Consider the following 144179-nt stretch of genomic DNA (forward strand, 5'->3'; position numbering starts at 1 on the left):
GAGAACTTTATCATCTCGAATAATATCACATAAAAGTGATTCTAGACTACATCCTGAACGTTGTGCTTTAGCAGAACACGTTTCCAAAGAGGGTCATACAATGGATTATCAATATACTAAAGTACTAGCTTCTGAGAACTCATATAACAAAAGACTCTTTCTGGAAATGGCTTTTATCTTTCAAGAAGAAAATTCAATAAACAAAAAATCAGATGTAAGACATCTCAGTGAAATTTATTCTTATTTACTCACTTTAGATAAAAATAACCAATTTAAATTTAATAATTCAAATTCTTCTTCTATTTAATATATAATTTATAGATTTTTTCAATATAAATCACATAATAAAAAAGACATCTACTATTAAAAAAACTTTGCATTGATTTAAACTGTTTTATTCTCATTTCGGAATTTTCCTATTTCAAAATTTATAAAACATTTATTAAATAATTATAATTGGTTCAGTGGTGGTGACGTTTCCGTATGAATTCAAACAAAATTTAATAAAAATCGATATAACATTTGTTAGACATTTTCAAAAATGCCATTTGACATACATCATTTTTTAAAATATTTTACCATTTTTCAATTTATACTCGATTTTTAGAACAATTTTTTATATATAGTTTTTAATTTTAATTTTTATTTACGATTTGTACCAGGACAAAATTTCGTTTTATATGTCAGTGTTTAACAACTAGGCTCAACATCCTCAAATAATGTAAGTACAAACATATAAGTAACTCTTTAGTAAGATTGTTTTGTGATGTGCAGTGTTTTTAGTGAAAGTATTGACTCTGCATTTCTCAGAACAATTTTTTGTTGTTTTTGTGTTTTTGGGGATCCTCAACACCTGGTTTAGTGAGAGGAAACTATGGTGTTCTGGATTTTTGGTAACACAAGGATAGCAATTATTATTGATTTCAGTTAACCTATTTGTTAAATACTGTCTATTTATGATTGTAGTTTCCCTGATGATGAAAATAAACATTTTCGAAAGCTTGGAACTATTATAAAGAGTTTTCTTTGAGATTGCTGCTACCCCAATATTTCAACCTTGTTTTATATATATATTGATGTGATCTTGATTATTGATATGAGATAATATTTTTATATGTCATTTAATTTAATCAATGCATTAATAATAATCTAATTAATTTACCAGATCACATATCAATATGTTTTCAATCTCAGGGCTTTTTATAAAATTAATTACTTACATACGTGGCTTCTAAGTATTTCTTAATGGTTCCTAATCGGGATAGGAAAGAAAAGAGTAAAATAATAACACATATGGGTTACAATTGTAATCAAAATATTGTTTATTTTATTTAAATGGCAATCACTGCTTAATATTTGCTATATCTTATTATTCTTAAAAATAACATTTATACATGGGAATCTTATTTCCTTTTGATTTCCAATTGAAAGTTTTTATTAACATTTAACTATTATGATTTATCAGCAACAATTCTATTTAAGTTTGATGAAACTTTTCTGATATTATTGATTATGTTTTTTCAATTTTAAATGTGGTATTTACTACGAAAAACCCATACATTCATGTCCAAACAAATGAGACTGACCTTTTTCTGGTGCACTGAGAATGTCTTCACACAAGACCCGTTTCCTGCTATCCTTGGCTGCAATCAATACCTCGTCCTGGCTTCCAGTAATGTTCTCCTCTGAAACTAGCTCGTATAGCTCTCGTTTCCTGCTTCTGTCGTGATGCTGTGTTCTACCTTTTTCGAAACTGCAATCAGCTACCGGGAACTCTTGGCCCAAGGAGGTTCTTTTACTCTCAACCTGGCCTACCTCTCGTTCCACGATAAATACTCCACACTCACGGAACTACACCGGCTTTCTCACTCTCCGTACACTACCGTCTACGACTCGACTTCACTTCTCGACAGCTCAAAACATTCTGATCTCTATTTGTCATTCATTCCCCTACTTTCTAAATATCCCTTCCAGATTCACAAATCAAACTTCCACCACCAATTCTCATTCGCAGTATTCCTCAAAACCAATTTTTAAACTTTCTAAATATGCTTAATGGATTTCAAAGAAAATAGTTAATTCCCATTCTAAAATTACTTTCTACTATATACAAATTTTAATGACCTATTCTCTATTTCCACTTAGTCTTATTTAGCTTCGGCTAATGACCGATCCTTCCGCGAACAAACGATAATGACCTATTAACGATTTCACTTGAGTCTTATTTAATCACTTCTTAAAATTAAATATAACAATTTGTTGTATACAGGTTGTTCTAAATTTATATGCCCGTGGTTGAGAAAATTGAAAATATTTTATATTAAATTGAATTTTGTCTATAATTATCAAATTTTAATTTTCATATCAAACAGAAATATAACAAATCCCCGCCTTGTATTCCATAAAATTTATCTGCATTTTTAAATAAATTTTCTCGAGGCAAAACCAACTCCCTGTATATTTCCTTACTTTAATCTACGTCTTATATCCTAACTTACTATCTACTTCATGTAATTCTGTCTTTTATTCGTGATATTTGTATACATCGTGAATATTATAAATTCCTCGGATCTTTTCCGAGTTCCTGTGCCTCAACTCATAACTATTTATCCCATTTTCATTATTCACGATATACGGGCCTTCGAAAACAGGCATCAACTTTGCGCAAATGCCCCCAGGAAGATTTGATACTCGTAATGCCCTCACGAGTACTTTTTCACCCTTTTGGAAAGTCACTGGTCTTCTTTTTCTATTTTGTTCCTGTCTTTGGATATATTTTTCGTTGCTTCGCCGTAATCTTCTCTGTACGGTTTCAATCACCTGTTGATATTCTTTTGGCTCTTGGTCTTCCCATGGCCTTATCGGCAGTACACCCTTCATGATGTATTCTGGGGTCTCTTTTGTTACTGTGCTCGGAATTGTATTTAGATACCTTTCTATTTCCGCCATTTTCCTGTCCCAGTGGCGATGTTGACCATCTGTTGCAATGCGAAGAAATTTCGTCACTTCCTATAGAGTAATTGTTTCCTTTTTTCCGGTGTCCTCATCCCGTGTTAGAGCGTCGGCTATTATGTTGTCTTTTCCTTTTATATATCGGAACTCAAAATCATACTCCTGTAATAATAGAATGCCTCTATGTATTCTATTATTTACTAATCTATTCTTCATGATATGTACTAAAGCTGCATGGTCTGTTTCGATTGTGAATTTTGCTCCCAATAAGTAAAACCTCAATTTGTTTACGCAATATAGTACACTGGCAAACTCCAATTCTGTAACACTATATTTTCTCTCATGTGTTTTAGTCACTCGAGATATAAAACATATCGGTACTTCTTGGTCGTTTTGTATTTGAGACAGAACTCCTGCAAATTTTTGTATGGACGCATCAGTTCGGAGTATAAAAGGTAAATTGTAAATGGGGTGGTATATTTTCGTTCCTTTTGAGAATTCTCGTTTTAATGTTTCGAAAGCTTCCTCCTGTTCTTCTTTCCAATTCCATTTTATTCCTTTTTTAAGCAATTTTATCAGAGGGATTTCCTTTTGGCTCAAATCGGGAATCAGCTTTTTAAAATAATTTATCGTGCCAAGAAAACCTCTCAATGTTTTCAAATTCGTTGGTCTTGGGTATTCATCTATGAGCTTGACTCTGTCTTCGGCTAATCTTACTGTTTTGGTGTCCAATTGAAAACCCAAATAAATGACTTCTTTTTGAAAAAATTGACATTTCTCAATGTTTAATTTCAATCCCGCTGTGTCCAATTCTTTCAGAATTATTTCTATGTGTTCCAGATGACTCTGAGTATCTTGTGAAAAAATTAATAAATCATCGATATAATGAACTATGAAATCTTCATGGCGATTCAAAATGGTATGTAGAGCTCGGACGAGTGCAGCACAAGCACTCTGCAATCCAAATGGCACTACCTTAAACCGGTAGACAATACCATCAATAGAAAAAGCGGTGTAGTTTCTACACTTTTCAGCTAACGGTATCAACCAAAAACTGTGTTTTAAGTCAATTTTCGAAAATATGTGTGACCCGGTGATTCTTCCAAAAATGGCCTCGATGTTTAGAGGTGATTCATATTGTGATACAGTGTGCTGGTTGATATTCCTGGCATCTAAACATAATCTCAATTCTCCATTGCTTTTCTTTACTATCACAATCGGGTTAACATACGGTGAATCACATCTTTCGATGATTTGATCTTCCAACATTTTATTTATTTCTTCTTTCACCTCTTGTCGATACTTGTATGGAATCGGGTAAGTCTTTGATCGAAAATTTCCCAAGTTTTTCACCTCAAATGAATGTTCGTACTTTTTAGCCACTCTGTTTTCCTCATTGATCAAATTTTCGTAGTTTCTTAACATCAACCGCAATTCTTTTTCTTTCCCTTCTCCACATATCAATTTTCTGTCTTTTTTTTCAGATTCTTCACACATGTTTACCGTGCATTCCGCATCCTCGTTTGCATATACCTCCTCTTCAAATACCACTGTTTCAATCATATTCTTTTCACTTTCATTCTTTTGCTTTATTTCTTCTTCTCCTGAGCTCGTCTCTTCTTTTGAGGAATCCCAGGTTTCCTTTGTTTCTGATACTCTCAAATTTTCTTCTTCTGGGCTCAACTCTTCTTTTGAGGAGCCACAGGTTTCATTTTCTTTTATCCTTTTCTGACTTTTTCTCCCTTTTCTTCTTTGTCCTTGCTTCGTTGCCAAATTCATTTCCACTGTTTGTTCTTTACCTGATTCGTCCGTATTTTGTTTCTCCTGTTCCTTGTCCTGTTCCTTTTCTTTTTCTTCTGTTAGTTTCATCGTATTATTTTTAAAATCTATCACTACATGTTTTTCTGCCAATTCGTCAACTCCTACTATCATGTCATGTGACATATTTGGCATTATTACACATTGTAGTGCATACATATTCTTACCCAGTCGTACCATTACTCGTATGCCTTCATTTATAGTTGCCAATGTCCGTTTGTTTGCGCCCACTAAATTTACCCTAGGTATTTTGTAAATTAAATTTGTTAAGTTAACTTCTTCTATTAGTTTTCTGTTGACCAATGTTATTTCCGATCCAGTATCTATCATAATTTTAATTGGTGTCTCGTTGATAAATCCATCCACAAATTTTAAATTAATTCCATTTTTCTTTTCGTTGTTTCCTGCCAATTTAATAAACTCCTTGGGGTGACAAAAGATTCCTGTTTGTTTTTTTGTTTTTAGTGAGCGCCGTCGTGAAAAGACGCCGGTTGCTCATTGTTGTTTATATTTTCGTCATAATTTCTCTCTCCGTCATATTCTTCTGTCTGGGTATTATTTACCTCTCTTCTATTTTCTCTTGGTCTGTCGGATCTGTTTCGGTTTTCTCGATATCCCTGTTCATTTTGTCTACCATTATTTCTGTTTTCTTGATTTGAGCGTGTGGTGTTTCTATTCTGGTATTCTCGATTTCTGTCCTCATTCCATTGCCTATTTCTTTGTTCATAATTTCCTCTTCCGTTGTCTCTATTTTCGTTTTCCCTTCTGGGATTAAAATCTCGTCTTGTATAGTCCCTCCTATTTTGATTTCTATCTCTGTAATCTTGTGTTTCTCGGGGCCTGTAATCTTCTCGCGACTTTCTTGATTTTCTTTCTCTTAGACGTGATTCTCTTATTTGTAGGAATTGGCATAAACTATCTATGTCTTTGTAGTTTTGCAATGTGATATGGTCTTCCAGCGTTTCCTCGAAATGTCTTGCAATCAGTTCGACTAATTGTTCCGATGAGTAATTATATTGTAAATGTTTTGCATTATTGTAAATTTGCAAAGCATATGTCCTTTCTGATACACCCATCCTATCATTGTATTTCCCATTTTGCAATTCCTTGTTAATTTCCAATTGTTGGACTTTTCCCCAGAAATAATTCAAAAATTTTTGTTCAAATTGTTGCCAATTGCCGAATTCTTCTTCTTTGCTATCGAACCATAGGCTTGCTTCATATTTGAGATGGTTTCTGATAGTTTCTTTTGCTGTTTCGAAATTTCCGATGTGCTGTATTTTCTTTTTCAGGCTATTTATGAACGGCACTGGGTGTAATCTTCTTACATCCCCGCCAAACCTTATCTTCACGTCATCTGTGCTATGTATAACCATTTCTCTTCTTTCTCCGACATTCTGTTGCGTCCTGTTTTCGGTGACTTGTTTTTCTATTTCTGTGATTCTTTTTTCCACTTCTTCTCTGTCTACTTGAATAGCATTTTCCAACTTGTTTTCCAAACTTTCCATTTCTTTTTTCTGGCAATTCGTTAACTCCTTCATTTTATTTTGAATTTTCATTTCTTGTTCTTGCATGTGATCTTTAATTTTCACTTCATACTTTTCTATGCGTTCCTCCATTTTCTTGTTGTTCTCTTCTATTGCTTGTTTCATTTTTTGTTGTGTTTCATCCATTTTTTGATCCAATTTTTGTTGTGTTTCATCCATTTTTTGTTGTGTTTCATCCATTTTTTTTTGTGTTTCATCCATTTTTTGATCTACTTTATCCATTTTCTTTGATGTTTCTTCCATGGCTTGTTTCGTTTCACGTTGATTTTCATCCAGTTTTTGTTCCATTCTTTGTGACTGGAGTTGCATCATTTGTAATATTTTATCTATTCCTGATAATTCTTGCTGTTCTGATGCCATGATTGTCGTGTCTAAAATGTCTTCTTGGTCTGAATTATTCTCTTGATTTGAATGTTCTTTTTGTTTTTTGTTGTCTTTGCTTTGGCTTCTTGTCACAGACATTTGTTTTCAAGAAGTACTGTCCCCGCCAAATATGAAATTTTACTAGTATGTTACCAAGACGACTTTTTCTCACCCAAATATTATAAATTGTCAATAAATATATCAAATGTAATATCGTAAAAATAAAATATTAAATCAGTTATGTAAAATTTGTACCTAAAGAGATCTAAAATTTTATGTTATCAAATGTAAGTATCTCACTTTTTACCACAGGCATATAAATTTTCAAATACCGGCTTTACTCTTTCTATCCTTCAAATTTGCCACTAGAAATACTTTACAATGCCCTCCACGTTGGACGACAGTTGATGTGATCTTGATTATTGATATGAGATAATATTTTTATATGTCATTTAATTTAATCAATGCATTAATAATAATCTAATTAATTTACCAGATCACATATCAATATGTTTTCAATCTCAGGGCTTTTTATAAAATTAATTACTTACATACGTGGCTTCTAAGTATTTCTTAATGGTTCCTAATCGGGATAGGAAAGAAAAGAGTAAAATAATAACACATATGGGTTACAATTGTAATCAAAATATTGTTTATTTTATTTAAATGGCAATCACTGCTTAATATTTGCTATATCTTATTATTCTTAAAAATAACATTTATACATGGGAATCTTATTTCCTTTTGATTTCCAATTGAAAGTTTTTATTAACATTTAACTATTATGATTTATCAGCAACAATTCTATTTAAGTTTGATGAAACTTTTCTGATATTATTGATTATGTTTTTTCAATTTTAAATGTGGTATTTACTACGAAAAACCCATACATTCATGTCCAAACAAATGAGACTGACCTTTTTCTGGTGCACTGAGAATGTCTTCACACAAGACCCGTTTCCTGCTATCCTTGGCTGCAATCAATACCTCGTCCTGGCTTCCAGTAATGTTCTCCTCTGAAACTAGCTCGTATAGCTCTCGTTTCCTGCTTCTGTCGTGATGCTGTGTTCTACCTTTTTCGAAACTGCAATCAGCTACCGGGAACTCTTGGCCCAAGGAGGTTCTTTTACTCTCAACCTGGCCTACCTCTCGTTCCACGATAAATACTCCACACTCACGGAACTACACCGGCTTTCTCACTCTCCGTACACTACCGTCTACGACTCGACTTCACTTCTCGACAGCTCAAAACATTCTGATCTCTATTTGTCATTCATTCCCCTACTTTCTAAATATCCCTTCCAGATTCACAAATCAAACTTCCACCACCAATTCTCATTCGCAGTATTCCTCAAAACCAATTTTTAAACTTTCTAAATATGCTTAATGGATTTCAAAGAAAATAGTTAATTCCCATTCTAAAATTACTTTCTACTATATACAAATTTTAATGACCTATTCTCTATTTCCACTTAGTCTTATTTAGCTTCGGCTAATGACCGATCCTTCCGCGAACAAACGATAATGACCTATTAACGATTTCACTTGAGTCTTATTTAATCACTTCTTAAAATTAAATATAACAATTTGTTGTATACAGGTTGTTCTAAATTTATATGCCCGTGGTTGAGAAAATTGAAAATATTTTATATTAAATTGAATTTTGTCTATAATTATCAAATTTTAATTTTCATATCAAATAGAAATATAACAATATATATATATATATATATATATATATATATATATATATATATATATATATATATATATATATATATATATATATATATATTAAAGTTAAATATACATACATATATATATATATATATATATATATATATATATATATATATATATATATATATATATATATATATACAAATAGTATCTTAATTGACTTATTAGGAAATACGAATTTCTCTATTTTTGGGTATAGAAGTCAAACTGGGGCCTTAAAGTACACTATTATCCAATATTCAAGCTTTCGGAAATGTTTATTTCCTTTCTCAAGAATTTCTACAATGCAATAAGATAAAATTTAGAACATATGTATGAAAGAATAAAAAATATTAATGAGTAACTTACCAGAATTTAGATTATAAAAGAATGTTGATTACAATACATAATTAAAAATACTATTACTAAAACGGCTGTTTAACATTTCAAAAAACATAGAAACAATAAAAATTATTCAGAAAACATTTTAGAAAAGATTAAAAAATTGATTAATTTTGAAGTTTTGATCTAATTTTGATTGACTTTTTAAAATTCATTTATAAATTCTAAATACATGGCTGACAAAGACTAAATGTAACTATGGTCATAGCATATCGGTGTCTACATCTACAAGGAATTGAAAACATTTTTTGATAATAAAAATAAGGAAATGTTTAAAAGCAAAAAAAAAAATTAATTTTAAATATTGGTGATATTAATTAATTTTGTTAACATTTTAATGTATATTTAATGTATATTTTAATGTATATTAAATAATTTTTTTTTATAATCTACACTTTATAATTTGGCATTAAATGTTAACAAAATTAATTAATATCACCAATATTTAAAATTAATTTTTGTTTTTTTGCTTTTAAACATTTCCTTATTTTTATTATCAAAAAATGTTTTCAATTCCTTGTAGATGTAGACACCGATATGCTATGACCATAGTTACATTTAGTCTTTGTCAGCCATGTATTTAGAATTTATAAATGAATTTTAAAAAGTCAATCAAAATTAGATCAAAACTTCAAAATTAATCAATTTTTTAATCTTTTCTAAAATGTTTTCTGAAGAATTTTTATTGTTTCTATGTTTTTTGAAATGTTAAACAGCCGTTTTAGTAATAGTATTTTTAATTATGTATTGTAATCAACATTCTTTTATAATCTAAATTCTGGTAAGTTACTCATTAATATTTTTTATTCTTTCATACATATGTTCTAAATTTTATCTTATTGCATTGTAGAAATTCTTGAGAAAGGAAATAAACATTTCCGAAAGCTTGAATATTGGATAATAGTGTACTTTAAGGCCCCAGTTTGACTTCTATACCCAAAAATAGAGAAATTCGTATATATATATATATATATATATATATATATATATATATATATATATATATATATATATTATTAACAAGGTATTTAATTAGATACTCCGAATTGATTAATATATAGAAACCTAAGACGCTTATAGAACTTCTCAGAAAGAAAGAGAAAAATATTAATTACATTTATTAAGTTAGTAGGATTTGGAATTTGCATTTGGAACAACTGCAACACAGGCACTCACAGTTTTAACTGGAGTAATGCCAATGCATTTAGAAACACAAAAAAGAGCATGTAATTATTGGCTAAAAAAAGAAAAATATGAAAAAATAATACAAATAATAGGATTAGATATAAGAAATAAAAGAGAATTAAAAGAAATAATAAATAGAAAAAGACAAAATGAATGGGAAAATTCAACAAAATCTAGACGTTTATACAATTTTATACCAATATTAGAAAACATTCCAAATTATTTTAATCCAAAACAAGGTTGAATACACTTTTTAACAGGACATGGACCGTACCCAACATATTTGGAAAGATTTAACTTAAAAGATGATGCATATTGTGAATGTGGAGAACTAGGTACACCAGAACATATAGTGTTACATTGTGAAAATACTATAGAAAATGAAGAACACAGAGAAATGAGAAGAAGATTAGAAAGAATTGAAATAAGAGATATATTACAAAATGAAGAATATTTTGAAATATTAAACAATCTCACACAAATAATATCTAAAAAACAACAAGAAATCTATAATAATAGAAGAAGACAACCAATACTCCAACCCTGATGAAGTTGAGTAAGATAAAGTTAAAATAAATAAAATAAAATATAAATTCAAAAATAGATATTTACAATTATAATAATAATAATTCAATATAAAATAAATAAATAAAAATAATAATTCAATACATAATTCATAAAAATAAAAATAAAAAAAAAAAAACTACCAACTCTCTTCTGAAAATAGCCAGCGAGGTTTGGCTCATTTTGGCACGGTCTTTTGCCAGCTTTATCGGTCTATTAGTATGATTGCCCGCATCGAGCTAGACCACTCCCACGAACTCTGACTAGGAAAACTTAGCAAGATGGTGAAAAATTTTATGCCAATTGGCAAATAAGCGTGAAGCGCTAACAAGCGTGAAGCGCTAACAAGCGTGAAGCGCATATAACTAATTTAATAGAAAACGTACAATAATATGCACTAAAATAAAAATTGATTAAACTAGATGAACGTACACTCTTTTCGTGGAGTAAGCCGGCCTTCCACTCGGAGTTGATTATCACAAGCTGTTTATGCATTCTTCATAAACCAGCTGTGAATACACAGGCTGCCTAGAATGGCCTTAGTAATGAGGTTCCTGATGTTTAACCGTGACAGGTTTAGCAATCCTTGGATTTTGGAATTTGCTCGACACCAAGTCCCTCGAGCTCCCACTACTAGAGGCGCCATGCTTATGATTTTTCCTGGATATTCGGCTTGCATGGCTTGAAGAAATTGGGGCTCTGTGTATATGGCCGTCTTGTTAGAGGCGGCCTTACTCATTGGATCCGGGCCCTCCCAGGTAACGGTTACTTCCGCAACAACCACTCTGTCATCTAGACAAGCTACGAGGTCAGGAATTCTAAGACTCCCGTCCCTTAGTCTGATACGCGGCTCTACCTGACATATCCACCCTTTACGTTCACAGGATTTTCGTAGAGAGGTCACGAGCTGGTCATGTCTCCTACATCTTTGCCAATGTGCTATTGAGCACTTCTGTAGTACGTGGCTCAGAGACTCGGACCTACCGCATCCCGTCCTACACATCCGTTCTTGTGGAGGATTGGACGGGATACCTTTGGTTGGTAAAAGGTTTCCTCGCAACTGGATTGCTTTTACGTAATCTCTTCCCGACCAGTAGGGCGGTGGATTATGTATCCAGGCAGAGCTCTCTGGATGGCAAGAACCCTGAGCAAGACCATTACCGCTATAGCCAGTTTCTAACTTCGCGCTCAGCTCACGTGCTATGGATGCCGAACTGCCTCCGTTGTTCGAAGTCCATTTGACTAGTTTCTCCCAGAGACTGCTTATATACGGCAGTGACAGTATATCAGCTGTCGCCTGCGTCGCTGAGATCATTAACTTAGTCAATCTCCTTCTTAAGATGGCCGGAACGTGCATGACCATGGTCATGACGCCCAGACCACCCTCTCTAGTAGGCGCGTGAATGTAGGCATCCGCACATGTTCTGTTGAGACGCAGAAATTTTCGCACGGCTATGCGTATAGTCCTGTCAAAGCCTTTCAGAGCTTTTAGCGTTATTGTCGGACTCTGCAGCTTATCTATATATCTTGGTAGCAAGTATGTCTTTACTAGGTTCAGCTTCTGAGCTGGTCCCAGACCAGATTTCGAAATACGATCGAGCTGGGTCTGCAAGTCTTGGAAAGCCACCTTGGTCTGTCCCAGGGCATTATACCTTTGTCCTAGGTACTTGAACATCTCACTTGGTTTCAACTGTTTAATTCTATCGTTGCCGACCGAGAAGAGCGAGTGCGTCACGCAGTAAGAGTGCTTATTACCACGATCCACATTGACCGTAATAGCTGCACTCTTACCAGCGTTGATCGACATCCCCCTCTTCCCAAAGAATCCAACAGCTGTCCGGAGTTGCTTGTTCCCATCATTGAACGAATCGGACAACAGAATTAAGTCATCAGCATATCCTAATACTGAGACTTTCCTGCCGTCTACCACTGGTAGGCCTTGTATGTCCTCCTCGAGCTTGCATATCAGCTCGTCGACCACCATGTTGAACAGGTAAGGAGAAAGCGGGTCGCCCTGCTTAACTCCTCTGTTCATGTTGATGTTTTTCGTCGACTTGCCACCGGCGGTGATGACCGTACGGCTGTTCTTGTACGTGTCCATCACATAACGTTTAAACGTGTCATCGACGCCGAACCTCGTCATTGCTCGCTCTATCGAACGATGAGAGACCGTGTCAAAGGCCTTGCGTAAATCTATTGAGATTATGTTGTACGGTCGAAGGCCACTTCTACGTTGTTTTATCACCGTTTGGAGTGTCAGATTGTTTAACAGAACACCATCTACTTGTCGAAATCCTCTCTGGTTCTCATGAAAATCAAGCGTCGACAGACGCTTACCCAATACTCGGTGGAATAACCGAACCAAGACTGAGGAAATTGTTATAGGGCGCCAATTACCTACCTCCAATGGATCGCCACCCTTCGGTATCAGAGTGGTCCGACAACTCTTCAATACTTCTGGGGTAACGCCGAATTGGAGCATGGTATTGAAGACGAGAACTAATTTCCGAACAGGTACCCTACGCAGCTCTTTGATCTTTAGAAAGTCAGGACCAGCTGCTTGAGATTTCATTGTTTGTAGGGCCCCTAAGATCTCCGCTTCGGTAATGGCATAGCCAATCAAAGCAGGATCTTTTTGGTCGGAGATCGGTTCATCGTCGCTTGGCGATATCGATGAGAATATTGCTCTATATTCTTTTTCTACAGTCTTTATATTAGGGCTCGCATCGACTCCCCATAGGGGTTTGCCGTCTATGATAGCCTGAGCCAGAGACGATCTGTCCGTTCGATACCGATGTTGAGCCAAACGGTAGTTCAGAGCTCTTTCGTGGTTTCTGTTGTTAATCACAGGGGCGGTTTTCGCCTTTGAATTTGAATTTTTCGATCTTCGCTTCCCTGTGCTCACTGATAGTATATCAGTGGTGATGTATTCGTTCAACAAAAGTCTGACACCCTCTCGACGTTGCTCAGCGTTATCCAGTTGCGAGTTCCGATAGATCTCTTTTTCTGGATCGCTCCATGTATTATGCGTTCGAAAATACTCGTCGAGATAAGTGGCCAACGCCGCACGGTTTCCCATCGGAACGAATTCCTCGGCATCGGCGTCTAACACATTCAAAGTCAGTGAAGCTGACACATCACCGTGCTGACTAGCAGTACGTTCGGGGTTCGATCGGTGTTCCGATATGCCCTCGACTGACCGTCTCTCAGGAGAAGATTCCGTCTCCGATGAGCGATTTGCGAATGACTCGGTGTTAGAAGTTCCGGGAACCGGACTCCCAGGTGGGGTCCGCTCCCTGTCCTCCCTGAGTCTTTCGAGGAGTTCCTGGTATTGAGGTTCGGCGCGCGTCCGCCGAATCTGGTCCCGAGTAAAATGGGGGAATTGCTCCTCCAAATACTTACGGACCCATCGACCCTCATATTGGATCTCCAATTCACTCATGCGGATCTGGTCCTCACCAGTGATCCTTGTCAGTCTACCGGGTTTCTCGTATTTCCGCTCGAGCTCCCCGTTGTACTCGTCAGGATGTGCAGTGCGCATATGCTGACGGACCCCCGCATATGATTTGAAGGTCCGGGCACATATGTTGCAGATGTCGTTATTACCTGTTTGTGGCCCTCGGCAGCGCAGCCTGCGTAGGTGAGTATCTATACCGGCTTGCGTGGCGAAGTTTGTGCCACAGATGCAGACAACCATCCTCTTAGTTCGATGGATTTGGAGCTAACTGGACCAGTAGAAGTCTTAACTTACCGGCCTCTGAACAATTTGGAGTGTACGTTAGCTCTATTCCTAGCTCCCAGGAATCTGGGAGGGTGTATAGCCTTAAGGAGTTAGTTCGAAACCCGATCGGCAAGTAGCTATACGGTATGCAATTGGGAATCTCAGTTAGAAGTGAGATTTTTGAGCCCTTGCACACACTACCTTTCGGGTACACCCCACCGTAATCAGCAATCTTCCCTCCAATGAGTAATTGAATGGGCTCTAAAAAGTGCCCAAAACCTTTACTCAGTGCAAGGAAAATTCCCAGCTTCACGAACGTGGACGTTCACGGTTTGGATGGTTTATGTGGTAAAGGTGAACTCCTTGTTCACCCAAAAGCGTAGTAAAGCTAGAGAAGACGCGAACCTGCAGAAATTTGGTTTGCTCTGCGATCGCAATCAAGTCGCACTATACGCCAAGCGAACAAAGAGCCCCGCTCGAAACCACACGGACGAAGCCTTTATAAGTCTTTATAACTTAGAAGGGAGTTGATAGTACCAAAAATATTTTAAATTGTTTATTTAAATTTGTTTGTTATACGTAATTAAGAGATTATGGCAAATTGTTATTGTAAAAATAGATTTAATAGTTGAGTAAAAAATGTAAAAATATAAAAAAAAATATCTGTAATCCCATCAGGAAAAAACGACCTGGATTAGTCACTAGAGGCCAGGTCATATGTATAAATAATAAATAAAATAAAAATAAATAAAATATACAGTATGGAGCAAATGAAAGAAATAAATTCGTTATTTCGTAAACCGGCGACTTTCAGACAAAATCCCGAAACAGGTCGATTTTTATTTTTAAATTATGATATTTTGGCATGTATGTCACACAAGTGACGTCATCCATCTGGGCGTGATGACGTAATCAATTATTTTTTTAAATGAGAATAGGGATTGTGTGCTCATTTGAGAGTACTCAAATGAAAGGTACTTTGAAAACTCATTTGAAAGGTAATTCTCAATTCTCTATTCAGTAATATATACACTTACATAATTATTTGTACAGGGTGTCCAAAAATAATTTTTTAATCAAATTATTTGACAAAAAACATTTATTATTTATTAAAAAATTTATTATTTTTGTGCAAAAAGTGGGTTTGAAAGTTGTGAGAAAAATTTAGTATAGTGCTGCGAAAATGGTGAACAAAACCTGAATCTTGATAAATCAACAACGGATTCAGAAATACTGAAGTTAGAAAATGGACTATTATTACAAAGAGTAAGTTTTTTAGAAACAAAGTTATCTGAAAAAAGTGTAAAAACTAACAAAAACAAGCAATCCATAGTAAACAGTTGCCATTAAGGTCGTGCTAATAGTGAAAGTGAACTACAGCCCAAATCTATGGATATCCCACACAACACAAATTTCGCACAACCCACGTCTGCGAATCGATTATATCGTGACGTAGTTAGAATCGACAGTAGTTCATACGTACCAAAACTGTCAGGCACTCCGTTGACAGACGACAATGGTAAATACACTAAAAATGATCAAGTTCAAAAGCAAATAAACAAAACTTCTTGTGATGGTTCAATTGCCGAAAAAGAATTTGAGATTGATGCTGAATTTGATGATAAATCCTCATTAGATGATAACTACACCGAGGTAATGAAGAAAAAGACAAAACTACGCACTAGAAGAAATATTGGCACTGCAGAAATAGCTCATGATGATAGTTTTAGTGGTTTTACAGGAGAGGAGAGTAAGGTTTGGCTATACCTATACAGAGTTAGGAGGACATCTACAGAAGAAGATATTCGTAAATTTTTACGAGACAAACGGAGAATGGAAGGGACATATATTATGGTTAAGGAGCTACCCAGCCAAGAAAACCTGCTAAAGCGATTTGTGGTATGGGCTCCCTTTAACAAGAAGGATGATATGTATAAATCGGATTTCTGATGGGAGTTGGTGTAAAAAGATTCCACATGAATCGATATAAAGAATTCTTGGGCAATGGTGGTGGAAATTTTTGAAGAAAGATATAACAGGTCGGTTAAAAATTGCACATGTTAATATTCGTTCTTTATTTCCTAAAATAGTTGATTTACGTAATTATGTTATTGATAAACAATTTGATATATTTTGTACATCTGAGTCATGGCTCAAGCCAACAATACCGAATAATGCTATACAAATTTATGGTTATAATTTAATTCGTCAGGACAGAACAGCAGACTGTCGAGGTGGAGGATTTTGTATGTATATAAAGAATAGTTTGCACTTTTCTGAAGTTAAATTTAACAATCACATAGAACAAGTGTAGATTAAACTCAAAATTAATGACTTGTTGATAGGTATAGGTGTTGTCTATAAATCACCAAACTACATAATTAATACCTTTATTGAATCCTTTGAAAAATCTCTTGCTGATATGGTTACAGATTGTGATAAAATTTTCGTTTGGGTGATTGTAGTGTTGACTTACTTAATTCACATCTGAGTCCAGTTCATAAAATTAATGATTTACTGGACAGTTTTAATTTGGTACAGATTATTGACAGGCCAACTCACATAACCCTTACATCGCATACTCTGATTGATTATATAATTCTCTCAAATGAAAATATAATTAACTCCTTTGGTGTATGCTCTGTTGATCACATAACAGATCATGAGCTTATTCATTGTGACATCTTCCCAGAAAAATCTGACCCAATCTTTAAGACTGTTAGAAATTTCAAACACGTTGATGCAAATCTTTTTTTACTTGATTTAAACTCTACTCTGTTTATCAATATCGATCACATTGAAAACATCAACGACAAAGTAAAATTCTTAAGCAGCTCCATTGTGGCTCTTTTCGACAAACATGCTCCCTTTAAAAAGATTAAAGTCACTAAAAAATATAATTCTTGGCTAACAGATAATGTGAAACTTTTTATGTCACTCAGGGCGAGTTGTATAAAGAGTGATTAACGTTAAGCATGCAGATTAAATCGAGTTTACGTTCGATTTGTGTTGTATAAAACTTTAAACCCTACATTTGGCCAGATTAACTGTAAACCAGCTTTAGCGACGGTTTAACTTTTAAGCACGCGCTTAAAAATTTGTGTTTATTCTGTCAACTTCAACTAATGTCAACCTAAAAATTTTAATATTTGTTGTGTGACCGTTTTATGTTAAAAAAAATCTTTTAAAAGCCATGAATGCTAATCAATTGTTGGATGTTGTTAACGATATGACCGATGATGAAGATTTTGCAGCATTGGTGGTTCTTGTAAATCGGGCTCCTTGACATTTTAGAGGTCGAGTTGACCATTTCCAGAAGTGGACTGACGAAGAATTTCGAAATCGTTTTAGAATGTCAAAACCTGTACTGCGCTATGTTTTGAATAAAATTGCTCACTCAATTACTTCAAGAACATTTAGGTTGGTATAGGTATTTTAGTACGTCTGATTGAAAATTGAATATGTTATTTTTTAGGAATCATGCACTGTCTCCCGGGCAAATGCTTTTTGCTACTCTCAGATTTTTGGCCACAGGTTCAATGTTGTACGTGATTGGAGACCTAAATGGTATAGATAAAGCAACTAGCAGTCGTGTTATAACAAGAGTCATACATGCCATAGCTGCACTAAAAAATGAATTCATACAAATGCCACAAACCAATGAAGAAATTGATAGTTATACATAGGGTACATTCCATGTCAAATCACTCAGGCAAAAAATTTTGGATCTCCGATTTGTCTGAAAATTGGTATATAGCTTCTGCGGGACGTAAAAATAAGATATTTAAGGTCAAAAAATCTTCTTCTTTTTTTCTCAAAATGTTATTTTATGCGATTTTACAGTGATTTGGTGTTTATTTAAACAAATTTGCATTTTCTGTCGTAAAGTATCAATGAAAAACATAATATTTTAATAGAAAGGACTCAAAAATATCATTATATGGCATTATAACAAGTTATTTTGAATCAAAACAAGTTTTTTATCAAATTTTATAGTGTAAAAACGTTAAAATACCGTTTTTACATTTTCCTCCATTCCCAAAATACATCATCATCGATTTGGCTGAAAATTTGCCCACAGATAGCCAAAAGATAGGACTTAAAGTGGTTAGAAGGATTTAAATTATATTACAATACCAAAAAAGTTACATGCAGTAATATCAGACTCAAAAGTATATATTAGTCCAGTCGGGATAGCATTTGAAATTGAATGCCGAGCTGCCCAAAATTTTATTTTTCTGATCTTTAGAGGAGTCAATAGTAGCCTAAATTTAAAATCACGAATGAATTCCTCCGTTACGTTAGCCCCCATCTTGATTTTAAAGGAGAACCTGTTTTGCTCAATATCTCCGCCATTTTTAACTTTTCGACAAAAATGGTAGGAACTGAAATTGTTCCAAATAAATCGTATTTACAAAATTATTACAATTTCTTTTTAACAATTTTTGTCGTGAGGTCGATATTTTCGAGTTAATTGTACTTACAGTAGACGCCTATATTTTTGACTATAATATTGCATGTAACTTTTTTGGTATTGTAATATAATTCAAATCCTTCTCACTACTTAAAGTCCTAGGTTTTGTCTATCTGTGGGAACATTTTCAGCCAAATCGATTATGATGTATTTTGGGAATGGAGAAAAATGTAAAAACGTTTTATTAAAAAATGTAAAAATGTATTTTAACGTTTTCTATACTATTAAATTTGATCAAAAGCTTGTTTTGAATCAAAGTAACTTGTTATAATGCCATATAATGACATTTTTGAGTCCCTTCTATTAAAATATTATGTTTTCCATTGATACTTTACGATAGAAAATGGAAATTTGTATAAATAAACACCAAATCACTGTAAAATCGCATAAAATAACATTTTGAGAAAAAAAGAAGATTTTTTGACCTTAAATATCTTATTTTTACGTCCCGCAGAAGCTATATACCAATTTTCAGACAAATCGGAGGTCCAAAATTTTTTTTGCTCCAAAATTGAGTGATTTGAAATGGAATGACCCATAGATAGTTATATATTCATACCATACTCAACGGTATCTAAAACTTTTTTAAAAAATCAGAAAAATTCTGGTATGGCAGCTAAGTTTGTTTTATGGCAATGGCATCTGCTTGAACAAAATTTAATACAGAATTTGATCCATTACAACACAAAATTAACACACTCCATATTGTACTTCTGAATCGTCTTATACAACACTATGTTAAGTTATATCATCAGTTTTAATAATTATTAAGATTATTTATTAATATGAATGTCCAAAATCATTAACTTCTTAAGTTTCTGATACTTTTAACTATTCAGACTATTTTACAAAACCGGCAAAATTTTCTTAAACAATTTATAATCAAGGTACTGTGAAGAATTTCGAATTACAACTTCAGGCATCTGACATACGAACTAATAATATCTACTAAAACATTACTGTTTAAAAAAAAAATTTGAAATTGGACTTACCACGGGATTGTCAACAGGTGATTCTTATTTGATCGGTACTTTTGAAATCATTGAATCAAATAAAAGTGTGAAGCAACATCTGCATTTAAATACTACAAACGTATGCCCTTCCAATACGATTAGGTATACTTCCGGTTCCTACTTAGCACGTTGTTTTGTAAACGTCATATAAAATGTCACCAACCGAACACCTGTTGACAGTCGTGACAACTCCACATTTCCGTCCTTTTCTCTTTCCTTCTTTCATTTCCCATCTGGTTTTCTCTCTCTCTCTTTTAATTTTCTTCGTTAGTTCTCTTAACTTAATTTAAATATATCAGTTCATCAATTTTAATTTAACTTTAATTTCTATTTTCTCCTCTTTTTCCTTGCATTTATATTTAATTTAAATTACATATTTTACTTTAGTTCATTTCATCTATCGTATGTCAGCGTGTCTGTTTTCGTTTTTCGAATTTCTAAAAAATTTAAAATTACATTTACCAACTATAACATACCATTACATGGTAATTTATCTAATTTGTCTAAAGTGAATCATCTGTTAACTCATTATCGCATGCCTTGTATAGTTGGTTTATCTAATAGAGTTAATGTATATTACTATTTAGTTGTAATTATTACATTATACTCATATATAAAATCAGCAATGCTAACGTGGTTGTATAAAATATTACTTCATGAATAACAAATATTTACAACAGAATGTTGGCAACCCTCGATACATGATGGAGAAGAAGAATTAGACAACTAACCTAGCTTGTTCTGACACTTCATAATTCCCACAAATTTTTACAAAAAAACACAAAGTTAAAAAACTGATACCATGAAATAATAGAAAATCAATACAGTTAAAATAAATTAAATTAAATGCAGTGCTCCTGACCAACCAAATTCCCTCATTACCTGTTGTATCGTCTTTTGTCCTGTGTGTTTTCTGTTTTATTTAATTGTGAGGTGAATTTACTTAATTAGTCATTTATTTATGGACGAGATTTATAACACAATGTAGGTATACCCTAAAATATAATTTACTACTAATTTTTTCTTTCATCTGGTTCAATAGATTATTAATATTTATCCATTGCTTATATCACTAAAACACAGTTTCAATCTACAATCAATTACTTCTTACTATATTTTAATTCCTATTTTCTGTCTATTCCAATTCTCCACCCTTTAATTTATAATGGTGTTTCATTTACCTACATTGTTGTCATTTAATTCACATTCACATTTATTACTATTTATTATATGACTGCTAATACAGTATTTTAGCTATAATTTTAAGCTTTCCGATCTACCAACTCTTAAAGATCAAGTACTGACCCTAACTATTTAGTGTATAACTGCACATCTAGTTATAACATACACATTAAATACTCGCCCCACTCTTTGATCCGAACGTTGTCAATCTTACATTTACTAATAAATAGAATTCTTTTAATAGTTATAAATAAAATAAAAAACAAAACCTTTTAATACATAGAAATAAAATCTTTAAAATCAACACACATTAAAGTTGTATATATGTCATTCACTATTTTTAACTGCACAAACATAATAACAAGCACAGATTTATTGGTTGTCACACCAACTATCTCATCACTCTTAAGAATTCCCAAATCCCATAAATTTATTTACCTTTGCTGCATCCTCCGTCTATTCCACCATATCCCGTTAACATAACTTTAACAGAAACATCATGAAAATGAATACTGAGTTAGTAGCTCCTTGTATCCGAATGTAAGTCCGACACGTTATAATTGCATGATTATATATGGCATACATCTGCCTGTGTTTGTGAGTTTGGGGACGTTTTTTATCACCCGCCGTTTTTGCATGCATAGGCAGTTGTCTGCTATTTCGCTATTTTTATGTATGTTATTTAACATTGGCTTGATCTTATGGATCTTTAGCATCTTTTACAACCAGACACTGTTCTAACTCTGGTTTTTTATTTGTAGCATTTTGTAACTTGTTACCTTTGACCTGAAGATGCTCTACATATTTTAAAGAGCGAAACCGGTCGTCTGAAGTTATAATAAAGATTGAGAGTAAGTCTGACTTTTACTTCATTTAAAATGAACTCTCACATGCAACCCATTCAAGATTTAAATTGATAGTGTTCGTCAAGGCTTTTATAACATTTGTATATTTCCAAGATGTGTAGGTGCTTTGGATTGTACTCATATAAAAATAATATCTACAGGAGGTAATCAGCTTGAAATCTACAGAATAGGAAAGGATTTTTTTCATACAATGTGCAAGCGATTTGTGACTCCAGATTAATTATAATGAACTTAGTCTGAAGATGGCATGGATCTGCACATGACTCTATGATATTCCGTCATTCTCGCTTGCGTGTCAATATGGAAGCAAATGTGTATAGAGCAGAAAGTTTAATAGTTGGAGATAGTGGGTACCCACTTACACGCTATTTGATTACCCCTTTAAAGAATCCAACAACTAGAGCTGAACAACTTTTTAATGAAGCCCAAATACGTACTCGTAATACAATTGAAAGATGTTTTGGCATATATCGTCGCCATAATACTATAACTTGATAACTCGAAATTAGTAGTTTTGAGATAAACGAGTTTAAATATTTAAAGATATTTGTGCTGCTACCATGATGTTGGTAAATACGGAATTCACTCTGCGGCTCTAAAATACTGTTCCTTAACTTTTTGGCAACTGATCTATTTAGGAATATGGTGTAAATTTGTTTTCCAATATGGAAAAAAACATGAAAAATTAAAGTTATCAACTTTTAGCACTACCATAATGTTAACATTTGGTAATGTCGCATGTTGTGCTAAGTCGCATATAAGTGAACTTTTTAACACAACTAATATTTTAAACATTATTTTGTTGAAAATTATCCCTCTGCCATGGGGGTTGCCAGATCTGCTAACAATTCTCGAATTCTTGCATTAAAATGAACCGAATAAACAGATAGCAATTATGGGGTAAGTTCAATGGTTTCAGAGAAACACGTGCTAAAACTAGATAACTCGAGTTATCTAGTTATAGCATTCAGTGTATGTCGTATTCACGACTATTTCGATTAAATAATAGCTTGATAACTTATCTTGTCAAGTTTTAGCACTGAATATTAGTGGCATATGAGTTTTATCAACTTTCGTCAATCATAAATAAATACTTAACCCGTTTGAAGTGAGCTATTAAGTTTTTACACAATATGGAGGCAAATAAAATACATCTTGTGAACTAGTTATCTCAAAAACGTCAATTTTGGAGTTATCAAGTTATAGTACTAAGGCGACGATATGGAAACGTCGTTTTCCTATCCTAGCTTTAGGAATAAGGTTAAAATAAGAAAAAGTGGAACCTATTGTAGTTGCAACTGCAATTTTGCACAATATTGCAACTTACATGAATGATGAGGTTCCACATGTGAACGAAGAAGAAGTAAATGCTATTCAATTAACAATGCATGTAAATGAATATGCTGCAAGAAGACGTAATCCTAATGGCAATAATACCCGAAATATTTTAATAAATGAATATTTTCAAGCCCTTATACATAATTAAATATATAAGTTCAATGAAAATATTTTCTGTTTGTTATATTTGTCCAATATCTTAATAAAAATGTATGCAGTTAGATGATATTTTTTGTTGTTATATACTTAGTTCACATGTACAAACAAGTAAGTTTATGTTAGTATAATGGTTTTAGTAGTAATGGTAGCAAATAAAAACATTTACATATAAACACAAAATTATCGTTATTGTAAAAATTATAAATTATGAACTATATGTACAGTGACCATGTAAATTTTTGTGTTTAGCATAGTAAAGTAAATCTAAGTTAGGCTGAGGGCTTTCGGCTATAAAACCATCTTCAGAGCTAATTTTATTGCTCTGAAGATGACATTATAGCCGAAAATGCTCAGATAAACTTAGCTTTACATTAATGTGCATTATAAATACAAAAATTTTGAATGCATACTAGTCTTAACAGTCCTTCATACTATATGTCTATACTTACATGTGATCATCTTTGATTTTCCTAAGATTAAAAATACCGATATTATTCAAAGCACTCAATTTTATTTAATGAATTCTGTAAGTAGTTCTCTGTAGAAGAAATAAAAATTTGTGGAAAAAATATTTACTGATTAATTAGGTAATTAGAACTTATGATACATAATTGTTTTTATACATCAGAATTTATTTTCTTTATCCTTGCTTCATGTTCCTTCCGTTTAAACTCCATCCTTATTTTGGATTCAACTTCCATTAATTCTAGTTCTTTTTTATGTTTTTCTTTTAAATGCAACATTTTCAGCTCATGTTCTTTCACATGTTGTTCTCTTTGTAGCTCTGTGAGCTGTATTTTTTATTTAGCCCAACTTGCTATTTTGTTCTTCCGTGGTTCATCTTTATGTTGCACTGTAACAGTTACAATAAATAAAATATTTGTAAAGATTAAACAATACAAAAATACCTTTAGTTTTAGTGGCTTTCAATTCATTGGATACAGGAGTGCGTAAAGTACTAGATGTGTAAGACTTCCAATTTATATGGCCAGTTTCTGTAATTTAAAATAAAACATATTTAAAGGATCACAACGCAGGACCTTGTAACTAAATTTTTGATAAACTTCATTTTATTACTGTAGTTGTAGAATAACTGCCAACATCTACTGGGCAATGGTTGACACTGACACTGTCCTTGATTAACAACAAATTACAGAAAACAGTAGCTCGTGCTCGTACACTAAACATGCTTAAATTTTATAAGCAGCACCTTTATATTTTCATAAAAAAATAAATACAGCATATTTTTTAAGCTAACTCTCTTTTAAATATATTTTTTACTAATATCTCGATAACCACACATTTCCCACCATATGCAATGAAAATAAAGCATTTTTAATGCTCTACTGTCAATTTTCAAATTATTAGTTACAAAGTCCTGTGTCTGAGTCCTCAATTTGTCTATTTATTATTTATTTATTAATATCAATATATACCTGTAGAACACATATTTTCGTTTGCATTATTAGTACTGTTCTCATCAATTACTGGTTCATCAATGAACTCACAAATATAAGTAAGATCTTCCTGGATTCCAATCTTGTCTTTTTCTGAAACACATTTTACTTATCACATGATCCATATAATAAAAGCGGTTTTAAATATCTTACCAGTGCAAACTATCATTGGAGTGTCTCTCTCATCTTCTAATGCTAAAAAAATATCAATTTTAATAAATAAGTAGTAATAAACAAACCACTTTTTGTTACCTGCACTAACTTCGGCATCATCGTGATATGAGCCATCGTGGTTCCAACCACTTGCGGGCCATGAATATATTTTATTTTTCTTCTTCACGTGCCATATCAGAATTATCCGACGTTGGCGATCACCATTGCGAAGGCTTCTCGATCTTCTGCAAAATGGAATAATTGTCCCGCGTTTGATATCTGGGTCCATTCACGAATGTTTTTTAACCAAGAAACTTGTTTTCTTCCTACACCTCTACGGCCCTCTATTTTGCCTTTAAGGATCAGTTGTAATATTTTATATCGACTTCCTCTCACTATATGTCCCAGATAAGACATTTTTCGATGTTTAACAGTCTTTAGCAGTTCTCTATCTTTGTTGTCCTTCCTTAGTACTTCTTCACTAGTTTTTCTTGCTGTCCAGGGTATCTTTAGCATCCGTCTATGAATCCACATTTCCAATGCTTCAATTCTGTTCATAATCGATACTTTTTGCGTCCACACTTCTGCACTATATAAAAGTACGGACCAAACATAGCACTTGACCATTCTTTGTCTTAATTCTAAACTGAGATGATTATTGCAAAGAAATGACTTCATTTTCGTAAAAGTGGTTTTAGTCATTGCTTTTCTACGTTTTATTTCTGTCTGGATCTAGTTGGTCCGTTATCACAGTTCCCAGATATGTTATTTTGTGAACTTTCTCAACTTGGACTCCGTTTAATTGAAGCTTTGCATCGGGATGTAGGTCACGACTAAACAATAAAAATTTGGTTTTGTTTGAGTTTATTTTAATGCCCATTTCCTCTCCTACCTCATGAATACGATCAAGCAGAATTTGGAGACCTTCAATATTATCTGACATAATTACTGTACCATCTGCATATCTTATCACATTAAGTAGTTCTCCGTTGATTTTTATTCCATATGGCTGTCTCTCAAGTGCCTTTTTAAATAACTGGTCCGAGTAAACATTAAACAATGTTGGTGACAAAATGCATCCTTGTCTGACGCCTCGTTGTATGGAGATTTCATCGGTGTAGTTATCTCCAATTTTGACCGTAGCAGTTTGATTCCAGTATAATTTTTTAATGAAACGAATATCTTTGTTATCTATTCCGATAATTTTCAGTATTTACATTAATTTTACATGCTGTACTTTATCGAATGCCTTTTCGAAGTCCACGAAACATGCAAATACATCTTTTCTTTGATCACGGCATTTTTGTAATAGGATGTTAAGCGCAAAAAGTGCCTCCCTGGTACCCATAGCATTTCTAAAACCAAATTGGGTATCTTCGAGATCTTCTTCGCATTTGCGTCTAATTCTGTTGTGAAGTATTCTTAGGGAAATCTTAAGAGTGTGGCTCATTAGGCTAATTAATCGATATTCTGAGCATTTTCTCGCATTGTGTTTTTTAGGTATTGCGACAAAGATGGATTTGAGCCAATCTGTGGGAATCACTCCGGTGTTATATACTGAATTAAAAAGTCTTACTACTACTTTTAAGTTAGCATCCTCTATTAGTTTCAGCAACTCAGTTGGTGTATCATCTGGACCACAATCTTTTCTAATTTTAGCACTACTTATAGCGTGTTCTACTTCGCATTTCATAATTTCTGGGCCGTCAGTACAGTTTTGGTAGAATTCGGTAATATTATTCCTATCATCTTCAAACAACTCTGATATATACAGTTGCCATTCTTTTCTTATTTCGTGCTCATTTACAATAATTTTGTTATTATTGCCAACGAGCACAGAGGGAACTCGTTTTTTAAATATGTTACTTATTTCTTTTAGTTTTTTGTGCACATTAAACAAGTCGTGTCTAGATATCACATCCTCCATTTCGTCGCACCTTTCTCTCATCCATTTTTCTTTGGCTAATTTGATCTCCTTTTTTATTCTTCTCTGCAGGTGTCTATATTCTGTTTCATTAGATTTGATCAGTCGTCGTTGTTCCATCAATTTCAAGATGTCGTCTGTCATCCATTTATTTTTCTTGATTAAGTTTTTTCTATAATCATTGTTTGTGGAGATTTCGTTAACTTGATTTTTAAATTCACTCCATATTTCTTCTGGCTCTTCTAGTTGTTCTCCGATGTTTTTTATTCTATTGTTAAATTCTTTTTTAATGTTATGTTTTATGTTTATATCGTCAAAGTTAAGTACATTGGTTTTTGGTTTTTGTCGCTGAATTCGCTTTAACCTTAGTTTAATATCTGCTACAAGTGGTTGATGATCAGATCCAATATCTGCCCCAGAATATGTAGTGATTTTTTTGACGGCATTTCGGAAACGCTCATTTACAAGTATATAGTCTATTTGATTTCGTGAATACTCAGGGTTACTGCCATCATCAAATGGGGCTTTCCAAGTGTATAGTCGTTGTTTGGGTAGTTTATACCAGGTGTTTGCCATGATCATATCGTTTTCTTTACAAAATTCATACAATCTCTGTCCTCGATCGTTAGGTTGCCCAAGACCATAAGGACCTACAGTCTGACCTCGTCGACCTTCTCCAATTTTTGCATTGAAGTCGCCTATAATATATAAAATTTCGTGTTTATTAAGTTTCTGCAAGATGTCTTGGATCTGATCATACAACTTCTCGACTTCATCGTCATATTTTCTATCTGCAGTCGGGGCATAGATTTGAAGTATGTTAGTTTTAAATGGTTGAGTATTTATTTGGAGTAATATTATTCTATCCGAGACTGGTACGAAATTGGACACATATTTACTCAGTTCTGATGTTACTAATATCCTCCTCCTCTGTCCTTTATCCTTCGTAAGGATGTGGTGACGTTATGGTATTTGACGAATGGTTGCTATCCATTCTTCTCTCTCCTGAGCGCGGTGTGCTGCCTCAGACAGAGAGTAACCGGTGGCGCATTTTATTTGGTCTGACCATCGGAGTGGCGATCTTCCTCGAGTTCTTTTACCCTCTACCTTGCCTTCAACCACCAACCTCTCCATGCCTTTTTTTCGTCTGGTAATGTGTCCAAAGTACCTCAATATATTTTGGTTGATGATGGTGGTAAGCCTAGTGTTGATGTCGAGTTCTGATAATATTGAGATATTTGTGCGATGTGCTGTCCAGGGTATGCGCATCATTCTACGATATACCCACATTTCAAAGGCCATTATACGTCGTGAGTCGGACTTTTTAATGGTCCAAGTTTCTGAAGCATAGGTAGCGATAGGAAAGATAAGCGTCCGTACCAGGCGCAGTTTCGTGTTCCTGGTTATGGACGGATCTTTCCATATTTTAGTGAGTTTGACCGTTGCTGATCTGGCCATTGTAAGGCGTCGGCGTATTTCTTCTTCGCATTCACCATTGTTTGTGATAACAGAACCTAAGTAATTGAAACGGCTTACCACTTCAAACCCCGCTACGTTTCGTATTTCCGGCTGGTTATTTCTAATTCGATCGATTATCATTACCTTGGTCTTCTGTGCATTAATTTTAAGTCCATATTCACGACTAATAGTATCTAGTCTGTACATGATGTATTCAAGTTCATTTGTTGATGATGCTAGTACTAAAGTGTCGTCAGCATAGCGGAGATTGCTGATTTTTCGGCCTCCGACTGATATTCCTCCTAGCCATCCGTCGAATACAATGCGCATGGTGTGTTCGCCATATATATTGAATAACGTGGGAGAGATAATACATCCTTGACGAACACCGGCTTTTAGTTTAAAATTATCGGAGTATGTGTTGTTGACTCTTACGTTTGCAGTGTTGTTGATATACAGTTGTTTCAGCAGGTATATTAGATGTTCGGGGGTACCCATGTCTCTCAGTATTCCCCACATTTTATGCCACTTTACATTATCGAACGCTTTCGAGTAGTCGACGAAGCACAAATATATTTCTAGATTAAATTCTCTAGATTTTATTATAATTTGTCTGAGATTAAGAATTTGTTCTCGTGTGCCTCTTCCAGGGACAAATCCACATTGTTCTTGTGGGATCTGTGGTAAAAGTATTGATTTTAATCTCTCGTTAATTATAGTTAGAAGGACTTTACTTGCGTGGGAGATCTAGTGCGGTAGTTATTACAATCAGTTGGTGAGCCTTTCTTATAAATGGGTATGAAAGTAAGCTTACACCAATCATCTGGTCATTTTCCTGTGTTCCAGATTTCATTACACAGTTTGAACATCACTTCAACTCCTATGTCTCCCATTTCTTTAAGTGCTTCCGCCGTGATTCCGTCTTCTCCTTGAAATTTTCCAGTTTTCAATTTTTTTATTGCGGTTTCTATTTCCGATTTTAAAATATGTGGTTCCTTTTCGTCATTTATTTCTTCTGGGTTCACATCTTCATGGTCACTATAAAACAGCATTTCACAGTATTGTTTCCATGTCGCTGCTATGCCCTCTGCATTGGTGATGATCGTTCCCAAGTTATCTTTAATGACCTGCGTTTGTAATATACCTACACCATTTTTGTGATGCGGATCTTCTGTGCTGTTACCGGAATAATATAATACACTTCCGTCCTTTTTACAAGTTCCTGACTCTGGCCATCTCATTTCGCTGATTCCCAGTAGGTCTATTTTCATTCTTTTCATTTCTTGAATTGCGTTGTCAAGTTTCCCAGCCGCAAATAGACTTCTAACATTCCATGTGCACATTCTAAAATTAGATTCCTTTATTTTTAGGATTTCTTCACGAGGTTTTCGCATGTTTACGACCGGAGAGGCCTCGTGGTATAAACATGTTTCTCCTCTCCTGCCGAATCTTGGCATCCGCTTTCCATGATTAGTAACGGTTTGCAATTAAAGTGTCAATTCTATGGTGATTTTCCTGGGGGTGCTCTATTAGCCGTTAATGCAGTGGTTCCCCTTTGCCTTCTGCATTCTTATGCCGTTGATCATTATTTGTTGATTCATCCGCCTTCGGGGCCGATTTCTCAACCCCAGGACAAACGAGTGCCCTACCACTCACCAACTCATCCGCCCTAAGCCGTTGGTCAGTAAGTGGGGGATTGCTTATACCGGCAATCACTCGGACGTCAGAGCCTCATTTGTTATCTAGCAGGATGTACCGGATGACCATAATCAAGATCATCACGCGGGCAGGTGAGGTTGTCATCTAATTCGGTTTTGATAATATTATTGGGGGGACCACCACCTGTGCCTCGATAGTTTAGCTTTATATCCGCAAATTTTTTTGCAGTTGTTGTGCGCAAGTTTTTATATTTTGTTTTGAGTACTTTACTTGAACGGAAGACTCTCCCTATTTGTGAATTAAACTTTTGGGTAATTTTATCCCATGTTTCCTTCCTGATTTCTTCTTTGTTTACCCCTTTCATATGCTCCTTTACTAAAGCTGCCAACAGTTGAATTTCAGTCTCAGTAAAATTCGTTGAACGTTGCCTATTAGCCATATGCAATTAATTTTTACACAACGGTTATTATTTATTGAGTTTAACAAAACAATAATACAAACTTTTTAAGATAAAAAAAGGTATTTTTATAATCAAGTATATACTTGATTAAAAAAAGGTAAAAAATCAAGGCAGGTTTTGTTTATATTTGATTCAGAGTTGGACCACCATCTCCATATAGCTATTTCAGCATCCTTATGCCTCATCAGTGAAGCTCAGAAGTCTCAACTCTGAAGGAAATACAAACAATTCTGCCAATTTAAGGCAAACCATCGCAATGCAATGAACCCACCTCTGAAACGCAATTTAGCGGCATCTATCGTATTACGAGGAAACAACGAAAAGCCCCAGATACAAAGTTTACTACCTTTTAAACAATTAGAATAATTGAAATAAAAATGTAATAAACAATATTTTAAATCTAAGACTTTAAAACAAACTTTTTAGTAGGTTATAATCTTCTTCTTTCTTTATTTGGGTTATAATTATCATAGAACACTTGCAATATGACATCTATTTGACAGATTTAATACCAACCTTTCTGAAATTGACGTAATCATGCGCTTTCTAAATCATCATAAGGATTAGCATTATACAACACTGTTTGCGTGATAAGCTAGCAGAAGGCACACCTTCTGCTTCAATGATGTCTCTAGTTACTTTAATGGTATGTGGAGGTCCATTATCATGCAAGAAAATTAAATTTTCTCCTGCTGCACCTCTCCAGAGCCCAACTACAAGTTATTAACATACCTGTGAGCAGTTAATTTTGGTGGTGAAGACACCAATTTAGGCTATCAATCTTGTGCTGGATAACTCGAGAACCCATAACTGTCTCCAGCTGTATACTTCTTGGCACGAACTCTTCTTCTTATCGTTTCAACTAAAAGAGTTACACCTGTAGCTTCCAAAAGCTGCCTTTGGAGCTGCAGGTGAGAAATGGTTGGGTGTATTCCAGCTGAATAGAAAATTAAACGATCGAGGCGAGTCATTATTACTTTTTCGCGACTCTCCTTGCTTTATTTTTGAGCTTTCCTAGTCCTGTTACCTAGCATAGGTTTTGGACAGAACGCCCTGTGTTGCATCTAGTTCTACAGCTATGTCCCTCTGAGAACATCATTTGCTCCACAAGACCAATAATCTTTCCCGTTGTAAGTTCTATAACCCCATATGACGCATATTTTCGTTTTTGGACGCAAAAGTTAGTTTATTTATTTTCGTTCAATTTGCAACTCAAGCAAATAACCCATACCGTACCAAGCTGTACAATCTGATTGTCTTATAGATTTGTTTATTTTCAATAAAAACCTTTATTCTTCGCAATAATAACAAGTTTTTTCAAAAGAAATAAATATTACTTTGAAATACATGATGATTCCATATAAGTTCGGTTGTGTGTATATTGTGACAATTTTGTTGCCATTTGTGTTGACATCGTTGCCCCTTCTAGTTTATTTACGAGCTCGTGGAATCTTTCGACTGGGGACAGTACATTCAAATCGAATTCCCAATTTTAAACTTCCGCTGGATACAGGTAGAGAAATCAAAGACGCAGAACGGGGTTACGCAGTGGAGTATATGGATTGTGCATATAGACCGGGAGATATTATACAGAAGTTCAGCCACGATTTTTTAAGTCCTGCCCTTTGCAATAGTGGAAGGGTAGACGAGGTACTTACAATTTGTGGAAATATCCACAAATTTACTGTGACATTTTCCTGTAAAAATTAGATTTTCCCAAAAAATAAAAATAGGGTTTTGGGATGAATTTCTGAGTCCTGTCATATCCGTAGAATGACAGGATACTATGGATTTTATGAAGAAAATTTTTTGGGCAGGAGGGTTGCAAACGGGCTAACGGAGTATACAGGGTGATTGATTAGTGCGAGGAAGCTCAGTAGATCTGTTATAGTAAAAATTACAAAAAAAAGTTATTAACAAAAATTGTAGGCAGCTTTAAACTCCACATTTTAAAATTAGTTACAATCTTACAGGTTGTTCCATAAGATGGTGGCAGACCAAACTTATGTTTTTTTAAATGGAACACCCTGTATTTTATTTTAAATTTGAAATCTGCTTCACTTCCACATCACAAAAATGTAAAGTTTTATTATGTTATACCGGGTATTTAAAAAGTTATGACCAATATTACCTGAAAATCGTATCAAGTTTAACTCCCTGTATACTTAAAAAGGAGTATAGGAACATTGATCTATTGCAACCATAGTTTTTTAATAATTGTTAAAAATTATAAAACATATTCGTTTTCATAATATTCGTTAAATCAAATACAGGGTAAGTCAAAATGCAAGTACATTATTTTCTTGGTAATTTTAAATAGAACACCCTGTATTTTATACTCCTATCGAAAAGTACTACTATCGAACTTCAAATTTTATGAAGTACTCCCTATACCTAAAGTTATCAGTTTTCTAGATATTTTTATTTTTCCATCAAAGTATTAATTTGGTAGATATTTTAACGTTTACCAATAATTATTGTGAGTTGGCCATTATTGATTTGTCAGAAACTGACAGTTTGACATTATTATTTATTAATTCAGGAACGAAATAACGACACAGAAGAGAAAACAATTTATTTCAAATAAAATTTATAAAAAATAACCGACGGAAAAAAAATAACACATAGAAAAATAAAAAACAACAGTAATTTTAACTTATCTTACTTAAGTAAGGTGTTCAAAATGACCTCCCAAAACATCTATGCATACTTGAAAGCGGTCATTGAAAGAGTTGCTTACATTATTAAGCATTTGTAAAGAAATATTTTGAAAGGCAATTCGGATTCTATTTTTCATATCATCCCTTGTTGTTGGAGGTATTTTGTATACTTCGTTCTTAACGTAACCCCAAAAAAATGACTCCATTTTATTGAAATCCTGTGACAATGGAGGCCACCTTACCGGTCCATCCCTTCCGATCCACCTTTCACCAAACTGATCATTAAGTTCACCACGTACTAATTCATTGTGGTGCGCAGGAGCACAGTCATGTGGAAACCACATTTGTTCACGTATATTAAGTGGAACCTCTTCTAGTAATATGGGTAACTGATTTACGATAAAATCTAAGTAAATCTCACCATTTAAGTTATCTTCAAAAAAAAATATGGTCCTACTACATGGTTACCGACAATACCTCCCCGCACATTTAGAGACCATCTTGTTTGACTATGTGTTACTATGTGGTATGGATTACTTGTTGAATGTTAGTGAAAGTTATGTCTATTAACAGAACCGTTTCGATGTAATATAGCTTCATCACCAAATAGGACATAATCAAAAAAATCTCTGCGCATTAATTTTTTCTAAGTCCCATTCACAAAATACTATTCATTTGTGCTATTTTTGGTGCTTTTGAATATGATAAGGGTGCATCTTGTTTTTAGATAGAACGTTTTGAACAGAGTAGTAACTAAGTTCTTGTTCATTGGAAATACTCCTTATAATTGTGTGTGGGTTTTCTGTATCTGCCATCAACACACTCATTTCGTTTTCCTCTGTCACACTAGTTTTTGTTCGTTCATGTTTTTCATAATTCACTGAACCAGTGCGGTTAAATCGATCTATCAATTTTTCAAATGTATCTTGTCTAAGTTGTCGCCTATCTAGAAACCGTTCTTGATCAATTCTAGCTGATAGTAATGAATTTTTATTGCATTCCCCCAAAATCCAGATCATATCTACCATTTTTTCATCAGTAGTAAAATTCATTATTGCTAATTTAAATCAAATTAATTACTGAATTACTAAATAATAATTGTTGCTAATTTACGGTGTACTCCAATACTGAATTAATAAACAATAATGTCAAACAAATCAATCATGGCCAACTCACAATAATTATTGGTAAACGTTAAAATATCTACCAAATTAATACTTTGATGGAAAAATAAAAATATCTAGAAAACTGATAACTTTAGGTATAGGGAATACTTCATAAAATTTGAAGTATGATAGTAGTACTTTTCGATAGAGATATAAAATACAGGGTGTTCTATTTAAAATTACCAAGAAAATAATGTACTTGCATTTTGACTTACCCTGTATTTGATTTAACGAATATTATGAAAACGAATATGATTTATAATTTTTAACAATTAATAAAAAACTATGGTTGCAATAGATCAATGTTTCTATACTCCTTTTTAATTATACAGGGAGTTAAACTTGATACGATTTTCAGGTAATATTGGTTATAACTTTTTAAATACCCGGTATAACATAATGAAACTTTATATTGTTGTGATGTGGAAGTAAATCAGATTTCAAATTTAAAATAAAATACAGGGTGTTCCATTTAAAAAAACATAAGTTTGGTCTGCCACCATCTTATGGAACACCCTGTAAGATTGTAACTAATTTTAAAATGTGGAGTTTAAAGCTGCCTATAATTTTTGTCAATAACTTTTTTTTGTAATTTTTACTATAACAGATCTACTGAGCTTCCTCACACTAATCAATCACCCTGTATATGTGATACAAACATGTAAGGAAAATAATGAAATTTTCATGATTTTCTGGGTCCTGCCAACTAAATAAATTAAACATATTTATTTCAAAATGATAAAAAAAATGTTGGCATGACGTCTCCTACTGTTTAAGTATACTTGTCCCTTGGAAAATTATGCGCAAAATTTTTACCCTGATTCCGTGATTTTCGGAGTCCTGCCTTTAAAAAGTTATAATAGTCAAATACAATTAATACTTTTTCGGTACTCGGCAAGAAGGTTAAACGGTTCTTGTAAGACGGCAGGAGTCCTAGATTTGTAAGAAAATTCGTGAAAAATTCCACGATGTTCTGAGTCATGCCATTTTGCATATGTTTAAAGAATCTTAATATAAGTCTATTTACAAAGAGGCAGGATGGTTTTATAGTTATTTCGTATACAGGGTGGGGCGTTAGTGTGACAAAGTCCAATTACTCCTTTGTCGTAAAAGATACGAAAAAAAGTTATTTAGGTAAAACGTGGGGCAAAGAGAGATCATAATTTAAAAATATTTTCTAATATACAGGGCTACCCGTATTGACAGGGTGACACAAACTTGTTTTTTTTTAATGGAACGCCCTGTATATAATTTTAAGATTCCTAAGATAATTTTAAGACAATTTAACACAATTCACATAATCCAAAAATGTTTCCTAAGGGAGCTAGAGCTCTTTGAAGATGGCGCCTTGTAATTAGATTTTTTTTATCTCCAGAACGCTTCCATTTCGATAGACAAAAACTGGTCCGTCTTTTTATCTTTCAGATATAAATCGATTCCATCAATTGCGAATCTCTAGTACCGGTTATAGGAGTCAGTTTTGGGTAGGGCAACGGTTATTTTATCGCATAACTTTTTTGTCTTTAACTTTTAAGCATTTTTGACACTATATTATTAAATTGTGAGGTATTCTAGTACTAAACGGTACTCTTGCTGTAAGTCGGTAAGATGCACCGTTTTCTAGAAAAATCAATTTCAAAATTTTTCGTGTTTTGAATGTAAGAAAAATTTGAAAAAAAAAATAAAAAAAAAACGGTGTATTTACCGACTTGAAGCAAGATTAACTTTTAGTACTAGAATACCTCATAATTTAATAGTCTACTGTCAAAAATGCTTAAAAATTAAAGAAAGTTATAGGATTTCGTTGATCTACCCAAGACGGACGCCTATGACCGATACTAGAAATTCACAATGGATCAAATATTCATCTCTGGAAGAGAAATAAACGTACCAGTTTTCGTTTTTCTAAATAGTTTTTTTTTTATTTTTTTTTTCAAATTCAAAAACCGAAAAATTTTTCGAATCGATTTTTCTAGAACACGGCGTATCCTACCGACTTAAAGCAAGAGTACCTTTTAGTACAAGAATACCCCATAGTTTAATAATGGATTTATCTTAATGATGGAATCGATTTATCTCTGGAAGATAAATAGGTGTACCAGTGTTCATTTTTTAAATAGAAGTGTTCTGGAGATATTAAAAAAACTAATTAGAATACGCCATCTTTAAATTAAAGAGCTCTAGCTTCCTTGGGAAGCATTTTCGGACGAGGTGAATTGAGTTAAATTTTCTTAAAATTATCTGAGGAATTTCCGGGCTTCGATTGTTAGAAGAGTTTCTGGACATCCTGTATAATAGGTACAATCCCTACTATAACCAATTAATTGTAAAATTATTGATTTTCTTCCTATTAGGTACTTTTATTACGTTTACTTAGATACAAATATGATCTAATCGTTTAAAATGAACATGTTAGAGTTTGGTACTAGATTTGAAAGGTGTGTAAAAATCCGAGACAGTACTCAGGAAAATAATATTTAACCCTAGAACACGGGACCGTTTTGCCGGACGTAAATACGGGACTATCGTAAATTTTACTACTCCATAGAAAAATGCCTATATTTTTTCCTTTGAATTTTTTATTCATTATATAGAAAACAATTAAGATTCTTAGTATAAAACAAAAGCATGATATTATGAAAAAATGCATATTTGGGTATTTTTAGGAACATAGTGTACAAATATCTTCTCGGTGTTCTCCGCAAATTGGCTTCTTGCACTCCTTGCATTAGTTGGTCGTCATGCGCCTTTTTTTGCTTGGACAGTAGTGATAAGTCTTCCTCTTCTTTTCCTGTGCTATATTCACATCATTTTCTTTAGTTATATTGAAGATATCAGCTATGTCTTGGCGAATATTTCGACGTAAACTTGCAGTGTTGTATCTGGTTAGGTGCTGGACTGTTACATTCCGCTTGGATAAGGCGAACAGGAGAAACAGACGAATTGTTTTCTGCATCAGTCTCGCTATCGGAGCCAGAGGCTTGCAAATTGTCCTCTTCTCAGTCACTACCACTATCTTCAAATGGGTCTGGATCACTCTCTTCCCCATTCATAATACGTGCCGCTTCTTCTTCCAGTTGTTTTGCGGACAAAAACTTTGTATTTGACATCCTAATAAGAAAAACGCAAATAGTATATTATGAAATGAGAACGAAAAAACAATTTACCTTAATTTTTTGTTACTAAAACACCCAAAATCAAAATACAAACAATAAGAACCAGCTGATTTCTTAAATGACGTAAACACGGGACTTTCGTAAAAATTACGAACCAAACGACGAAAAATGGTGTTAGAATTGGAAATTATCACAACCGTCTTTTACACTATCAAGTTCGATACTAATCAGGACGGTACTCAATTGGAGAAATCGTTCAAATAAACGAGAATGTGCGAAAATACCCGATGTATTATGAGCATCGTCAAATTTACGAATGTCCCGTATTCTAGGGTTAATACCGTACGATTCTTTTAACGATATAAAAATTAATTTTTATGTATTAAATATCTTTGCGGTTATCCTGCCACGTTGTAAACGGTTTTAGATTAGTGTTTTTTAAGCATACCTGACATGGCATGGCTCAGAAAATTGTGGTGATATGAATATGTTTGTACCTAGAACAACCTGCAATAATTTTACTGACTTAAAATTTTATTTTTATATACGAAATAACTACACCATCCTGCCTCCTTGTAAATAGCTTTCTTGAGATGTCCAAAATGGCAGGACTCAGAAAATCGTGTAACTTTCTACGAATTTCCTTACACATTTTTTAACTATGTTTAATAAAAAAGGTGTAACTTAACATCCTGCCATTTTGAATAATGTCTACTTAAATTATTTATTTTATAATAAAATTTATTTTATGACTCAGAAAATCACGGAACCAGGGTGAAAATTTTCCACAGAATTTTCCAAGAGACTAGTGCAGTTAAACATTAGGAGACGTCATGCCAACATTTTTTTCTATCATTTTCAAATAATTACGTTTAATTTATTAAGTTGGCAGGACTCAGAAAATTATGAAAATTTCATTATTTTCATTACATGTTCGTATATCCATTTACTCCTGAGTCCATTTGCAACCCTCCTGCCCAAAAAATTTTCTTCATAAATTTGATAGTATCCTGTCATTCTATGGATATGGCAAATTCATTGCAACTCCCCATTTTTTTCCTCATAGAAAATCTAATTTTCACAGGAAAATGTCACAGGAAACCCGTGGATTTTTCCATAAATTGTAAGTACCTTTTCTAACCTTCCAGTATTGCAAAGGACAGGAGTTAGAAAATGGTGGTTGAAGTTCTGTTAATATCTCCCGGTACAATATGGTGTGCCTTACCACTGTCCTCTGGAAAGATAGCAAGAACCTAAAACCTTATTTAACTTACGTAGAGGTCCATCCATTTCAGAAATTTAATCTAGACAAACAGATAGCAAAAACGACTCGTTGCGACAAAAAAAAAACAGAAAGAAAAGAATACATTAATGTCGACTACTCCCAAATAATTCGTGAGTAGAATTCGCATATGGGAGGAATGAAACTCTCCTTGAATGGGCTCTGATATGGGACTAAGTGTATTACGCATTAAAACAATGGATGCAATAACACGCATTTTTTACAATTTTCTGGATATGGCTGTCACAAATGCGTTCATTTTGTTTAGCAGATCATATGAAGAGTACAACTGGAAAACAAGGAATTTCACATTTTATACATATTGAGATAAACACCAATAAAGGTTTAATTCTTATATCTAAAAACTACTTAGGAAATTCTTAGCAGAATTCTAGTAATTATTGGTCTATAATGGAACTATTGGTCTATAATGGTCTAAAGAGAAAAATAGAACATGTCTTAGAAAGAATTATTGATATATTTAACCACAAACTTCTTACAGTAAATATGGATAAGATGGTTTATGTTCCATTTACAAGCTATAAGAAAGGTCTACCAGATTATAAATTTATAAAAATACAAAATCTGAATATTAATGCAGTAAGTAATACATAATACCTTGGAGTTTACATCGACTCATATCTACGATGGGATATACACATAAACCAAACGTGTAAAACATTGAGATTTCTATTGTACAAATTTCGATATTTACGTAACATACTTGATATCCATCATCTAAAGGTTATTTACTATTCTTTGGTAGAATCACGTCTACGTTATGGAATCCTTAGTTGGGGTGGAGTTGTAAATACATACCTAAACCAATTAGACATTATCCAGAGAAAAATATTGAAATTTATTTACAATAGACTTTCGAGATACTCTACTACACTACATTCACATAGCAAATTCCCAACATAAACAAACGCACGTGTTAACGATTCGTCCACTCATTCGTCAAAAAGCTATTAAATATAATTTATCGCCCTAAACGAGGCGGTTTCTCATTTTACAGGTCCTAACTTGTCAGTCTGCATCTGCAAATTCAAATTGTATTTTTTAGCGTGTTAGTTTTTAAGAAAATATTATTTTGTGTTATGTTATGTACTTTACAGTAGTTATTGTTGAGGTATTAATTAAGACTGGTCGTGTTTTATAGTTTTATGTTTTATAGTCGTGACATGAAATTTGGCATACATATAGCGAATATGTCCAAGAAAAAAGTAATACTGTGCCGATGTGCTTTGGTCCTGGCAAAAAAATACACGTTCAAAATAAGCCCGGAAATGGATAAATTGATTAATTCTAAGCAACTTTTGTTCTATAGCGGTTTTTCACTTTATTCACAAAGTCAATACTTTTCGAGTTATTTGTGAGTGATTATGTTCATTTTTCAACAAAATAACCACGTTTTAGACGGTTTTTTGCAAATATTCCAAAAAGTAAATATTTTATCGAAAAAAAAACATTCTTAGCAAAAACATAACTTATAAATAACATAACCTTATAATATGATGCTACTTTATTGAAAATGTTCACATTGTTATGTTTATCTCAGTTAATGAATATTTTATTTTACCACATTTTTCTTAAGGACATAGGCGCAAAATTTCGCCTGTCAAAATGTTCAATGTGTTTTAAATGTATTCATTTTTTTCGAGTCCTGTGAAAACTAATAAATATTTTTGAAAAATTTAAAGGCAGAATGAAAGATTACATCATTATTGAGGACCGAAAGTCCCTGAAAACTTCTATAATGTTTATTTTAATAAGTTACAGGGGTGAAAATAAAAGAGAAAATTTAGGGTGATTTTTAATTGCAAATACTTCACTAAAAAGAAACTTTTTATTTATTCTAAGGGACTCTTGGCCCTCGGTAATAAGGCAATATTTTATTCTGCGTTTAAATTTTTCAAAAATACTTAATAGTTTTCTCAGGAATCGAAAAAAATGAATACAATTTAAAACACATTAAAAATTTTGACAGCCGATATTTTGCGCCTTTCCCCCTAAAAAGAACAAAATTTTGTTTACAATTAAATTTCAAGTAATTCTTACGGTATTAGTTTCAAAAGTAACTATTTTTAAAAAACATATGATACACCTCAGTACGGCCCTGTTCAGCTTCCACGTGCGTTTGTTTACAGTTGGGAATTTGTAAAGTGAATGATATAGCGAATCTCAAACATTAGATATAAGACAATTATATATTCTTACCATAATTACCAACCAATACAAAAATAAACATTTACTCACACCATTAGAGCATACCTATAATAATACAAGAACAAGAGCACAGTCCTGTGTAAAATTAAATATTGCAAAGAAAACAGTTGGGAAACGAAATTTTGAGTATTTACAAGGAAGAATCTACAATTTGATCCATGAAATTTACAAAACATACCTAATCACTATAAATTCCCTGAAAATGATTAAGAAATTGTTTAGTAGGTATTTGAAACAAAATCACAGGCAAATGTTCAGCCACCTTTTTGAAACCAATTAATAAATAAAGTTGATAGATTCAGATTAAATATATGCATCCATTGTTATAAGCATGAAATATCTCTCCTTTGTAGAATTTTTTTATGTCAATTTTTTTTTAAATAGATTTGCTTAATTAATTACAATCGCTAAATAAAAACATTCTTAAACTTAATAGATTTGTTAAATTTTTTTAAAATTGTTTAATCGCTTAAATAAAAATTTAATGTAAGCTCAATATAAATGAACAATATAAAAAAAATTTGGCCCATGCTCAACTTCATTGTTTTAATGGGCACTATTGTTTATTTACCTTGAACAAAGTACAGAAGAATTGTATAAATGTAATATTAAATTAAATTATTGTATTGTGGTGTAATAGGCTATTGATTATGTATTTTAGAAAGGAACTACAACGATAACGGGGTTTTATTGTTTCATAGAGTCAATGGAACTCTATATATGAAAAAACCGCGGAGTTCTACCATTTAAAGGGGTGCGTTTTTGAGAAAAGGGTGAATTAGTCCCTAGGCACAGGGCAAATTAGAGTGAGTTCTATTCACCTTTGGTACAAACACGTCTACAGAAAAATTGTTTCAGGTTAAATTTACTATCGAAATATCACATTTTAAAGTCAAAAATATTTTTTTACAAAACTATATTCAAAAGAAAAGCAAGAAAAAAACACATTTTTGTTTCTTGCCCTACAACTTTTTTTCACGGGGATATAGGTATAGGCATTACTTCAGAGAAAAAAAACTTCCGTCCTTCTTCTTTAAAATGGCGTTTAGTGTAAGTCTGTATGATTTACAGTTTAGAAAATATGATTTTCAAATTTCGCCACTCACAACAATTTTGGGCGATTTTCCTTGTTACTTCGCAAACATTGTTCTGTAACTTTTTTGTAAGCAGCTTTAGGTATATGCAATACATTTAGTAGGAAGCAAAGTCAATTACCTTTAAAATGGTCTATCGTATAAGGCTGTATGGCTATTTTTAAGTAAGATATGGTTTTTCAAAATTTTATACTTTTAATGATTTTTGATATATTTTACGATTATTTTTAAATTTCTCACTATAACTTTTTATTGTATACTTAGGTATACACATTGTGCAATAAAAAGGAAAGCTTATTTTCTTTACTTTAAAATGGTGTGTTGTAAAAAATTTTAGGTCTATTTTTAAACAAGATATGCTTTTTCATAGTTTGACATATACACATGCAATAGGTCCCACTAAGTTGGAACCATATGGAAAACTTTTTATTATTAACTTTATGAAAAAAATATTCTTTATAAAATGCTCTGCATAGTCTAAAACCTAAGATGTAATCATCAGATATAAAATTTTATCAATAGTGTACGAGGTATGTTAAAAAATATGAATTTAGCTCAAGAGTAAAGTAGCTTTATATTCCACAATATCGAAAAGTGTTATCAAGAAAAGTTATTTGGAATTAAAAATTATGTTACAATATGCAATTATATTCTTCTAATTGAAAAAATAAAAAAAAATTAAATTTTTTCTCAAATTACGGATCCCCTTGGATATCCCACGGATATCTTGTTTAAAAATAGTCCTAGAGGTGATAGCAATACATCATTTTAAAGTAAAGAAAATAAGCTTTTTTTATTCTAAAATGTATATACTTAAATGTACAAGAAAAAAAGTCACAATGAGAAATTAAAAAAAAAATAATCATAAAAAATAACAAAAATCATTAAACGTATAAAAGCTTGAAAAAGCATAACTTGTTTAAAAATAGTCGTACGACCTTACACAGTAGACCATTTTAAAGGCAATTGACTTCTCTTTTTACTAAATGTACCATTGCATATACCTAGAAATGCGTAGAAAAAAGTTACAGAACAATGTTTGCGAAATAATGGGGAAAACTTCTCAAAAATTCTGTGAGCGGCAAATATTGAAAAATTCTATTTTGGAAACTATAAATCCTAGAGTCTTCTACCAAACGTCATTTTAAAAAGTAAGGATGGAAGTTATTTTTTGCTGAAGCAAGGCCTATACCTATATCCATGTGGAAAGAAATTATGGGGCTAAAAACCAAATTACTTTCTTTTGTGTTTTTTTCTTGCTTTTCTTTTGAATGTATTTTTGTAAAAAAAAAATACTTTTGACTTAAAAATATGATATTTCGATAGTAAATTTATCCTGGAACAATTTTCCTTTAGAAGTGTTTGTACCAAAAGTGAATGGAACTCACCCTAATTCACCCTGTGCCTAGGGACTAATTCACCCCTTTCTTAAAAACGCACCCGTTTAAATGGTAGCACTCCGCGGTTTTTTCAAACATAGATGTCCGTTGACCATATAAGACAATAAAATCCCGTTAACGTTGTAGTTCCTTTTAGCTCTCTTATTTTGAACATAATCAATAGCCTATAAGTATAGTATTGTATTATAATTAATTGTATACTTTCATGGGAAATAAACGTTATTATATTATTATATTATATAATTTTAATATAACATTAATCTATATTAAGTTAAAAAGGGGTAGTTCCCTGGGTTGGCTGTATACCTTATAGTTAAACAAACTGGAACATGAAGTAAAAACCACTTCTGTGTAAAAGGTATATTTACTAAAAATTTTTAGAATCCCAATTGATTCAATAAAATGAGTTCATCAGAACGTTTTCAAACCTATCGGTTCATCATCAGTGAATCTAAAATCAAATAAGTAATCCCACTATTAAAATTGAAAAGATGGTTGAAATTGTGAAAGTTAAAAAATGTGGTTATGATTACTTACTTGAATACTTGCAAAATAGTCCCAGAACCAAACAATGGTTGTGATTATAAATAAATCTACATTATGTTAAAATAAATTTAAAATGGCTAAACGCCGATGTTCAGGGATTAAGTTATTACTTTAATAATGCACCAAGAAACTGCTAACATTCCTTATTTTTGTCCAGTGGCGTACTGACAATCATGGTCCTTCGTCTGGATACAAATGCTTAAAAAATTTATATAGACTGATCTTTCTGGTTTTTGTTCGGAATCGATAGTCTAGTCGATAGTACAGTTTTTGCTACCACTTTTGAGAAAAGCGAAAATTCATGAAAAAGTGACATTCCTTGTTTTTTCCCTGTACTCTTCATATAATGACGATGCTGCGAAAAATAGATTTTAAAGAAGAAGGAGCTTCACAAGAAAAAAACATGAGACTATTCCAATTTCGTGTGAAAATTGCTCAAGGTGTGTGCGCCCTTCGGTTTAGAAAACACCATTGGTCGACCTTCAAACTCACCGCTCACTATTAATAGTACTAATGCTGGTATAAAGGCAGCGCATTCTGTTGCAGACGTACGTTACGATGGAGTAGATCAGTTTCCTGAATGGTGTCCAGGTCGTAAGAAATCCTGCAAATACTGCAAGAAGTCGGAAACACACACTTTCTACCCGAAATATCAACTGGATTTATGTTATTCCAGTGCCAAGAATTGTTGGAAAGATTACCACGTCTGTCGTTAACGTATGTCGGTTATTAGTATTTACCTGTTAATGTTTTTTATCAAGTTTATATCATTGAAATTTAAATGTTTTCATAAGCAACAAAAAAGCACTAGTTCATTTTTCCCTGTAGAATGAAATACCGACCGTATGGCCAGCATTCTTTTTCACTTTGTGGCTGATTCAATAACGATATCAGAAAAGTAACTTTCCAGTCGTGTTTCACGTACCAAAATTACCCTGAAACCGAAATTTTCAGAAAGTTGAACCCCCTATTTCTATTTTTCCGATTAAAGGGTTAAATACAATAGGACCAGATGCTTTGGAGATTTACAATATCTTGGAGGTAGATGATACAATAAATAGTGATTATACTAAATTGCTCGATTTGTTCATACAACAGTATTTTACACCTCGGTCAAATGAGAGTGTTCTGAGACACATATTTAACTGCAGAGTTCAAAAACAAAGTGAAACTATTGATCAGTTTGTTACATGTTTAAAAAACTGTGTTAGATTGTTAGATGTTAGGGTTTGATGCAAGCATGAGGTGTTCCTAATAGAATCAACATTTGTGTGGTTAAAATATACATATAAGTTATTTGTTGCCAACTGATTCAGTAAATTGTAATATATAACACAGAAAGATATCACATTGGTCTAGATTTTCAAGAGTTATTGCAATTATATCAATATTGGAGGTTAAGTTTTACACAAATGTCACGTGCTTATTTTCAGAATTTCATTTAGGTTCTAGTAGTGTAGTGAATATACTTATAAAAGTATTATAATGCCTGATAACAAATGTTTTGAAAAAGTGGAGTGTCACTCCCACATTGTAAAATACCTTATGGCATGGGAGGAGGAACACGTGGTACATAACGTGGTGCAACTGTCCCAAACGAGTCTGGCAGACTATATTAATCACACAAGTAACGTATCAGAGATGGTATATTTTGACTGTATCCATGACATCTGTGTTGACCTTAAGTTCTTGGCAGACAAGGGTATTGTACATTTGGACGTCAAGGCTGATAATATACCTATTCATGTAAAGTTCTTTTAATTGTCCGATTTTGGAAATATACTTGATATAAAAGAGGTAAGTCTGCAAAAAATGTATTTTTGCATCCTTTAACCCGCGCTCCCTTCCTTTTAATTTTATCTAACCTATTTTATTTTTCTTGATGATGATTTAGACAAGCTTTCTTTGGAAAAAATATTTCCATGAGATTTTTTGCATAAATCATAAAGTGGCCCCAATTTGTCAATATTTTTGACTCAGAAATACTTTTTTAGGTTTTCTGGACCATTCTGAACAAAAAAGATCTCGTAATTTTCCTCTAAAGTTGATTTCGAGTTATAAGCAATTTAAAATTTGAAAAAAGCAAAAATGGCTATTTTCCATACTTAATAACTCGGTTAAAAATTATTATTATGAAAGTGACTAAATCAAAGTTAAAAGTCCCCTACATGATCCTGAAGAAATTTGTGTCATTAATTTATTACTAAGCTGTTATTTTTAATTATTAACAATGAGAGGTAAAATCGTATTGAGGCGGCCGTCAATGTGAGTGCGAGTAAACATTTGTGTGGTTAAAATATACATATAAGTTATTTGTTGCCAACTGATTCAGTAAATTGTAATATATAACACAGAAAGATATCACATTGGTCTAGCTTTTCAAGAGTTATTGCAATTATATCAATATTGGAGGTTACGTTTTACACAAATGTCACGTGTTTATTTTCAGAATTTCATTTAGGTTCTAGTAGTGTAGTGAAAATACTTATAAAAGTATTATAATGGCTGATAACAAATGTTTTGAAAAAGTGGGGTATCACTCCCACATTGTAAAATACCTTATGGCATGGGAGGAGGAACACGTGGTACATAACGTGGTGCAACTGTCCCAAACGAGTCTGGCAGACTATATTAATCACACAAGTAACGTATCAGAGATGGTCTATTTTGACTGTATCCATGACATCTGCGTTGACCTTAAGTTCTTGGCAGACAAGGGTATTGTACATTTGGACGTCAAGGCTGATAATATACCTATTCATGGAAAGTACTTCAAATTGTCCGATTTTGGAAATATACTTGATATAAAAGAGGTAAGTCTGCAAAAAATGTATTTTTGCATCCTTTAACCCGCGCTCCCTTTCCTTTAATTTTATCTAACATATTTTATTTTTCTTGATGATGATTAGACAAGGCTTCTTTGGAAAAAATATTTCCATGACATTTTTTTGCATAATCATAAAGTGGCCCCAATTTGTTTACACATTTTTTTTTAAATTGCAAGAATCAATATTTTTGACTCAGAAATATTTTTTTAGGTTTTCTGGACCATTCTGAACAAAAAAGATCTCGTAATTTTTCTCTAAAGTTGATTTGGAGTTATAAGCAATTTAAAATTTGAAAAAAGCAAAAATGGCTATTTTCAAGACTTAATAACTCAGTTAAAAATTATTATTATGAAAGTGACTAAATCAAAGTTAAAAGTCCCCTACATGATCCTGAAGAAATTTGTGTCATTAATTTATTACTAAGCTGTTATTTTTAATTATTAACAATGAGAGGTAAAATCGTATTGAGGCGGCCGTCAATGTGAGTGCGAGTAAACATGTGTGTGGTTAAAATATACATATAAGTTATTTGTTGCCAACTGATTCAGTAAATTGTAATATATAACACAGAAAGATATCACATTGGTCTAGCTTTTCAAGAGTTATTGCAATTATATCAATATTGGAGGTTACGTTTTACACAAATGTCACGTGTTTATTTTCAGAATTTCATTTAGGTTCTAGTAGTGTAGTGAAAATACTTATAAAAGTATTATAATGGCTGATAACAAATGTTTTGAAAAAGTGGGGTATCACTCCCACATTGTAAAATACCTTATGGCATGGGACGAGGAACACGTGGTACATAACGTGGTGCAACTGTCCCAAACGAGTCTGGCAGACTATATTAATCACACAAGTAACGTATCAGAGATGGTCTACTTTGACTGTATCCAAGACATCTGCGTTGACCTTAAGTTCTTGGCAGACAAGGGTATTGCACATTTGGACGTCAAGGCTGATAATATACCTATTCATGGAAAGTTCTTCAAATTGTCCGATTTTGGAAATATACTTGATATAAAAGAGGTAAGTCTGCAAAAAAATGTATTTTTGCATCCTTTAACCCACGCTCCCTTTCCTTTAATTTTATCTAACATATTTTATTTTTCTTGATGATGATTTAGACAAGGCTTCTTTGGAAAAAATATTTCCATGAGATTTTTTTGCATAATCATAAAGTGGCCCCAATTTGTTTACATATTTTTTTTAAATTGCAAGAATCAATATTTTTGACTCAGAAATATTTTTTTAGGTTTTCTGGACCATTCTGAACAAAAAAGATCTCGTAATTTTTCTCTAAAGTTGATTTCGAGTTATAAGCAATTTAAAATTTGAAAAATGTAAAAATGGCTATTTTCAAGGCTTAATAACTCAGTTAAAAATTATTATTATGAAAGTGACTAAATCAAAGTTAAAAGTCCCCCTACATGATGCTGAAGAAATTTGTGCCATTAATTTATTACTAAGCTGTTATTTTTAATTATTAACAATGAGAGGTAAAATCGTATTGAGGCGGCCGTCAATGTGAGTGCGAGTAAACATTTGTGTGGTTAAAATATACATATAAGTTATTTGTTGCCAACTGATTAAGTAAATTGTAATATATAACACAAAAAGATATCACATTGGTCTAGCTTTTCAAGAGTTATTGCAATTATATCAATATTGGAGGTTAAGTTTTACACAAATGTCACGTGTTTATTTTCAGAATTTCATTTAGGTTCTAGTAGTGTAGTGAATATACTTATAAAAGTATTATAATGGCTGATAACAAATGTTTTGAAAAAGTGGGGTGTCACTCCCACATTGTAAAATACCTTATGGATGGGAGGAGGAACACGTGGTACATAACGTGGTGCAACTGTCCCAAACGAGTCTGGCAGACTATATTAATCACACAAGTAACGTATCAGAGATGGTCTATTTTGACCGTATCCATGACATCTGCGTTGACCTTAAGTTTTTGGCAGACAAGGGTATTGTACATTTGGACGGCAAGGCTGATAATATACCTATTCATGGAAAGTTCTTCAAATTGTCCGATTTTGGAAATATACTTGAAATAAAAGAGGTAAGTCTGCAAAAAAATGTATTTTTGCATCCTTTAATCCGCGCTCCCTTCCCTTTAATTTTATCTAACATATTTTATTTTTCTTGATGATGATTTAGACAAGGCTTCTTTGGAAAAAATATTTCCATGAGATTTTTTTGTATAATCATAAAGTGGCCCCAATTTGTTTACATATTTTTTTTAAATTGCAAGAATCAATATTTTTGACTCAGAAATATTTTTTTAGGTTTTCTAGACCATTCTGGACAAAAAGATCTCGAAATTTTTCTCTAAAGTTGATTTTGAGTTATAAGCAATTTAAAATTTGAAAAAAGCAAAACTCAGTTAAAAATTATTTTTATGAAAGTGACTAAATCAAAGTTAAAAGTCCCCCTACATGATCCTGAAGAAATTTGTGTCATTAATTTATTACTAAGCTGTTATTTTTAATTATTAACAATGAGAAGTAAAATCTTATTGAGGCGGCCGTCAATGTGAGTGCGAGTAAACACTTGTGTGGTTAAAATATACATATAAGTTATTTATTGCCAACTGATTCAGTAAATTGTAATATATAACACAGAAAGATATCACATTGGTCTAGCTTTTCAAGAGTTATTGCAATTATATCAATATTGGAGGTTAAGTTTTACACAAATGTCACGTGTTTATTTTCATATTGGAATTTGGGTGGTCATTCAGTGAATTGTAATAAAACGGGAAAAATCGTCATATCGATTTGTTTTTCTAAAATTATTGCAACTACAAGCCAGTTGAATTTTTTTTATTATCGTCACTGAACTAATTGATTGTTGTTAAAAAAATAGAAAAAAATGTTAGAATTTCATTTAGGTTCTAGTAGTGTAGTGAATATACTTATAAAATTATTATAATGGCTGATAACAAATGTTCAGCATGTAAATTGGATTTAAAGGATAACGATAAAATTGTTAACTGTGACAGTTGCCATACGACATATCATAGTAATAAAAAATACACTGAGCACCTTCACAATTCAGAACAATAGTGCAGTCTTATTTTCAAAAGTGTATCTACTATATTTTCGAGAGGGATTGAATCAATGTCAACTGAGATTGAATCGTTAAGAGAGACGGTTAAGGGCTTGGAAAAAAGAATGCACTTTCTGAAGAAAATACAGATACTATTTTAAGTGCATGAAAGAATTGTAAGTGCTTCAAATTTAATATTAGATAATGTAGAAGAATATAAATCTGAAGATCTAAAAATAAGAATAAATGAAGACCGGAAAAAACAATTGAAATTCTAGAATTAGTTGGAATTGATACAGCAAAAGTTTTGAAAGTAGTTAGGGTTGGGAAGTCCAATCCAAATAAGCATCGTCTAATGAAGATATGTAATTTGTGATGATAAAGACACTGTGCAAAGTGTCTTAAAATCTAAATATGTGTAACGCAATTCAGTTTACAGAATGAGTTAATTTTTTTCAAGTTTTTTCAAGTTGACAACCAACGTGGAAATATTTTTCAAAAATTATACTTCTTCACTCGATAAATACCATCTGTAAGCAAAGGACATCTGGAATGTCGATGAATAAGGAATGACCACTGTACAAAAACCAGATCTAGCTATTGCAAGATGAGGTCAAAAACAGATCAGCGCCACGACTTCCGCAGAAAGAGGCACTTTAGTCACCATAGCGTTAGCTGGTAATGCGTTAGCAAATTGCATTCCCCGACGTTTCTATTCCCGCGAAAGCGTTTTAATGATCATTTTATTCGTGACGAGCCATTTGGATCCATTGGAGCAGCTAACGGATCTGGATGGATGCAAGATGATTTTTATTTATTTCTTGAACATTTTCAAAATCAACTCCGGCCTGCTAAAAATAATGTGGTTCTCTTGTTGCTGGACAACCACGCCTCGCATACTGTGGTCAAGAATATAAATTTCTGCAAAGAAAATAGAATTAATTTGTTAACATTTCCACCCCATTGTACCCACAAACTCCAGCCCATGGTTCGATCTTTGAACCCGTTAAAAAAGCAGTCAACACAACATGTGACAACTGGAATTCAAGGAATCCATCTCGAAGATTTTCTAATTATCTCAAGGTAGGTGAAATACGCTCATCTTCTTTTTCAATTTTAAGAGGGGGGTGTAGTGATAGATCGCCTCCACGTGGTGCACCCTGGGTAACGCTAAATGGTCTATCAATTTTTGGACGCCAAACTAGCCGCTAAGCTCTCCTGGCAACCAGTACGATAAAGAAAAGCAAGGAAAGGAATCTCCATATAGGAATATGGAAAACTACAAAGGTGTTTATCAACACCATTTGACGAGACGTATCGGACCAACCCTCCGTATATGTCAAATAAACATAGAGGGAATTAGTAGATCAAAATCTGAATTTCTTTCAAAAATACTAATCGAAAATAACGTCGACGTCATAGCCATTCAAGAAACTCACGCATCATCAGAAACCGAGCTTATTAAGAGGGGTAAAATTCCGGGATATAGCATGATTGGAGCCACTTACAGCAATGTTTACGGAACTGCAACTTACGTGAATAACAGTATACAAAATTCCAAGGTGAAGGACTGCAGCTGCGAAAATAGTGTATCCATAATCTCTACAGAGTGAATGACATAACCATAAAGAATATCTACAAACCACCATTAACTAAATGGCCAATAAATGTAATCAAAACTGAGGGCAACCAACCTACAGTTTACATAGGGGACTTTAACAGTCACCACAACAAATGGGGGTATGAAAACAATGATGAAAATGGGGAAAAACTCCTGGAGTGGGCCGAAGAAAACAATATCCACCTTATCCATAGTCTGAAAGATAAACCTACTTTCTTTTCTAGAAGATGGCGCAAAGGCTACAACCCTGATCTATGCTGGGTTTCGAGTAACTCACAGTTGCAACCACTCCCAAGCTCCCGAACTGTACTGCCTAGTTTCCCTCGCAGCCAACATCGACCTGTCATAATCGAAATAGGCATACAAATTTCTATCGTTGAATCCACGCCGAGACCCCGTTGGAATTTTAACAAAGCAAATTGGCCTGAATACGCCAAAGAGCTGGACACCTGCATTCGCTTCATTGACTCGAAGGCCAACAATTACCACCGTTTTTTAGGAATGGTTATCTCTATCGCCAAAAAACATATCCCCCGAGGTTTTCGAAAGGAGTACATCCCAGGCTGGACGGAAGAAAGCCAAAAACTATATGAAGAATTTATGAAATCAGAAGATCCCGAAATCGGTGACAACTTACTCAAGTCACTGGATTCAACTAGACTTAATAAATGGAAATCTACCGTAGAACATATTGATTTCTCCCGTTCCAGTCGGAAGGCATGGGGACTGATCCGCAAACTGGGCGAAGCAAGCAGAGCACAACACTTAAACAAATCAACAATTGAGCCAAATAAGATAGCCAATAGAATAATTGAGAACTCTCGAGCTCCATCTGAGAAAACTCATACATCGATGGTAAAAAAAGCTCTTAAACAACTTAAAGCAAATACCCCCGCATCATCAGAATACTCACGTGCCTTCTCATTGGATGAAATAAACGAAGCGCTTAACCAAACCAAAACGGGAAAAGCAGCTGGTTTCGATGGAGTATATCCTGAGTTTATAGTCCACACTGGTACAAAAACAAGACAATGGCTCAAAGAATTATTTAGCGACATTGTGACTACAGCTATGCTACCCCCAGAATTCAAAAGAACAAAAATTATCGCAATCCAGAAGCCTGGCAAAGACAACAAGCTGCCTGAAAGTTACCGGCCTATCGCCCTACTCAGTTGCTGTTATAAATTACTAGAACGACTCTTATATAATAGAATATGTAACACCATTGAGGACGCTGTACCAATTGAGCAAGCTGGATTTAGAAAAGGACGAAGCTGTTGTGACCAAGTGCTGTCCTTAACTACATTCATCGAAGCTGGCTTTGAAAGACGTGAAAAATCTGCCATAACATTTATAGACCTTACGGCTGCCTATGACACTGTGTGGAGAGAGGGTCTTATTTATAAGTTGATGAAAATCATACCCTGTCTCAAAACTTGCCAGCTGATAAACAATCTACTAACTAACAGACTGTTTCAGGTATATATAAATGATGCACGAAGTAGCGTTAGAAAACTTAACAACGGCTTACCTCAAGGCTCAGTGCTAGCTCCTTTATTATTTAACCTTTATACGGCGGATATACCTGAAACAAAATCGAGAAAATTCGCTTATGCAGACGACCTGGCCATTGGCTTCCAAGATAATAGTAAGGAAGCTGGAGAACGAGCTCTAAACGAGGACCTAACTACACTTAGTAACTACTTTAAGAACTGGCGCTTACGTCCTAACACAAGCAAAACTGAAACCTGTCTCTTTCACCTGTCGAATCAACTTGCGGGCGATACCCTCAATGTAACTCTAAATGATGCAGCTATCAAACATAACAACAACCCCAAATATCTAGGCATCACACTTGATAGAACACTCACCTTCAAAAGCCATCTTACAAACGCAGCCGGTAAACTGAGAACAAGAAACAATATAATAACAAAACTTGCTGGAACAACTTGGGGTGCTTCTGCAGATACTCTTCGGACCTCTGCTCTAGCTTTGGTTTTTTCAGTGGCAGAATATTGTGCACCAGTATGGTTAAATAGTGCACATACAAACAAAATCGATGTCCAACTTAATCAAACCATGAGAATAATCACTGGAACAATAAAATCAACCTCAGTGAGATGGCTGCCTACTTTGAGCAATATTGCTCCACCAGATCTACGCCGTACAGCAGCATTAGTGAGAGAGTATCAGAAAATTGTAGCCAACATACAATTACCAATCCATCAAGACATACCAGACATCTCAAAAGAGCACCAGCGACTGAGGTCTAGAAATCCTCCAATCAGAACTGCCCGAACAATTGGTGATTCCTATGATATACAAAGGCAATGGTCCACAAGATGGATGCCAACAATAGCAGCAGACTATATTCAGATATCCATCCCAACCCAGGGTTTCATCGGATCGGGTCTGCCCCGGCCCACCTGGGCGAGGCTTAATCGCATACGTACCGGACATGGTAAATGTGCTGATTCTCTGTTCAAATGGGGTCGTGCAGAAAGTCCACAGTGTGATTGTGGATCGCCTAGACAGACCATAAGTCATTGTGTTTCAGATTGCCTAAATCGTGCCTACCGTGGAAACCTCCAGGACTTTGTGGAATGCTCCCCAGATGCAATTGAATGGCTATGTAAATTGGACATTAATATTTAGATTCATTCATTATGTTTTGGTGTTTGAGTAATATATATTATATTTGTGTATTTATCGTACTGAAAAAGTCCATACGCTAAATAAATAAAATAAATAAAATTTTAAGAGGCATGTAAAGTCTGCACATGGCTAAAGGCATTCTTGAACTAAAACGCTCTACACCAATGTCTAATAAATATTTCCAATCTCTAAACCCATTTTTAAATACCGAATGCCTCCTTTGCATCGGTGGTCGATAAAGTAACGCTAATAAACCTGATGAACAAAAGTATTCCATATGTTACCCGCTAATTCTCTTACAGTTTTTGAGTTAAAGGTGAAAAAAAAATAACATGCGTTTTTTACGAAAAAATAAAACCTTTGATCTTTAATAACTCGATAAATAGTGATTGATATTAATAACTTTATATAACAAATGTTGCTTAAAATCTGTCTCTCTATCGATTTATGGTATTATTTTCAATAAAATAATTTTTACCCCCAGAAGGGGTGACACCCACCCCCACGGTAAAAGCTCATGTTGGCATCATGTCACCTTCACCAACTCATCGCTGGAAGGCATTAATTGGCGACGAAATTAGGAGAAAATGGAAATTGAAACGCATTTCTCTGAACATCATCTGTCAGGAGTGACAGGTGTTATCGATTACATACATTAGAATTAATAAGCCAACAGAAGATCCAGATTCTTATTTAAACCGGAAACATTTTTTTTATTCAAGTAAATTTAGAGTTTAGTTCTAGCAGCCGCACAGTTAACATCGTTTAATAGTCGCTTGTGAATTTAAACAATATAAGTTAAAAGTTGAACAGTTTTTACTATAAATACAACTGTAAGTAGAAAAACTTAATTTTTAAACAAGAAATACGATTTACATTTCAACGACCTACTTGATCGAAACTTGAATATTGCCTCAGACAAAAAAAGTTAAGCAATTAGTGGTACCTATAATAGTACGGTTAATATTATTATAATGGATTTAAATTGTCAGGCATGCCGTAAAATTATAACACCGACAGATTGTAGCAAACTGGAATGTTCTGGGTGCAAAACAACATGGCACGGTGTTTGTGCTCAACCCCAACCCTTAAATTTTTCACTTGCAACCTTGTTGATATGGAAGTATCAAAATTGTACCACAGAAGCAGATGCTAGCACAATGCACTTCAACGCAATTATGGCTCAGCTTACTAATTTGAGTAACGCTATTGCTACATTTAACACTCAAATGTCTGACTTACATAATTTAGTAAATTCTCAGTCCACAAAAATTAACGATTGCATCTCGGAAATAGCAGTTCTATGGAGAGAAAACGAACAACTAAAAATTAAAATCCAGAAAATAGAATCTACTCCTCCCGAAAATGTCCCGATAGAAAACAAAGGGAAAAAAATGTTTTGCTAATGGGTGTTCCAGAAAATAATACAGAATCCGATGAAGTTAATGCACAACAAATATTAAAGCAGGTAGCTCCTAACTTACAAATAGCTTCGCATCGCCGGCTTGGCTATCCTCGCCAAGATATGAAACCAAGGCCGCTGAAAATCACTATGATGTCCAGTGAAGATGTCCTTATTGTTCTTAAAAATAAATCTAAACTAAATCAAAGCTCAAATATATATATAAAACAAGATTTGACACCCTGCCAGTCAAAATATCTGGCTGAATTACGAACAGAGCTGCAAAGTCGTATAGATAATGGGGAGAAAAACTTAACGATTAGATACATAAACAAAATACCTAGAATTACTACAAGAGGAACAACTAAACGTGGTAGAGAGGAACAGGAATCACCTAGACTTGAAATGGGACTCAAGACTTCAAAGCCTGCTGTATATGGCACAAACTCATCTGTATCTGAATAACAATCATTCAAAATTAACTCTCTTGCTAACTGTATCTTGTTTTTTTCGTCTTTTATTTCTTATTTCTGTCTTGATTTGTTTTATTTCCATAGTTCGTAATCATGTTCTTTGCATTGTTCGTCGTCATTTGTTCCCTTTCACTGCTTGTGCTTAGTTTTTTGTTTTGGTCTCTACCACCAACGTTTGGTTCATGCCATCCCAGCGCCATACTTCATGATCGACATATATTTTCTTATACCCTACTTTCACCTTTCTCCCTTCCCTTCTTAGTTCTTGCGCTTTTGGTCTGGCATGTTTATGTACAATTCTGTCGTTCTTTGATAGAACATCGTTGACATAAACTAGACCTACCCCTCGATTTCTCAATTTGCTTTTGTTTCGCATGATTTTTTTCTTGTCTTCTTTCTTTTCAAGCTCAACCAGATAAACTTTTTCTCCTAATTTCAGAGCCTTCTCCATTTGAACCTCGACTGCTAATTTCGTCTGCATAAAATTTTTCATGGCATGTTTTAGAATATCTGGGGCATTTGTATCTATGCCCAAACCCTGTATAAGTATATTTTTTCGCCTTTTTTCATTTTACACACTTTCCAGCCCTTCTTCTATCTGAAAAACTGCCTGTTTTAGTTTTGTGTTTTCTTGTCTTAATGTTATATTCTTTTGTCTTGATGTTTTTCTTTTTTCTCTATATTCTATCTGTTGTCTGCTAATCTCGCTGAGTTCTCTTGATTGCTCTTCGATCTTTAAACTTCCTCCTGCCATCATTTCCATAATCTTTTGTATATTTTCTTCTATTTTCTCCCGTCTATAGGTAAGAGATCTGTCTAGTTTTCGACTTTAGTTGAAAGCCCGTTGCAATTCTTCCTCTTAGTCTCCTTTTTTCTTCTTGTCGTTTTCGTCTGTCGTAGTACCGTCACTTTCTATTCGAAATAGATCTTCGTATTTCAGTTCTCCATTTCAGTTAGTGGTAGTTAATTTTTGTTAAATTTATTATTACTTATGTACTAGACTAGATGTTATACCCTATACTAACTAACCTCATTGTTATAAAACTGTAGTTTTTAAAAACAATAAATGTCTATCTATCTATAACAAATGTTGCTTAAAATTTGTCTCTCCATCGATTTATGGTATTATTTTCAATAAAATAATTTTTACCCCCAGAAGGGGTGGCACCCACCCCCACGGTAAAAGCTCAAGTTGGCATCATGTCACCTTTGTTCCTTGAGGTATTCTCTAAGTACCCTCCAATTTTCATGAAAATCGATGGAGGTTCAACGAAATCGGAGGTAGGTTCAACTTAACTAAGAGCTCGGTTTTTCAGGTTGTAAGAAGGGCGTCTTATTAAGCAACTCATCGCTGGAAGGCATTAATTGGCGACGAAATTAGGAGAAAATGGAAATTGAAACGCATTTCTCTGAACATCATCTGCCAGAAGTGATAGGTGTTATCGATTACATACATTAGAGTCAATAAGCCAACAAAGTAAATTTTGTGCTTGCACTACTTTTTTACGAGTTCTTTATAGCGCAATCTTACAAAATTTATATTCAGTATATAATAACAAGTTCCCACTGTCCTATTTTGTCCAATTTGTATAACCAGTATTTGGTGTTTATCTATCCTTGTCTAAAACATCTCCTAACCCCCTTTAGGTACAGTGGATGCCTTATTAGGCGGCGAAGAAACTGTAATTACATTCGGTCAAAAACTAGGTATGTAATTGAGCATTGTTTTGGCATAATGAAACACAAATTTCGACAATTTACCATGTCAAAATTAAAAACATTGAAGACATTGCTCATTTGATAAGAGTTGTGCAGGAATTAGAAAAAAAACTGGAAATGGCCTTCTTGTGTCACAAATGCTGTTTTTTTTTCTTGTACTCTCATTGGAATTGACCAAAATACTGAATTTATGTCGTAAAGTAGAAAAGTATTTACAATTGCTAGTGTTTACCCTTAAGTCCTCGGTCAGTGGAAAAAGTTTCGATTGGGGAACAACGATTTTATTTAGTTCCCTAAAATCTATGCAGAGCAGGGGCGTAGCTACCGCCGTAGCCGTATCAATTATACGGGGCCCCCACATATTCTGGAGCCCCGGCGCTGCATGTCGAAACAAAACTTCCATTTAAAAAATTAAACAAAATATTCTACATTATCCCTAATAAAACGCTTTGAAACAGTGTATTGTTTAGATGTCAACATTTACACAAACATAATATCTATGTATATCCATTTGCCGCCGTTAGCTGATATTCCATAACAACAAAGCTTTGATTTTGTTTTCAAATTACTTTTCATTGTTTATTCACCGTTGGCGGTGACACACTGTAAAATGGCCAAATTGCAATTTTTGTTATCGCGTAACCTTTGACGATTTGCAACAAGGTGTATATTGTTTTGGGTATATTTTCGTGTACTTAATCTATTTATTGTTTAGCCCTTTTTTTCATTGTCCAGTCACCCTTGGCTTATATAACAAGTGTTATTTAAAAAACTGAATCTGTTTTCAAATCTATTTTTTGACTTTGGTTTATTAGAGTCTAATAGGTTTACGAGTTATTATTAGAGTTTACTAGGCTTGTTAGGTACAATTTGTGCAGTCGATTCAAAAAGTTTAAATTTTAAATTCTGAAAATATTGTGAAGTGAAAACAATGAGTGAAAGAAAAAGAGATTACCTGACTGGAGCGATGAAAAGAAAACTCAAACAAAAAAGGAAGAATTTTTAAAGAAGATACCCAAAATTTCTTCTTTTTTCCATCAACCAGATTTCCAAGGTGATTTAGATTGCAATGGTAAGTACTAGATGTCTATCTACTAATGAAACAATAATTCTTATCTAATTGTCGTCTGTAACAGGGGGGCCAACGTCCTTGATAGAAATTTGAAATTTTTCAGAAGGCGTCATTAAATGCGTATAAAAAGGTTATGCAAAAGAGGTGATAAAAAGAGGTTCGACCATTTTTTGAGCACTTGAAAACCTACAACTGAATCACCTTTTCTCCTAGTCTTTGACGGACATTCAGGCCACACCAGAAATATTGAAATTATCGAGAAGGCTAGGCAGAACCATGTTAAAATCAACTCCTTGCCGCCTCATTTAACTTATAAGTTGCAGCCTTTAGATAAGTCTTTTTTGTCCCCTTTAAAGACTTAGACCGATGCCGTAGTGCAGGAAGTTTGCTACGATGGTGGATGGTAGATACACGCCTGGCGACCATCCAGCTACTTATACTACGAATAATACAACGACGGTAGCCGCAGTGGCCTCCCACTACCATCTACCCATCCGGTGGTCCGCCAGGCGTCTATCCACCCATATCAGTCGTGTTTGATAATCCATCCGGGTAGCCTCGCTATAAATATATTACATATATGGAGGAAAGCGTAATAAATCGCTTGGGCTGTTTAGAAAGCGTGGGCTGTTTATAAATGAAGGGCAATAATTTTTTGCATAATCACATTTGTAATACACACCAGAATAAGGTTCAAGAAGTCGCCCACAAGAAAAGTGGTCCAAATTTTTTTTAACAATTTTTTTTAATCAAATTGAAAAAAATATTATTTTTGGTTCTGACAAATCTTTTTTAACTTTTTTAGACCATTCTGCATAAAAAAGGTCTCTTGTAATTTTTTTCTAAAGCTGATGGTTTTCGAGTTATAAGCAATTTAAAATTTTAAAAACGCGAAAATGGCCATTTTTAGACTTAATAACTCGGTTAAAAATTATTATTATGAAAGTCCAGGCAGTGTGAAATTAAAGTTTAAAGCCCTCCCTACATGATCCTGAAGAAACATGTCATTAATGTATTACTAAGCTGTTATTTTTAAGTATTAATAATAAGCCGTAAGATCGTATTGAGTGCGGCTAAGTGCGAGTAAGATGCCCCATTGGACTGCCGGAATGGCATCTCTCTCGCACTCACCATAGACGGCCGCCTAATACGTACTGGCGCTCATTATTATTACTTAAAAATAACAGCTTAGTAATAAAATAATGACAAAATTTTTTTTGCATTATATGCCATTATAATTGCCGAAGATAGTACCATTCTTTTCGCAACTTTAGAGAGAGGCATGATGTCTCCTCAGCAGTCAGTTGGATACTGACTTCATTTCACTCTTTTCACTGCGTCCAGGATGCAGCGACCCTCCACCATCCACCTTTAAAATCCACCATCCAAGCCACCATCTAGCATCCTGCAGTGCGGCATCGGCTTTATGGTCAGGAGGTTAGGCAATTGCTTTTAATAAACCAACGCCCTCTAACAGCATTCAACGTAATGGAGCTGTTTGGCAAGGCCTACATAAAGTGTCAAATGGCAGAAATAACCATCAATAGGTTAAAGACAAGGTGGAATTTTTCCACTGTATGGAAACAAGTTTTATGATGCCGAGTTCATGGCAGAAGCCGAAAAAGAGAAGCCTATTGATCTAGATGATAACGGCTATAAATCTGATAATCCTATTGAAACTTCTTCGAACAACACACTTGATGAGGAAAATCCTGAATCTTCTCAACTGGTGACACATTCTCTTTAATGGGTTATACACGAACATGCGTCCACCTCAACTTAGTTGGTAGAAACTCCTGTTCTACCTCTGCCATATCCATCATCAAGTTCTCGTTCATATCCTTCTCCAGTTTACACAAGCCCTTTCAAATCTTGCCTGTGCCCAAACTAATAAAAAAATCATCTGGAAGATGCCGCACGCCCTGCAGTCGGTCATAATCAATTCGTCTCCTCATAAAGCAAACTTAGATGCAGAAATTAGTAAAAAGGTTCAGTCAGGAAAAAAATCAGACACATAAAGACGCCAAAAAAATAGAAGAAGACTGGAACAAAATTTTCGAAGAATTTCGAGGCTGAAAATAAAAAAAGCTTGCAGAAAGAGTGTAAAAAGCATAAACCTAGCTCTCAGGTCAAGAGACAATTAGATTTTGACATACACAAGGAACCTTCATTTGAAGAAGAAAATAATTTGCCTCTGAAATCAGTCTCTTCAACCGGATTGGTTGTAGGACCAGGACAAAAATCTGATGAATCGGATGTAACGTGCATGTTCTGCAACGGACAATGATCAGTGACGGGCGAACAGTGGATTAAATGTCTAATGTGTCAATGTTGGGCACATGGTGATTGTACCAGTGCGGAAAAGACGATTACATATCGACGGCGGAAAGGCAGGACCTCGTAACTGACAAATTTGCATAAAATGAGTTATTTCGGTTTTCGCTTTAGAATAAGTAATAAATTTTAATATCACTAACCAATCACCAACTTTAAAGTCGGTTCTTAGACCATTTTTACATGCACCATAATATGCAAATAAGTACTTTCCCAAATGACGGCACCTAAAGGCATGTTTCCAAGATGAAAATGTTTGCTGAGTTAAAATTAATTGAATATTTGATTGATTTTAGTGACCCTGGATCACAATTATGATCAGTTGAAAGAAGAAATGTACCTTGACCAAAAATTTTCTTCCCTTGTTCTGTTAGGGGAAGGAGGATTTGGTCAAGTTTTCAAAGGTACCCACAAGTTTGACAATAAAAAATATGCTATCAAAAAAAATCCAAGCCCATGAAGTTTCGGATGCGGCGAAGTTTATCGAGATAAATTTTTTTGAAAAAGTGGGGTGTCACTCCCACATTATAAAATACCTTATGGCATGGGAGGAGGAACACGTGGTACATAACGTGGTGCAACTGTCCCAAACGAGTCTGGCAGACTATATTAACCACACAAGTAACTTATCAGAGATGGTCTATTTCGACTATCCATGACATCTGCGTTGCCCTTAAGTTCTTGGCAGACAAGGGTATTGTACATTTGGACGTCAAGGCTGATAATATACACCTATTCATGGAAAGTTCTTCAAATTGTCCGATTTTGGAAATATACTTGACACAAAAGAGGTAAGTCTGCAAAAAAAAATGTATCTTTGCATCCTTTAACCTGCGCTCCCTTCCCTTTAATTTTATCTAACATATTTTATTTTACTTATATTTTTTTCCTACGTATGATGATTTAGACAAGGCTTCTTTGGAAAAAATATTTCCATGAGATTTTTTTGCATAATCATAAAGTGGCCCCAATTTGTTTACATATTTTTTTTAATTGCAAGAATCAATATTTTTGACTCAGAAATATTTTTTTAGGTTTTCTGGACCATTCGGAACAAAAAAGGTCTCGTAATTTTTCTCTAAAGTTGATTTCGAGTTATAAGCAATTTAAAATTTGAAAAAAGCAAAAATGGCTATTTTCAAGACTTAATAACTCAGTTAAAAATTATTATTATGAAAGCGACCAAATCAAAGTTAAAAGTCCCCCACATGATCCTGAAGAAATTTGTGTCATTAATTTATTACTAAGCTGTTATTTTTAATTATTAACAATGAGAGGTAAAATCGTATTGAGGCGGCCGTCAATGTGAGTGCGAGTAAACATTTGTGTGGTTAAAATATACATATAAGTTATTTGTTGCCAACTGATTCAGTAAATTGTAATATACATTGTAATATATGTCCCGAAAAGATTGGTCATAAATTATACCACACATTATGGGGTCAAAAATAGTTCGATTGAACCTAACTTACCTTAGTACAAATGTGCTATAAAAAAAGTTAAAGTTACAGCCCTTTGAAGTTACAAAATGAAAATGGATTTTTTTCAATATATCGAAAACTATTAGAGATTTTTTATTGAAACTGGACATATATTATTCTTACGGCAGGAACATTTTAAAACAAAATTATCGTGAAATTTGTCCACCCCATAAAAAATTTATGGGGATTTTGTTCCCTTAAACCCCCCCAAACTTTTGTGTACGTTCCAATTAATTCATTATTGTGGTTCCATATTGTGGTACCCAAACAACGTTTTTAAAACTTTTTTGCCTCTTAGTATTTTTTCGATAAGCCAGTTTTTATTGAGATGCTGCTGCTTTTTTAATATATTTACGTAAAAATTTTATGGGGATTTTGTTCCTTTAAACCCCACAAATGGTTGTGTACGTTCCACTTAAACTATTATTGTGGTACCATTAGTTAAACACAGTGTTTTTAAAACTTTTGCCTCTTAGTCTTTTTTTCATAAGTCACCTTTTATCGAGATGTAGCTTCTTTTTCAAAATATACCTAAAAATGTAAATTATAAATAAATTTTCAGATTATTAACAGGTCTCTATAATCGTACGTAACCATATAAAAATATGTGGTGGATTCGACAAATACTCATATCTCGATAAACACTGGCTTATCGAAAAAGTACTAAGGGACAAGAAAGTTTTAAAAATAATGTTTTTAACTAATGGTGCCACAATAATAATTTAATTGGAACGTACACAAAAGTTTGGGGGGGAGGGGGGGTTTAAGGGAACAAAATTCCCATAAAATTTTTATGGGGTGCACAAATTTTACTTAAATTTTTTTTAAGATGTTGCTGCCATAAAAATGCCACATGTCCATTTTCAATAAAAAATCTCCGAGAGTTTTCAATATATGAAAAAAAATCGATTTTCATTTTGTAAATTCAAAAGGCTGTAACTTTTTTTGTGTGCACTATTGTATATAGGTAAGTGAGGTTCAATCAACCTATTTTTGACCCCAGAATCTGTGGTATAATTTATGACCAATCTTTTCGGGACACCCTGTATAACACAGAAAGATATCACATTGGTTTAGCTTTTCAAGAGTTATTGCAATTATATCAATATTGGAGGTTAAGTTTTACACAAATGTCACGTGTTTATTTTCATATTGGAATTTGGGTGGTCATTCAGTGAATTGTAATAAAACGGGAAAAATCGTCACATCGATTTGTTTTTCTAAAATTATTGCAACTACAAGCCAGTTGAATTTATTTTTATTATCCTCATTGAACTAATTGATTGTTGTTAAAAAAATAGAAAAAAATGTTAGAATTTCATTTAGGTTCTAGTAGTGTAGTGAATTTACTAATAAAAGTATTATAATCGCTGATAACAAATGTTCAGCATGTAAATTGGATTTTAAGGATAACGATAAAATTATTAACTGTGACAGTTGCCATACGACATATCATAGTAATAAAAAATACACTGAGCACTTTCACAATTCAGAACAATAATGCCGCCTTATTTTCAAAAGTGTACCTACTATGTTTTCCAGAGGGATTGAATCAATGTCAACTGAGATTGAATCGTTAAGAGAGACGGTTAAGGGCTTGGAAAAAAGAATGCACTTTCTGAAGAAAATACAGATACTATTTTAACTGAAGTGCAAGAAAGAATTGTAAGTGCTTCAAATTTAATATTAGGTAATGTAGAAGAATCTAAATCTGAAGATCTCAAAATAAGAATAAATGAAGACCGGAAAAAACAATTGAAATTTTAGAATTAGTTGGAATTGATACAGCAAAAGTTTTGAAAGTAGTTAGGGTTGGGAAGTCCAATCCAAATAAGCCTCGTCTAATGAAGATATGTAATTTTTGATGATAAAGACACTGTGCAAAGTGTCTTAAAATCTAAATATGTGTAACGCAATTCAGTTTACAGAATGAGTTAATTTTTTTCAAGTTTTTTCATGTTGACAATCAACGTGGAAATATTTTTCAAAAATTATACTTCTTTACTCGATAAATACCATCTGTAAGCAAAAGACATCTGGAATGTCGATGAATCAGGAATAACCACTGTACAAAAACCAGATCTATCTATTGCAAGATGAGGTCAAAAACAGATCAGCGCCACGACTTCCGCAGAAAGAGGCACTTTAGTCACCATAGCGTTAGCTGGTAATGCGTTAGCAAATTGCATTCCCCGACGTTTCTATTCCCGCGAAAGCGTTTTAATGATCATTTTATTCGTGACGAGCCATTTGGATCCATTGGAGCAGCTAACGGATCTGGATGGATGCAAGATGATTTTTATTTATTTCTTGAACATTTTAAAAATCAACTCCGGCCTTCTAAAAATAATGTGGTTCTCTTGTTGCTGGACAACCACGCCTCGCATACTGCGGTCAAGAATATAAATTTCTGCAAAGAAAATTAGAATTAATTTGTTAACATTTCCAGCCCATTGTACCCACAAACTCCAGCCCATGGATCGATCTTTGAACCCGTTAAAAAAGCAGTCAACACAACATGTGACAACTGGAATTCAAGGAATCCACCTCTAAGATTCTCTAATTATCTCAAGGTAGGTGAAATACGCTCATCTTCTTTTTCAATTTTAAGAGGCATGTACAGTCTGCACATGGCTAAAGGCATTCTTGAACTAAAACGCTCTACACCAATGTCTAATAAATATTTGCAATCTCTAAACCCATTTTTAAATACCGAAGGCCTCCTTTGCATCGGTGGTCGATAAAGTAATGCTAATAAACCTGATGAACAAAAGTATTCCATATGTTACCCGCTAATTCTCTTATAGTTTTTGAGTTGAACGTGAAAAAAAGCTTTATAACATGCGTTTTTTACGAAAAAATAAAACCTTTGATCTGTAATAACTCGATAAATATTGATTGATATTAATAACTTTATATAACAAATGTTGCTTAAAATTTGTCTCTCTATCGATTTATAGTATTATTTTCAATAAAATAATTTTTACCGCCAGAAGGGGTGGCACCCACCCCCACGGTAAAAGCTCAAGTTGGCATCATGTCACCTTTGTTCCTTGAGGTATTCTCTAAGTACCCTCCAATTTTCATGAAAATCGATGAAGGTTCAACGAAATCGGAGGTAGGTTCAACTTGACTAAGAGCTCGGTTTTTCAGGTTGTAAGAAGGGTGTCTTCTTAAGCAACTCATCGCTGGAAGGCATTAATTGGCGACGAAATTAGGAGAAAATGGAAATTGAAACGCATTTCTCTGAACACCAGCTGCCAGGAGTGATAGGTGTTATCGATTACATACATTAGAATCAATAAGCCAACAGAAGATCCGGATTCTTATTTAAACAGGAAACATTTTTTTATTCAAGTAAATTTTGTGCTTGCACTACTTTTTTACGAGTTCTTTATAGCGCAATCTTACAAAATTTATATTCAGTATATAATAACAAGTTCCCACTGTCCTATTTTGTTTTTTGTAACTACCATTTATTTTTTATAGCTTTGACCCAATTTGTATATCCAGTATTTGGTGTTTATCTATCCTTGTTTAAAACATCTCCTAGCCCCCTTTAGGTACATTGGATGCCTTCTTAGGCGGCAAAGAAACTGTAATTAGATTCGGTCAAAAACTAGGTATGTAATTGAGCATTGTGTTGGCATAATGAAACACAAATTTCGACAATTTACCATGTCAAAATTAAAAACATTGAAGACATTGCTCATTTGAGAAGAGTTGTGCAGGAATTAGAAAAAAAGCTGGAAATGGCCTTCTTGTGTCACAAATGCTGTTTTTTTTTATCTTGTACTCTCATTGGAATTGACCAAAATGCTGAATTTATGTCGTAAAGTAGAAAAGTATTTACAATTGCTAGTGTTTACCCTTAAGTCCTCGGTCAGTGGAAAAGGTTTCGATTGGGGAACAACGATTTTATTTAGTTCCCTAAAATCTATGCAGAGCAGGGGCGTAGCTACCGCCGTAACCGTATCAATTATACGGGGCCCCCACATATTCTGGAGCCCCGGCGCTGCATGTCGAAACAAAACTTCCATTTAAAAAATTAAACAAAATATTCTACAATATCCCTAATAAAACGCTTTGAAACAGTGTATTGTTTAGATGTCGACATTTTCGTGTAGTGGATTCTTTATCTATATCTATTGTAAATCATAATATCTATGTATATCCATTTGCCGCCGTTAGCTGATATTCCATAACAACAAAGCTTTGATTTTGTTTTCAAATTACTTTTCATTGTTTATTCACCGTTGGCGGTGACACACTGTAAAATGGCCAAATTGCAATTTTTGTTATCGCGTAACCTTTGACGATTTGCAACAAGGTGTATATTGTTTTGGGTATATTTTCGTGTACTTAATCTATTTATTGTTTAGCCCTTTTTTTCATTGTCCAGTCACCCTTGGCTTATATAACAAGTGTTATTTAAAAAACTGAATCTGTTTTCAAATCTATTTTTTGACTTTGGTTTATTAGAGTCTATTAGGTTTACGAGTTATTATTACAGTTTACTAGGCTTGTTAGGTACAATTTGTGCAGTCGATTCAAAAAGTTTAAATTTTAAATTCTGAAAATATTGTGACGTGAAAACAATGAGTGAAAGAAAAAGAGATTACCTGACTGTAGCGATGAAAAGAGAACTCAAACAAAAAAGGAAGAATTTTTAAAGAAGATACCCAAAATTTCTTCTTTTTTCCATCAACCAGATTCCCAAGGTGATTTAGATTGCAATGGTAAGTACTAGATGTCTATCTACTAATGAAACAATAATTCTTATCTAATTGTCGTCTGTAACAGGGGTGGCCAACGTCCTTGATAGAAATTTGAAATTTTTCAGAAGGCGTCATTAAATGCGTATAAAAAGGTTATGCAAAAGAGGTGATAAAAACAGGTTCGACCATTTTTTGAGCACTTGAAAACCTACAACTGAATCACCTTTTCTCCTAGTCTTTGACGGACATTCAGGCCACACCAGAAATATTGAAATTATCGAGAAGGCTAGGCAGAACCATGTTAAAATCAACTCCTTGCCGCCTCATTTAACTTATAAGTTGCAGCCCTTAGATAAGTCTTTTTTGTCCCCTTTAAAGACTTAGGCCGATGCCGCAGTGCAGGAAGTTTGCTACGATGGTGGATGGTAGATACACGCCTGGCGACCATCCAGCTACTTATACTACGAATAATACAACGACGGTAGCCGCAGTGGCCTCCCACTACCATCTACCCATCCGGTGGTCCGCCAGGCGTCTATCCACCCATATCAGTCGTGTTTGATAACCCATCCGGGTAGCCTCGCTATAAATATATTACATATATGGAGGAAAGCGTAATAAATCGCTTGGGCTGTTGAGAAAGCGTGGGCTGTTTATACATGAAGGGCAATAATTTTTTGCATAATCACATTTGTAATACACACCAGAATAAGGTTCAAGAAGTCGCCCACAAGAAAAGTGGTCCAAATTTTTTTTAACAATTTTTTTTAATCAAATTGAAAAAAATATTATTTTTGGTTCTGACAAATCTTTTTTAACTTTTTTAGACCATTCTGCATAAAAAAGGTCTCTTGTAATTTTTTTCTAAAGCTGATGGTTTTCGAGTTATAAGCAATTTAAAATTTTAAAAACGCGAAAATGGCCATTTTTAGACTTAATAACTCGGTTAAAAATTATTATTATGAAAGTCCAGGCAGTGTGAAATTAAAGTTTAAAGCCCTCCCTACATGATCCTGAAGAAACATGTCATTAATGTATTACTAAGCTGTTATTTTTAAGTATTAATAATAAGCCGTAAGATCGTATTGAGTGCGGCTAAGTGCGAGTAAGATGCCCCATTGGACTGCCGGAATGGCATCTCTCTCGCACTCACCATAGACGGCCGCCTAATACGTACTGGCGCTCATTATTATTACTTAAAAATAACAGCTTAGTAATAAAATAATGACAAAATTTTTTTTGCATTATATGCCATTATAATTGCCGAAGATAGTCCCATTCTTTTCGCAACTTTAGAGAGAGGCATGATGTCTCCTCAGCAGTCAGTTGGATACTGACTTCATTTCACTCTTTTCACTGCGTCCAGGATGCAGCGACCCTCCACCATCCACCTTTAAAATCCACCATCCAAGCCACCATCTAGCATCCTGCAGTGCGGCATCGGCTTTATGGTCAGGAGGTTAGGCAATTGCTTTTAATAAACCAACGCCCTCTAACAGCATTCAACGTAATGGAGCTGTTTGGCAAGGCCTCCATAAAGTGTCAAATGGCAGAAATAACCATCAATAGGTTAAAGACAAGGTGGAATTTTTCCACTGTATGGAAACAAGTTTTATGATGCCGAGTTCATGGCAGAAGCCGAAAAAGAGAAGCCTATTGATCTAGATGATAACGGCTATAAATCTGATAATCCTATTGAAACTTCTTCGAACAACACACTTGATGAGTAAAATCCTGAATCTTCTCAACTGGTGACACATTCTCTTTAATGGGTTATACACGAACATGCGTCCACCTCAACTTAGTTGGTAGAAACTCCTGTTCTACCTCTGCCATATCCATCATCAAGTTCTCGTTCATATCCTTCTCCAGTTTACACAAGCCCTTTCAAATCTTGCCTGTGCCCAAACTAATAAAAAAATCATCTGGAAGATGCCGCACGCCCTGCAGTCGGTCATAATCAATTCGTCTCCTCATACAGCAAACTTAGATGCAGAAATTAGTAAAAAGGTTCAGTCAGGAAAAAAATCAGACACATAAAGACGCAAAAAAAAATAGAAGAAGACTGGAACAAAATTTTCGAAGAATTTCGAGGCTGAAAATAAAAAAAGCTTGCAGAAAGAGTGTAAAAAGCATAAACCTAGCTCTCAGGTCAAGAGACAATTAGATTTTGACATACACAAGGAACCTTCATTTGAAGAAGAAAATAATTTGCCTCTGAAATCAGTCTCTTCAACCGGATTGGTTGTAGGACCAGGACAAAAACCTGATGAATCGGATGTAACGTGCATGTTCTGCAACGAACAATGATCAGTGACGGGCGAACAGTGGATTAAATGTCTAATGTGTCAATGTTGGGCACATGGTGATTGTACCAGTGCGGAAAAGACGATTACATATCGACGGCGGAAAGGCAGGACCTCGTAACTGACAAATTTGCATAAAATGAGTTATTTCGGTTTTCGCTTTAGAATAAGTAATAAATTTTAATATCACTAACCAATCACCAACTTTAAAGTCGGTTCTTAGACCATTTTTACATGCACCATAATATGCAAATAAGTACTTTCCCAAATGACGGCACCTAAAGGCATGTTTCCAAGATGAAAATGTTTGCTGAGTTAAAATTAATTGAATATTTGATTGATTTTAGTGACCCTGGATCACAATTATTATCAGTTGAAAGAAGAAACGTACCTTGACCAAATATTTTCTTCCCTTGTTCTGTTAGGGGAAGGAGGATTTGGTCAAGTTTTCAAAGGTACCCACAAGTTTGACAATAAAAAATATGCCATCAAAAAAATCCAATCCCATGAAGTTTCGGATGCGGCGAAGTTTATCGAGATAAAATTTTTTGAAAAAGTGGGGTGTCACTCCCACATTATAAAATACCTTATGGCATGGGAGGAGGAACACGTGGTACATAACGTGGTGCAACTGTCCCAAACGAGTCTGGCAGACTATATTAATCACACAAGTAACTTATCAGAGATGGTCTATTTTGACTATCCATGACATCTGCGTTGCCCTTAAGTTCTTGGCAGACAAGGGTATTGTACATTTGGACGTCAAGGCTGATAATATACACCTATTCATGGAAAGTTCTTCAAATTGTCCGATTTTGGAAATATACTTGACACAAAAGAGGTAAGTCTGCAAAAAAATGTATCTTTGCATCCTTTAACCTGCGCTCCCTTCCCTTTAATTTTATCTAACATATTTTATTTTTCTTATATTTTTTTCCTACGTATGATGATTTAGACAAGGCTTCTTTGGAAAAAATATTTCCATGAGATTTTTTTGCACAATCATAAAGTGGCCCCAATTTGTTTACATATTTTTTTTAATTGCAAGAATCAATATTTTTGACTCAGAAATATTCTTTTAGGTTTTCTGGACCATTCGGAACAAAAAAGGTCTCGTAATTTTTCTCTAAAGTTGATTTCGAGTTATAAGCAATTTAAAATTTGAAAAAAGCAAAAATGGCTATTTTCAAGACTTAATAACTCAGTTAAAAATTATTATTATGAAAGCGACTAAATCAAAGTTAAAAGTCCCCCACATGATCCTTAAGAAATTTGTGTCATTAATTTATTACTAAGCTGTTATTTTTAATTATTAACAATGAGAGGTAAAATCGTATTGAGGCGGCCGTCAATGTGAGTGCGAGTAAACATTTGTGTGGTTAAAATATACATATAAGTTATTTGTTGCCAACTGATTCAGTAAATTGTAATATACATTGTAATATATGTCCCGAAAAGATTGGTCATAAATTATACCACACATTATGGGGTCAAAAATAGTTCGATTGAACCTAACTTACCTTAGTACAAATGTGCTATAAAAAAAGTTAAAGTTACAGCCCTTTGAAGTTACAAAATGAAAATAGATTTTTTTCAATATATCCAAAACTATTAGAGATTTTTTATTGAAACTGGACATATATTATTCTTACGGCAGGAACATTTTAAAACAAAATTATCGTGAAATTTGTCCACCCCATAAAAAATTTATGGGGATTTTGTTCCCTTAAACCCCCCCAAACTTTTGTGTACGTTCCAATTAATTCATTATTGTGGTTCCATATTGTGGTACCCAAACAACGTTTTTAAAACTTTTTTGCCTCTTAGTATTTTTTCGATAAGCCAGTTTTTATTGAGATGCTGCTGCTTTTTTAATATATTTACGTAAAAATTTTATGGGGATTTTGTTCCTTTAAACCCCACAAATGGTTGTGTACGTTCCACTTAAACTATTATTGTGGTACCATTAGTTAAACACAGTGTTTTTAAAACTTTTGCCTCTTAGTCTTTTTTTCATAAGTCACCTTTTATCGAGATGTAGCTTCTTTTTCAAAATATACCTAAAAATTTAAATTATAAATAAATTTTCAGATTATTAACAGGTCTCTATAATCGTACGTAACCATATAAAAATATGTGGTGGATTCGACAAATACTCATATCTCGATAAACACTGGCTTATCGAAAAAGTACTAAGGGACAAGAAAGTTTTAAAAATAATGTTTTTAACTAATGGTGCCACAATAATAATTTAATTGGAACGTACACAAAAGCTTGGGGGGGGGGGGGTTTAAGAGAACAAAATTCCCATAAAATTTTTATGGGGTGCACAAATTTTTCTTAAATTTTTTTTAAGATGTTGCTGCCATAAAAATGCCACATGTCCATTTTCAATAAAAAATCTCCGAGAGTTTTCAATATATGAAAAAAAAAATCGATTTTCATTTTGTAAATTCAAAAGGCTGTAACTTTTTTTGTGTGCACTATTGTATATAGGTAAGTGAGGTTCAATCAACCTATTTTTGACCCCAGAATCTGTGGTATAATTTATGACCAATCTTTTCGGGACACCCTGTATAACACAGAAAGATATTACATTGGTTTAGCTTTTCAAGAGTTATTGCAATTATATCAATATTGGAGGTTAAGTTTTACACAAATGTCACGTGTTTATTTTCATATTGGAATTTGGGTGGTCATTCAGTGAATTGTAATAAAACGGGAAAATCGTCACATCGATTTTTTTTTCTAAAATTATTGCAACTACAAGCCAGTTGAATTTTTTTTATTATCCTCATTGAACTAATTGATTGTTGTTAAAAAAATAGAAAAAAATGTTAGAATTTCATTTAGGTTCTAGTAGTGTAGTGAATTTACTAATAAAAGTATTATAATCGCTGATAACAAATGTTCAGCATGTAAATTGGATTTTAAGGATAACGATAAAATTATTAACTGTGACAGTTGCCATACGACATATCATAGTAATAAAAAATACACTGAGCACCTTCACAATTCAGAACAATAATGCCGTCTTATTTTCAAAAGTGTACCTACTATGTTTTCCAGAGGGATTGAATCAATGTCAACTGAGATTGAATCGTTAGAGAGACGGTTAAGCGCTTGGAAAAAAGAATGCACTTTCTGAAGAAAATACAGATACTATTTTAACTGAAGTGCAAGAAAGAATTGTAAGTGCTTCAAATTTAATATTAGGTAATGTAGAAGAATCTAAATCTGAAGATCTCAAAATAAGAATAAATGAAGACCGGAAAAAACAATTGAAATTTTAGAATTAGTTGGAATTGATACAGCAAAAGTTTTGAAAGTAGTTAGGGTTGGGAAGTCCAATCCAAATAAGCCTCGTCTAATGAAGATATGTAATTTTTGATGATAAAGACACTGTGCAAAGTGTCTTAAAATCTAAATATGTGTAACGCAATTCAGTTTACAGAATGAGTTAATTTTTTTCAAGTTTTTTCAAGTTGACAACCAACGTGGAAATATTTTTCAAAAATTATACTTCTTTACTCGATAAATACCATCTGTAAGCAAAGGACATCTGGAATGTCGATGAATCAGGAATAACCACTGTACAAAAACCAGATCTATCTATTGCAAGATGAGGTCAAAAACAGATCAGCGCCACGACTTCCGCAGAAAGAGGCACTTTAGTCACCATAGCGTTAGCTGGTAATGCGTTAGCAAATTGCATTCCCCGACGTTTCTATTCCCGCGAAAGCGTTTTAATGATCATTTTATTCGTGACGAGCCATTTGGATCCATTGGAGCAGCTAACGGATCTGGATGGATGCAAGATGATTTTTAGTTATTTCTTGAACATTTTAAAAATCAACTCCGGCCTTCTAAAAATAATGTGGATCTCTTGTTGCTGGACAACCACAGTAGTAGAGATATGAGAATCTGAGATCCAAGATGGCGGCCAGCTTGATGGCTAGGATGGCGTTGAGGCCGTAGAAGTAGCCTCTGGTGATGTACAAGAAGAAGTACACCCTGTCGTTATAAAAGAACCCTGTCGTTAAGAAGTACACCCTGTCGTCATAGGGGTGAGAAGTAGACGTGTTGCAATGAGGCGGCCAGCGGCGTTGGGGCCTCTGAAGAAGAACCCTGTCGTTATAAAAGAACCCTAAGAAGTACACCCTGTCGTCATAGGGGGTGAGACGTGTTGGCGGCCAGCGGCGTTGAGGCCTCTGAAGAAGAACCCTATAAAAGAACCCTAAGAAGTACACCCTGTCGCACCCTGTAGGGGGTGAGAATTCGTGTTGGCGGCCAGCGGCCTCTGAAGAAGAATCCCATAGGGTGGGGCCTCCGGGGGCGGTAAAAATGGCGTTATGCAACAAAATTAGGCAATGTAGATACGGTGTCGGCAAAAAGCAACGATTTTTTAGTATTATAATTTCATACAAACGAATGCACCCCGCCTGCATTCTACAATGTGCTTTTAGAATTCAAAGAAAAATACGTGAGTACCTCCAAGTAATAAAAATATATTGCAATGTGGACGCTGACGCAACGGCAACTATATATGTCGTTCCCACGAGTGAACCGGATACATCCACATTCCAATGATGTCATACGTTAATGCACGTGTGGCGAAATGAGTGAACCGCGGGAAATACGCTGACAGTAACTATAAATATTATATGTCGTTCCCACGAGTGAACCGGATACATCCACATTCCAATGATGTCATACGTTAATGCACCAACTATAAATATTATATGTCGTTCCCACGAGTGAACCGGATACATCCACATTCCAATGATGTCATACGTTAATGCACCAACTATAAATATTATATGTCGTTCCCACGAGTGAACCGGATACATCCACATTCCAATGGTTTGCAAATTACTAAAGGATGTAATTAAAACTTATGTTCACGACGCTTGCAATGTGGGAAAATACGCTGACGCAATATGGTAGCAAATTCTATAAATATTATGTCGTTCCCACGATTGCGTTTATTGTATAATTAGTAATAAACAGATGCAGAAAATATAATGACGCTTGCAGGAAATTCCAATTAAGATGCACATACTATTTAACACATAAATATTTTATTAGGAACAGGTCAGGACTAAGGAAAATTTCAAACAAATATAAAATTAATATATATGTATATTTATATATTAGTTTAAGTAAAAGATGCTTCATTTCATCAATGTCTTCCGTGCAGTGTAGATTGGTAGAGTTTTGCGAAAAAATACAAAAGTTGAAAGCGGATATACAGTGGTACGAAGATAGAACCGCAATTGAAAAACGATTTGCAGAGTTTCATTTGTCTACAAGAAAACTACCAAAAACACAATACCCATTAAAAAGAATTCAACCAGCAAGATGTCTCAATTAACGGCATCGTTTATCATTCTCACAGCTATTGTTAACAATGTCCTTTATACAAACGTTCCAAACAATGTTAAGAACATAGCGATATGTTTTAACGATGTAAAAACTGATTGTAATCGAACTGAATGGACTCTAATGGATCATGAAGTGGTGAATTATGGCCAGCTTCCAGTATTTTTCAAAACGATACCAAAGTCGGGAGGAGCATTCTACAAGATCAAGTTAATATCCCCAAATAACACTGAAAGTGATTCAAAATGGAGCAAAACTAATAATGATGATGACATCATCCAATATGGTTCATCGATTATACTGTTAACAATAATATTAGTAATAAATGTATTTCTAGCTGTTAATATCATTATAAAATTTTTTGTAAGTCGCAAATGTGAATCATCTTGCATTAAAATAAATATGTAAAAAAGGAAGGCAGTGTTTTTTTAAATAAAACTAAAACAATACTTTTAATCTTTTATTCAAAAACCTAATTTACATAGGTAATATTTTTTCACAAAACCATTGGCGAAGGTGATCCACATTTCTCTCGGTGCAGGAAAATAGTCCAGTTGTGTGACAAGGATTGGCATTCTGAATAAAGTTTCCAGTATCAAGGGGTGTATCATCAAATTTACAAACATCAATAATGGTGGGAAAAACTCCAAAAATATGACATTTCTTTTGTAAAAATTCCACTTTTTGTTCTCCGCGAACGTAGATGTAATCAGCTGCATACAACAACTTAGATTCTAGTATTTCATTTATTTTTGAATATTCAACATCCCCATTGGAATACCGAAGACCGTGCAGGTGTCTCTCCAAGTAAGATACAGTCTTCTTATCTTTATTACTCAATGTAGCAAACGGTTGTGGAGACGTAAATATGTAATGGCATCGTTTATGGCCAATTTCAATGGTAAGCTCTTTGGGTACAAACCACCCATCTACGGTGAATCCTTGTATGTCAACTAATGCGATCCTCATGATGTTGCGATCAATACTGAAAGACATAGTTGTAGATTGCCCTATTTAAATTATATTTTTGACAACTTCAGTTAGTGGAAAGTATTCGAGTAGGCTGTCGTGAACAATTAAACAGTAAGCTCGAGTACCTGCTGGAAAACCTTCATCTGCTTCGATTTCCAACTTAACATCGACAGTTCCGGATCTAAACGATGTATCATCCTGCTTGGAACAGTCAAAAACAAACAAAGCATATCTTTTAAATGCAGAGTAATCTAAGATGGGATGTTTTGTTAGCGAACGAGCATAACTGGGAAAGAATTCAGTATAATTGTAGTGAGCTATAGCGTAATCATTTTTTGTGAAATCCAATTGCATTCTCTCGTTAGGCCAATAGTCACCATTAATAACCACTCGTACGCTGGACATTCTAATGTGATCGAATAGCGTCGGATCAGCGTGAATATCATCTCGTTTAGAAGTTTGAAAAGCTACAATAACGTAGCGTGGACGTTCAACAGCTGAAGTTGTCTTTACACTCCATATCTCTCGTCGAGATCCTGCCGTAAGTGAAGGTAGTTCATTGAGCTCCCATTTACGGAAAGGTATGGTTATCGGTGTATTATTCTTAATCGGAGTCATTAATTCGATTTTCACATCATCATTGGGAAAGACATGTTTGACCTTGAGTTCCATGCTGGCGATGGTTAATGATACTGTTGTTACCGTCGTGGAACCAGTAGGTTCTTGGACAACAATGCAATCTTTATCATTACGCGCTCGAACAAAGCGAAACACTTGACGACCATAGGTTAATTTAGTGTAATCGTTGAAAATGTTGAAAATATGTTTGATTGGAATCAGTAAACTAAAGGCGTCCCCTGTTAAATGTGGATAATTCGGATAGTTCCATCCTGCAGTACTGAGAAATTTGGAATCTTCAGGTGTATAACACAACAAACTGCGAATAGTGCTGACTACACCTGGATCTCGAACTATTTCCATGTCATGTGAACTTTGGATGTATGTACAGGTATCAAACAAGAAGGATCCAGCATTCGGCGCAAGAGAAACAGTTCCATTACCAGCTTTCTTGATACTTCCTTTAATTTCTAAAAGTGTGTCGTGTATCGCAAAAAATGCATCTGATTGATTTATGATAAACTCGACAACATCACTATTATTAAATGACTTGATGTAAGGTGTATATGTACGAAATTCTTCTTTTCTAATAGTATCGTCGAACCGAGGTTTTTGGTAAAGATCGAAAATATGTGGTTCCTGCTGATGAACCTGGCGTCGAATATAGTGGCGTTTTGGCATTCTTCAGCCGTAATCCAATGGAAACAAGAAAAACTTTATTGTCAGCAGACACGTCACGTCCCATGCAGGATCCGTGTGAGACTAATGAATATGGATGTGTAGAGTTGTGTTTTATATCTAAACCCATCTATCGTTCCTTAAAATCCAAATGCAGAGTACTTTTCTCTCCTCTAAAGTTGACTGGTCTTAATTCTTGATCGACTACACTAACGGTAATTTTGGTAATTTCACGTATGCTGCTGCTTACTGGTATGTATATAGGGTTATGAGGACGTTCATCAATAGCAAACCCCGGATCAACACTAAGTGGAAAATGTAGAATAGTGTGCGCAGGTCTGTCCTCGTAGAAGGCTCCTTCGGTAATGTTGCATTCAAAAAGTAGACTCGATACTTTTATAATGTTTACAGGTTGATCTGAAGAATGCAGTGTACCTGGCGCCAATATTCTATTTGAGGAGAAACCCAATAATTTACCAAGACTATCATTTTTCTCGAAAGTAATGGTATGCTCTTGACAGAAAATTTCACATTTAAGCGTATTGTTGTTCGGTCTTAAAGTGAACTGCTGAACTGAATTGTATTTAGTGTGTAGTGCACTTCGAATGTACGCTTCGATATCGGTAATTTCATAACATCCGGATGGAATGTCGATATGACGCAACTTTTTACGGTCATTTTGCTCATAGAAATAAAATTTTTCACCATCGATGTTTGGGATGGAATTAAATGTATGAAATCCCAACACTGCTACATAATACTGCTGAAGTGGATCAAGTACAAGAGGCACTTGAGGAGTAAACGAAAATTCGTTTGTAGTACTTGTCAAGGTTAACAATCGAGACATGACTGATACTTAATATAGGGTGTAGTAAGTTAAATATCAATATATTATGGTAAAAATTTCTTTATTTTTCTTATTATACTGTTACATGGTTTTGTCTTATTTACATTTTGCTCATAGATACCGCTCTCATAGACACCGCACAATACACATGTAGATTTCATATTGCCGCAAACATCACCCCATTCATGTTTATTATGATCTTTCTTGCAAGGTAAATGATCTCCTAGTGCGAGACGAATATCGTGGGGTAGTTTATACCAAACACCGCTCGTTATATTTTCCATAAAAATGCATGTGGCACGCCTCAAGATGTCGTTAGATGGTTCCATTGTAGAGAAACTTTAAGCATAAATGTCCACAGTTAATTTGGTTATAAGTTTGGTATGCGTCGTTATTATAGAAAATTCGTCCACCACTCAAATATGATGCTAGTTCCCGCGGTGGCTTCAAGCAACCATATGAATCAAAGTATTCTATGTTGTTATTTATCTTTCGGTAAGCTACCCAATGTGTACCAGGGTTCTTGGAAATATCAAGATTAATAATAGCACATTCGTGTTTACGGGGGGCTTGAGGTAAATTGTCCCGCATAAAAACTCCACGAAAATTTGAAATTTTTAATTGTTTAGCAAATTTATTCAAGTCCACATTGGTTAGAGGTCTATTAGGTAGCTTCAGCGGGAGTTTTTTGACTTCTTCAAGTATAATCCAAAGCCACCTTTAGCGTTTTTTCGTAGGTATAAACCTTTGCCTAGATGTTCCATTGCTTTATTATGACGTTTATCTTCTTCCAGTTTCTTTTGAGCATTCTTTGAGTCGATTACTGTCTTGGCAATGGCACTCGCACCTCCCGCTAAAGAGCCGAGAGCTGATAAGCCTGCAAAGATAGGGATTAAAGGTAAAATACCACCTGATTTTGGTTCAAATGGAATAATTCTTGGAACCCGCACATTTTTTTTCCCACCTACGTTTTTAACGGCCGTTCTAGCTGCTGCAAGTGCAAGTAGGGCTGATTTACGCAGATTTGGTGCTGGAGGAGTACGTTTCAATCTTCTGATAATTGGTTGCAGCACGTGTCGCTTAAATGATCTAACGCCTTTACCACGTTTCACACCCATACCTAGTTTTCGTTTGGCTTTCATCGCTGTAGTAGTTAACCAGGCAGTGGTTTTTTCACCCAAAGATGCGTCTTTTGCTTTAACTCGTTCCCACGCTTTATTTTCCAACACCCAATCTGCTTTATGTCGATCTTTTAAGGAATTACTTTGAGAGTATGCTATATCGTGATCTCTCGCAGCCTGATCTAATGGATTTATCCCAGGATCTCCTCGTGCTAGACGTTTCTGTAATTTAGTTCCAGGTCCTAGATAGTGGTAGCCAGGAGCGTGCAATTCAAATGGTAGACTATTGATTATAGAATTTAAAACTCCTTCACCTTGAACAACCAACATTGAAATGAATCGTTTCACACAAAATTGCTTTTTATATAACCAAGTGCATAAAATTCATCTCGATCACAAGATGAAGGTTGTTCAACAAGACAAGACACTAGCAGTGGAAAACTTAGATTTTGTCGATAACGTGACAAGAACCAGTAAACATGGTGCATTGCTACCACATTCTTTTCGTGCTATCATATGCGGCCCAAGCGGATGTGGAAAGACTAATGCTATGTTGGCATTATTGTTTGACCCGAATGGCGCTAAATTTCAAAATGTTTACGTTTATTCAAAATCGTTGTTTCAACCCAAGTATCAATTTTTGAAGGAAGTGTTAGCATCTGTGAAGGAGGTGGGCTATTTCCCATATAAAGATAATGATGCCGTAATAAGTCCTGGTAAAGCCAAACCAAATTCTGTATTCATATTTGATGATGTATCAACGGATCCGCAACAAACAATACGTGAATATTACTGTATGGGGAGACATAAAAATATCGATTGTGCATACCTATGTCAATCCTACAGTCGAGCAGGCAAACAACTCCTACGTGATAATGCTAACCTTATTGTATTGTTTAAACAGGATGAGCTCAATTTAAAACACGTCTTTGACGATCACGTCTCTCCTGACATGACATTTGAGCAATTTAAACAATTTTGTTCTGAATGTTGGAAGGACAAGTATGGTACATTTGTTATTGTTAAGGATTTTGATATTTCTAACGGACGCTATCGTAAAGGTTTCGACAAGTTTATAAAAGTTTAGACGTGGCTGAGACACCTGCATTATATAAAAGCATGTTGGACAAACAAGTGCTTCTACGCAAGCGCAAAGTTGCGGAATTAGCTAGAGCTATTCGCAAAAAGTATTTAGCGTTAAAACTAGGTAAATCGGAGGAGGATGAAACTTTGAAAAAAATGTTTAAACCCATAACCAGTGTTCTAAAAACATCGCAATACAATGCTAACGTTAAAACGGAGTCGATTAAAAAAGAAGAACCAATGGAAAAAGAAGAAGAAATTAAAAAAGAAGATATTAGCACCATAAAAAATACATCATTTATCAGCGATGAAGAGGTATTCAGCGATAAATCCGATGAAGAATACGAAGATAGCATAGAAACAAACCAATCGCAAGATAAGGTATCCGAACAAGAATTTCAAGATTACCTAGAAAAATACCATCATCTAATTCATCCTTATGTGAAAGACCATTGGCAGTATTCAGATAAAATAGATAGAGTATACGGTCCTACTCATGATCCTGTAACCTCTAAATGGAAACTTGGAAAAACTGTTATTGATTTCGCCCATAATGGTTGGATTGTGGCGAAAGGAGACTATGTTGTTGGAACTCGCGGGCTATATGAATTAATATTTTACAAAGAACCTGATTATTACACTGAGGACGATGTGAAACGATATATTACATTGCTGGAATTAACCAATGCTCATAAAAAACTGAATGGTACACTAAAGGGAACCAAAACCTATAAGTGGAATGAAATTATTAAACCTAATCTTAATAAATCACTTCTTAAACCTGACCTGAATAAATCATTTCGTCGTAATACAGTATCTGGTAGGGAGGAGGTTGGCTCAGGAATACCGACACATTGGGAAGACAGCGATGATCATGTGCAATATGTGTATTGGGATGACCCAAACGAACTTTGTGAGCGCCTCAAATTGTTGATGGCTGAGCAAAAAGCAGGAAACACCGCATCCCTCAATAACGAAATTGTTGCCATTATCAACGAATTACGTGAAGCAGATATTATATATTAACGTTAGATCAGATTATTGTAGCATCATTTCCAATATGAATGTTGACAAGTTTGGTCGCCATCATTATCGTTCTAATGAACAAGCTGTTAAAAAGCTACGTGAAGGCTTAAAACAATCTATTTTGGATGTACAAAACCAAATACATGCAGTAAAGAAGGATATGCAACGGAATCCTCCTGTAGCTGATACAGATCTTTCCAACAAGAAATTCGTAGATAGTCGCATTGTTCATGTCAAGTCTTTTGTAAGAAAAGAGTTTAATTTGTTGCGCAAAGAATATAATGCAAAACATGTTCAACTTGAACAAAAAATCTCAGACACCATAAGTAAAGTAGAAAGTGATTCTAATAAAAAAATTAATTTGTTGCTTGATGAGAACAAAGTGAATGCTGCAAAAATATCCGATTTGTCGAAACAAGTACACGAGTTTAGAAATGACCTAGATTTATTTAAACGTGAAATGAATAAGAACGTTACAGATGCTGCTCACCAAAGCGCACAAAATATGTTGAAATCGTTGGAAATGGAAAAAAAGATTAAAACAACGGATCTTAATTCACATGATTTAGAAAATCGTCTTAAGGTAGTAGAAGAATACGTCGAAAATAATAAAATTGTCTAAAGAGTCAATTGATGGACGAGTTGCATAAAACCTATTGTACAAAGAATATTGCGTTAGAACGTAAACAGTTTAGGTAGAGTGAAGATGTCTGATGCAAAAAAGGTGAAAGGCAGAAAACATAATAAATTACTAAGCGAGTTACAGGTAAATCTACAAACCATAAATGATAATAGGATTCATGATCTTGAGCAATGGCAGAAAAGCATTCGATATGAATCAGATATGAGATCTTTACTAGATAGTAGAGTATCAGAGCTGTCAAAGACTTTGTATGAGTTGGATGAACGTTTATCTTCAGCAGTAAAAGAAATCCAAGATACACTTGCTATATTTAACACATATTTACACCCTTTACTCCAAAGAGTTAAAGCTTTAGAAAGTAGAAATGGCGTCGTCCATGGAAAAGGTCCAACTAGTTAACGAGCTACACAAACCTGCTCGAAAAAATTATCCAAGACGACGTACAATAGTCAAAGGCTTAGACGATTTATGGCAGATGGACTTGGCTGAAATGCGACCTCATTCTCATAACAATAGAAATTTTAAATTAATTTTAGTTGTTATTGATTGTTTTTCGAAATATCTGTGGACTCGTCCATTAAAGACAAAGACGGGTGAGGAGCTGACTCGAGCATTTTCGGATATCCTCGCACACAGCAAACGAACACCGAAAAATCTGCAGTCGGATCAGGGAACTGAATTTTACAATAACAAGTTTCAAAATTTAATGAAAAAACATAAAATAAATCACTATTCTGTTTTCACTACCATGAAAGCAGCCATGGCTGAACGCGTCATTAGAACGTTGAAATCCAAACTTTACAAGTATTTCAGCTTACACGGTACTTACAAGTGGATTGACATATTGCCCACAGTTACGGCTGAATACAACAATACAAAGCATTCAAAAACGGGGTACAAACCATCACAAGTGAACAAAACCAATGAAAAGGAGATTTTAAAAAACAAATTTACGCATTTAAAAATCGCAGGTCCCCGAAAATTTAAAGTCGGCGATATTGTACGCATCAGCAAAACCAAAATGTTATTCGACAAGGGATATGTTCCAAGTTGGACAACAGAATTATTCAAAGTTACCAAAATCAATATTACCAACCCTGCAACGTACATGCTCGAAGACATGCAAGGTGCACCGATCAAAGGAGCCTTTTACGATGAAGAGTTACAGAAAACAGCCAATCCTGATATTTACTTAGTTGAAAAAGTTTTACGTCGTAAAGGTAAAAAAATGTACGTCAAATGGCTTGGCCTTGATGTAAAACATAATAGTTGGATCGATAATGATGCTGTCATCTAAAAAGGTGGGGGGAATTCTGAAAAATTAGCAGAAACACGTTTTTCGTTCTCAGTGTGTTGCAGTCAGTTAGCTAGTAAAAATGTATTCCCAAGATACTGAATACTCAAGCGGCAGCGAGTATGATGTCACCCTTTCACCATCATCTGAAACATCAACTGTATGTGAAGACTACGATCATGAGCTGGATGCTCTTCTAGAGAAGTATGAAGAAGCAGCTAAGAACGAGTCCCATTATCTGCTGTACACACAGTTGTTAAATGGATCATACCAACTTGGTTGTGGTCTAAGTCCAGCCAGAACATATACTCCAGCTGTAATTATGTGGAAATCGCCATGGCAGAAAATATCTTTCAGTGCCTATGAATGGGAACAATTAATTACCCAACTCAATGAGCAAAGTTTTTTCCACGAAAACGTGACCGTCTCTGATGATCCTGTTGAAATTCAGTGTGGTGAATATTGCATAATTCGACAAATAACCTACAACAGCATGAAATTCCTCGAAATAATCAAGCACGGCATTAACTTTTGCCTCTCAGAAGTGCAAGTGAACACCCTTGTGGAAGCAAATAGTGAACTTTTAACACCGTATATGTCCATGCTAGAGACTATTGAATTTCCACATTATTATTATAATACGCTTAATATTGTTCGAAATAGTTTTAGTAGTCATAATTATACGTTTTCAGACGCAATTCAAAAATTGTATACATTTACACAGGAAGGAAATACTTTACAACATATAGCGTTAGGGCAACTTATATTTTTCTGTAAAAATAGGATCGCTAATGATCTTGAAAGAATTTAATAAAGCTTGTAAAATATATCTCTGTTGTTTTATTTCATGAAAATAAATTACAAGAGGAGTATTGGCTGGTGGGGTTTATTTATATCACAGTGATGTTTTCTTATTTGAACTAGTATCATTCGAGATGCATATCAATAAAGTTGTTCTGCTCATCGCAACCAGCATAAGTTTTTGCTTAGGTGGAAATTTTACTGAGACAAATGCAGTGTCATGGCTAGAACAATATGGTTACATCACCACAAGTGAAACTGCCAGTACTGATATTACTGAAACACTAGAACAGTTTCAAGAAAGATATAATTTACCGGTAGATGGGAAATTAAATAAAGAAACGATGGAGTTAATGCAGAAACCACGATGTACACAAGGAGACAATGCTTACGCTGTAAAATCAGCATGGAAAAAATTTGATATAAAATGGTATTTTCCACAAGCAACCCCTCAAGCTTTGACAGTCACTAAAAGAGTATTTGAAATATGGGAAGAAGCATCAAAATTTAAGTTTACTTATCTGAGAATCCCAGATCCAAATCCGGATATAACTATAACAGTAGTTCCAAAACAGCACTATTTTCGATACAATTGTCAGGGTAACGACGAATGTCCTTTTAAATTTACAAGTGGTATATTAGCACATTCTTATTTTCCACCTACATCTGGGTGCATAGAAATTCATATGAATAGCAATCTAACATGGGATTTCAGTTTAAATTCTACAGCAGAAGGTCGAACAAATTTCTTTGCAGTCCTTCTCCATGAAGTTGGTCACGCTTTAGGTTTAGCACACAGTAGCGATAAGAAGGCTGTAATGTATCCCTTTTATGAAACCTTTCCTTCTCACATAACTGATGATGATAAAAGAGGCTTAGAAAAGTTATATGGACATAAAAGTAAATCTGCATCTATTCCAACTCAACCTAGGAGTAGTTCACCAACTACAACAGAAAGATCTAGGACAACCACAGCAGCTAGGACTAATAAATCAAAGCAAAATATAATAACGAATGTATGTGAATTGGAATATCCAGATTTAATATTTTTAGCGTATGCTCCATCATTTCCAACATACCGAATGTATATAGTAAGTAAGGATCTGGTATGGAAATATGACTTAAATAATGAAAAGATACCCACCAATGCTGAACAATTTATAAGATACTTTCCAAGGGGAATTACGAACGTGACACATGTTTTTCAAAGTTCCAATGGAGATATGATTGGTGTAAGCAGAAATCGTATATATGCAGCAGCATTTCCTAGCTTAAGAATTCATACAGATAACATGGTACCTGAAATCAATAACGCAAGAAGTATTAACGGTTTATTCCAAACAAATTCAGGAAAAATATTTGTTTGTTTTGATGGTTCATTTATTGAATTTAATGATAAAGACATTATCTCAAGAGGACGCATAAGTGACGTTTTTCCAGGAATACCAAATGATATTACATCAGCATTTAATTACATCGATGGACATATATATTTCTTAAAGCACAACGTCTATTACAAGTTTAATGAATTTACAAGAAGTGTCATTGAAAAAGGTACTTTTAATTGGAATATGTTGGGGATCCCTTGTCCTGATAATGGATTAATAAAACAACTGAAATCCTTATTATCTAAAGTAAATTTATTTTATGAATAATTAATGTCTGGGGGTCCATCATCAATGGGATCTGGGGATCTGGGGATCTGGGGATTTTGTATGGGGAAAAGGTAAATAAAAATAAAGCATATTTTACAAGAAAGTCTTTTATTCGTTATTAGTAATCGTAATCGCAAATCGTATTCGTTTAATCGAAGTAACGTTTTGTGATCAATACAACTAAAAGGTAAGTAATTACTTTACAAGAAAGTTTTTTTACATTTTACAGGTATAAACGTACAAAATATGGAAAATGATACAAATATACAGATCGTCTTTACCAAAAGGTTTAAATTTTATTAGCATCTTAAATATCTGAGAATCTTACTTTTTTATTACGATTCCTGTGTAAGTCCTCCTCACAATCATATCTATCCTTTAGTTCAAAGAGTACCTCACAAAAACCATTTTGACACCAGGATGATTTTTTTCTAAATATCAAATGTAAGTCTGAAGCTAAACAACTAACATGAAAATTATCAGATTTAGCTTTTAGACATTTTTGTTTTTCAGAGAAAATTATTTTAAATACCCTGTAACATGGTCGACAGAGTAGCAAATTATATTTTGGTATTTGATAATACCTAAACCATAAGCAATAGTAGTCATTAAGTGCAAAAGTTTCAAAATCCTGACACTCTATAATTGCCTGACGAAGTTCAGGTGAAATATTCAATTCTAGATCATGATTCTCAAAGTCACAAACTTTAAAATGTTCATAAGGAACGGGATTAGTTTTAATTTGCATCCATTTAATTTTACTAAATTTTTGAACTATTTCCTCCGTTAATACCCATGGTAAAGGCGATTTACTAATAAATTTTGAAATTTCATGTATGTTTTCGATAATAGTGCTTATGCATAAATTCTGTAGACTTTCCATCTTCCACATCTGAAAAATGAATTCACCTATGTGTTATACTGTAGTGGCCTTAGGGCAAGGTATCAAAAGTGTTGGAGAGTAAGTGCCGTTTGTCATCAAAAGGGTTTAAGGCTATTTTAGTTTGCTCAATACTGTAAACTTCATGTAATTTAGATTGTATACAACGCTGTGTTGCATAAAAAAGTGATTTTGTTTCAGTAGTTTCACGAAAACTTTTCAAACAATTCAAATAATCATCAAAGTTAATTTTCATCTTTACAACATTCATCTTAACCCCTTTCGACTTTTTAACATCTCTCTCCCCAGCCACTTTATATGTATATTGCTTTGAACGAAGACCAACGAAGTGAGTCATGATTTTCGAGTTATTCTCATCTTTCATTAGACCTGGCACTTTTTTGTTTACTAAAGGAATATTCCAAGGATTATTTGGGGGATAATCGCTTGTATCAAATCTATGAATGTCAGGCTTAATCATTTCCTCGTATATATCATTACATTCAGTTTCATAAATCAATCCATCAGTATCAATATAAAGCAATTTATTGACTATTGTACATCGTCTTGGATAATTTTTTCGAGTAGGTTTGTGTGTAGCTCGTTAACTAGTTGGACCTTTTCCATGGACGACGTCATTTCTACTTTCTAAAGCTTTAACTCTTTGAAGTAAAGGGTGTAAATATGTGTTAAATATAGCAAGTGTATCTTGGATTTCTTTTACTGCTGAAGATAAACGTTCATCCAACTCATACAAAGTCTTTGAGAGCTCTGATACTCTACTATCTAGTAAAGATCTCATATCTGATTCATATTGAATGCTTTTCTGCCATTGCTCAAGATCATGAATCCTATTATCATTTATGGTTTGTCGATTTACCTGTAACTCGCTTAGTAATTTATTATTAGAGTTACTGGAAATGTAAGACCTTTTAAATTAAGGACAGTGAAGTAATGAGGATATGAAGTAGTTTTGTTAGCGTTTATGTTAACTGAATATAGTGCTGATACAATGGCCCAAGCAAAACAAGCCTGGTCGTTATTCTTAACATTGATACAAGCTCGTTTTTTGGTAACTTTAGGATGCAATTGAATATACTATGAGGCTCCTTTAGCCATTTCAAATTTATTAATGTTTATTTCTAAAGATATAATTTGATTCAGTGCCCAACCACTCTGAGATTCCTCGAATTCAGATAAATCGGTCAAAACAATATTTTTAACGTAAACTTCAAACCAATAATTTAAATCGGTAGTCACATCAATAACTTCATTTTTAGTATTAAAATATTTTCTTTCTAAAATTTCCACCTCTTCAGCTTTTTTGATAAATTCCCCACAAAATGTAGTGTTTACTTTTAACATGCCCATTCTTTTTAAGTTGTATTCAATTTTCTTTTGAAACATTTTAAAAGCATCGGCAAAAAACTGTGAAATATCTTTATGCTCTTTGTTAATAATTATTCCTGTTTGTACTCTACTTTGAAAAATTGATGCTATATTTCTCCATACAACCTTTGCTTTACTTCTACGTATATTATTTAACCCACCGCCTGCAACGGAATTTAAATTTTGAAGTATAATTAAAAATCTTTTAAGGATCCCTGCATTGGTTTGAAGTTTTCGTAGCGTCCCTATACTTAAATCGCCATCCTTAATAGCTAAATTGCATAAACATATATGTTTTTTAACTTGTTTTATTAAATTTTTTGTTTCTCTATCCGAACAACGCTTTTTAAAAAAAGTAATTTTTCAGTTTTATCAAATTTTTTAATTATCTCACTACTAAGAATAGCGATTTCCTCAGAATTCATTTTTCAAAATTTTGGATATGAAAAATCTACTTACAGTTTTTTTAAATTTCAATTATTTCGAATGACGCTGCAGGATTTAGCTTGCTCGACGTGCTCACCAGGCCTCTGAATACGACAGCGTACTTTTCTGTCCTCAACTGATCTATATAGGGGGCGTAGTCCTCGGTAACCCGCTTCGGTAGGAACACCACACTTTCCTCTAATTCTAGAAGCACCGATTGACCAAATGCAGTGTTGACGATTTTACTGTTTATTATTTTATATGGTTTGTCAACTTCCAGTTGCTGTAGTTTTGTAATCGGTTTGTCTTCTTTCTTAACAACAGAAACTTTGTTTAGTTTGTTTAGATCCATCTGAAATAATTGCGAATGTAAGTTCATTTGCTACATTGCAGATTCTATTATTAAAAATTACATGATTTTGAAGTAAATTATAATAAAATTGCAACAGTGAAAATATGAAAAAAGACATTGACGTAATAAAAAGCTACGGCTACAAAATCATGTCTATATAATAGGATACATTACATACGAGTTGTAACAACTCATAATAGCCGGTAAACGTGGACTAGGATACACACGAAAGTCATAACTTAAGAATGTACACACGAATAGCAACGAATACCACGCTACGCTGTCTCTTGCAGGTCTGAGGAAAATTGCAACAGTAAATCATAAAAGATGACATTGAAATGATAAAAAACTAAAACTGAGGTAAAATTGTAACAGTAAAATATAAAATATTACAAAACATTAAACTGGTAAACATACAGAAACTACATAATCACAGTATAAGGGCTATACAGGAACGAGCACACAAAAATAAAATTTCCCCAGATCTACTGCAAAACTGAGCCTTTCACAACATCGGGCAACAGCGCCTCCCATAAGAGCCTGTGTATTAGCGTAAGATAGAAAATCAATTTTCCCCAGATTCTGGGGAAATTTTAAAAAGATTTTAAGGATGCATTACGTACGAGTTTCTACAGCTCGTAATAGAAGGTAAACGTGGACCAGGATGCAAACGACGCTCATAACTTAAGAATATACACACATGAAGGTTTGAAAAAAATGATTTACCGGCTATTATGTAGATTTCAGGTCTTTAAGGTAAAATCGTAGTAGTAAAACATTAAAATGATGAAAAAGCAGAAACTACAAGATCATTATTATATAATAATAGGATGCATTACGTACGCCTTTCTACAACTCGTAATAAACGTGGACCAGGAGGCACACGCAACTCATAACTAAATATACACACATGAGGGCTTGAAACACAAACAGCATTTACCGGTAGAAAAGCGGAAACTACAAAATCATAGTTATACAATAGGATGTTTCTACAACTCATAATAGAAGGTAAACGTGGACCAGGACGCAAACGGAACTCATTACTAGTTTCTACAGCTCGTAATAGAAGATAAACGTGGACCAGGACGCACACCACACTCATAACTTAAGAATATGCACAGGCTTGAAGCAAACAAGCATTTATCGACAAATACGCTATTATGTAGATTTCAGAACTTTAAGGTAAAATCGCAACAGTAAAACATAAAATATGAAAAAACATTAAAATGATGAAACAGTAGAAACTACAACATCATAGTAATATAATAGGATGCATTACGCTGAGGTAAAATTGTAACAGTAAAATATAAAATATTACAAAACATTAAACTGGTAAACATACAGAAACTACATAATCACAGTATAAGGGCTATACAGGAACGAGCACACAAAAATAAAATTTCCCCAGATCTACTGCAAAACTGAGCCTTTCACAACATCTGGCAACAGCGCCTCCCATAAGAGCCTGTGTATTAGCGTAAGATAGAAAATCAATTTTCCCCAGATTCTGGGGAAATTTTAAAAAGATTTTAAGGATGCATTACGTACGAGTTTCTACAGCTCGTAATAGAAGGTAAACGTGGACCAGGATGCAAACGACGCTCATAACTTAAGAATATACACACATGAAGGTTTGAAAAAAATGATTTACCGGCTATTATGTAGATTTCAGGTCTTTAAGGTAAAATCGCAGCAGTAAAACATTAAAATGATGAAAAAGCAGAAACTACAAGATCATTATTCTATAATAATAGGATGCATTACGTACGCCTTTCTACAACTCGTAATAAACGTGGACCAGGAGGCACACGCAACTCATAACTAAATATACACACATGAGGGCTTGAAACACAAACAGCATTTACCGGTAGAAAAGCGGAAACTACAAAATCATAGTTATACAATAGGATGTTTCTACAACTCATAATAGAAGGTAAACGTGGACCAGGACGCAAACGGAACTCATTACTAGTTTCTACAGCTCGTAATAGAAGATAAACGTGGACCAGGACGCAAACCACACTCATAACTTAAGAATATGCACAGGCTTGAAGCAAACAAGCATTTATCGACAAATACGCTATTATGTAGATTTCAGAACTTTAAGGTAAAATCGCAACAGTAAAACATAAAATATGAAAAAACATTAAAATGATGAAACAGTAGAAACTACAACATCATAGTAATATAATAGGATGCATTACGTATGAGTTTCTACAGCTCGTAATAGAAAGTAAACGTGGACCAGGACGCACACGGAACTCATTACTAGTTTCTACAGCTCGTAATAGAAGATAAACGTGGACCAGGACGCAAACGGAACTCATTACTAGTTTCTACAGCTCGTAATAGAAGATAAACGTGGACCAGGACGCAAACCACACTCATAACTTAAGAATATGCACAGGCTTGAAGCAAACAAGCATTTATCGACAAATACGCTATTATGTAGATTTCAGAACTTTAAGGTAAAATCGCAACAGTAAAACATAAAATATGAAAAAACATTAAAATGATGAAACAGTAGAAACTACAACATCATAGTAATATAATAGGATGCATTACGTATGAGTTTCTACAGCTCGTAATAGAAAGTAAACGTGGACCAGGACGCACACGGAACTCATTACTAGTTTCTACAGCTCGTAATAGAAGATAAACGTGGACCAGGACGCAAACCACACTCATAACTTACAAAAATTACATAAGAATACACACAAGAGGACTTGAAACAAAAAGCATTTACAGGTAAATAGGCTCCAGGTCTTTAAGGTAAAATTGCAACAGTAAAACATAAAAGAAGACTTCTGAAGTAGCAAATAATTAAATACCAAAAATATTTACTTACTTTTTTAGTTGTATTGATCACACTCACAAAACGATTACTTGGTGTAGTTTGTGACTGACAGAAACTCTATAAAATGGCTATCCCCCGATTTCAGTTTAAATAGTAGCTACTCCGGAAATGCCTCGTGAACACATTCACGTTTTAATTGCATCTTTTAACTAGTAATTTGCAAACGATTAAAAAACATTTGCACTTAATTCGTGGGAACGACATGTGCATAATATTTATAGAATTTGTACATCCTTTAACTAGTAATTTGCAAACCATTGGAATGTGGATGTATCCGGTTCACTCGTGGGAACGACATATAATATTTATAGTTGGTGCATTAACGTATGACATCATTGGAATGTGGATGTATCCGGTTCACTCGTGGGAACGACATATAATATTTATAGTTACTGTCAGCGTATTTCCCGCGGTTCACTCATTTCGCCACACGTGCATTAACGTATGACATCATTGGAATGTGGATGTATCCGGTTCACTCGTGGGAACGACATTTATAGTTGCCGTTGCGTCAGCGTCCACATTGCAATATATTTTTATTACTTGGAGGTACTCACGTATTTTTCTTTGAATTCTAAAAGCACATTGTAGAATGCAGGCGGGGTGCATTCGTTTGTATGAAATTATAATACTAAAAAATCGTTGCTTTTTGCCGACACCGTATCTACATTGCCTAATTTTGTTACATAACGCCATTTTTACCGCCCCGGAGGCCCCACCCTATGGGATTCTTCTTCAGAGGCCGCTGGCCGCCAACACGAATTCTCACCCCCTACAGGGTGCGACAGGGTGTACTTCTTAGGGTTCTTTTACAGGGTTCTTCTTCAGAGGCCTCAACGCCGCTGGCCGCCAACACGTCTCACCCCCTACAGGGTGCGACAGGGTGTACTTCTTAGGGTTCTTTTACAGGGTTCTTCTTCAGAGGCCCCAACGCCGCTGGCCGCCAACACGTCTCACCCCCTATGACGACAGGGTGTACTTCTTAGGGTTCTTTTATAACGACAGGGTGTACTTCTTCTTGTACATCACCAGAGGCTACTTCTACGGCCTCAACGCCATCCTAGCCATCAAGCTGGCCGCCATCTTGGATCTCAGATTCTCATATCTCTACTACTGCGGTCAAGAATATAAATTTCTGCAAAGAAAATAGAATTAATTTGTTAACATTTCCAGCCCATTGTACCCACAAACTCCAGCCCATGGATCGATCTTTGAACCCGTTAAAAAAGCAGTCAACACAACATGTGACAACTGGAATTCAAGGAATCCACCTCTAAGATTCTCTAATTATCTCAAGGTAGGTGAAATACGCTCATCTTCTTTTTCAATTTTAAGAGGCATGTACAGTCTGCACATGGCTAAAGGCATTCTTGAACTAAAACGCTCTACACCAATGTCTAATAAATATTTGCAATCTCTAAACCCATTTTTAAATACCGAAGGCCTCCTTTGCATCGGTGGTCGATAAAGTAATGCTAATAAACCTGATGAACAAAAGTATTCCATACGTTACCCGCTAATTCTCTTATAGTTTTTGAGTTAAACGTGAAAAAAAGCTTTATAACATGCGTTTTTTACGAAAAAATAAAACCTTTGATCTTTAATAACTCGATAAATATTGATTGATATTAATAACTTTATATAACAAATGTTGCTTAAAATTTGTCTCTCTATCGATTTATAGTATTATTTTCAATAAAATAATTTTTACCCCCAGAAGGGGTGGCACCCACCCCCACGGTAAAAGCTCAAGTTGGCATCATGTCACCTTTGTTCCTTGAGGTATTCTCTAAGTACCCTCCAATTTTCATGAAAATCGATGGAGGTTCAACGAAATCGGAGGTAGGTTCAACTTGACTAAGAGCTCGGTTTTTCAGGTTGTAAGAAGGGTGTCTTCTTAAGCAACTCATCGCTGGAAGGCATTAATTGGCGACGAAATTAGGAGAAAATGGAAATTGAAACGCATTTCTCTGAACACCAGCTGCCAGGAGTGATAGGTGTTATCGATTACATACATTAGAATCAATAAGCCAACAGAAGATCCGGATTCTTATTTAAACAGGAAACATTTTTTTATTCAAGTAAATTTTGTGCTTGCACTACTTTTTTACGAGTTCTTTATAGCGCAATCTTACAAAATTTATATTCAGTATATAATAACAAGTTCCCACTGTCCTATTTTGTTTTTTGTAACTACCATTTATTTTTTATAGCTTTGACCCAATTTGTATATCCAGTATTTGGTGTTTATCTATCCTTGTTTAAAACATCTCCTAGCCCCCTTTAGGTACATTGGATGCCTTCTTAGGCGGCGAAGAAACTGTAATTAGATTCGGTCAAAAACTAGGTATGTAATTGAGCATTGTTTTGGCATAATGAAACACAAATTTCGACAATTTACCATGTCAAAATTAAAAACATTGAAGACATTGCTCATTTGAGAAGAGTTGTGCAGGAATTAGAAAAAAAGCTGGAAATGGCCTTCTTGTGTCACAAATCCTGTTTTTTTTTATCTTGTACTCTCATTGGAATTGACCAAAATGCTGAATTTATGTCTAAAGTAGAAAAGTATTTACAATTGCTAGTTTTTACCCTTAAGTCCTCGATTAGTGGAAAAGGTTTCGATTGGGGAACAACGATTTTATTTAGTTCCCTAAAATCTATGCAGAGCAGGGGCGTGGCTACCGCCGTAGCCGTATCAATTATACGGGGCCCCACATATTCTGGAGCCCCGGCGGGGCCCCGGTGCAGCATGTCGAAACAAAACTTCCATTTAAAAAATTGAACAAAATATTTTACAATTTTCCTAATAAAACGCTTTGAAACAGTGTATTGTTTAGATGTTGACATTTTCGTGTAATGGATTCTTTATCGATACCTATTGTAAATCATAATATCTATGTATATCCATTTGCCGCCGTTAGCTGATATTCCATAACAACAAAGCTTTGATTTTGTTTTCAAATTACTTTTCATTGTGCATTCACCGTTGGCGGTGACACACTGTAAAATGGCCAAATTGCAATTTTTGTTATCGCTCAACCTTTGACGATTTGGAACAATGTGTATATTGTTTTGGGTATAATTCGTGTACTTAATCTATTTATTGTTTAGCCTATTTTTTCATTGTCCAGTCCCTTGGCTTATATAACAAGTGTTATTTAAAAAACTGAATCTGTTTTCAAATCTATTTTTTGACTTTGGTTTATTAGAGTCTATTAGGTTTAGGAGTTATTATTAGAGTTTATTAGGTTTTTTAGGTTCAATTTGTGCAGTCGATTCAAAAAGTTTAAATTTTAAATTCTGAAAATATTGTGAAGTGAAAAAAATGAGTGAAGGAAAAAGAGAGTACCTGAGTGGAGCGATGAAAAGAAAACTCAAAAAAGGAAGAATTTTTGAAGAAGATACCCAAAATTTCTTCTTTTTTTCCATCAACCAGATTCCCAAGGTTATTTAGATTGCAATGGTAAGTACTAGATCTCTATTTACTAATGAAACAATAATTCTTATCTAATTGTCGTCTGTAACAGGGGTGGCCAACGTCCTTGATAGAAATTTGAAATTTTTCAGGCGTCATTAAATGCGTATAAAAAGGTTATGCAAAAGAGGTGACAAAAAGAGGTTCGACCATTTTTTGAGCACTTGAAAACCTACAACTGAGTCACCTTTTCTCCTAGTCTTTGACGGGCATTCAGGCCACACAAGAAATATTGAAATTATCGAGAAGGCTAGGCAGAACCATGTTAAAATCATCTCCTTGCCGCCTCATTTAACTTATAAGTTGCAGCCCTTAGATAAGTCTTTTTTGTCCCCTTTTAAGACTTATGGTCAGGAGGTTAGGCAATTGCTTTTAATAAACCAACGCCCTCTAACAACATTTAACGTAATGGAGCTGTTTGGCAAGGCCTACATAAAGTGTCAAATGGCAGAAATAACCATCAATAGGTTAAAGACAAGGTGGAATTTTTCCACTGTATGGAAACAAGTTTTATGATGCCGAGTTCATTGCAGAAGCCGAAAAAGGGAAGCCTATTGATCTAGATGATAACGGCTATAAATCTGATAATCCTATTGAAACTTCTTCGAACAACATACTTGATGAGGAAAATCCTGAATCTTCTCAACTGGTGACACATTCTCTTTAATGGGTTATACACGAACATGCGTCTACCTCAACTTAGTTGGTAGAAACTCCTGTTTTACCTCTACCATATCCCTCATCAAGTTCTCGTTCACATCCTTCTCCAGTTTACACAAGCCCCTTTCAAATCTTGCCTGTGCCCAAACTAATAAAAAAATCATCTGGAAGATGCTGCACGCCCTGCAGTCGGTCATAATCAATTCGTCTCCTCATACAGCAAACTTCTTCTTCTTAGGGTGCCTGTCCGTTCCGAACGTTGGCCATCATTCTGGCTATGATGACTTTGTTAGTTGCTATACGGAATAGTTGAGTTGATGTCTTTCTATACCATGCTCTCAGGTTAGCAAGCCAGGATATTCTTCTTCGTCCTGGGGTCCTTTTTTCTTCAATTTTACCTTGTAAAATACACTTGATTTCTCATTATATGCCCTAAGTACTGCAGCTTACGGCCCTTCACGATGTTGACTAAATCTGCGGTTGTGTTCATCCTCCGTAGTACTTCTTCATTGGTGACTTTGTCTGTCCATGGTATTTTCAGGATCCTTCTGTACAGCCATAGCTCAAAAGCTTGAAGTTTCGATAGAGTTTCCGCCTTCAAGGTCCACGTTTCTACTCCGTATAAAAGCACTGAGTACACGTAACATTTAAGGAGCCTTATCTTTGTTTTTAGAGTGATGTCATGGCTCTTGAACACAGAGCTCATAGTCGAGAATGCACTTTTTGCCTTTCCGATGCGACATTTAATCTCTTGAGTATTGTCCCACGACTCATTGATTATAGTGCCCAAATAGTTGTATTGTGAGACACGTTCAATTCTCATTTGGTTCACATACAGATTTACTCCCGTTATGTTTTGCTTGCTGATGATCATTAGCTTGGTTTTGCTGGTGTTTATATCTAGTCCATATGTTCTACTGGTTTCAGTTATTTTATTCATCAAGTTTTTCAGCCCTTCTATGGTATTGGAAAACACTATTGTATCATCTGCATATCGCAGGTTACTGAGCTTGACTCCATTTATTGAGATGCCTTCATCAATATCTTTTAGAGAGCCTCTTCAAAAATGTGCTCTGAGTACAGATTGAATATCAGCGGTGAAATTAAGCATCCCTGTCTCACTCCCCTTAAGATTTTGATCTGATCTGTATATTCTCCATCTATTCGGAGCACTGCTGATTGATTCCAATACAGGTTAGCTATCATTTTCAGGTCTCTTCCGTCAATCCCTGTCCTCTTCAGCACTTCCATCATTTGTTCATGTCGGACTCTATCAAAAGCCTTTTTGTAGTCAATCAGGCATGCAAAAACACCACAACTGACATCTCTACATTTCTGAAACAACACCTGCACACTAAATAAAGCCTCCCTCGGCCTCCCTACCAACGGCGTTCACAAATCCAAACTGATTGGGCGCAATTTGTTCTTCGCATTTTCGGTAAATTCTATTATGGATGACTTTTAAAAACAGCTTGAGAAGATGGCTCATTAGGCTTATGGTCCTATAGTCTTCACAAACTTTTGCTCCTGGTTTTTTGGGCAACAGTACAAACTCAGATTTGAGCCACTCTGCTGGTATTTTTCCTGCCTTATATATGTCATTAAATATTTCAGTTATTATTTTTATTTGTGCTCCATCTAATAGCTTTAGCAGTTCTGCAGGTATTTCATCAAGTCCCGGTGCCTTTCCATCCTTCATTTGTCTGATGGCTGTGGTTACTTCTTCTGGTAGGATTTCGGGACCTGAATTATCTTCAATGGTGGGTTCTTTTCCTGCTCTAAGGTCGTGGAAAAGTTTCCCCAAGTATTCTTCCCATACTTTCTTTTTATCTTCTTTGGTTATGGCAAGATTGCCTTCATCATCTGTTATTTTTCCGCTGCTGCGTTTTCGGAACTTCCCAGCTATTTCCTTCACCTTTCGATGGACATTGAAATTGTCATATCGACTCTGATACTCCTCTATTTCTTGACATTGTTCTGTTTTTTGTTTCTCTTTTGCTTCTCTTATCTTTCTTCTGACGATGGTATGTATTCTTTTATATTCTTTGAGATTTTCTTTGTTCTTTTTTCTCTGATCCATAAGCTCGAGTATTTCATCGGTCATCCATGATTTCCGTTTCTCTGTATCTTTCTTCAGATGTTGTTCTTTTATTTCTCTCACTGTTTCTTGTATGATGGTTAAACTTCCATCTATAGTTCCTGCATTTCTGCATTTTAGCATCTTTGTATTGAGGTTTTCACTCACCCTCAGTTGAACATTGGGATCTTTCAGTTTTCTAATATCATACCTCTTGATCGACTTACTTGTAACCCTCTTCATTCTGACTTTGAAATTACCTACAACTGGTACATGATCAGAATTTATGTCTGCCCCCGGGTATGTTTTGACATATGTACAGCTGTTCCTATACCTTTTATTTACTAGTATGTAATCAATCTGATTTCTCACAATCCTTCCCACAGAATCCTGTGGAGATTTCCAGGTGTACAGTTTCCTTGGGTGTAACTTAAACCAGGTGTTCGTTATTACTAATTGATTTGCTTCCGCAAAAATTTCCAATGTATCTCCCCGATCGTTCCGGTTTCCTAGTCCAAATGGTCCAACTGCAGATGATGTTTTGCTAGCCCCAACTTTGGCATTGAAGTCACCCATGACAATTGTTAGGTCTTGCTTTTTCAACCTTTTCACGACTTCATCAATGCTACGGTATAGTTCTTCTACCTCTTCTTCTGTTCCTTCTGTTGTAGGTGCATACACTTGAATTATATTGATGTCGATTGGTCTTGCTTTCAGTTGTATGAGCATAACTCTTGCTGAGACTGGGATGAAGTTGTCAACAGATTTTGCAACTTCTTTTGTCAATATAATACCGACACCTAATTCGTGTTTGCCGTTATCTGTTCCAGAGTAGTATACGCGGTGTTCTCCGATATTTGCGGTTCCTGAGCCTGGCCAACGCATCTCGCTTATTCCTAGAATATTTAATTTCATGTGTGCCATTTCTTGGATTGCATTCTGGATTTTACCTTCCTGTGCCATGGTTTTCACGTTCCATGTGCCTATTCTCATGTTTTCTTTGCATTTTAATCTATTTGTTATACTTGTAACTGCTCCTCCCGGAGATCCGATTGAGGAGCTTACTCCGGAATTAAATTTCGCTGCAAACTTAGAGGCAGAAATTGCTAAAAAGGTTCAGTCAGGAAAAAAAAATCAGACACATAAAGACGCCAAAAAGAAAATAGAAGAAGACTGGAACAAAATTTTCGAAGATTGTCGAGGCTGAAAATAAAAAAGCTTGCAGAAAGAGTGTAAAAAGCATAACCCTAGCTCTTAGGTCAAGAGACAATTAGATTTTGACATACACAAGGAACCTTCATTTGAAGAAGAAAATAATTTGCCTCTGAAATCAGTCTCTTCAACCGGATTGGTTGTAGGACCAGGACAAAAACCTGATGAATCGGATGTAACGTGCATGTTCTGCAACGAACAATGATCAGTGACGGGCGAACAGTGGATTAAATGTCTAATGTGTCGATGTTGGGCCTCATGGTGATTGTACCAGTGCGGAAAAGACGATTACATATCGACGGAGGAAAGGCAGGACCTCGTAACTGACAAATTTGCATAAAATGAGTTATTTCGGTTTTCGCTTTAGAATAAGTAATAAATTTTAATATCACTAACCAATCACCAACTTTAAAGTCGGTTCTTAGACCATTTTTACATGCGCCATAATATGCAAATAAGTACTTTCCCAAATGACGGCACCTACAAAGGCATGTTTCCAAGATGAAAATATTGGCTGAGTTAAAATTAATTGAATATTTTATTGATTTTAGTGGCCCTGGATCACAATTATGATCAGTTGAAAGAAGAAACGTACCTTGACCAAATATTTTCTTCCCTTGTTCTGTTAGGGGAAGGGGGATTTGGTCAAGTTTTTAAAGGTACCCACAAGTTTGACAATAAAAAATATGCCATCAAAAAAATCCAAGCCCATGAACTTTCGGATGTGGCGAAGTTTATCGAGATAAAATTTTTTGAAAAAGTGGGGTGTCACTCCCACATTATAAAATACCTTATGGCATGGGAGGAGGAACACGTGGTACATAACGTGGTGCAACTGTCCCAAACGAGTCTGGCAGACTATATTAATCACACAAGTAACGTATCGGAGATGGTCTATTTTGACTGTATCCATGACATCTGCGTTGCCCTTAAGTTCTTGGCAGACAAGGGTATTATACATTTGGACGTCAAGGCTGATAACATACCTATTCATGGAAAGTTCTTCAAATTGTCCGATTTTGGAAATATACTTGATATAAAAGAGGTAAGTCTGCAAAAAAATGTATTTTTGCATCCTTTAACCCGCGCTCCCTTCCTTTAATTTTATCTAACATATTTTATTTTTCTTATATTTTTTTCCTACGTATGATGATTTAGACAAGGCTTCTTTGGAAAAAATATTTCCATGAGATTTTTTTGCATAATCATAAAGTGGCCCCAATTTATTTACATATTTTTTTTAATTGCAAGAATCAATATTTTTGACTCAGAAATATTTATTTAGGTTTTCTGGACCATTCTGAACAAAAAAGGTCTCGTAATTTTTCTCTAAAGTTGATTTCAAGTTATAAGCAATTTAAAATTTGAAAAAAGCAAAAATGACTATTTTCAAGACTTAATAACTCAGTTAAAAATTATTATTGTGAAAGTGACTAAATCAAAGTTAAAAGTCCCCCTACATGATCCTGAAGAAATTTGTGTCATTAATTTATTACTAAGCTGTTATTTTTAATTGTTAACAATGAGAGGTAAAATCTTATTGAGGCGGCCGTCAATGGGAGTGCGAGTAAACATTTGTGTGGTTAAAATATACATATAAGTTATTTGTTGCCAACTGATTCAGTAAATTGTAATATATAGCACAGAAAGATATCACATTGGTTTAGGTTTCCAAGAGTTATTGCAATTATATCAATATTGGAGGTTAAGTTTTACACAAATGTCACGTGTTTAGTTTCATATTGGAATTTTGGTGGTCATTCAGTGAATTGTAATAAAACGGCAAAAATCGTCACATCGATTTGTTTTTCTAAAATTATTGCAACTACAAGCCAGTTGATTTTTTTTTATTATCCTCATTGAACTAATTGATTGTTGTTAAAAAAATAGAAAAAAATGTTAGAATTTCATTTAGGTTCTAGTAGTGTAGTGAATATACTTATAAAAGTATTATAATGGCTGATAACAAATGTTCAGCACGTAAATTTGATTTAAAGGATAACGATAAAATTGTTAACTGTGACAGTTGCCATACGACATATCATAGTAATAAAAAATACACTGAGCACCTTCACAATTCAGAACAATAGTGCCGTCTTATTTTCAAAAGTGTACCTACTATGTTTTCCAGAGGGATTGAATCAATGTCAACTGAGATTGAATCGTTAAGAGAGACGGTTAAGGGCTTGGAAAAAGAATGCACTTAGTTACTCGATAAATACCATCTGTAAGCAAAGGACATCTGGAATGTCGATGAATCAGGAATAACCGCTGTACAAAAACCAGATCTATCTATTGCAAGATGAGGTCAAAAACAGATCAGCGCCACGACTTCCGCAGAAAGAGGCACTTTAGTCACCATAGCGTTAGCTGGTAATGCGTTAGCAAATTGCATTTACCGACGTTTCTATCCCCGCGAAAGCGTTTTAATCATTTTATTCGTGACGAGCCATTTGGATCCATTGGAGCAGCTAACGGATCTGGATGGATGCAAGATGATTTTTTTTTATTTCTTGAACATTTTAAAAATCAACTCCGCCCTTCTAAAAATAATGTGGTTCTCTTGTTGCTGGACAACCACGCCTCGCATACTGCGGTCAAGAATACCAATTTCTGCAAAGAAAATAGAATTAATTTGTTAACATTTCCACCCCATTGTACCCACAAACTCCAGCCCATGGATCGATCTTTGAACCCGTTAAAAAAGCAGTCAACACAACATGTGACAACTGGAATTCAAGGAATCCATCTCGAAGATTCTCTAATTATCTCAAGGTAGGTGAAATATGCTCATCTTCTATTTCAATTTTAAGAGGCATGTGAAGTCTGCACATGGCTAAAGGCATTCTTGAACTAAAACGCTCTACACCAATGTCTAATAAATATTTGCAATCTCTAAACCTATTTTTAAATACTGAAGGCCTCCTTTGCGTCGGTAATCGATAAAGTAACGCTAATAAACCTGATGATCAAAAGTATCCCATATGTTACCCGCTAATTCTCTTATAGTTTTTGAGTTAAACGTGAAAAAAGCTTTATAACATGCGTTTTTTTACGAAAAAATAAAACCTTTGATCTTTAATAACTCAATACATATTGATTGATATTAATAATATTATATCACAAATGTTGCTTAAAATTTGTCTCTCTATCGATTTATGGTAATATTTTCAATAAAATAAATTTTACCCCCAGAAGGGGTGGCACCCACCCCCCACGGTAAAAGCTCAAGTTGACATCATGTCACCTTTGTTCCTTGAGGTATTCTCTAAGTACCCTCAAATTTTCATGAAAATCGATGGAGGTTCAACGAAATCGGAGGTAGGTTCAACTTGACTAAGAGCTCGGTTTTTCAGGTTGTAAGAAGGGTGTCTTCTTGAGCAACTCATCGCTAGAAGGCATTAATTGGCGACGAAATTAGGAGAAAATGGAAATTGAAACGCATTTCTCTGAACATCATCTGCCAGGAGTGATAGGTGTTATCGATTACACACATTAGAATTAATAAGCCAACAGAAGATCCGAATTCTTATTTAAACAGGAAACATTGTATAAAAAATTAATATTATAAAAATTATTTTTTATAGCTTTGACTCAATTTGTATATCCAGTATTTGGTGTTTATCTATCCTTGTTTAAAACATCTCCTAACCCCCTTTAGGTAAAGTGGATGCCTTATTAGGCGGCGAAGAAACTGTAATTACATTCGGTCAAAAACTAGGTATGTAATTGAGCAGTGTTTTGGCATAATGAAACACAAATTTCGACAATTTACCATGTCAAAATTAAAAACATTGAAGACATTGCTCATTTGATAAGAGTTGTGCAGGAATTAGAAAAAAAAATTCGGTTGTCAAATAGCGAATAGTTGTCAGTTTTACTTTTTGCTGAAAAACCCTTATAAAACCCAATTTAAATAGAAAACAGTTATTATTTTTTGTTAATTTTTAAGTTAGATAAGAAGTCGAGGTCCGATGGGAAAACTAGCTTCGGCTTCTTTTCGCAGAGAATATCTTTTATAGTGCTTGTTGTGTTTGAACTTTAATTTTCTGGTGAAAAGTTTTTAATATTATCTTTGTTTAAAACCTATTGCAGTTTTTTAATATCTATATTCTTCATTGGTTAACTGTTTTTCTTCATATTTAGTGGTAAGATTTAAAATTAGATTAAAATGAATGAAGAATCAAGCGGAGATCCTCCGCCTGATCTTGAAAATTTACAAATTATATGTATTATATTTAATGATGTTGAAATGAGCACTAATAATGGTACTAAAAACAGATCAAAAAGAAAAAGAGAATAATAAAAGCAACAACCTTTTAGACAACTTAGTCTATAATCCCAAGTCAATAGGGTCTTTTGTAATTTTTCTTGAGGGAATCGAAAAAGGACATTTAGTAGGGCGATATAATCATTTAAAAATAGCTAAAGATATATTTCAACTGCAAATAAAAGACATTTTAGAAGTTAAAGAAAAAGGGAAAAATAAATTAGGTGTATATTTTCAATCAGCTAAATCGGGAAACAATTTTGTCAATAATAATAATTTAAAAGATAAGTACAAAATATACATACCGCGAAATTCTGTCACATGTAAAGCTCTAGCCATGAACATAAACCCTCAATTTTCAGAAGAAAATATAAGGAATATGGGCGAAAGTCCTTTTAAAATACTAGACGTTAAAAGATTTAACAGAAAAAAAGGTAAAGATGACGGTACTTTTGAATATATCCCAACAGGAACAGTATTAATCACATTTGAGGGTATAATAAGGCCCAGAAATATTAAACTTTGTTACTTATCTATTCTACTTGTTCCATATCTACCACGAGTCACACAGTGCTTCAATGGTTTGGCTTTTGGGCATACAAAAAAGCAATGTAAGAGTAATAAAAACTGCCATAGTTGGTATTGGAACATGGTGGACATGATTTAGAGGAAAACGCACAAATAGTCAGTAAAACATTATGTTTCTTCTGCAAATCTGGAGACCATGAGGCAACAAGCAAATGTTGTCCAGAATATGAAAGTCAATGTAATATAAAAAAACCGTGGCATATCAGAACATAAATCATTATGAAGCCAACCTCCTACATCCTAAAATATACCTACCAACCTCTTCATCAGATAATAATGAACAAACATATCGTTTTCTTCAGACAGAATTCTCTTCACTACAAACCAAATCACAACAATCAGTCAATTATATACAAATTCATCAAAGAGCCTCAATATCCAACAATAGTAACTTAAGGAAATCAAAAAGAACATTCTCTAATATAGCCACCGATAATACACATCCTCCAACAAAAAAACCAAATTTTGACAAAATCTCTCACGACAAATCGCTAATAGCACCGAATGGAAGACAGGAACAATCAAATTATAGACCTCAGTTACAAAATCAGCATAAAAGCTCTTGTAGCAATACAGATAAAGATGATAATATTATACAATTCACAAAATCCTCAAAACAGATCAGTTGATGAATGTTATAAAATCTTCTTAAATACTCCAATTGAAGTAAAATGCTAATTTAGAAATTTGACAAATGCATATTTTGAGTTTTCCAAATCAACGATGGATTTTGATGACCCAAAATTGTAGGTATTGAATAAATAAAACAGTGATTATTTTATTTCACGATACCTAATAATTAACTGTTTTATATAACAATTGATAAACGATACAAGTTTAATTTAAATATATATCTAATATGTAGTCCTTTATTTGAATTTCGCGCCACTGACAGCCTGATTGTCACTTGCCACTCAAATTAGAAGTGTGAAAAAGAAGAGGAATATAACCTCACTTTAATGACTTTTTTATGATGATAGAATTTTTATTGTTTATGTGTAAGAAACTTTTATGTTTAATAAATACAGTTACGAAGATGAAGCCCGTATTATTTCATTAAGGGAGACTACAGATTCACAAGTGGGATTACGGGGATCGCTGACATTTACGCAGATTCGAAAATTATATGATAGCCATCATGCCTGGTTCAGACACTGACACCACTGTAATCGAAAATACCACGGGAAATACTGCCGCTCAAGCAATCATAGCGGAAATAGTACATACGGCAGTGCAGGCGATACTAGATTACGAGGAAAAAAAGAAAATTACCACTGCACAAAACCCGACAGTCACACATAACCCCATAAAAATTAGCAACAGTGAATTAATTATCAACGTTAATGTCCGAATTTTCAGGCACAGGCAAAAGCCAGAATTTTGCAATGTGGTTAGTGAGAATTGAAAAAATCAGAACCGTTTATAATGTGCCAAGTGATATTTTACAGCTGTTAGCCATTGGAAAATTGACCTGAAAAGCAAAAGAATGGTATCTTAGTAAGCCAAACTTAATTTCAACAGATTGGACAGGGTTAAAACTGAAATTAAGAAAATGTATGGGAAAACTTATGATCCAGTGTCGTCGAGGAGAAAGATGGAGAGCAGACGATGGAGAAAGAGTGAAAGTTTTTCAGCATATTTTCACGATAAACTGTTACTGGACAACGAAGCAGGTGTTGACGATGAAGAGATGGTGCATTACCTGATCGATGGGTTTGATGATCGCCTACTTCAAAATCAAGCCAAAATTATGTTATCCACACTAAATAGCACAGAAGATTTGTATAAGTTGAGGGGCAGCGTTGTTAAAGAAGAGGCATCAGGAAGTGGTCAGAGGCCTGTTACAGCGTCAAGTGACAGGGCAAGTGCTAGCCAGAACCAACCTCATACAGCAACATAGGGAAGGATTTCAGTTCCTGTGAAGTGTTTTAATTGTGGGCGAGCTGGACACAAAGTGACCGAGTGCAGACAAGCCAAACGTGATAGGGGATCATGCTTTAGATGTGGAAGCAAGGATCATATGGTAAGAGACTGTCCTAATTGAAATCAGCAGGTGGTGCAACAAGTCGCAGATTCGACTACCAGAGATAGCAACGGAGCCATGGGTCTAGTGGAACGTCCTATGAGCCAAACAGATCCTTTTGTATTAAGCCTGGTTCTAGATAAGTATGACATAACATTAAATGGTATAATAGATACAGGGAGTCCAATATCATTGATACCAAAAAAATTTGTAAATGCAGAAGATATTATTTCTTCTACTAATATTGAATCTTATTCAGGTATAAATAAATCACATTTGAAGGTTTTAGGGCTTTTTTATGACACAGTTACTTTTGATGACATATCAGTAAACTTAAAATTTTATGTTGTTGAGAAAGATTCTTTTAGTTATAACCTACTTTTGGGTCGAGATTTTATAAACAATGAATGCATAGAAAATATAAGCTTTTCAAATGGTTCTTTTAAAATAAATTAGAGTAAAACAGAACGGCTATGTGAGTAACTTTTGTTTTATCAGGATATTTTGCTACAAGTACAAGTTTTATTTCTTTCAGCTAGATTTACATTCAGTTTGTTGGGTTACACAATTAATTAATGTTGCTTTTTAACCGTTAACATAAAATATAATATAAAGATAATATATAAAATAACTATTTTTTAGTACTAATATTTGTATTTTATTCTTGTTTTGTTCTGTCAAGTATGGTGTTTTATAGATTAATGTTCATATGAAGAGTACAGGGAAAAACAAGGAATGTCACTTTTTCATAAATTTTGGCTCTTCTCGCCATGTGATAGCAAAAACTGAGTACTATCAACTGACCTATAGATTTCGGACAATAACCAGGAAGGTCAGTCTATAGAAATTTTCTAAAAATTTGTGTACATGCAAGGAACGATTATCCACACTCTACTGAACAAAAACAAGGAATGTCAGCAGAGTCCTACGTGTAGCTGCCAGTAATGAATGGCGATTATTTCGTTTTATCTAAAACAATTGTGTGGTCCAGCGGCATGAGAATACTTTTGAGAGTTTACCATATGAATAAGAATAGCTAGGATTGCTTTTTAATGTACAGCTGGTTCCAAAAAAATACTGATACAACTCTTAAAGCGTATTTTGTAGAAAATTGAACAGTGTACTTTCTTCTTCTTCTTCTTTTTATTTTTGGTCTTGCTGCAAGGCAATTACCAGCACGATTTACAGGGGATATTGATGTAGTCTGGCTCTAAGCCTAGTCAAAATCGCTGACTATGTTCTTGTAAAAAACTTTTGAGGAGGTGTGATATAATGAATCTGAGTTTAATTATATTTAATTTATTATATTTTCAAGGATAAATACTAATTATTTACATACTGTCACTGTCACTGCCAAATCTTAAAATTTGTCAGATAACTTCAAGCTCAAAAAATGGCTGTTTGTTTGTTTATTTTATTATTTTTCTGTCATAATAAATATAATATAATGTCAGACCAATCATACACTGCTCAAAATGATCAAATCTTAGTAAGAGTCGTATCAGTTTTTTTAGGAACCAGCTGTACATTAATAATAATACAATAATATAATACTTTTTTTATTTGCCTGAATTGATATTTATATTAAAAATTGTGATTTTGCTATCAAGTTTAATAATATGGATAAAAATTAAGCAAATCTGCTAAGCAGTGCTTAGATATCACAAGAATTAAACCTTTATTGATGTTTATCTTAATATGTATAAAATGTGACATTCTTTGTTTTTCCCCTGTACTTTTCATTTAATAATTAGTTTTAAATATCGGCAGGTTTAATTAATAATAAGCACCTATAATAAAATGAAACACCACCGATATTGCTGACGAGGTACCCGAAATAACTTTTAGTCCTCCTAGAGGAGGGAATAATGAAAGAAAATTAAATCTTACCGAAACGCTGGTCGTAAGATTTATTACCTGGATGAGACGTGGGTTAATGCTGGACACACGAAATCAAAAATTTGGGTCGATAAGTCTATCGTTTCGCCAAGGCAAGCCTTCTTGGATGGTTTGTCGACTGAATGGATTAAAAAATCCATCAGGTACGTTTAAATGTCTGTTAAAATATGTAGATCGTTTTAAATTTGCATACACTAGTACTTTTATTGTTCACATATGAAGACCACAGAAAAATAACTAAGATGATAAGTTCAGTAACTAAGGTCATTTGTTCAGGAGAACATTTTTAAAGTTCAAAATTATATTAAAATACATCTTACAATTAATCAGTAATAAAAAGAAAAAAAATTGCTATATTGGCTGTTGATTTACGTTTTAGTATTTTTTTATTTATATCGCATAATAATGTTAATGTTTTTTATTCGTCTACATAGACTTAACAGGATTCTACCATGTAAAGAAGGACTTATCACGTTATTTCCATATAAAATCATTGGCTATCTTTTTTTTGTAAAAAATTAAACACAAAAATAGAGCAAATATATTTTTGATGCAAAGAGTTGGCGTGCCTTATATCTAGGGATGAGAAAAACCTACCGGTTTTATCCTAAAACCGTTTTTTTTACTTCGCAATAACCGGTCTTACCGGTTGTTTTTTGTCCCGGTTATAACCGGTTTTTTCTTTTTAAAGTAACAACCGGTTATTAGGTTTTTACGGTGATTAGGATTAGGTTAGGTATTATTTTGGATCCCAATCATAATTATTATTCTCAAGTAATTATTCCAAACAAAACCATAATTCAAATTTTATTTTATAAATACCGAAGCAAACTGAAAGGGCAAACTCACATCAGCCAGAAACAATTCAGTTTTATTATAATATTTCGTTGAAAACATATTTTTAATCATAAAATTTAGATAAGAAGTGATCTGGTTGAAGCAGACGCAAACATTATCTATTTTTCACACCTGACTCTTGACATTGAAAGTGGGTGAATGACTTTTTCTGATTACCAAAAATAATGTTCTGACTATGAATATCGAATTACCGATTACGAATACGAATCTCCAAGGATTTCCCTAAGTTTTCAAAACGATATACCCATACAGGAAGTATTAAATAAGTTAAAATGTACCTATTATACAAATATACAATCGTGTTAAAAGAAATACATGATAAATTTTTTTTGATGGTAGTAAAAATAAAAGATAAATTGCATTATCCAATTTATTTTGAAGTAAAATATTTATGTTGATATTATTTTTTTAAATCCCATTTGAAAGAGTCTGGGAAATTTTTTATAAGTTGAAATGGTTGGGTTAAATTTTATATTATTGCAATATGTATATATTAATCTTACGCTATATTATATTTAATATGTGTTAGAGCCGGCAACACTGTTACCACGCTGGTAGCTACGAACACGAGGCGAAGCACATCGATAAGATATCTCTCTTCATCTTCGACCGGCAAGCGAGTAACACGTTTATTTTGTATTTCAAACAACCTGTTAAAATTCGTTAATAAAATTTAGTTTTATACGTTAAGCGTTTTCATGCGATCAAATTAATAAATATACAGTCCATTAAATACAAGTACAATAAGAATCAATAAATATATAATAAAAATAAATAAATATAATAATTAATAGAATAAAATGGTTTTATTAAAAATTGTTTTATTTATATTGATATCGGAGTATCGCAAACTAAAGTGCATTGTAAATGTAACATTGTAACCTATTAAACTAAAAAAACCAAAAAACCGGTTTTTGGAAAATCCGGTTTTTTTACCGGTTATAACCGCCCGGTTAAACCATAAGCAAAAAGCAAAAAAACCGGTATAACCGAAAACCGGTTTTTTGTCAAAAACCACCATCTCTACTTATATCCGTCGATAATGGTGAATAGTCAGTTTTACTGTAAAGGTATGAAATTAATTAAAAATTATTCTTCGTTAACGTTCTGCTTATAGATAATATAAGACAGTATCATACGTTTAAAAGTAATGCCGTGCAACGATAATTGTTTTGTATTTACTATAGCAGTTAATTTGCCGTTCAACAGTAAATTAAAAATCACTTTATTTTTAGGCAAATGAAAGAGGTTGATCATTTGTCACATTGGTAGTGACGAAGGGGTTGTTCCCGGTGCCTTCTGGGCTGTCGAATCGAAAAAATCTCGCGACTATCATGAAGACATGATTGGTGAGCCATTTGAAAAGTGGTTCTTAGTATTAGAAAAGCTAGATCAAAATTCAGTGACTGTTTTAGATAACGCACCGTACCACTCAAGGAGAGTGGAAAAAATACCGACCAGCGCGTCGAACAAAGCGGATATTCAAGATTGGCAACGATCAAAAAATATAAATTTTGACCATTCACTTTTAAAAGTCGAGCTTTTGGCTATTGTAAATAGACATAAAAAAGAATACACTAAGTATATTGTAGATGAAATGGCCAAAGAAAAAAATCACAGAGTATTGCGACTTCCGCCATATCACTGTGAGCTCAATCCAATTGAGTTAATTAGGGCAGACTTAAAAAATTAAATTACGAAAGGAATACAGCTTTTAAATGGTCAGATATGAAAAATATTTTTAATGAAGGTATCGCTAGTATAACATCTACAAAATGGCAAAAATGTATAGAGCATTGCTCAGCAAAAAGTCGAACAAAAGATGTGGAATCTTGACAATATTATTGAGGCTCAAGTTGAACCACTGATAATTAACGTAGGCAATGAGCACATCAGACACTGATTCGGAGTAAATAATTCATTTACACTTTTTTGGTTTTATTCTTAAGGTATATTCAACTTCAAGCTACAGACGGTGAAAACAAACGCAAGTTGCTCCATTTACAAAAACACCACTTTGGTTCATACTATCGTTCCGACTGACGCTGTATAATCGAAAATAATATTAAGTTATAGACAGTTGATACACGATACCCACTAGATATGTAATAAACATTTTTTTGCATGTCCCATAGATAAACGTCGCTCAGAAATTGTTTACAGTTACCGAACACTAACTGACCTCCACAAGAAGCTAAAAGGGCACGGATTTGAAATTTCGAGAAGTGCTTCGATTGCTTCCAAGAAAGTATACCACCTTGGAGTCAAACAGAAACGCCCTGAGGCAGATCTCCATAAATAGAAAAGAATAGAAACAGACTGTTTGGGTCAGTAACAGCTGTTGATTCTAAAATGGTAGCCATTTTTTAAAACACATTAAATGTGATTATTTTATATATTTAAGGGTTTTTACCCTGACCAGTGGTTTGATCCCTGGGTTATTTTTAAAATTAGAATGTGTTTGTTCAAAATTTTCTCTTCATTTGAGGTAGTTACAATTATAAGACGATAGCTCTGATGATGGCATTAAAAATGCTGATGGCATTAAAAAAAAGTACTTAGCTGATTTTAATAAATTTATTTACACACTATCAGTTTTTTGAAAACCCGTTTTGATTTATTTATCTCCATAAAGCTCACGTTGGTCAACATTTTTATGTCGCCACAATACGATCGCCAGAAAAGCTAGCATCTATTCTTGGACCAAACCAAGTATTTTTGTCGCAAGACGACAAAGCTCGGGTGCCTATAGGCTTGACAGCAGCAAATAAACAATAGATATAGATCATAAGATACTCTATCGCTTCAAGGTCTTTACCGAATTGCATTATAGTTAGAGTTAGAATGTTAACAGTAGGGAATGCAATCCCGATCTCGCGAGATCCCGTGTAATTTTTCGGGATCAATCCCGAAGCATAATATGACGAGATCCCGTTCGAGATTGACGGGATTGGGCGGCAATGGTCAGCGATGCTACACACATCTGCTCGGGACGCGAGCGGTGCGCCGACTGAACTGACTGACGGCCGGGCGGGAGTGCAGTGCCGAATAGCACTGAAGAGGGAGGGAGAAAGAGGTGCATCATGCATGCGTGCGGGCAAGCAGCCATTTGTTTGTTTACCTACCTAATTGTTTAAGTTATGCTCGTGTAGTTTTAGTAATTGTTTTTCCTTAAATTACGCATTTTTATGTTGTTTATGTGAGTTAAATACATAATAATATAACTTTTGGTTTCCTATAAGTAATAAGTGATTACTAGTAACTTAAAATGGCGAAAAACAATCCAGATCAAGCCTACGTGGAGTTTAGCAGTCGTTTACCGGTATGGAGATATTTCAAGAAAGCCGTCAATAATTTAACTGCTCAGTGCAAACTATGTAAATCTATTCTCAAAACCTCATCCGGGTCTACAAAAGGTTTACACGTCCATATGATGGCAATCCATAAAATCGACACAAAAATTGCGGGAGTCGGAAGAACATCAAGTACACCTGAGTCAAATGTATCACTACCTTCGACGTCGTCAACGTCTACTAGAGCATCGTCGTCAGCTGCGCGGTCGCCTATTGATGTAGAGGCTCAATTTACACCAGAAGATCATGAAAATTGCCAAATACCACAGAAGAAAATCAAAATCAGTGATTATTTTCCATCCGATTCTAACGTAACAAAAGACTTAATGATTTCCCGAATGGTTGCCAAAGATGGTTTACCATTTAGAGTATTTTGTAGTTCCGAGGACATGAAGAGTCTTTTTGCTGCGAAAGGTAACAATTACAAATTGCCTTCTTCACCAAATACAATTAAACAAATTGTGATGAATTATGGAACGACGCTCAAAATGAAAGTGAAGGAAGATCTTTTAAAGTTGAAGAATGAAGATTATAGGTTTACAGTTACGTTAGATGAATGGACATCTGGAATGAATCGGCGATTTTTAAATGTTAATGTACACACAATTATTAACAGTGAGCCTACTCAATGGAATATTGGACTATCGCGCATTTTTGAAAGTATGTCGTCGGAGTCTTGTGTTCAGCTTCTGAAAGAAAAACTATCAGAATCTAATTTATCCCTGGATAACGACATAATCGGTATAACGACCGATGGAGCCAGCGTCATGAAGAAAGTTGGTCGACTGATTGAACCACTACAACAGCTTTGCTACGCCCACGGTGTACAATTAGGTATAACAGATGTCATTTATAAGAAGAATGTAGAATCTAATGAAGTGGAAGAATTTGAAGACCCTGAACTGAACACAAATCGCAGTGCGGAGGAGGAAGAAGTCTTGGACGACAATCCGGATAATTATAATGGTTTATACTTTTCCTTACCTATAAGTCAAGTTGATCTGGCTACAGAATACCAAATGATTATATCGAAACTAAGAAAATGCGTCAAACTTTTTAGGAATTCTCCTACCAAGAATGATATGCTTCAGAATTATATTCAGCAAGAGTTTGGCAAAACAATTCAGCTGGTCCTTGACTGCAAGACACGTTGGTCTAGCCTATGCAACATGATAAGTGCATACAATAGAGTAAAGCAGTGTGTAGCTAAGACCTTAGTTGACCTCTCACTCAGTTCCAATTCAGACTATTTTTTCACGGATGAAGAACATGCTGTCCTTATCGATTTGGAAAATACATTTCAGCCAGTAAAGTTGGCCGTTGAGGTACTGTGCCGTCGAGATACTGATTTAGTTAGTGCAGAACATACGTTGCGTTTCATGATTCGAAAGCTAGAAGACCTAAAAACTCCTCTCTCAGAAAAGTTGGTATCTTCGATGAACAATCGTATCTCCGAGCGTCGCATAAAAGCAACTGCAGCGCTGTTATATTTGAAAAATCCGAATAATTATCAAGATGATTTAGAACAATGGAAAAAAGGCAACGAGACTTTCCAATTGCCAAGTAAATATCTCATAAGGAAAGAAATTAAAAATATAATCACACGATTATATCACGATGAACCAAACCAAGTAGAGATTAATACCACAGTATTAAACGAAGATGACTTGCCACTTTCTATGATTGCAGAGGATTTAAATTTAAGTGCAGTAGCAGTAGCTACACAAACTAATCCTACTTCACTTCAAGAGGAATTAGAAGAAACTCTGCGAGCGTCTAAAAGTCCTTTTACACGTGTAGCCAGGTCCACAAACTAAGACAAATTAGAGTCCGTAATAAAAAAAGAAACGGATTTATTTGAGTGTGGAGGAACAAGGGGGATATTTTTGCAGTTTGCATATAATTGCTTAATCACGCTGTTGCCAACCAGTGTTGAGTCTGAGAGGGCATTCTCAGCAGCTGGCTACATTGCAACGGATATTAGATGCCGGTTAGCAGATAGTACTCTAGATACACTTTGTTTTTTAAGAAGTTACTTTCAAAATCATCCGTAAGTTACGGGTGATTTTGAAAGTAACTTCTTCTCTCTTTTGAAAGTTACGGGCCGTAACTACTTTTTGATCTCCTTGAGCACTATATTTACTTTTGTTTTGATTATGTTCTTCGTGTTACTAAAACTCTTACTTAATTATTTAGTTAGTAAAAGTTAAAGAATAAAGGCATTTGTTTTCTTTCAAATAATATTTTTAATTAACCTCACTATCACAAATAAGCAGTTTTCATCGTATTCAGTCATGTGATTATTAGATATTTTTTTACCTAGACGAGATCCCGTAAATTTCGGGATCCCGCGGGATTGACATTTCTAATCCCGAGGGATCTCGACTTTACGATCTCGAGTCGGGATTGCATTCCCTAGTTAACAGTAAGTGAAATGATTATTAAACATGACAAGAAATTTGGATAGTTATGAAAGAACGATGTATACCTAAGACCACACGTCAACAATGCTTAGAAATTGCGGACAGCTTTGTAAAAAATTCGAATGACCCACACTCTTTGGGCTCGCTTGCCACACTCTCCCCTATATTCTGCTAGATAGTAGCGTCGTTTTACTGATACGCCAGACCCAGATGGTACATGTTTCTTCAAATGTTTGGTGTAGCTTCCTCGTAGATACTTCCATTATTTATTTTTTCATTCTGTGATGATAGCGGGAAATAAACTAAATCTTTATTAAAATTAAAAAATATCAATAAACACAGTAAATTTAATAAATAAATTGAAGACAAGAACTCAAATACGATTGTCTCTCTTTTCAGGTAGGTCGCAACCGGCTGCAATCTAAAAGCTCTCTAGCATCTTACTTTTAAAGGTCATACTACAATAAGGGAAATAATTGAGATAACTTCGAAAGTAATCCGCAAATTCTACAACAGGAGTACCTCACTACCCCTACGAAAAAATCGTGGTTAGAATCGGCAAGACGATACTGGGAACTTTGGAATCTACCCCGTTTGTGTGGGAAGTATAGACGGCAAACACATCAGGATCAGACGTCCACCAAAAGCAGGTTCCGAATTCGTTATCTACAAAGGGCATTTTCCATTGTTTTGATGGCTGTGTCAGATGCAGATGGACGTTTTATGGCAATTGATGTAGGTTAGTACAGCCGAAAGTGACGGAAGGGCATTAAAAAAGTAATTTTGGACAGAATTTACTTTTTCTATTGATGTGTAATATCATGAAGCCCTACCCTAAAAGAGGATTAACATATAGGAAGAAAGTGTTAAATGGCAAGTTGTCAAGAGGGCGCAAATCAGTAGAATGCTCGTTTGGAATGATGTCATCCAAGTTTAGAATTCTGCACGCAACCATTGCTCTTAATGCAAATACGGTGGATACAGTGGTGTCGCCATACGGGGGGTGAGGGGGGGATTCTCCCCCCCCCCCAATAAAGATTCAGTTGGAAAATTTATTAAGAAAATTATAAATCCCGACTCCGACTGGAAAAGAAATATAATTTAAAAAAATAAAGTTTGGGTTGAATTTCTTTCATTTCTTTGAATTCGTTTTCTATGTGGCAATGCCGCGCCGCCGCGCCGCCACAACCAGCAACGCGTCAATTAAATAACTTGCTACGCCTACGCGTGCCGCGTGCCCTGGTTGAGTGATTCACAATTTGTTACACGTTAGGGGAATCGCCGAAAATATATTTTGTACTCTGTTTGGTGTAAGCTGTAAGCCGGGTTCAGGTTTTATTTGGTGTTAAGTGAATAAGTGCGAGTGACCGAATGGGTTATAAAAACACATTTTAATTATTAGTGTTAATTTACTGCTACACTGGTAAATTATATTAAATATTATTAATTACAATTTGTTTGAAGCAGTTGCGTGAAGCTGCAATTCATTATTCGAGTATTAATTAATTTGACTGAGTAAATGCAGTTTGGAAATTTTGGACTTTTATCTTTGGTAAGTAAAAATTAAATTGACTTCGCTTTGTTGTTGAGTTTAAAATTATGTAAGAATTATCTAAAATATTGATTTTAAATTTTTATTTTGATGTGATGTGAAAATATTGATTTCACTAGCAACGGTTTTTAATTTGTAGGCATAATTCTACTTGCGGTAAACCATAAATTAAAAGAAAAATGAAACCTAAAAGATACAAAGTGCAATGCTGCGAATGTAAATCTGTGTTTAACAATAATTTTAAAAGTCAACATGAAAAAGTTAAACATGGTGGAAAAAGAGTATCCATACAAAATATTGGGGCGCCTGCAAACCCATTTGAGGCTGCGTTAAAGAAACGGAAATATGAGGCAGAAACAGAAACTATAATTGAGGTAAGATAAAACCGAAATATTTATAGGTGTATATAGGCATAATAGAAAAAGTTTACTGCAATATCCATATAATTTTTTAAATATTTTTTGGTATAATTTGGCCTAATAATAATCCTTTTACTTAAGGCTACTTCTACTGCTTCTGACACCGATTCCGTTCGAATAAGCTCTAACGATAGCCCCTACAAAAAGATCGATGGGAGTGAAAATACTGATGTTAGTGAAAATATGGACCTGAATATGCCAAGTGCCAGTACTACCATCCCCAGTGATATAGACGTGGAACCAGACGTAATCTCTATAAATACTGACGATGAAGCAACCCAATGCTTATCAAACACTATTTCTTCTGATCAACCAGGTGAAGAAAAATCTTTTATATCACTGTTAGGAAAATTTTCGTATCTGTTAGACTCTTTAAATGAAAGCAAAGGGCTGTTAGAAAAATATCATAAATCAGAAATTTTAGATGAAAAAATGACTACAATTGATATTTTAAATTCCGTGACAGAACTTAGGCAGAATTGCAACTCAATAATAGATATTGCCAATGAAGTGCTAGCAAATTTAAACAAAGATAATATTTCTTTTGAAATTGATGACCAAAATAGTCTTTCTGATAATATAGTAAATCATGATCCTGCAATGCGCCCTTCTAAGTTAAGTACTAATCAAAAAAACTATCTTATTCGTTTGGGACCCCATCAACCTCGCTTAGCGGCATTTCCATCAGATGGAAAGAATAGGTTTAATGCCCAATGGTATAATGAATTTGAATTTTTAGAATATAGTACCATAAATGACTCTGTTTTCTGTTTTGTTTGCTGCTTATTTCCAAAGGGTATAGGGCGGGAAAAAGGGGAAAGCTCTTGGGTTGAAGGAGGTGTAAAAGGGTGGGGAAAAATGAAAAGTGCTGGAAAAAATAAATTGGGCAAACTTCAACAACATTTTTCATCCATGGCTCATAAAGCGGCATTGTCCGATTATTGTAATTTCTTGATTACAGAAAGGCATATTGATGTTTTCCTAGATAAAAATAAGAGAAATACATTAATCGAACAAGAGAAAATCCATAGTCAAAATAAGAGAGTTTTATGGGTTTTAATGGATACAATCAGAACATTAGGCATTCTAGGATTGGGTTTTCGAAAATCTGATTCGGCTTCCGAAGGAAATTTTGGACAAATTGTAAACCTTATATCAAGACATAACAGTGTCGTGAAACAATGGTTTGACGACAGAAAATTGCGCCCTTATCATGTGACATACATGAGTGGTGAATCTCAAAATGAAATGATCTCTTTAATTGGATCAGAGGTACGTAGTTTGATAATTGAAGAAATTAAAGAATGTTTATTTTTTTCGATAATGGCTGATACGACACCTGATTTATCCCATAAGGATATACTCTCCCTGGTAATACGTTATGCCGACAATAAGGGTAATATTCACGAAAGGCGTATTAAGACCGTTGAATGTTGCGATAAATCCGGACTGGGTATGGCCGAGTTGTTAATTAAATGCCTAAGTGAGTTGGAAATAGATAGTTCTAAACTTGCTTTTCAATCATATGATTTTGCTAGTAACATGTCCGGTCGTTTTAATGGCGTACAAAAAAAAATTACAGATATCGTCGAGCACAATGTACCTTACATTCCCTGTCAAGATCACAGGACTAATACAGTGCTTGAACATGCTTGTAACGTAAGTGCATTGATTAGAAACTTTTTTGACACTCTTGAAGAACTTTACGTATTTTTTACATCAAGCACAAAAAGATTTAAACACCTGCAAGAAAAAATACAAGAAATAGATAAATCAGTTCAACTTAAAAACCTTTCAAGAACCAGATGGACTGCAAAGGCAGACTCAGTCAGAGCTCTTAACCAAACAGTAGATCAAATTATTGAAGTTCTATCAGACATTTCCAAAAATAGAGAATTTGATGGTTCTACAAGAACTAAAGCATTGGGACTTTACAAAAAGATTTTAAATTTTGACTTCATAGCTAGCTTCTTTTTTCTAAAAAATATTTTACCAAAAATTAAAATTTTAACTGAAACGATAGAAACACCTAATTTAAATATAATAGACTGCATTAATTTGATAAAAACTACTGCCCTTAATTTAAGAAATACCGATTATGACCATAACAGTTTAAATAGTCTAATTGAAAGTGCCATAAAATATGCCGAAAAATTAAATATTGATCCTTATTCTGATTTTTCGAAATATCATAGACGAAGGATTATGCGTCGTGCCGCATTATTTAATGATGGGTATTCAATCATTTGCCACGAACGAAATTAATTGGTAGGTCAATATTTTTGTGAGCTATACTATTTAATCGTAGTTGTTCACGCATGCTTGGGCTAACATGGACTAGATTCCACTGTAATTTTGTAATTTCGACTTTAGGGCGTTCGGTGTCGTCAATACTCACAACCGCATCGACATCATCGTTTGATCGTATTAAAATAAGCTCCTGCTTACAATTCATTATAATTCGTCCGAAGTCTTCAAAAAAACCTGATAATAATCGTAATGGTATGCACACGTTAAAGTTACCATGGGCGTCCACTATTATTTTTCCATTTCCTGATTTCGGAAACCATCCAGCATTTTGGAATAGAATACTTTCGTTTTCGTTGAGACTTGGATAGTTTTTAATCTTGATACCAGTCCAACCTCTCGAACAGAGTCTATAATAACTCTATTTAATTCATACCGAAGCTCGCGAAATAAAAAGCAAATAGCGTTATTTATAAATTTCAGTTTTGTTGGCTCCTTATCATCGTGTGAGTAGCTTCCCCTCTATGTCTAGATATGGGGCCTGATTCTAATTCATTTCGACGTCGCAATTTCATTTCGACTCCGCCATGACAGCCGCAGTTTATAGCGATTCTTATTAATTTCGGTATTAGTTCCAACTGGGGATATTAACCTTATCATGTTGACACTGCTCAGAATTTGGGTTGGCCCTTTTATTTATTGACTGGGCAAACGCAACGTTTGAATTTTGAATTGTTTTGTCCGTTTTTTTACGTTTTCGGCATTTCCACCACATGTTAGGTATTTCTACCTCTACCACACCATTTTCCTTTTCATCGTTATTCGTTATTGTTGTTAGTGTTACACTTGCAAGTGTTTTGCAAATTTTTAGTAGAATCAAATTCAAATATGGATGTTATTTTAATGGATCACGAGGCTGGCACAAACATGTCAGCCGAGCAGAAAGAAATAATGGTGGAGTTTAAAGAAAGACCAGATTTTGCCAAGGGCAAACTTCTTGGTCATCACGGCAAAGATACTCGTAAAGGGAAGTGGGAGGCACTAACAACACAACTTAATGCTATAAGTGGGCCAAAAAAAACTAGCCAAAAATGGAAAAGAGTAAGTACATACTTTCATTTGAGTATAAATGCTGTAGAGACTTTATAATGGATAGACCTTCTTCTGTTCAATATTTTAATTTTAACCCCTTCGCTACCATGTATTCACAGGTGGATACATGAGAGTAGCTCTCCCATATACCAGTGTATCCATATGTGGATACAAAATTGATTTTATCTCGAGAATCTGGCACTTTTTATTTATTTATAAATGTTTGTTTGAGTTGTCCTTAGTGCGGAGCCTATGATAAATTAATACTTTCTTAAATAATAAAAAATACTCTCCAAGGCATCAACAATTCAAACGGACCATGCAAAACAGTTTTTTAAAAAAGTTGTATTTTTCGCTAAATCTGGTATAATACCATCATAGAATATATAGTGAGTAGGTGCTATGACGGTGCATACCTGACAGCGACTACGGACTACCACCTCTCGCACTCAGGCCGCATCATCCCTCGTCAACAAGTCTGCTTATAAACGTAACCATCTGCTTCATATAAAAGCTTCTTCTATGGGATGTATATTTGATGATAATACTGTGCAACTCATCTTTAAGCGTGGTAGCGAAGGGGTTAAACATCACAAGACAATATACCTATCTCATATATTTATTTTTTATTGATTTATTTTTTGTTGATAGGTATGGATTGACTTAAAAAACAAAGTAAAAAAAGGCAAATGCCATAAAAAGCAGTATGGTCCAAACTGGAGGAGGTCCGCCTTTAAAAGAGGTCTTAACGGACCTCTAACTAAAAATTATTTCTCATACACACTCGTTAACTGTCGAATTATAATGACCGCAGGCCAACTCCTGCGCTTCGGTCGTGGGTGGAGGGGATGTTATATCGTAGCTGGAACTGTTGACTCACCGGAACGGTTGATAGCTTACCGCTATTTCGACTTTTTTAAAAATGACTTTTGGCCGCCTAAATATCTAAAATCTATGTATGCGCAGCGTTTTGAATCACCGCCAAATAAATTCCCATGTTTTTTTATTTTATTATCCTGTACAACTTCATCGTGGTTTGTAATAGGGAGAGATAGTTGTTGTTTTTCGATCTTCATTATATCTGGGAATGATGTGGGTATATATAGGGTGGCAGATTATATATAAAAGGAAGTATAATGAGGCAAAAAAGGATTAGTAGAGATCCAGAAGTAAAACGAAGAGGTCGCGGATTATTAAATTGTATCAAAGCTACCAGTCGAGGTACACATCCCAGGTTATTCACGAAGCTGATAAAATATTAGAGAACAAAGCTTGGGATCGAGTAAAATCCAAAGATGCTACATTTGGTGAAAAATCAGCAGCTTGGTTAGTTACAACGGCAATGAAGGGTAAACGCAAATTAGGTATGGGTTTACGTAAAAGATTTAGACGCAGGTTAAATAAAAAAGGTGATTCCTTAAAAAAAATTAATTTAAAAAAACGTATTATTAAAACACCTAAAAAGGAGGTATTTTACCTTTACTATTACCGTTACTCGGGGCTTTAGGAGCTGTTGGGGGTGGGACAGCTTCAATCATGAAGGCTATTAACGACGCAAAAACCAACCGTGAACAAATTTTTGAACAAAAACGGCATAATCTCGCTATGGAAAAAAGAGGTAAAGGGTTATACTTAAAACCTACTGAAGGGTGTGGGGATGTATTTAAAACCATATTCAAAAAACTAATATTCCCCCATCATCCGTTAACAGTTGTCGATATAAGAAAATATGTAAAATTATTAAAAATCCCGCATTTTAGAGGTGTTCTCATGAGAGATACCTTACCAAATAAAATTCTAACATATGAAAGCGGTATTATAAATATGGATTCAAATAGTGGAAAAGGTACGCACTGGACAGCTTATACAAAGGATAACAATAACATTATATATTTTGATTCTTACGCTGATTTATCACCACCACGCAATGTAATCACATACTTTAAAACTGGCGGTTCTGTGAATATAAATTATAATTATGAAAGGTTGCAATATAATTCATACAATTGCGGTCAATACGCATTACAATTTCTACATAACCACTATAAGTAGGTCCTGTGGATCAAACTAAACAATACAACCCTCTAGCAAATATGTCGTACAGCTTTACCCTGACCGGGAAGTCTTCCACGTTAAGTTATAATTTTAATCCACCCATATACTTGGACGAAAGTCTTGATTATGAAGTTGGTTTAACAAACTTTTATTCTTTTAACTCCATACCCAACATTGACGAATCTAATAATGTATTTCTCTTTGGTTACCATAATTTTACTTATAAGACTAATATCCCCTTGGGCTCATATGAATTAGAATATATAATTCAGCTTTTAAGGAAGTTGATGAAAAACTAGATAAACTGCTTATATAAATATCACCCCAGATAAAAACACATCTAAAGTATCTATCAAAAGTAATTGTTCACTATATTTCACTACTGAAAACTCTATAGGTAAAATTTTTGGATTCAAGAAAAGAGAACTGGAAGCAAATAAAACAGATGTTTCTGATGAACCAGTAAATATTTCAGTGACAAATGCAATCTGTGTGGACTGCAATATCGCTTCAGGCTCGTATTTAAATGGGAACCCAGTTCATATAATCCACCAGTTTTTCCCTACCGTACTGAGTGGGTATAAAATAGTTGAGTCACCTCAAAATATTTTATATTACCCCATCAGCGTTAAGACAATCAACAACATTAGTATAAAAATTGTTGATCAAAACGGTAAATTACTTAATTTTCGACAAGAAGAGATTACTATAAATTTACATTTACGACAGCGATTATAATGGTTTTAAACTGTTCTTACCAAAAACCAAATTACATAAAAAACTATAAAAGAGATGACCGAAAGCAAAAATTTAACAGTTTCAAAAAACAGTTGTAATATTAACACCATCTAATCGATTATTATTGAAAAAGCTTGGCTTCAAAGTTTTAGTGTGATGGAAGCGTTACATGTGACTGGACAACCTTATAATGACACGACTATACAGGAATATCAATTTCACACCTATTCGCCATATATTCCCGGAAAATTGAACTATAACGATGAAATACGCATTCCTATTCCAGATCTCGACGCGTACACGTTACCTTCAACATCATGGCCCTGATTCTAATTCAAATTTCGACTGAAAACAAGTCGCTCTCAATATGGCGACGTTGAAATGCGACTGTGCGAGCCTTGTGGATTTTAATTGAACTAACGAAATGACGTCACAAAATAGCGACTATCGAAATTAATAGCGACTCCAAAAAAGTGGTTGATATTATAATTTCGATAACATGGCTCTATACTTAGACAAGAAAACAGAGTCTCTTTTCTTGTCTAGTCCAAGACTCGCGAGGTTATGTTTAGTTTACCCAAGTTTAACGTCTTGTTTTTGTTTTGTTTGTTTCTTGAATTTGAATGTTGAAGGTTTCTTGCAAGGAAAATATCTGAAGCAACAAAAAGTATTAATATGGCTGCCTTTTATGCAAATTTGCTTGTTTTAGAGGAATTGGAGAGGATGGAGAACCGACGTGCACAACGGAGGATAAGAAGACTGCTGCGGGATACACAAAATCCTATTTCATTGAGTGGTGCTCAATTTAGGCCGCAATTCCGCCTTAATAAACAAGTCGCAACATATTTAATAAGGATGTTAGAACCATATTTGGACGAGGGTGTTTATGCGTCTAGAATACCTAAAATGTTTATGGTAAGTAATACTAAGCTGCAGTAAATTGCAGTAAAAGATGTACCTATTAGAATATTACCAAAGTGAATACTTCTATGCATTTCAGGTACTCTCAGTTTTGCATTTTTATGGTGTTGGGAGCTACCAACGGGGCTTGGCTAACAATTTTTTAACATGTATTAGTCAGTCAAGCCTCAGTCGCAGTATTAACGAGGTCACTAACGCCATAATAAGGCAGTTAACAATGAGATGGATTAAATTGACAAGGAATGATGTGGAAAGGAATTAAAAAAAGCCAGGTAATTAAGTGATTAAGGTGATAGTGACTAATATTATGGATTTATATGTAATATTATATAAAATCTTTTTTAAAGGTTTCATAATGTAGTTCATATGCATGAAATCATTGGAGTCGTGCATGGAACCCATGTAGCCATAGTGAAGCCCAGGGAAAATGAGCACATGTTTGTGAATCGAAAGGGGTACCATAGTTTAAACTGCCAGATAGTAAGTACCTATTACAAATTATTTCTGCCTCCTATGGCACTAGAAGGCCCTAGCGCAAAATAGAACCCGATGGCGCGTTTTCACTGAAGCTCTATGCTCCACTTAGGAGTTCAAGAACATTAAATATATGGCACTACAGCCCAAGTCTGGCACTGGCGTCCGTTCACCCAGCATCCACTTCCAAGTAGCTCTGTCTATGACTGCTCTCCTCCAGTTATCCACCCCCAATTATCTGAGCATCGGTTCTAACTTCGTCTATCCACCTCTTCCTTGGTTATCCTACTGGCCTACATCCCACCATAATTCTGCTGAACATTGTAGTAGACGATATATTGTTGTAGAATTGTTTTTTTTAAGAAATTAAAAAAAATTAAATTTATATCAAAGACCATAAGATCATAGTTTTTCATCACCCTGTATATGACCAAAATTGTATAGGAGTTAATTTTGCTATTAAACAAGTGTTTCGGAAAAATGAAAACGATTAGTGATAATGATTCGACGAAATGGACGGGACATTAACAAACAAATGGGTGATTAGAAAGTGGACAAAGCGTTGACGGTAACAATAACGTTTTTAAGATCTTTCCGGGAAGGTTTTTAATTTGGTAAACAAATTGTATTAGTTTTTAGATGTAAAAGTAGAGAGTAGAAAAGAACTAATTATGATATTTCTTGAAATTTGACAAATTGGAGAAGTTGTGTGGAAGAATATTTGAAATTGAAGAAATTTATTAAGAAATGAATGTTTTGAGAGAGGTTTTTGTTGATTGGACGGAAAATATTGGGAGAAGGGATAATGAATGTTGGAGTCTGACTTTGAGAGAGAAATAAGGCACAGTCGACTTTTTAAAAAGTGAGTAATCAGTGTAGAGTGGAGTGATCAGCCTTTGCGAGCAGAATCAAGTTGAAACCAAATTGTCGACCGGTTGAAGAGTTAATTTTCCTGGTCCGAGGGAGATTCCTTTGTTTTGTCTAGAACGAGTAGCTGATTTTTATCCTTTTGTGCACAAGATATCGAGCAAAGAAAACTGAGTAATAGAATTCGAGCAAGTCCTGTGTGTTTTCCTTGGAAGCAGTTTTGACGAGAGGGACTTTTTCGCAACATCCAGAGAGTACGTGTTGGGAGAATCAAGGACGGCGCAATCCAGAAAACGAGGGAGTGAAGAAAAAAAAAGGTTAGGCAAATCATTTGTCGGAATGGAGAAAATTTGTTTATATCAAAACCATATTTGTTTATTTGTTTATTGAACTTTTTGTTAAAGCAGTTAGTCATTTCAAATTTGAGAAATCAATTCAAAAGAAGAAAACTAAAATTCATTCAATCTAGTATGAGTAAATAAGAAATTAATTAAATAATTTTTTTTTGTCAAAACAAGGAGATATCAGAGTTAGAGTTTAATTTATTAAGTTAGATATTGTTGCAACAAGGTTAAATTTTAGTATTTTTTTAATCATATGTACACGGCTTATTTGATAAAAACAATAGATTACATTTATATGATTTTGAGTGTTTTCAATTTCCCTGTTTCCGCCCTGGAAGAAATAAGCAACTAGAAATACTAGAAGCCACAGATCACAGGTATTGTATCAAATACAAAATTAGCCCTGCGAATAAAATTGATTGGAAAATTTAATTTGAGTTTAGTTGTGTTTTTACATAGGTAGTAAATAATATCATTGAATAATCAATTAAATTAAGAATTTGCTAATCAATCTAAATAAATAGATAACGTAGAGCATAACAATATCATTAACACATTATCTGTTACAAGTTCCTGAAACCTATATCTGTCGGCTGCTAAGGGAAATAATTCTTTTAGCCGAACACCTTAAAAGTGGGACATGTTTGATGTCTCGAATTTCATAAACGAGTGGTCCAATTTGAGTGATTCTTTTAGTATGTTATAGCCTTGTTATTTAAGAATATCGCTGTAATAATATCGTTGCGAGACAGGTAAATATCATTTTATACCGGGTGTACCAATCATACAGTGGTTTTTTCTTAAAGTTTGGAACACCCTGTGGAATATTCTAGAATATGTAAAATATTAAAATTAATACTAGATTGTAAACATTTTTCTTTTTGATTCATTTACTTATGAGATAATAAAAAAGTTGTGTTAACAACTCCCAATAATATCTCCTAATAAATGAGCGCCTAATTAAAATTACTCTTGATGGACAGCCAACAAAAGTTCATGTACTACAAGTATATATGCCAACATGCGACGGGACAGATGAAGAAGTAGAAGAGATGTACCAGTTAATAAACAGTAACATCGCTAACATACCCAAAAAGAGCCAGTCATAATATTGGGTGACTGGAACGCAAAAATAGGCAAAACAACATCAGAAGAGCTGCTGAAAGGAACAGTTGGTGGGTTTGGAATAGGCGAACGAAATGAGAGAGGAGAAAGGCTATTACAATTTGCCATCGACACTGAACTTTGTATCACGAACATCATGTTTAAACATCACCCGCAAAGACTATCAACTTGGACTTCACCAGGGGGAAGATATGAAAATCAAATAGATTATATTCTTGTCAGCAAACGATGGAAAAGTTCGGTAGTAAACGTAAAGACAAAACCAGCGGCGAATTGCGGAACAGACCATAAACTGTTTCAATCCGAATTCCGTATTAAATTTTGTAAGAAAAGTGAAACAACTAGAACAATTAAATATATTCCTAAAGAGCCTGGAAAATACAAAGAAACACAAGACATAGTAACACACCAAACATTACTGGCGATCTCAATCAAACATGGGAACATACAAAGACGTGGATTATAGACGCAATAAATATTACAAACCCCAAAGAAACCCAAGGAAAGAAAAACACTGGATGACTGATGAGACACTGAACCTAGTAGAAGAACGAAGAAACATTAGAAACAACGCTGCAAATCCAACAGAAACTGAAAACAAGATAGCAGATGTAAACAGACGCATAAAATCATCAAGTAGAAGAGACAAAAATAATCACATTAAAGAAATATGCAAACAACTAGAAGAACACGCCGACCGTCAAGAATCTAGAGAACTGTTTGCCAAAGTGAAATACTTAACTAAAGAGTTTAAACCACAAACGCAGGTCATTAAAGATAACTTGGGAATGATCATCACCAATGCAGAGGGCATAGCAGCGACATGGAAACAATACTGTTAAATGCTGTTTCATAGTGACCATGAAGATGTGAACCCAGAAGAAATAAATGACGAAAAGGAACCACATATTTTAAAATCGGAAATAGAAACCGCAATAAAAAAATTGAAAACTGGAAAATCTCAAGGAGAAGACGGAATCACGGCGGAAGCACTTAAAGAAATGGGAGACGTAGGAGTTGAAGTGATGTTCAAACTGTGTAATGAAATCTGGAACACAGGAAAATGGCCAGATGATTGGTGTAAGCTTACTTTCATACCCATTTATAAGAAAGGCTCACCAACTGATTGTAATAACTACCGCACTATAGCCCTGATCTCCCACGTACGTAAAGTCCTTCTAACTATAATTAACGAGAGATTAAAATCAATACTTTTACCACAGATCCCACAAGAACAATGTGGATTTGTCCCTGGAAGAGGCACACGAGAACAAATTCTTAATCTCAGACAAATTATAGAAAAATCTAGAGAATTTAATCTAGAAACATATTTGTGCTTCGTCGACTACTCGAAAGCGTTCGATAATGTAAAGTGGCATAAAATGTGGGGAATACTGAGAGACATGGGTACCCCCGAACATCTAATATACCTGCTGACACAACTGTATATCAACAAAGGCACGTGATTTAAGAGTTTATTCTTAGAATATAAGCTATACGAATTAAACTACTATTAACTTTTTTGTAAAAACTTACAGTTTTTCAGTGATTTGCAAAAAACCGCTTTAAAACGTGCATTTTTTTCACGAATAATTAAAATATTTGACCATTAATAACTTAAAAAGTATTGACTTTTTAATAACTGATTTTAATAACTTTATATAATAAATTTTGCTTATAATTTGTTCTTTTATAGATTTGTGCAGTTATTTTTTATAAAATAATTTTCACCCCCGAGAAGGGGCGGTATCCACCCTCAGGGTAAAGCCGAAAGGTGGAACCATGTCACCTTTGTTTCTTGAGGTATCCTCTAACCACTGACCAATTTTCGTGAAAATCGATGAAGGTTCACCGAAATTGAAGGTAATCGTTGATTTTTACCTTCAGTGACTGCACTATACAAAATAAATTGCAATTTACTAATCTAAATGCGCGTAATTTGGAAGCTTATAAATTATTAAATGATATGCAGTCGCCAAATAATTAATTTAATGCATTTTAAGTACAACTTTCTCTGAAGCCGGGAAGATAGGGTGGTTTTCTTGCGAAGGGGTTGTAGCTCAATAATCGAAATGCACGTGATGTAATAGTTTATTCTTAGAGTATATAAGCTATAGGAATTATATCCGCAATACGATATATTTTAAGTTTTCTCAGCATTTTTCTCTTAAGTTAAATCAATTAAAGGGTTGTTTGGGGGTGAAGGGGATGAGCTCAAAAATCGAAACTATATAATTTCAAGAGCTCATAAATAGCTCGTAATTCTGTCGCAAAAACCGATTTAATATTCCTATTTTTAAGTAGTGGGGGGGGGGCTGACTCAGCCCCCCCCCCCCCAATAAAGTAATAAATTCCTGCTCAGTGGAACGAGCTCAAAATTTTTAGTTTGCGGAATATGAAAGCTCATAAATCAGGGCTATTTGTTTTTTAATTTTTCCAAGTGGGGGGCAGCTCAACACGGGTTTTAAAATGGTTTACCCGTTCTATCTCCTCTCCATCAAGAGAAAGCACACCTTGATCTACATTAATCACTTAATGTACACAGTGCTAGTGTGACCAAACTGTGCACACTCGAGATAATTCGAGCGGCGATTTACTTTATATTTCTATAATTTTTCACACTCGCATGCAATCGAGAATTCAAAATAATGTAAAAGCAAAAAAAATATCGGTTTATTGATATTTATCATTTTCATGGGATTGTAAGCTATAACACTTATTCAAGTATAAAATATAATCCTTTTTCTACTTATCAATTATGACTTATTTCTTCATTGTAAGCCGTTTCCTGACAAATTTGCCTAGTTATATTCTGATTCGCTCATTTTTCAATATACACTAAGCATCAAAATTAACGCACCACCTTAAAAATGGGACTTTTTTAAGTCTCGTACTTCCTAAACCTGTTGTCCGATTTTAGTGATTTTTTTTAGTATATTATAGCTTTATTCTTCAAGAATATCGATGTAATAATATTATTGCTAAACAGGTAAGTGTCATTGTATACCGGGTGTAACAATGATAGTGTGTTTTTTCCTCAAAGTTTGGAACACCCTGTGGAATATTCTAGCGTATATAAAATATTGAAATTAAAACGTAACTGTATTTTTAGGCTTTCTTAACATTTTCCTTTTTGATTCGTTCGCTTATGTGGGATAATAACAAAGTTCGGTACTTTAACAACTAACCATGTTATTCATTAATACAGGGTATTTCTAAATAAATGCGACAAATTTTAAGGGATAATTCTGCATGAACAAATAATGGCCGTTTGCTTAATAAACATATGTCCACAAATGCTTCGTTTCCGAGATACGGGATGTGAATTTTTTTCTTACAAGGTGACTATTTATTTATTGCTCTAAAAGCGGTTGAGATATGCAAATGAAATTTAGTAGGTTTTATGAGGTAGTTTATTGCGCATTTTGTGTATCCACGCCAATGGTGAATATAAAATTCTTAATTGTATGTCAAAAATTGAGCAATAACTACCTCTTAAAACCTACCAAATTTCATTTGTATATCTCAACCGCTTTTAAAGCAAATAAATAAATCGTCAGTTTGTAAGAAAAAATTCAACATCCCGTATCTTGGAAACGAAGCAGTTGTGGACATATGTTTATTAAGCGAAAGGTCATTATTTTTTCGTGCAGAATTGCCCCATAAAGTTTGTCGCATTTATTTAGAAACACCCTGTATTGATGAATAACATGGTTAGTGACCCAAATACTCGAGTTTTCTTCGTTTTATCATTAACAAAATTTCTGGGTCTCTTCCTATCGTTCGTATTATGTACTTCAAGATTTGTGATTCTTTCAACCCAACTTATCTTCAGCATTCGACGGTAGCACCACATCTCGAAACTTTCAATATTTTTTATGTTGTTCTGTTTGAGAGTCTACACCATATAATAGTGTGTTAAATACGTAGCCTCTTAGCATTCTTAATCGTAGAGGGATGCTTATATCTCTGTTGCAGAAGAATTTTCTCATCTTTATGAAGGTGGCCCTGGTAATTTCTATACGTCTTTTTATTTCATTGTTTTGGTCTCCAGTTTCGTTTATTAAAGTTCCCAAGTATTTGTAATTTGATACTTTTTCAATTTGAATGCCGTTTATACTAATATGTGCTGGTTGTTGCTTCATGATTTTACTAAAGACCATATACTTGGTTTTTTTGATATTAATGTTTATGCCATAATTGTTGCAAGCAATATTTATGTTTGTAAGTAATCGTTGTAATTCTTCTACTGTTCTTGCAACTAGTACAGTGTCGTCTGCGTATCGAATATTATTTACAACCTCTCCATTGATTACGATTCCTTCATTTCCTTGCAAAAGGGCTTCCTGACAGATGCTTTCATTATATACATTAAATAGCAGTGGTGACAAAATGCATCCCTGTCTTACCCCTCTACGTATTTCTATTGCTTTTCATATCTCATTTTCTATTTTGATGTTAGCTTTCTGATTCCAATATAAGTTGAGAATTATTCGCAGATCTTTATTATCTATGTCTTTTCTTTCAAGAACGTCTCTTAGCCTATCGTGGCGTACTCTGTCAAACGCTTTTTCAAAATAGATAAAACATGCATGTACTTCTTGATTAACGTCTAGGCATCTTTGTGTAAGAACATTCAAACCCGAAGAGAGCTTCTCTATTTCTTAGGAAATACGAGACATCAAAAATGTCCCATTTTTAAGGTGGTGCGTTAATTTTGATGCTTAGTGTATGTATATACAGAGTGGCCCAAAAGTCTGGAAACGGCCAATTATCTCGTAAATTGCTATACATAATTGTACAAAATTTGAGGTCCACCTATTTTGGGATACGGAGATTCCATATTTGATATTTGCAATGTTGCCAGATTTGCCGTTTTTCTTATATTATTAGTAACTTTGGTTTTTCAAATTCATCACCCTGTATATTCAGTCACTATTGGAATCTCCTATTCAATACGAGTTCAACCATATGTAACACTAATGATTTTATGTAGTCTGGAAGGTCTTAAATACATAAAACAGAAGTCTGGCAACGCCTAACTGTATCAATAAATTTTTTAATACTAACTATTTTCAACTACATTAAAACGTAACAATTGATAGATTACAACATTTTTTAACATAATGGTAACTTTATCAAGTGTTCAAAATATGCTCCATTTGTGAGTTGACAGTACCCGAGTAACCTAATCGATGGTAGAATGCGTCTACCACATTTCTCCACGATTATCTAGAAATTATTCGTGATTCATCAATAATTCGTTGCCTCAGCTCTGCAAGACTTGCTGGTTTAGTTTTGTAAACTGAATTTTTCAAGTATCCCCAATAAAAATAATCTTTAGGATTGAAATCAGGTGAACGTGGAGGCCATTTAATTCTACCTCGTCTACCAATCCATCGTCCAGGAAATATCTCATCTAAATAACGCCGAACATTTACACCAAAATGAGCTGAAGCTCCATCTTGCTGAAACCATATCTGATTAAAATTGGCCCCAAACAAGTTTCTCAGTGTAGGTACAATTTCATTTCTAAGTAACATTTCGTAAGAATGGCCCAATTAACTGAGTACCTACTATACCTGACCATACAGTTAATTTTTGTGGTCTTTGAGTATGGTTTTTACGTATCCAGTGTGGATTTACGTCGTTCCAGTATCTTAAATTGTGTCGATTTACACTTCCACACAGTGTAAAGGTTGCTTCATCGGAAAAACATATTCTGTTACGAAATTTTCATCATTTTCAATTTTATCCATCATTATCTCAGTAAACTGTAATCTACGATCGAAGTCATCTTCACTTAATTCTTGCAATAAGTTAATTTTGTATGGTTTAAATTTATTCTTACGTAATACACGTAAGACTGAAGAACGACCTACATAATGTATTTACTTATGCAACCCTGCGTGAGGATGTATGTGGATCTTCAACAAAACTTTGTATTATATCTAAAGTTTTGTCATTCATAACTCTTTTCGGTCTACCTGATCGGTATCTATCTTTTACTTCTCCAGATTCCTCAAATCGCTTTACAGTTTTTTGTACCGTCGCCTTATGAACAGGAGAACGGTTTGGGAAAGTATCATTGAACAAGTTGGCTACTTCACAATAAGATATTTTTCTGTCACCGTACCCTCTCATCATTAGAATAGTAATTCATTATTTTTCGTTAAGCGCCATTTTAGAGAAGCAATTTATCTTGCAGCACTTTTCAAAACATAACTACTGTCAGTTTTAGTCAATAATGTAAATGGTGAACAAATGTCAAAATCACAGCATTCTACATTTAAATATTTAAATTTATTATAATCTACATATTTTGCACTGTTTTATGTATTTAAGACCTTCCAGACTACATAAAATCATAAGTGTTACATATGGTTGAACTCGTATTGAATAGGAGATTCCAATAATGACTGAATATACAGGGTGATGAATTTGAAAAACCAAAGTTACTAATAATATACGAGAAACGGCAAATCTGGCAACATTGCAAATATCAAATATTGAATCTCCGTATCCGAAAATAGGTGTACCTCAAATTTTGTACAATTATGACTAGCAATTTACGAGATAATTGGCCGTTTCCAGACTTTTGGGCCACTCTGTATATTTGGAGATGAGAATAGGCCAACTCCGACAGGAAAAATTATATATCAGTAAAGAAGAAGTAAAACAGGTACAAGAATTTTGCTACCTAGGAAGTATACTTGGCGTACATGGTGGAATCGAGGCGGACATTAAACATCGACTTAGAAAAGCACAACAAATATTTGGAACACTCTCAAACATATGGAGGTCAACACAAATTAGTCAAAACACCAAAATAAGACTGTTTAATAGTAATGTTAAAACAGTATTACTGTATGGATGCGAGACCTGGGCAATAACAGACGGAACTGTCAAAAAACTCCAAGTTTTTGTAAACAGGTGCGTCCGAAAAATTTTGAAAGTATATTGGCCCAACATCATAACAAATCAAGAACTCTGGAAGAAAACCAAACAAGAGCCAATTGAAATTGCAATAAAAAGGAAAAGATGGAATTGGCTGGGACACACCCTGAGGAAGGACAACTCAGATATAACAAAGAAAGCTCTAAAATGGACAGTAGCAGGACGAAGAAAGCAAGGACGACCCGCAACGACCTGGAGAAGAACAATTGAAGCTGACTACAAAGGTATGAGAAAGAGCTGGGGAGAGGTAGCAGCTATGGCCAAAAACAGAGTCCAATGGAGAAGCTTCTTGGATGCCCTATGCTCCTTTACGGAGTAACAGGAAATAAGTAAGTATGTGTATATTACGGTCCTACACAGTAAACAAAATGTGTTCCAACAAAAAAATTATTCCCCTCTGTCCTTCTGATTATTTCAGTAATCGGATAAATGGAAGTACTATTTGTGCTCACCTGGGCACTAGGATCACTTTTTGATCAAATAAATTGATTTTTTTTGGCCGGTCTTTTTCAAGCGAATTGTGCATTAAGGGGTTAATATTACTAACTAGTATAACTAGTGGTTGAACCTTATTCTCCACATAAATTTGTTGCAAATGGGTCCCAATATCCTCCTTAATATCTTTCTTTCAAAAGTATTAATAAAGTTAGGTGTTTTCAGTCATGATTCATGTTTCGACGTCATATATTGCTGTTGTTCTTATGATGGTTTTATACAGGGTGTCCCGAAAAGATTGGTCATAAATTATACCACACATTTTGGAGTCAAAAATAGTTCGATTGAACCTAACTTACCTTAGTACAAATGTGCTCATAAAAAAAGTTACAGCCCTTTGAAGTTACAAAATGAAAATCGATTTTTTTCAATATATCGAAAACTATTAGAAATTTTTTATTGAAAATGGACATGTATCATTCATATGGCAGGATCATCTTAAAACAAAATTATAGTGAGATTTGTCCACCCCATAAAAAATTTATGGGGGCTTAGATCCCTTAAACCCCCCAAACTTTTGTCTACGTTCCAATTAAATTATTATTGTGGAACCATTAGTTAAACACAGTGTTTTTAAAACTTTTTTGCCTCTTAGTACTTTTTCGATAAGCCAGTATTTATCGAGATATTTTGAATATTTGTCGAATCCACCACATATTTGTATATGGTTAAGTACGATTATAGAAACCTGTTAATAATCTGAAAATTTATTTATAATTTATATTTTTAGGTATATTTTGAAAAAGAAGCCACATCTCGATAAAAGGTGACATCAAAAAAATAATAAAAGGCAAAAAATTTTAAAAACAGTGATTAACTAATGGTACCGCAATGATAGTTTAATTGGAACGTACACACACCTTTGGGGGATTTAAAGGAACAAAACCCCCATAAAATTTTTATGTATATATTTTAGAAAAGAAGGCACATCTCGATAAAAACTGGCTTATCAAAAAAATATTAAGAGGCAAAAAAGTTTTAAAAACGTTGTGTTTAACTAATGATACCACAATAATGAATTAATTGGAACGTACACAAAAACTTGGGGGGGTTTAAGGGATCTAAGCCCCCATAAAATTTTTATGGGGTGGACAAATCTCACTATAATTTTATTTTAAGATGATAATGCCAAAAGAATGATACATGTCCATTTTCAATAAAAAATCTTTAATAGTTTTCGATATATTGAAAAAAAATCGATTTTCATTTTGTAACTTCATAGGGGCTGTAACTTTTTTTATGAGCACATTTGTACTAAGGTAAGTGAGGTTCAATCAACCTATTTTTGACCCCAGAATTTGTGGTATAATTTATGACCAATCTTTTCGGGACACCCTGTATATTTTAGACTTTACTTCCTTATGGATGTCTTCGGATACAAACACCTGCGACAGAGAAAAGTTTGCTTTGTTAGCAAGCATTATCCGATTCCATATTTCCTCTTCTTCAATTATCTATACACCTAGATATGTGAGCTGTTTTCCTATCATCTATTGTCAAATTCTGTAAGTTTCATTGGTTCCTTGCTTGGGCATGAGAAGGCTCAGCTCTTGTAGTTACCTGCTACTGGATCCATTCTGTCCAAACATTAATATTTTTAAAATGCAACTAAGAAGTCTAAAAGTAATACTTATGTGATTACTTACTTTTTACCTTTTATCATCTCCCTGTGTCATCCCATCTCCCTGTTTTAGCCCTTTAGTTATCTGGAAGGGATCTATCAATTGATTTTGAATTCATACTTTCGCTTCTGGCTCAGTCACAGTTGCTGGAACTTCAATTTTCTTGCTTAATTATTGCATGATTACATTATTATATCTCTATGTAATTTATCATAGGCTACAAAGATTTGGTAGATATCTATGTTGTGCTCCCAGGTTTTAGGTAATATTTGTTTTTCGTTTAATAGTTGGTCAATATTAGACTGTTCTGGCCCGAATCCGGCTTGGTATTCTCCTACGATTTGTTCTGAGAAGTGACTCAATCTCCGATTTGTGATCCACATAAACACCTTATAACTCACACAGAGTAAGGATATGCATATATAGCTTTTGTAGCTGAGTTTCCCTCCTTTCTTGTGGATTGAGCATATAATTGCTTTTTTCCAGTTTCCTGGAATTTCTTCTGTGTTCCACACATCTGTTATTAGTTTATGGAATCTATCAGTGTGTGCCCTCGTATTTTGAGAATTTCGGCTGGTATGTTGTCAATCCCTGTGGCTTTATTATTCTTCAGTGCTTTAATGGCATCCATTATCTCCTGTCTTGTGGGTGGGTTTGCTAATTCATTATTCTGGTTCTGATCTTCTGTTATCTTGATATCAGGTACTGCATGAGCTGTTTGTTTGTATTTAACACTCTTAAATCAATAAAAAACAAAATAAAATCCAACAATTTGATCATCAGCAAGGCAGATAAAGGAAACTGCTTGGTCATTATGGACCACACACTCTATAATGACAAAGTCATTACCTTCCTCTCTAGCAACAATTTTACACTGCTGTCTGAAGATCCCACTAAAAAGTTCATCAATAAACTTAAAGACAACTTAAAGCCTTTTGCAGAATTTTTTTTTCAGAACAGTTTGCTCCTTCTTATAAAATACCAAGTAACCCGTTGACACCCAGACTGTATGGTTTACCTAAAATACATAAAGAGGACATTCCTGTTCGTCCAGTTGTGAGCTTCATAAACACCCCAGTCTCTATTCTTTCCAAATTTATACTGAACCTCATCAATAGTTTGACGAACTTCACCCCGCGTTTTTCAGTCAAAAACACTAGTCATCTAGTCAACAAACTCCAACAAATAAATCTTCGTCCTAATATCACTATGCTTTCATTTGATGTTAGCAATCTTTTCACTTCTGTCCCTAAACAAGAAACTATTAATCTGGTACACTCTCTTCTTAGAGCCAGTTCAATCACAATGTCTACTACAGATTCTATCATCCAATTATTACAATTTTGTCTAGCTCAAGACTGCTTTCTTTTCAATAATAAATTTTATAGACAACCTGATGGCTTAGCCATGGGTAGTTGTCTATCCCCTCTCTTAGCTGATATTTTCATGGATCATCTAGAATCCATACAGATCATGAAAAATCCGGAGATTCTACATTGGTTTCGTTATGTGGATGACTGTTTGTTATTCATAGCCGGGAATTCTAATTCAGCTGATTCACTTCTTTCTAAAATCAACCAAATCCACCCTAATATTAAGTTCACTATGGAACTAGAATCATCCCAATCTACTAATTTTCTTGACCTCACTATCACCAGATTAAATGACCATTTCGATTTCAGTATCTATAGGAAACCAACACAGACGGATCATGTCATACCGCTCTCATCTAATCACCCTTTTTCACACAAATATTCAGCATTTCACAGTTTCATACATCGTTTGGAAACTACCCCTCTATCACAATCCAATTACAATAAAGAACTGAACATTCTTAAACAAATAGCCTTCAATAATGGTTACGAACCTAACATCATAGACAAACTTATCCATAAGAGACAACTAAGAGTCTTGAGAGTGGCTGCGTTCCCCTGGGATTTGACCACCAAACCCATTTACACCTATTTACCATATCATCATGAACGTTTGTCTGGAGATATTAGAGATATTATTAAAAGATCAATTGATAACATTCAAATTTCATTCAAAGTAACAGGTAATTTATTACAGTGTCTCCAACTCCAAAGACCCTATTAACTACATGAATCGTAGTGGTGTCTATAAATTACAATGTTCTGATTGTGATGCTACATATATGGGGAGAACTTGTAGGTCACTCGCCTCCCGTTCCCTTGAACATACTACATTGAAACACCCTTGAAAATACATCAACCTTCTCTCAACATCTTAAACAAAATAACCATACTCTTAATATCCCGGACAACGTATCTCTATTACACAACATCCCCGAGAAGAACTTTTTGAGATTGGACCTATACGAGGACCTTGAAATAGTCAAAGAGAAACAGAGAAGTCCGAATTGTGTTAATCGCCATGTGTCTTTCAATCGTGACTTTCAACCCTTACATCGTCAACTCTTTTCATAAATTACATTATAAATCTGTTTCTCATATTATCTTTGCTTCCCCTAATTGTTCTCATCTACATTAATACTGTTCTCATTTCTTTCTTATCTACATTTACACTTTCAGACATATCACTCAATTTTCGATAATCATCTAATCATTTCTTAAAAAAATTTTCTCCCAAATAATTCATTTTAACGATATTACAACATATATTTTTCACAACTTTTGCACAACTATATCTAGTCAGTATCTCTGCCATTCTCTTCACATCATCTTTGTCAACCTGGTCTTCCTTTAGTGTCGAATCATAACCATTTCACTTTCTCAACTCATTCATCCAACAATACATACAATAATTCAATCAAATTTCTCACATCAAGTTATTCTATCAGCCCACCTTCTACTCATATCATCAGGTTTGTTTGGTCGTTGGGTCTCTTGAGTTCCCAGCCTCTCAATAATTATTATCATTAATTGTCATAATTGTGATATCAAAAAAAAATTTTTATCCACAACTTCATTTATCTCTCAACCGTTCTTTTATTTTGTTTTACCTTTTAATTTAATTAAACTAAACACATTTTTAAAAAAATTTCCCCATTTACTCAACACTTTTCATCTGACCTCACTTTAGACATAGCTTAGATACTTTTATCCAATTTTATTAATTTTTCTTTGCCCTAGATCAGGGTTGTCCAACTGGCGGCCCGCGAGGCTATTTGTTGTGGCCCACGTAAGATTTTCGAATAGCCTATATTTTCTTTAAATGCTGCCACTGTGAAAAAAGATTTTTTAATTTATATTTTATGGTTTAGCAGTGTTTTTACATCACAAGTACTGTACCGCGTGCCGCTTCGCGGACGTGTAACGAACACAATCGTCCTCCACCACTATGAGAACTGCACTGATTACTGCGCATCACAGTTCACACAGGCCACACCTCCCACTGCTTACCATCCGTCGCCAGCCGCCATCGTGCCAGTGTGCTACTGACACGTAGGCTAGTCGGCTAATCACTATTACGTTGCTAGTGAACAGTGAACTTGATTAATTCTTTGTCTTGAAACCTATTATACAATAATGAGTGTAAAACCAGTAAAACGGAAAATTGATAGTGAGAACAGAATTTACAAAGAAAGTTGGGAGAGTGATTACTTGATTGCTAACAATAATGGAAAGTTGCAGTGCTTAGTGTGCATGAATGTCGTTTCAGTGCCTAAAGAATATAATGTGAGAAGACATTACACAACAGTGCATGAAAATAAGTATGCTACGTACACAAATGAAAGTCGGCGTGCCCTAGTTGCAGATTTGAAGAAAAATCTTAAACAGCAAACTGGTATGTTCAGTAAAATATTACTCTCAAACGCATTCTTTGCATGCATCTTATGCCGTGTCGCTTGAGCTGGCAAAGGCAAAAAAACCTTTCACTGATGGCAATTTGATAAAAAAATGTGCTGTTGAAATGGCCAAAGCTTTCGGTGATTCTAAAATGGCGGAGAAATTTGAATCAGTGCCACTTTCACATCAAACCATACAAAGAAGGATTGTTGCTATGGGTGAGCAAGTAGCAAAATCTATGCTTAGCCTGGTTAAGAAAAGTTCATATTTCTCACTTTGTTTGGATGAAAGCACTGATCAAACCGATGTTAGTCAGCTGTTAATATTTGTGCGCACTACTTTTGATGATTTTACCAGTAAAGAGGAGTTATTTGATATTTGTCCTCTTTATGGAACAACAAAAGGAAAAGACATCTATGAGGCTGTGAAGAAAACAGTTGACAGAATTGGAGGCTTTGATAAATGTTCAGCAATAGCAACAGACGGGGCCCCATCAATGACAGGTAAAAAAATTGGATTAGTGGGTCTGCTTCGAGAGAATGGTGTCACTTGCCCAACAATTCATTGTATTATACATCAGGGAGCTTTATGTGGAAAATCAGTCAAGGAAGATCAAGTTTTCCAAACCGTGATTAAGATTATAAATATGATTAGAGGTGGAAATCGATCTCTTTTACACAGGCAACTTAAGCAGTTTTTCGTGGAAACAGAGGCTGAGTATGGAGACTTGCTAATGTACAACCATGTAAGGTGGCTGAGTGCATGGAACGATTTTTTGCCATAAGAAAGGAAATCCCTGCATTCCTCAACAAATACGTTTCATCTGACACAACTCAACTGGAAGAGAAGTTTAAGGATCCAGAATTCTTAAGACAGTTAGCTTTTATAACAGATCTGACTAATCATCTTAACATGTTAAACTTGAGTCTTCAAGGAAGAAACCAGACGGTTTCAGATTTGATCGGAATGATAAACGGATTCCGGAATAAGCTGAACGTGCTTTGGAAAAGAACAACCTGACACACTTCCCTAGCTGTCTGCAAATAGCAGAAGAATTCAACGGTGAGGAAAATATTGAGTTTTCATCCTGCATTTCACAAATTGAACAAGTTATTGATGAATTCAATACAAGATTTGAAGAAATTGAAAGTCTCAAAAGCAGTGTACTACTTTATAATAACCCTTATGGTGGCTCCTGTCTTCTGAGCCACCCTGGATACTTAGGGGTGGTTACCCCGACTATGAGGGTTGATGTAGTAAATATCGTTCGTTGTTAATACATTTATTTACACGTTAAATATATCACAGAAAGTAACTGGTGGTATAGTATTTACTTGAAATCGATGTTACCCCCTGGAATCTCAACTGCTAATTGATTTATCTGTTCTCGTAAAAATATAATTAAAGTCGATTATTGTTTATTTACTGTTTTGGTAAGCCAAGGTGAACGTGATTCAAAAGTGCTGACTGTTAATAAACACCCACTGAATATTATTGCAACTCGACCTTTCATCTTCCCCTTCCCCCGAAAATTTTCTGACTACGGAAAAGGAAGAAAATTTTTCTAATAGTACCACTAATTACTTGCTGCGTTTTACGAAGTACAATATATACATTTTTCCTATAAATACTAATTAAATACAAAAAAAAAATAAAAGTGAAAATGTTCGTTATCTACACTGTTCCCGTTTCACTTGTCACTCACGGTGTTCTCGGATTGTAAGCATATAATCTATTCTTATGTATTTCCTTGATTTTATTGTTTTCCGATCTGATCTTACAATTAACATTATTTACCTCTATTATTGTGAAAGGGCCTACATAAAGACTATCAAACTTACCATTCTCGTCCCTTTTTACCAGGACTCGGTCTCCTATTTTAAAGTGTTGTGATGTTGCTTTGAGCTTATTCTTTTCTTGTCGCTCTTTTTTGTGCTTTAGTAAGAAGGTTCTAGCTCTCTCGTGTGCGCTTTGTAGTTTGTAACGTAACTCATTGTAGTAAGCATCTATATTGTAACATGGTTGAACCTCCTGTGTAAGGTCTTCTGGTAGGTTAACCTTCCTGCCATATAATAGTTCAAACGGTGTGTAACCATGATACGCGTTAGGGGTTGTATTGTAGCAGTATGTAAACATCCTGCAACACACATCCCAATTTTCTCTGTCTTCATCTATGAATGCTCTTACGTACTCGTTTAATGTTCTGTGTAGTTTTTCGCAACTTCCAATGGACTGTGGATGGTATGCCGTTGAGAAGTTGTGATCTATTTTTAATAGCTTTGTTAATTCCTGCATTACTTCATTTTTATATTCTGTGCCTTGGTCTGTTCTTATTTGCTTCATGAGTCCGTATGTTGGTATGAAATGATCAAAAATTCCTCGGGCTATTGTATCTGCTTCTTTATTGCACACGGGTATGCTGACCGCGTATTTAGTAAGTTCACATAACATTGTTATACAGTATCTATTACCTTCGTTACTTTTAGTGAATGGACCTATCGTATCTATGTATACTATGTCCCATGGTTTGGAAGAAGTGTCCGATATCACGAATTCTTCGACATGTGTTTTTTTCGGTTTATTAATTTGACATTTATGACATTGTTTAACGTATTTTCTTACGTCTTTTTCCAAATTTTTCCATCTAAATCTTGCTTTTAGCTTCTTTATTAGTCTGTTATTTCCTACGTGTCCTCCAAACATCGGATGATTGTGATATTCTTCTATTAGCCTGTGTTTTTCTTTGTCTTCTTCTATTGTTTCTGGTACTTCACATATGTATATTTCAACATTCTTTAATATTTTGTTTCCTTGTTTAATAAATTCCTCAATTGTGCACACTTTAAAAATAATATCGTTTACGTATATTTTTACTTTACGTACTGCATTCTCTACCGCCAGCTTATCAAGCTGTGCCAACGTTTGGTTTAAATCGAAATGATTGAATCCTGTGGCTATGCTCTTGCTGCACTTTATTTTGTTTTTGACGCTAATGCTCAGCCTTGGTGAAATTAGTTCTGCTCCAAAAGACAAAATTGGTAGTCTATGCGCCTCTAAATTGTTTAGTACCTTTCTTACTGTTTGTTTGTGGGCTTCTGGCTGTAGTGCGAGTTCACTTTCTGCCTTCGTTTGCCTTGCTTCCTTCTTTTTTTCTCTTGCTTGAGCTCGTGTTATAGCTAATAAATGGGTATTGTCTATGTATAGGCTCTTTAGTTGATGTAATGTTATTCTTGAATCTGCATTGTTATTTTTCCCTGTTCTACTTCTTCGTCGCTTTGTTCTTCCTCTATTTCCTTGTCGATTGGTTGGTGTATTGAACTTGGAACTACTGTTCTTAAGTTTACAGCTTGAAATGAGCGTATAACTTTGTCTCTTATTTTTCCGAAATATTTGTTGCACGCTTCTCTTTGTTTGTCCGATAGCGCTTCCCAATTTTTCTTCGTTAAATGTGTGAATTTGTTATACAATTTAATTAACTGTGTCTTTACTTCTTCTTGTATATCCTTAGATTTAGCTACTTTCTTCTTCAATACCCTTTTGCTTTGCGTTGTTACTTCTTGCGTAATCTCCTCAACTATTTTGACGAAGTCTTTCCAAGTAACTTTGTTGCTACTCATTTATTCATAATTTTCTTATTCTTGTACCCGTAACGAACGCATAACTTTGACAGTCTTACGAGGTATAGTAAATATATATGAAAAATATTATGTCAAAAATAGTAAAAAATATAGTAAATTGCCATAAAAAAAATCAGTATATCACTCAATATAAATCACTATTAAAAGCAGTAGACCAATAAAAATGTAATAAAAATCAGTAGTCCAATAATAAATGGATAAGAATCAGCAAAGATAAAATATGTTGGTAAATATATAACAAAATCATATAAAAATCAGTATCAAATAAAAATGTATCATTACGTCCTATAATAACTAATATCAGGGTTAAAAAAAAATTCTGTATATTTTGGTAAATATTGGTATCATAAGGAAATTAAAAATAGAATAATTAAGTAAAAATAGGTAAAACTTAAAACGTTATGTGCATCTTAAATTATAATTACGTTAATATTACTTTATACTTTATATTATACGAATCAGGAAATACCATAAAAATAGCTAATATGGACTTACCACTTTAAACGTCTGTGTTCGTATCACCAAAAAGTCCTCTCTGCACGTTCCATACCATTGTCCGATGTCCCACGATGTTCCATCTCCATACCAAGTTCCATTTTCCATACCATTCCATTTTCCATACCTCAGCTCCGTCTCGGGCCTGACGTCTCCATCCTTTTCTGCATACCACACTGTTCTAGGGTGGTCGAGGTGCCAGAACATTGACGTGTTTTCCCATTTCTCGTTCTAGACTGCTTGTTCCTTACGTTCTCGCCTGGTCTTGGATCGCCATATGGTGGCTCCTGTCTTCTGAGCCACCCTGGATACTTAGGGGTGGTTACCCCGACTATGAGGGTTGATGTAGTAAATATCGTTCGTTGTTAATACATTTATTTACACGTTAAATATATCACAGAAAGTAACTGGTGGTATAGTATTTACTTGAAATCGATGTTACCCCCTGGAATCTCAACTGCTAATTGATTTATCTGTTCTCGTAAAAATATAATTAAAGTCGATTATTGTTTATTTACTGTTTTGGTAAGCCAAGGTGAACGTGATTCAAAAGTGCTGACTGTTAATAAACACCCACTGAATATTATTGCAACTCGACCTTGTATCAAATACTAGCATGCATCGATGCAAAAACTAGGTTAATCGTATTTATTAAAAACAAACATTACCACGGGCATTTAATTATTAAAAGGTTTATTTTTAATATGATGTTTACTGAGATGCTGTGTATCCCAATTCACCCTCTTGGAGCAACCATTGATGATCAACCACCCAACTTACAGCTTGAGTTATGTGATCTTCAAGCAGACATGTTCCTGATCACCAGACAAGAAAAGGGACCTGAATTTTTCAAATTACTGTCAAAGGAGAAATTCCCAAACCTGCGAGATTTTGGACTGAAAATGACGTCAATGTTCGGAAGCA

General features: G+C 34.3%; 4 protein-coding genes across 4 annotated transcripts; 2 read left to right on the plus strand and 2 right to left on the minus strand.

Annotated features, from left to right (window-relative positions):
• The first annotated feature begins 47452 nt into the window (after positions 1–47452).
• Positions 47453–55480, plus strand: LOC126891500 (uncharacterized). The gene is made up of 2 exons (XM_050660677.1): positions 47453–47764; positions 55067–55480. Exons 1-2 carry the CDS (start codon positions 47453–47455, stop codon positions 55478–55480), a joined length of 726 nt encoding a protein of 241 aa, XP_050516634.1.
• Positions 55481–75975: 20495 nt separating this feature from the next.
• On the minus strand, positions 75976–77232 carry LOC126891501 (uncharacterized). The gene has a single exon (XM_050660678.1). It carries the CDS (start codon positions 77230–77232, stop codon positions 75976–75978), a length of 1257 nt encoding a protein of 418 aa, XP_050516635.1.
• A 6946-nt stretch (positions 77233–84178) lies between these two features.
• LOC126891502 (matrix metalloproteinase-18-like) lies at positions 84179–85699 on the plus strand. The gene has a single exon (XM_050660679.1). It carries the CDS (start codon positions 84179–84181, stop codon positions 85697–85699), a length of 1521 nt encoding a protein of 506 aa, XP_050516636.1.
• Positions 85700–88325: 2626 nt separating this feature from the next.
• LOC126892066 (uncharacterized) lies at positions 88326–92299 on the minus strand. The gene is made up of 2 exons (XM_050661499.1): positions 91595–92299; positions 88326–88746 (listed from the first exon to the last, which is right to left on the minus strand). The coding sequence occupies exon 2, from the start codon at positions 88744–88746 to the stop codon at positions 88435–88437; it is 312 nt and encodes a 103-aa protein (XP_050517456.1). The 5' UTR covers positions 91595–92299; the 3' UTR covers positions 88326–88434.
• Between the last annotated feature and the right edge of the window lie 51880 nt (positions 92300–144179).

This window comes from Diabrotica virgifera, chromosome 9 (genome assembly GCF_917563875.1).
Source record: "Diabrotica virgifera virgifera chromosome 9, PGI_DIABVI_V3a".
NCBI classification, from domain to species: Eukaryota; Metazoa; Arthropoda; class Insecta; order Coleoptera; family Chrysomelidae; genus Diabrotica; species Diabrotica virgifera.

Excerpts from the sequence above, each read along its gene's own strand:
- LOC126892066 (XM_050661499.1), bottom strand. The coding sequence starts at position 88,746 with ATGGATCTAAACAAACTAAACAAAGTTTCTGTTGTTAAGAAAGAAGAC.
- LOC126891502 (XM_050660679.1), top strand. The coding sequence starts at position 84,179 with ATGCATATCAATAAAGTTGTTCTGCTCATCGCAACCAGCATAAGTTTT.
- LOC126891500 (XM_050660677.1), top strand. The coding sequence starts at position 47,453 with ATGGCTGATAACAAATGTTTTGAAAAAGTGGGGTATCACTCCCACATT. Across the intron at positions 47,765-55,066 it reads ATATACTTGATATAAAAGAG|GCATGCCGTAAAATTATAAC; the intron begins GTAAGTCTGCAA and ends TTAAATTGTCAG.
- LOC126891501 (XM_050660678.1), bottom strand. The coding sequence starts at position 77,232 with ATGCCAAAACGCCACTATATTCGACGCCAGGTTCATCAGCAGGAACCA.